This window comes from Sorghum bicolor, chromosome 4, assembly GCF_000003195.3.
Source record: "Sorghum bicolor cultivar BTx623 chromosome 4, Sorghum_bicolor_NCBIv3, whole genome shotgun sequence".
Classification (NCBI taxonomy): domain Eukaryota; kingdom Viridiplantae; phylum Streptophyta; class Magnoliopsida; order Poales; family Poaceae; genus Sorghum; species Sorghum bicolor.
Window position 1 is genome coordinate 3,748,151 of NC_012873.2, and position 136,991 is coordinate 3,885,141.

The following is a 136,991-nucleotide window of genomic DNA, read 5'->3' on the forward strand; positions in this document are numbered from 1 at the left end:
GTAAACGTTGTTTCTATGACAACAAGAGTTTTGTCAATCTCAAGGAATTGCTAGCCTAATCTTCTGAGATGTTTATAGGTATAGGATTTACGTGCGTGCGGTCATAGTCATAGGGGAGTCGTCCTAAACCCTAAACCGTACGTTGTGAGTTTCTAAGTTATGTTGTACTGTATAATGAAAAAAAACAAGTTATGAATGACCGAGAGGACGGTGCCTTCGCACGAGAACAGTGCAGTTCAGTCGAAAAAAGTTCTGCTCAGTTAACCGGGAATGAAATAGCCCAAGGATTCGGACACATTTGAATTTCGATAAGAAATATTTGAACTTAGCTGCATGTGCCGAGATTTGAATTTATGAACCTCAAGTACTGGAGTCCAGATTTCTTCTGAGTATTTTTCAACTGTAGATGATTTTCACTTGGTATTATTTTATGGAAGATTTTAAACATAACTTGCACCGGTGAGTACTCGGTATGTCCAATGTCACATCGAAATGAGGCTGAATCTGCACTCCGCAACACTTTCGGCCCAATATGATTTATCTGTGGGCCACATTGAGTGGTCAGACTTTCTAGATTTTTCAGTTGATGGGCCAGCCACGTACCGAAACGGCCCATTAACCCCTCTCCCAGTCCCAGTCCAAGGCCCCAGCCCATCTTCTGGCACGCCACAGCGATACGCCGCGGCGGCGACCCGACCGTCGCAACGGCTCCACCAGCTCGGCCGCCGTAGGGGCGCACGCGCTGCGGCGCTGGCGGGAGTTCCCCGGAGTCATGGGCGGACTAGCCACAATGAGGCGCGGTTCCAAGGTACAATCTGCAGAAACCTTGTTTTGGAGGGGGGAAAAATCGGAGGCGCGTAGCCACGCCTTTGTTGCTCGAAGTTTTGGAAATGACCTAGCGTCTGTTTGGTATTACCGGACTTGTGTCACAGGGATTTGGGTTGCTGGCACTGCTTTGCTTTCATCTTGTCTAATTATTTGTTTATACATGAAAAATGTGTCATGTTTTAATTGTACAGCAACAAAATCGGTGAAGTTATAGCTACACAGAAATCTAACGGGGCTGGTAGTCTCTTATTTTCTTACAAATTTAGACTGCTTCAATCCAGATTAGCATGCATGGTTACGTGCCTTTTCATTTGCATCTGACTCCTGAGCCATAAATCCCCTCCAGTTTCCTTTTTTTTGGACATGAAAATGGAGTTAAATACGGTTCATAACTAGTATAGAACACAATCTCACCAATCAACAGGTCCTAAACAAAATTAGACCTGAAGCAAGGATTTTGACAGTGGCGGGAGCAAAACATCTTGCAGTTCTCCTTCAAAATTCATGATCTCATCGTCTGTATACTATAGTTTTTCGAGGTGCTGTGTTCCTTTTTGTTGCTCAGGTGAGGCTCCTTTTTTCTTGTGTGTGTGTGTGTGTTTTTTTTTGAAACAAAACGAAGGCGAGGCTCCCCGAGCAGTGCTGTTGTGGCCAGGTTGGGCCTTCCCCCCCTTTTTCTTAATATAATGGGCGGCTCTCCTGCCGTTTACTTTAATATAGAAAAGAACACAATCTCATGCCCGTTCATTAAAAATATCACTGAGCTTTAGTAGGAAACCATTAGCACTAAGATCAAAGATCAACATAATCTCACATGTAAACAGAGACTAACCAAAATACCTTGACAAAACTATTTGATCATACAGCACCCCTACAACAAAGAAAGGCCCAAAAGCAATAAAAAAGGCGACCATTTTGTTCATTTTTTTTGGGGAGTGAACAGATACTGTAGGTGCTTCAACCGAGCCACAGAGTTTAGCAACTATAATCCCGCATAACTTTGGGTTCCCATCAAAGCTAGAACTTGGAAATGTACTAAGCTGGCCTCCACTCGGGATAGGCCCTTCCAGGTCATTATGAGAAACATTGAATTCAGAGAGGAAGTGCAGGTTGCTCAGTGCTGATGGGATTGCACCTGTTAAATGGTTGCTAGACAAGTCTAGCACTTGCAGATTTGTAAGCTTGCTGAGCTGCTGTGGAATCTCTCCTGACAAGCTGTTGAAGCTGAAATTGAGCTTCTCAAGCGATTTCAACTGAACAATCTCCTGCGGTATGACACCTGTTAAGTTATTCCGACCAAGATCCAGTGTTTTTTTGAAAGTACTGGCTATCCGGTATTGAAATGAATGATCTAAATAAAGAGGAAGCTCAAACTCAGATGCCCTCAAATCCATATGGGCTGTAGCCGTTTCTGTTCTTAGCATTGGCATCTCTGTCAAAGCTGTTGGTAACTCCCCTGTAAGGTTATTACGTGATAGGTCCAGGTGAAAAAGTGAATTTAAGTTTTTGATCCAGGCTGGTATTGACCCACTGAGCTGATTCCTGTTCAAAAATAGCATCTCCAAATTCTTGAGCTTTGATAGCCAGAGAGGTATATTCCCTGACAACGAGCAATCAGTTATGGAAAGAACCCGAAGATTCTGAAAACCATCAATTATTTCATCTTGTGGCATGGCCTCACCCTTGAAGCTGGTCCCGATAAGTAGGGTGGTGAGATTCCTACAGTCCTTCAGGATATGAAGTGTATTAGTAATATTTGTAAAATTGTTGGCACCAAGTGACAGGAAAACAAGAGATTTCAAATTTCTTATTCTCGGTGAGAGCTGCCCATGTAAGTTGTTGCTGGATAGCCGCAATGCAATTAGGTTGCTGCATGAGTATATGCTTTCTGGAATTGTGCCAGTGAAGTTGTTGTACAGAAGATCTAATGCTTGTAGATTGGGCAGGTTGAAGAAGTTGATTTTCTGAAGCTTTCCACTAAAGTTGTTGCTCTTGAGGTCAATCATTATGATATTTGTGCAATTGCTTAGAGCTGATGGCAACTCCCCGGACATGTTATTGTTGTTCAAATGGAGCTCCAACAGCCTCTTGAGCTGGCCTATGGACTCCGGAATCTTGCCATTTAGCATATTACCTCCAAGATCAAGGTTAGCCAGATTTCTAAGCTTCATTATGTGTGCACCATTAAGTAATCCATGCAAACCATTGTTTGGGAAAGAGAGGTGCTCTAATGATGTAGCGTTGAAGAACTCTTCTGAGAGGGATCCACTGAGGCGGTTGTGGCCAGCCTTGACTATTCTAAGTTCAGAGCATTTACCTAAACCAGCTGGAATGCTGCCACTGAATTGGTTGAAGGAAAGGTCAAGCACTGAAAAGGATGATGAGCTGATGCAGAAAGAAGATGGTATACATCCTTGAAAACTATTGTTGCTTGCATTGATGGCAATAAGATTTCTTGTTTTCTCCCAAATTGTGGATGGGAATTCTCCTGTAAACATGTTGCTTGAGATGTTGAGTACTTGCAATGGATGCTCGGTGATTGACAGAAGAGGCTCTTTCAGGGTGCCACTGAGACGGTTGAAACTCACATCAAGAACAGTTATGTTGCCAGATGACATTAGTCCTGATGGCAGGTTACCAGACAGTGAGTTGTGTGACAGATTGAGCCGCAACAAGTCGGTGAGCTTGCTAAGGGATGACGAGATGCTGCCTTCAAGGCTTCTAGATGCCAGAGAGACCTCAATAACTGCTCCACTTTCATTGCAGGTGATGCCTTCCCACTTGCAGCAGTCTGTGCCATCCCGCCAGGACATGGCAACACCATCTTCATGTGATAGTTCAGTAAGGAACTGGAGTAGGGAGCTCTTCTCCTGCTCATTGCATGAGGTGGCAGGATAGGCCATGGTGAGTAGCAGCACAATACCAAAGAAAGATTTGGCCAGCCTACTGACCTTGCTTTTGCATGAAGAATGGTGTTCTCTCTGCATGTTTCTTTTCTGGTGAGTTTTGATCTGAGTAGCAAATGTATTTGCAAGACCCTGTTTCCAAATGGTGGCTACCTTGGAGGTGTGATGATAAGTAAGAACTAAGGAGCAGGTAGGAAAATAAGAACTATGAGAAGTCAAATGACCAATCTCTGCACTTGGAGTATACTAGAAGTCATATATACTAATTCAGGTACTTAATTTGGCCCCTGGATAGTGACCACTGTCAGATCAGTAGTGTTTGATCTAGAACGGCACAGGATGCTCCTTGATTAACTGTCACATCACTGCTTTTGAGATGTAAGGGGCTGGCTGGGGGAGACGTGCTGTTGGTGACCCCAAACAAAATGTGTGGTTTTGTTATGCAATTAGTTTGCTTACCACAACACAGTTTAGCTAATAGAATTACTGATAAATTCTGCTCTGGAGTTTCACATCGACGATTCACTTGAGCTGCCTGCTTTGCATTTTGTGCATTAATCTAATCTAATCTACTAGATGTTTCATCGTTTATATCGAGCATATTCGGTTGGTCAACCATGATGTTGCTCTATGTGTGTCTTGTTAAGATTACCTTTTTATTTTGTCTTTTTTATATAGAAAAAAAATGATGTTAGAATATCTTTCCAGTTTATGTCTGTTGGACTGGAAATGGGGCCATTATGTTGTTGATTAGACAAGGTCTGTACTCTTTTTTATAGAAAGAACAAGGTCTGTACTCTTTACTGAATTCATGTGATATTCTATAAATATAGTAGTGAACTAGTGATGTTGGGCTAAATTGTTATTTAACACACTATGCAATCGTTTCAATTTAATAAAGGATTTTTAATAATGATCGAGTGTCTTTTTTGGATGCCTGCACAAAAAATCTGCACTCCACACCTACTAAATTATTTGAAAGGTTGCCACTGACGACCTATATTCATTGTCAATTGATTAAATTAATAGTGATTATTGTTAGGGGTGAGATTAGCACTTGGATGCTAGACTTGTGGCACATTAAAATACCTTTATTTCCAGGTGAAGGTCTTTATTTTCCAGGCTTTTCAAGACTCAACAAAATTCTGTGGTCACTGCAATTGGCGAACCAGGACAAAGGTGGCAAACTAACGATGTTTTCTTCTTCAACTGGTAAGCTGATTTCCTCCCACTGTGTTAGTTTCACTAGCTGTAGGGTTACAATGGGTGAGCTGTCAGGTTGATCGCGTGTGAATCAGCCTTTTCTTGTCTACTGCAGTCTGTTGCAAAAACCATCGAAGAGTTTCAGGCCAAAAGAAACTTGCCATAGTCTGAACTGGAACCAATGAAACTGTTGGCCCAAAATTCATCACCAACTGTGCTTTTCTTCTTCTGGCTTAATAAACCAGGTGTATTTGCACAGAGATGTTGACACTTGTAGTGATCAGAGTATTATATTAGTTAATATGTGAAAGGTATCTCAAGTCAATGCTAGCTCACATCTGACATTTGCGTTTTCCTCGACATGCGCCATGCATGCATCTGTTTTCTCTATAAATCTTTATAGCAGGGTCAGTCCACTGTCCATCGCCATGGTCCATCCAAGAGTGACGATGCAAAGATCTCACGAAGATTTTCCACGGCATGTGAGGAGATTTTGGCAGAAAGACTGGTCTCTATTCCTCACTTTATAACCTGGGTTCACTATTTCGTGTGAACGTGCAAATGTGTGCACGTGCTGTTGGCTGTTGCAACTCGTTGACAAATGCACAAAGTAAAGGAGGTGTGGAAAGACCTTTTGTGCTAGTTTGTACATATACAAATGCACAATTGTGTTATGAATATATATGCAGTGATGAGATCTTCTTTGACTTGATGCGTTAGTCTTTTTTGTTGAGCATGTCAACTATATAAAAAAATAATACTAGCTGACAATGTCAGCTGTGGTAAATTAGAGACTAAATCTAGGTGGATAGGTTCCACTACAAAGAATCTAAACAATTAAACTGCTTCGTTTTGACTGCTTTAATTTATATTGGCTTACCTAGTTGCATGCCTTTTCAGTTTCCCCAAACGGATCACACCATAGGCCATGTTTAGTTCCGATTTTTTTTTTATTTTCGAGACTGTAGCACTTTTGTTTTTATTTGACAAACATTGTCCAATCATGAAGTAATTAGGCTTAAAAAATTCATCTCACGATTTATAGATAAACTGTATAATTAGTTTTTATTTTCGTCTATATTTAGTGCTCTATGCATGTGCTGCAAGATTCGATGTGATGAAAAATCTTGAAAAGTTTTTGGCTTTTGAGATGAACTAAACAAGGCCCTAATATAAATATTCTCAAATCACATCATTACTATATGGAAAATGTGTTGACTTTGCTTTGAAATGGCTATCCCCATTTCCATTAATTCTCATGACTCAAAATTAATTTACATCCATTATCTATAACTCTTATAAACCTAAAACCCACTAGATGAATTCTCTCTTCATGCAAGGTATCCACATCATTCCCCACTAAGTGACCCACTAAATATTTTATTTTTCATGCAAGATGTCCACATCATTCTCCACTAAGTCCATGTTATTCCATATTAATTATAAAAAATAACCATGTCATCTATATCATGTGAAATACTTTAAATCTTTAATATATTCACATACAAGTCATGTACATACACTATTTGTTTCATCACCAATTAATTCCTCTATAATGTAACCAAATATTAATTTTTGTTTTATTAGCTTAGCAATTTTTACTAGATCTAATAAAATAAAATACATGCAAGTGAAACTCATATGTGTACATACATAATAGACTAAATACCATATAGTAATACTATGTATATAATAATTTATTTTTAAGAAAATTCTGCAGCAACGCGCGGGGAATTCACCTAGTATACCAGATAGTAATGACAACACGATTGAAAAGAAAGATAAGTCAGTGCTTGTGATCCACAATCACAAAGTCCATGAAGTAGAGACTAACTACATAACCAAAAGAACTGGTACATGTACCAGAAGGGCAGCCATCAAAATAACTGAGACTCCAAAAGTAGCTAACTCCCTCCGGTTTGCATTTGGTTGCACTCAGGATTTCTTCCATCTTCACCATCAGAGTGTTGATCTTGGGGAGGGTTATTCATCCTTGTGATCTGTTTCCTCACTAATTTTGCCATAGTGTTTATCAGTAACTTGACATAACCAGGAGCTAAATATGCTTCACAACTATATCTCTATAGATGTTGCCAAGCTTGAAGTCAATGTTTTTGCTTGCGCTATCTTTGTTTAACGCGTACTTCAAAGTGTATCATGTTTAATAGCGTGGTGTTCTTGTATAGAAACAGTCAAACAGAATTGATTGACCTCATTGACATATTTTCTTGACAAGTTTTTACTGCTTCAGTTCAGATCCATAAATTGCCTCAGGTTCACAAGTTTCATATGCACATAAAAAGGAATTACTTATGGTGCACAGGTATAGAAATCTTGTAACCTGAGTAGGAGCCAACTAGCACAAAATTTATCATAAACCCACATGTAAACAGAGACTAGCCAAAATACCGTGACAAGACTATCTGATCATATAGCGCCCCTACACAAAAAGACCGGAGGTGCTTCAGCCAAGCCACAAAGTTTAGTAACCATAATTCCACACAACTTTGGATTCCCATCGAAGCTAGAACTTGGAAATGTACTTAGCTGCCCTACACATGGAATAGGCCCTTCCAGGTCATTATGAGAAACATTGAATTTAGAGAGGAAGTGAAGGTTATTCACTGCCAATGGGATTGCACCTGTGAGATGGTTATTCAGGTTACCAAGCTGCTTCGAAATCTCTCCTGATAAGCTGTTGAAGCTGAAATTGAGTTTAGTAAGCAATTTCAACTGACCAATCTCCTGGGGAATCGCACCAGTGAAGTTATTTGACTCAGATCCAGCGTTTTTGGGAAAATATTGATTATTGTCTTATATACTTTTTCTGTCAGCTAACAGTATTTTTTCTCTCACAATAAATCAACGAACAATATTTTCAGTCATGATTTTTTAGACCAGCGAACAGCCTCACCGGTAGCTCAAAGACTGAATGGGTTGCAGTAAGGTCTGTTCTTAGCATTGGCATCTCCATACTCTTTGAGATATAAGGTGCTGGTTGACAGAGGTGCACTGTTACCCTGAGACCATGTACATTTTTCTGAGTGCAAGTAAGCACAGAGCTTGGTGAGAATCATGTTGAAATAGCCCTTTTCTTTCATTCTTGTATAGAAACAGTAAAATAAAATGATGTTAGAATAATTTGTGGGTGTACCTACCACTTCTGCTGGATTCGATGTCTTTTTTCATGTTATGTTCTGTTATTTGTGTAGGTTTTGAACTGGATGGCTGAACTATTACTTGATGCACAAACAAGTTATTTACATCTTCTTCTCTATTAATATATGCCCGACGTATTCGAAAAAAAGTCATGTACATCTGTTTTGAATTTTATAAAAGGTTTGCCACTGATGATCTTTATTCACTGTCAATTGATTCAGGAAAAAGATGCTGATTGAGGGGAGACTGCGATCAAACTGTATATTTCCTGCAGTGATGGCGATGATGACTGCAGTTGGTGAACAAGGACAAAAGTGGGCGATGCTGTCTTCTTGACCTGGTATGTTAATTTCCTGCCACTGTATTTCACCAGCTGTGTATAGTGTTGCAATCAAAGAGAAGGCAGTCACGTGCTAAACCAGCTTTTCTGGAAGCTATCAAAGTACCATGTCAAAACAAACTTACCACATTCTGAACTGGAACATGAGAGGTGTCAACACCTCAGCTCAGCGCTCTCTGTGGCGTGCTTCACAATCTATTTGGTATGCCATTGAGAAGCCGCCTCCTTCTACCACGGCCATCAATGGAACTCTTGGGTCAAAAATCACTATCAACATTGCTTTTCTTCAGGCTTAATAAACCAGGTGTGTACATGGATGGTTGAGTTTGGAGTACGACGTAGTTAACTTGTGAGAGCTGGCTATTCATTTTTGACATTTGTGTATCCCTTGATAGGTGTCTCCGTCTATGTCATGACTTATGATTTAGGATTAGGCCAGTCTCAACTTAATATAAAATAAGTCTCTCTCAGTGCATAGTTTTATTGACACAGTTTTATGGGTTAATTTAGCTTTTTTTTGGATTCCACCGGTGTCTCTCTCAAGCTCACGAGATGAAGCGAACTAAAAGTTTTTAGTGAGGGTTTGATGCGGAACATTTTGGAAATAACGCTCGTTTCATTCTCATGAAACGTTTCCCTTCTCTCTCCTCCTCGATACATGCAAAAGCTCTATTTCTACTGATGTAACACTCTATTTAATGTGCATGAAACCCGCTGAAATCTAACTGGCCTTAGGAACGATGAAGAGAATTTAATACACACAACTCTGGTATTCGAGAAACGGAGCGATTTCCACTTCTCTACGTCACCAAAGTGAAGGGAATTTACACACAAATCTGACCTATATTCCTAGCTATCGGGGCTCACCATTTCGTGTGAACATATCATTTCATTTCACGTGCTGTTGTGATAGAGGCCTGTTTTTTGTTTAGATGCACTAAAAAATCTAAAAGTTTATAAGATTCTCTATCACATCGAATCTTGCGACATATATGAGCATTAAATATAAATAAAAAATATTAATTGTACAGTTTACCTGTAAATTGCGAGACGAATCTTTTAAACCTAGTTAGTTCATAATTTGACAATGTTTGTCAAATACAAACGAAAATGTTACAGTGTCAAAATCTAAAAAAAAAATCTAAAGAAGGCCTTAGGCTCTCCATACCCTGCATCGTGTATTGCATACACTACAGGGTACTACCACATTTTACAGCACCCTCATGACGGAAAAAGCCTCATCAAGAGAAAAACGTGCAGCAGCAGGCAGCAGCTCAGTCACAGTCAGCCATGCCACTGCCCAGCTCCGCCCTCGCGCTCATCGTATTGCTGCTGCTCTCCATGGCTTCTTGTGCCAGGCCATGCAGTGACCAGGAGAAGAGCTCCCTCCTCCGCTTCATCTCCGGACTCTCATGGGACGGCGGCCTTGCCACATCGTCATGGCGGAATAATAATGGCACGGCGGCCGACTGCTGCTCGTGGGAAGGCATCACCTGCGGTGGAGGCGACAGGGGTGGTCAGTGGTCACCGAGACCGAGGTCTCCTTGCCCGGGAGAGGACTCCAGGGGCCCATCTCGCCAGCCCTCGGTGACCTCACCGGCCTGCGCCGCCTCAACCTCTCCCACAACTCGCTCTCCGGCGAGCTGCCACTGGAGCGACTCCTGAAGTCGTCCTCTCCCAGTGGCTTAGTCGCCATTGATGTCAGCTTCAACCGCCTTGAGGGAGAGCTGCGCGAACTGCCATCATCAAATTCAGACTGGCCGTTGCAGGTACTGAACATCTCCAGCAACCAATTTACAGGGGAGTTCCCGTCAGCCACATGGCAGGCCATGGATGATCTGGTCGTGCTCAATGCCAGCAACAACAGCTTCCATGGAAGGATGCCTTCTTCCTTCTGCATCAGCTCATCGTCGTCCTTCGCCGTGCTTGACCTCTGCTACAGCCAGTTCAGCGGACGCATCCTAGATTCCCAGCTGGTCTAGGCAACTGCTCTGCACTCAGAGTACTCAGGGCTGGGCACAACAGATTCAGTGGGGCTCTCCCGGATGAACTCTTCAACGCTTCCTCGTTGGAGCACCTCTCTCTTCCCAACAATGGCTTGTATGGAAAGCTTGGTGCTGCAAATATAGCCAACCTCAGAAATCTGGCCCATCTTGACCTCGGAGGCAATTGGCTAGATGGAAAGATCCCAGACTCCATAGGTGAGCTCAAGAGGCTCGAGGTGCTTCGTCTGGACCATAACAACTTGTCTGGGGAGCTGCCGCCACCAGCCTTGAGCAACTGCACGAATCTCATGACTGTTGACCTCAAGAACAACTATTTCAGCGGAGAGCTTACCAGGATCGAATTCTCTGCGCTGGTCAACCTGAAGACGCTGGATCTTCTGTTCAACGGCTTCACCGGCACAATTCCAAGCATCTTCTCGTGTGGCAGTTTGAGTGCGCTGCGGCTGGCTGACAACAAACTGCACGGGCAGATTTCACCAAGAATAGTCAATCTCAGGTCTCTTGTTTTCCTATCACTTGCTTTCAACAACTTTACAAACATCACAAACACGCTCCATGTCCTCAAGGATTGCAAGAACCTCAGCATCCTACTTACTAATAGTAACTACAAGGGTGAAGCCATGCCAGAAGATGAAACAATTGAAGGATTCCAGAACCTTAGGATTCTCTCCCTAGCCAGGTGCTCATTATCAGGCAAGATACCACTTTGGCTATCGAAGCTCATGAATCTGAAATGTGCTGTTTTTGCAAAATAATCAACTCAGTGGACCAATACCTGCCTGGATAAAGAGCTTAAAGTCACTTTTCCATCTAGACTTATCATACAACAAACTTGCAGGGGAAATACCGACAGCGTTAATGGAGATGCCAATGCTAACAACAGAAAACACGGCGATCCATTTGGATCAAAGTATATTTCTGCTGATTGTTTACAGAGGTACATCGTTTGAGTACAGGTCAATCAGTGGTTTCCCAAATATGCTGAATCTTGGCTATAACAACTTCACTGGAGCAATCCCTAAAGAGATTGGTCAGTTGAAATCGCTCAGTATACTCAATCTCAGCTCTAACAGCTTGTCTGGAGAAATTCCGGCGCAGCTCTGCAGTCTGGAAAATCTGCAAGTGCTAGATTTGTCCAACAACCTTCTCACAGGTGCAATCCCATCAGACCTGAACAACCTTCACTTCCTCTCTACAATCAATGTTTCTAACAATGATTTAGAAGGGCCAATTCCAATAGGAGGCCAGTTCAGTACATTCACAAATTCAAGCTTTCAAGGCAACCCAAAGTTGTGTGGAAATACTATTGATCGGCCTTGTGGTTCGGCTCAAGCGCCTCTGGTCTCTGCTCTCACCACTGAACAAAGAGACAGAAGGGTCGCCTTTGTGATTGCTTTTTGTGCTTTCTTTGGTGTAGGGGTGTTGTATGATCAAATAGTCTTGTCAAAGTATTTTGGCTAAGTCTTGAGTTTACATAACTATTGTGCTATATGCATATAACTATGTATAATGTGAGCGAGGACATATTTTGCCTGATTTGTGTCAGCTGATCTTGAGCGTGGAGGTTACTTATTTGGTTCGCAATTTTTTCCCGGTGTGAAACACCACAATCAATTATGCATTCGCTGATAGTTCTTCATTCTAATGAACAGACTGCGATGGCTTTGAATCTTGAAACTTGGTGTTGTTGCAGCCTTGCAGGAGAACATGAACCTGCATCTGCCATTATTTTAACAAACATTTCTGAAATCAGAACGATTTACATGGTATTTGCAACGTGCTAACCAAATTAAGCCCAAAATTACACCCTGTCTAGGCTTCGTGACTAAGTTGCTTCTCCTGCGAGCTACATCCATAGCCCGGCCCACATATAGATGGCCCAATAGCAACGGAATGATTTTTCCGCACCAAAATGAGGTCTTGTTTAGTTGTGAAAAGATTTTAGATTTTAACACTGTAGCACTTTCGTTTGTATTTGATAATTATTGTCTAACTATAGAATAAATAGGCTCAAAAGATTCATCTCGTAATTACAGACAAACTATATAATTAGTTTTTTTCGTCTATATTTAGTGTTTCATGCATTTGCCACAATATTTGATGTGAATTTTGAAAAGTTTTTGAATTTTGGGTGAACTAAACAAGGCCTAAATAAATGTATCTAATTTTCTTGAGTGACTAGATATATTTAAAATAATATTAGTTTAATACTTATATCTCTAAATAAACTCATTATGAAAATATATTTTACACTTAATCTGATTACATAATACTAAATATGTCTGATGAAACAACGACTCAAGCTTAGGAGGTGTAATAAACATAAACAGCCCCTAGTGAACACTTTGCCGGTTATGTGTGCAGTGTTATTATCCAGACAAAAAAATTGAACGTAGTATTTTCGCACGAAAATCTACAGAGTTTTCTTTTTCTTTTGACGCCAAATCGAGAACCGCTGCGCCGCCGGCGCTCAATTGCAGCTCGAGGACGCGCGCCATTGGGGAGCACGTCCGCCTCCGCCGCATGCCATCGGGGAGCAAGTCTGGAGCCGCCGCGTGAGGGCGCGGCTTTCTTCTTTGGCCGGTGTCGCTCTTTCTGCAGCTTGGGGGAGACTTCTTTGACCGGCGACCCTCGATCTGTGTGCAGGGACGTCGAATCGAGGTCGAGGCTCAGCGGCTGCAAGCCCGAAGCTCGCTGGAGCCCGCATCCGTGCTCACAGCTTGCTGGTGCGCCACCTCTCTATTGCCATTACTACCATGTATACCTTCACATTGCAATTCTGCAGCGGAAAACATGACTGCTGGAACCTGGAAGTATGGCTGCGTGGAAATCTATCTAAATTTCCATCTTAGTTGAGTCCTTTATTTAAAAAAAAACGACTGTTTCATGCAGCTTTTTCATTTGCCCCAAATGGGACATGCTTCAGCCCATAAGTGAGAAGTCCACACAAGCTGCATACCTTCTACAGTTCGTGAGAAGGAACTAAATGGGGTTCATAGATATGACCAAAGGCTGCAAAGCTCGGTTGTTACAGGTGTTGCTAAACCTGACAGAAGGCAAGTATTACTAAGACTATTGTCAAATCTACATATGAAGTGAGACTAGCCAAAATACTTTGACAAGACTAATTGGTCATAAAGTACCCCTACAACAAAGAAAGCCCCAAAAGCAATCACGAAGGCGGTCCTTCGGTCTGATTGTTCTTTGGAGGGAGTGGAGAAGTGAGGAGGTGCTTCTGCCCAGCCACATAGTTGATTGACCAGGACACCACACAACTCTGGGTTCCCTTCAAAGCTTGAATTTGGGAATGTGTTGAACTGGCCTCCAGTTGGGATTGTCCCTTTTAAGTCGTTGTTAGAAACATTGAATGCAGACAGAAAGTGCAGGGTGTTGATATCCGATGGGATCGCACCTGTGAAATGGTTGCTAGACAAGTCTAGCACTTGCAAGTTTGACAGGTTGCAGAGCTGCTGTGGTATCTCCCCTGATAACATGTTGAAGCTAATGTTGAGCGTGGTCAGTGATTTCAGCTGACCAATCTCTTGGGGAATCACACCATTGAAGTTATTGTGACCAAGATTCAGCACTTTTGGTATCCCACTTGTTTCCCGGACCTGAAGTGATCGACCTAAAGAAACAGGTAGCTCAAATACCGTAGGGTCCAATTGGGTTGGAGCCATTCCTGTCGTTAGCATTGGCAACTCCATTAGGGCACTTGGTATTTCCCCTGCAAATCTGTTATTTGATATGTCTAGATAGAGTAGTGACTCTAGGCTTTTAATCCAGGCAGGTATTGGTCCATTGAGCTGATTGTTATGCAATAACAATACCTTCAAATTTTTGAGCCTTGATATCCATTGAGGAAATTTTCCAGACAATGAGCACATATGCAATGTGAAAACTTGAAGATTCTGAAAACCATCAACCGTTTCATCTTGTGGCATGGCTTCACCTTTGAAGTTGGTCTCCAGATATAGGAAGGTAAGGTTCTTACAATCTTTGACATGAAGTGTATTTGTTATATTTGTAAAATTGTTGGAGCCAATTGATAGGAAAATAAGGGACTTCAAGTTGCCTATTCTCGGCGAAAGTTGCCCATGGAAGTTGTTCCAGGACAGTCGCAGTGCAACCATATTGCTGCAAGAGTAGATGCTTCCTGGAATTGTGCCACTGAAGTTGTTATTACAGAAGATCTAGCATTTCTAGATTGATCAGGGTGGAGAAGTTGACCTTGGTAAGTTCTCCACTGAAATAGTTGTTCTCGAGGATAATCGTTACGAGATTTGTACAGTTGCACAAAGTTGATGGTAGCTCCCCAGACATCATGTTGTAGTCCAAATGGAGCTCTTCCAATGTCTTGAGCAGACCTATCGAGTCTGGAATCTTGCCTATGAAATTGTTCTCTCCAAGATCTAGAGTAACCAGATCACTGAGTTTGCCAATAGGTGAACCATCAAGTGTTCCTTGCAAACCGGCATTACGAAATGATAGGTGCTCTAACGAGGTAGCATTGAACAGTTCATCAGGGATAGTCCCACCTAGGTTATTGTGACCAGCCTTAAGCACTTTCAGATTAGAGCAGCTGCCGAGCATGAGGGGAATTTTTCCACTGAACTGATTGTACTGAAGCTCAAGAACGGTGATGGATGCCGAGGCAAGGCAGAAAGAAGATGGTACCTGCCCACTAAAGCTGTTGTTGCTCATGTTGAGCGTGACCAGATTCTTCAACAACATACAAGCTCTTGATGGAAACTCTCCAGTAAACTGGTTGCTCGAGATGTTCAGCACCTGCAGTGGCCAGCCATGGGTGACTGAAACTGAAGATGACAGCTCACCTAGCTCTCCCTCAAGGTGATTGAAACTGACGTCAATGACGACTATGCTACTGGTGGAGGACATGAGCTGCTCTAGTGGAAGTCCACCAGACAGCGCGTTCCATGAAAGGTTGATGTGCAGCAACCCGGTGAGTTCTCCAAGGGCAGGCGAGATGCGCCCTTGGAGTCCCCTGCCGGGCAGGGAGACCTCTGTGACCACCCCGTCTCCATTGCAGGTGATGCCTTCCCACAAGCAGCAGTCTGCTGTGTTGTTTCGCCATGACAACATGGCAAGGCCGCTGTCGATTGAGAGCTCCGCAATGAAGCGGAGGAGGGATCTCTTGTCCTGCTCAGGACACGGAGTGGCATGAGAGGAGATAGAGGACAAGGAGAGCAGCAGCAGCATACCAAGAGCAAAGCTGGAGAAACCCATGTCTGGCTACTTGCTGTTGCTGCTTTTGCTTCCTGCTTTGTTGCTAACATGTAGATTTCTTTATTTTTTTCTCATGTAGAGTACGATCATGGCACAAAAAGGTCATCATAGCATGAACACGTCGCATTGGAGTAGCACAAAGGCAACTTGCATTCTGCATCGCTTGTCAAGAACGCTATGGCCTGCACATTGAAATAAGAACAAGTACAGTTGATTTCCTTGTCATTATACTCCCTCCGTCTCAAAATAACTGTTGTTTTGGCTTTCCATGTTATAAGTTTGACTAGATTTAAATAACTGTATGTGCAACATTTATATCTCTAAATAAATTTGTTAAAAAAACTAGATTCAAAGATCTTTCCGATGATATTAATTATATACCATAAATATCAATATTTTTTAATATATATTTAGTCAAAGTTGTTTCCCAAAAAGCGAGAACGACAGTTATTTTGGAACGAATGTAGTAGACTTCTTTCTTTGTAGGAGAGGAACATTGTAGACTTTTTAATTCTTGTTTGAATGTTGTACGGTGCTGCTCGTCTCAAACAGGGAGGAAATTAGCTTATACGTACCAATTGTAAGGAATACGTACATTGGAAATCAGTGGGATTCTTTTTTAATGCATAAACAACAGTGTCAATTGGCAATGGGAAAAAGGCTCTTTTCTGGACATCGAGCTGGATAAATGGAACAATGGCGAAGACGATCGCGCCACAGCTATACCAAAAGACAGGAGAAAAAAGATCACGTGCACCAGGCCATGATGAATCGGAAATGGATAGATCATATTTTCCCGCCGACAACGGCGGGAGAAGTCAGATAATTTGTGAGACTATGGGAGGCCATAGTGTCATCACGTTTGACGACGTGATGGAAAATGAAGTGAGATGGAGATGGACAGTGGACTGGAAATACTCCACCAAAAGTGCTTACCCCATTCAGTTTACGGGAACTTTTTCCAAAACCAAAATCACACCATTTTGCATGGACCTCATAGCACAAAAAAGAATTCTCGCAGCGAATAATCTACTGAAATGCAGTTGGACAGATGATATGGATTGTAGGCTCTGTGGAAATGATCCAGAAACACCAGTCCACTTATGCAAGGACTGCCCTTTCACAAAAGAAGTATGGGGAATTATAAAGCAGTGGTTCCAATTGTAGGCATGAAGCACTTCAGGATCACTGCATGCCTACTGGTGGAGATGCAGGCGCAAGTTTGATAAAGGGAGAGGAGTAATGTGAATGGGATTTTCATCCATTTCTGGTGGAACATATGAAAAGAAAGAAATAGAAGACAATTTCAACACAAAGCTCTTAATCCAAGACAGGTGGCCACTTTATGCAAAGATGACATTATGCAATACAGGTTGATCATGGCACCAAGGACGGAAGCGGCTGAAGTTTAAGATGTTGATAGTGATCAAGTTTAAGTTCAGGTTCAGGTCTTTGTGTTCGTTCAATAGGAGCTGTTTCCAGTCTCAACACCCTGGTGGTGTTTGCTGGTCTCCTTTTTTCCCCTTTCCTGTAGGAGTGGCACAGTGGTGTTCTCTGGTGGTGACAGTGTTAGTGAGGTGGCAGTGAGCCTGTGTAGTGCTGGCCCAAAAATCTTCGGTAACTCTTTTACCGTCCTTTCTTTAAAAAAAGGAACCAGTGAGATCCAATGGCTATCAGGAAGGGCCGTGCCTGTGTAGTGCCGGCCCAAAAATCATACCATGACGAGAAGACACGACGCCCGCGTCGCTCTCCCTCGAGGGCGACCGGACGGCTCCATCCGCCGCCGCCGCAGGTCCCTCTCCAGTGCCTTCTCGGCCCGGCCGCCGCCGGAGCTCGACGCCGGGAATCCGACGGACGGCAAGGATGACGGCGGCTCGGCCCTCTGCATCCCTTCCCTCCCTCTCGGGAAGTCTATGCGGGAGTACCGATGCCGACACAGTCAAGATGGCCGGAGGCGCTTCTCTGGTGTGGGTGTGGGTGGATCCGGCTCCCCCGTGCCCGGATCTACTGTGCAGGCAACCTCCTACCTCCTCCTCCTCCTCCTCCTCTGCCACTTCTTATCAGGCCCGCATCTGTAGCCTCCGCACCGGTTTGCGCATCCCCTGCCTCTTCTTCCTCTTCTCTGCCGACTCCAGCAACCTCGAGTGCTCGACAGCCATGATGGTGACGGTGTGCGGCAGCCGCCACGCACGACGGAGGGTCTATCTGGAGACGAGATGAGACGGTGTTCCATGATGAGGGAGGATCACGGCTCGGATATTGTTGCTGCTGCATGAGCGGGTTGGGTGGGGCGGACATGCCGTTCTCGTGCAGCGGCGGCCCACTCTTCTACCTCGGTCACAGTCCACCGTCCCCGTGTGGCGGTGGACGACATCAACGTCTCTTCACCAAGAGACCTCCTGGTCGGTGTCGGTGCGTGCCTCTACGACATGTGGCGGCGACTGACACTATCGCTGCGCGCCTCCCGTTGTCGTGGGCGAGTCTGCCGATGCGCGCCTCCTGTGGTCGCTGGCGAGTCCGAATGGCTCCGCGGCGTGCGGCGGCGATTGGCAGTGCTAGTGCGCGCCTCCCGTTGTCGTGGGCGAGTCTGAACGGCTCCGCGGCGTGTGGCGGTGACTGGTAGTGCCAGAGCGCGCCTCCTGTTGTCGCGGGCGAGTCCGAACGGCTCCGCGACATGTGGCGGCGACTGGCAGCGACAATGCGAGCCTCCTGTTGTCGCGGGCGAGTCCGAACGGCTCCGCGGCATGCGGCGGCGACTGGTTGCGCCAGTGTGCGCCTCCCGTTGTCGCGGGCGAGTCCGAACGGCTCCGCGACGTGTGGCGGCGACTGGTCGCGCAGTGCGCGCCTCCCGTTGTCGCGGGCGATTCTGAAAGGCTTCGCGACATGTGGTGGCGACTGGCAGTTGCGTGCCTCCCGGCGTCTCGGGCGAGTTCGTAGGGCTCTGTGGCATGTGGCGGCGACTGGCACCACCGGTGTGCGCCTCCCATCGTCGCGGGCGAGTCCGAACGGCTCCGCGCGACATGTGGCGACGACCGGCAGGAACACTTGCAAAAGTTTCTGGGCGAAAGCTCAGCTCAGATCATGTCTGGTCAGTAACAAGATTTTCCTTCTTAAAGGTGTAGCTGAAGTACATTTAGCCGCTTCTTCTCATGGACCATTCATTGCACCTCTCCATCGGCACAAGGCTCAGGGAAAAGCCTTGCCAAGCTTCTGCTTGGCTGACGATGATTACGTTCTGATATCATTCACCTCCCTACGGACATCGTCAAAGAGCTTCCGTGTCTCGCGTGTGGTAGTCTTTGCTTTCCGTTTGTGTTTTTGTCATTTTGCCACTTTTCGCCCTAATGCTGGGGCTGATCGGTGTTGTTGTAGTTTCTTCCAAAATTTTTGTAAAATTTATATCAAGCTGTTTTAGGCTACATAATATTTTAGGTGGGGAGTAATCTCCCGGTGACATTAAAAAAAAATCATGACGGCATTCATGACGACAACGTCTGCCTCTGCCCTAAGGGACTGCAACTGTGTGGACCTGTAGATTATATTATGGTCAGGTCTGAAGTCAGTTTGGAATTGTGTATCCACTACTTGCGCTGCAACTTTTATGGACTTACTATCTGTTTGGATGATTCACCAGTAATGCAGATGTAAATAAACTCAGTTCGTCTCTCCTGCCGTAACATCCGCAGGATTAATTCATTTAAGTTTGCGTTACCAACATGACAACCAAACAGCTCGTTAATAAGATCTTTTTACTCCTGTACTTGGATCTTCTTCCTCTTATTTGAAGATGTTACCACTTTTTTTTTATGGAATGGATGTTACCACTTGGAAATTTATCATGATTCAACCACTTAGTGTTAACATAATATAAAAAAACTGCTTAGTGTTGACGTGTTATTCTTCATCACCAAATGTAGACACAAACAGGAGCCTGTTCGCTGGTTCGAAAAGTCATGACTGAAATTACTGCTGACTGATTTATTATGAGAGAAAAACACTGCTGACTGGTAGAAAAAGTACGGCTAATAAGAGAAGCGATACATAGGCGAAGCTGGGATTTGAGGTTTTCTCTGGCTTCAACTCCGGCGACCATGGTAGAGCACAGCACAGGTGTAGCCATGCCAATTACTTGTATTGATGCACCCCAAAGGTAAATCCTGATGCCTTGAGTGCCTCCTCAACAATGCCATCCAACCTTGCTGCCATCTCCGGTGTCATATGGTTCCTCCAGTCCCCCACGATCCCCTTCCTGAAGAAATACTTGTTCTCGACGGCGGTCGTCACCACCACATCCTCCAGAACGTTGGCGTAAGCTCCGGTAATGTTCACCGCCAGGCTCCGCTGCTTCTCCAGGCTGCAAAGCTCAACGATGGCGCGCACCACGCCGGCGTCGTCCTCCGCCGCGGAGAACGGGCACCCCATGAACTCCGCCATCTTCTTCAGGTTGCCCTCCGGGTCCTGCAGCATCTCCTCGTACCTGAGGAACAGCACGCTCCCTGGCGTCCTCTTGCTCGCCTCCCAGTACTCGCGGACGTGCTCCCACTGCGGGGCCATCCCGCCATGACCTTGGCAGTAGAGCTCGAACGCCTCCTCGAACTCCAAGCCAGCTCCTCCTCCTCCTTCGCGGCCTTCTGCGGCCGCCGACCTCCGCAGACCTGCATCGAAATGCCACGCGGAGACCAGCGTGTCCTTGGGGTCCCTGGCGATGTACACGAACCGGCACCCGGAGCTGTTGCCGCCGCCGCCGTCCGCCGTGGCGCGTCTCGGGAGCAGGGAGTAGGGCAAGTGCGTGCTAAGGAGACGCGGCGGTGGCGCCATCGTGTCGTCGTTGCCGTCATCGTCGTTGCTTTCTAATAACCCTAGGATGTCGAGCAACGCGACGCAGTTGTGGGAGCTGCTGGAGAGGAGCGGGTGTCCGGCGGCGCCGTTGAGCGGCGAGTGGACGGACCTGCGCGCCGTGGCGAAGGCGAGGGCCTTGAGCCAGGTGGTGCCGCTCTTGGGGAAGCTCGCCAGGAGGATGTCGGCGGGCCGGCGCTCCACGAACAAGGCGTGGGCTCTCGGGAGGTTCAGCAGGAAGCCGGTGGGGACCCAGAACCCGCGGTACAGACGGACGGAAGGAAAAATCGAGCACGGTGGCCCTCTTGGAAGAGACGCCACGATCTCGGCGAAGTTCGCCGGGAAGACGTCGTCGTCGGTCACTGCCGGGGACTCGTCACCCTGCTTGCTCTCCATTAGTGCTTCGTGTTCGTGTTTGCATGTGCCTCCATGCATTTGCAATGCAAGCCATCGCCATATATATAAAAACAAAATAGCCCAACAATGATGATGCTCCGCTGCGCCATCGTTGATTGGCTCAAAAGCGAACAGGACAAGAAAGGGAATAGCTGAAAACAACGGATGATGAACCGTCCTGAGCAGTGGTTGAAATGTTGCAGATGGAAACAATGGATGAACACGACGGGGAACAGCGATTGCACAGTGAACAGTAACGACGATCGGTCGTAGTCACGTGCAGTGGTGAGCAGCTGCATTTGTGGAGATGAAGGCCTTGTGTAGTTGCAAATTTTTTTGCAAAATAGATATCGTAACACTTTCGTTTGTATTTAATAAATATTATCCAATTCTGGATTAACTAGCCTGAAAATATTTATCTCGTAAATTACAGGAAAATTGTGCAATTAGTTATTTTTTATCTATATTTAATGCTCAATGCATGTGCTGCAAGATTCTATGTAACGAAAAATTTTGAAAATATCCGTAATTTTTTTGGGAAGTAAACAAGGCCGAAGTTGTTTTGGAAATGTTTTTTTTTTATTTTTCTTTTTCTTTTTCTTCTCTATTTCATTGTCCTTATCCACTTGTAGGGAGAGCAAGCGGGCGACTTGGTTTTTTCAGCTCCCTAGGTCTCGTCCAACTCCAGGGAGCTTGGTAGGAGCGAAGTCATTTGATCCTGTTTGGTTGGTGGAAACCCGAAATTGCACTTAGACTATCTCCAATAGAAAACCCATTAGAGAATCTAAATTTAAAATAGGTCTCCAACATAATACAACCTTCAATAAAGTAACTATAAGAAGACCTATTTTTAGTAAGAGAAACATAACTAAAATTCGGATATCCTATCTCTTCAAGACCTATTTGCAGAAAGTGTTATCTTTTAAGTCTTGTTGGTAGAGAAGACTAAAAATAGGTATTGAATCTTTTGCCTATAGCACTACCCAAAGGACGAATAGATCTTGTATTTTGGGTGACGATTGTTGAAGATAGTCTAAGCGCTACCAAATAGCTAGCCTAAAACAACTCCAACTAAGGAGGTTCTTAAAATGTGCTTTTCACAAGGATGGATGGATGGAGGTGAAACTAGTAGCTTCATTCACCCAATTATAACGGGTGCACTCGGGAGTGACCCTGCGCTAGTGAAGGGTCGAGATGGCGGACTAGAAGGGGGTGCGAATAGTTTTTTCTAAAACTTGCGTGCCGGCTAATCGAAATAAATGCGGAATTAAAACTATCGGTCTAGCCAAAACTACACCCCTCTATCTAAGTTCTCTAGCACCTTGTAAAAGATTCTAAACAAGCAAACAAAGTACCACCTTAGCAAGAGCTCACCTAACCAATTCTAGAAGCAAGGTCATACAAACCTATGCCACTAGTACTTTGCAAACCGGAGGAGCTCCTACACAACTAGTAAGCAAAGGCACAAAGCTCCTAAATTCACTAGCAAGCTCAATAACAAGGCAATTAATGTCAAATTAGAGAGCACAACTTATTTAGCTATACAAACTAAGCAAAGTGACTAGCAATGTTACACAAACCAAATTAGCCACGCATGAGAACTACTTCTAGCTACACAAGCAAGAGGTAACTAGAAAGCTACACAAGCTAACTAATTATAAGAGTAACTACATAAGCATAAGTATAAGAATATAAAATACAAGTTTGTGTTAGGGACTTGTAAACCAATGGAAAGAACAATGTTGACATGATGATTTTTTTCCCGAGGTTCACTTGGTTGCCACCAAGCTACGTCCCCGTTGAGACAAGCTCCAAGGTTGTTGTCGGTCCCCTTGCTAGTGGTGATCTGCAAGTCACACTCTCTCACATGGAGTGCTTACCACAAGCTCTAGCACTTGACCCGGCCGGACCACTTGTCGTCCTTCACGTCTCGCTCTACTAGAGTTGCTCTTCGCGATCCCCACGGGGTGAGCAACATACCCCTCACAATCTCTTCTCTAGAGCACCGCACAATCTCCTTGCATGCTTCGACGGAGTCATAAGCCACCAAGCCGTCTAGGAGGTGGCAACCTCTAAGACTAACAATCACCACCGGCTTGCAACACGAACACCTAGTGCCACTCAATGCAATCTTGCAATGCAACGTACTAGGAATTACTCACTCGCTAGCTATTGGTTTGCAATCTAGCAAGCACATGTGAGTTAGAGGGCTCTCAAGCAAGGACACAAAGTCCCCCAAGGTGCTTAGCCATCGGCCAAAGCTGGCCACCACTTCTATTTATAGCCTCAATGGCTAAACTAATCGTTGCCCCTTAACTAGGCAAAACGTGTGGGTGTTGGATGCTCCGACGCTAGGCGTCGGACGTGCCACCCAGTGTCCGACGCTCGCAAAGCTGCCACATGTCACTAGCCGTGTGAACTCGACTGTTGCCGCTAATGGCTAACTCGCATGGGCACCACACCTAGTCACGTCGGATGCTCCGATGATCCACACCGGATGCAGACCCCCAGCACCGGGCGCTACTCAAAGATGTCTACAAACTCGCAGGGCCGTTGGACGCGTCCGACGAAGGGTCATCGGATGCACCTTCAGCGTCTGATGAGTTCTCAGACAAAACTCCACTGCTACAGTGTGAGTACTGGACGCTCTGACGCTAGAGCATCGGACACTCCAATGCACAAGTCAAGTTGCTCCTCACTACGCTGCATACATTGTACGTGGGTCTAGCTTCCAACACTATCTGACCCAGCGTCTGACGGGTGTTTCTCGCTAAGAAACACTTGCGTGAATTTTCAAAAACTTCCTCTGGTGCAATGGAAAATAAGCACTTCATTTCCATGAAAACGCCTGAATCACGCCTCGCAAGCTCGGTGGGATGGAGAGAGGAACCCAAACCCCTCTCTACCCTAAGAACTCCACCTCTTTTGTAAATGTGCCAACACTACCAAGTGTACACCACCATTGTGCATGTGTGTTAACATTTCATAAATATTTTCCAAAGGAGTAAGCCTCTCAACTTGCCACGCCACTCAATCCTAACACGTATACAAAGTTAGATCGCTCAAGTGGCACTAGACGACCGATATGCAAACAAGTTTGCCCCTCTTGATAGTACGACATCTATCCTAAATCTGGTCATAAACTTCTATACACACCTATGACCGGTGAAATAGAAATGCCCTATACCTCTGCCTTGCGCTTTCTATTCCATCTCCTCCAATGTTGATGCAACACATGTGCCAACCAATCACCAAATGATATGATCCACTTCATATCATCACGTGACCGTATTGGTTCATTGATCTTGATCTCACTTACTCTTCTCCGTTGCCTTGGTCCATCGGCGCTAAGTCTTGCTTAAGCTTCACCGTCACACGCGGTCCCTCGCTTCAAAGCCTCCGACTTTCCCTTCACACTTGCAACCGGTCCATCAAGCCAAGCCTCGTCTTGATCTTCTCTACCTTGGTCACATGACTCCATGTCATGTCTCATATGCAATGAGCTCCTTCATCATCACATAATCACCTGTGGACTAATCTCATGTGTATCTCATATAAACACTATTAGTCCACCTAAGTTGTCACTCAATTATCGAAACCAAACAAGGACCTTTCAGCTAGGAGTGAGCAACATGGCCTTGTGGGAGCAATGGAACAGAACCCTGAGAGGGCCTGGTGTCATGTGGCTCTTTCTGTCTATCAGGCTCCGCGCTCCTCACAAATTCCAAAGGAATATTCTCGGTGTCATTGGGATGGAGAGCTAAGCCTGAGCAAGGCGCATGACCACATAGTGACCCTTGGTCGACTATCAACTCCTAAGGTCAGGAATCACTTAAGTCTAGCCGAGCCGCTGAATGTGAGCGACTTGGGCGAGGACTTATCCTCTTGGCTCATTTTCTGAGCACTAGTCCTTCTCCTAGGGCAGGCATTCTGAGGCCCATCAAGTCATTCATTAATGGGCCAAAGAGTGTGCATATGAGTGCACCCAATGAGTGTAGCTCCCAAACCCTTGGTTGATTAGGAGAATCAAATTGGGGTTAATTATATTGTCACGACACTAATCCGAAGGTTTGTGCTACCCCTAGTTTAATACTCAACATGTCTTTTATAAGGATGTCCTCACAAGAACCTAGTTCGTGGATGGGTAACTCCGTGGTTAACTCACATGTCTTCCCCACACGTAAGTAGATCTGTTTATAGCCTCTCCACTATTGTATTCTTTTTTTTTGAAACCTCTCATTTGAGTACAACTGCTCCACTACTGTATTCACTAGGAAGAGGAAGACCTTTTAGTCAAACTGCCATGAACCTCTTCCTTGGACAACACCAATGGCCACACCACAAACGCAGCAACCGATACTTGATTTTGGGCTTTTTTGTTCTCGTGGGCCTTTCTGCTTTGGCTTCAGTGTTCAGTTACGGGCCTTGGTACAACATCTGGGCAAACATGGTTGGTGACCAAACGTTGATGGGAATTTTTAGTTGAAAAGTAACGCTGTGTTGCAGCTTCGCTCTTTTTTTTTTCTTTTTTCTGAAAATGCTGGCAGAAAATGCCAGACAAATATTTTAATATAGAAGAGGTGCTTCGCTCCTTTTTTTCATTTAGTATATAGTATCTTTTTATTTACTACTGAATCCTATACTTGGATCTTTTTCTTCCTTTTCTACATAGATGTAAGCACTTGGAAATCTATCATGATTTAACTGCCACGTGTTAACACTATCTAAAAATCCTGCTTAGTGTCAGCGTGTTATTGTCCATTACCAAAGTTAACATTATCTAAAAAACCTACTTAGTGTCAACGTGTATTGTCCATTACCAAAAAGTAAACAATAAAATCAATCCAGAATATTTTTTTAAAAAAAATTGCTTCTTCAGTCCAATTCGGCTTACATAGGTGTGCATTTTTATCCATTTGCCCTTTTGGTAAACACGAAAAGGAGCAACGTATTGTTTACAGCTCCAGTACAAATTAAGCAAAGCTTGTCCATAACAGACGTTGCTACAGCTGAGTAGAGCCAAGTGTGATAAAAATAAACATATATGTAAACTCAGCCAAAATACTTTGCCAAGACTATTTGTTCATACAACACCCCTACACCAAACAAAGCACAAAAAACAATCACAAAGGCGATCCTTCTGTCTCTTTGTTCTATGGTGAGAGCACTGAATTTGTGAATGTACAGAATTGGCCTCCTCTTGGAATTGGCCCTTCTAAATCATTATTAGAAACATTATATTGATTGTACAGAGAAAGTGGAGGTTGTTAAGGTCTGATGGGATTGCACCTGTGGGAAGGTTGTTTGACAAGTCTAGCACTTGCAGATTTTCCAGGCTGCAGAGCTGCACCGGAATTTCTCCGGAGAAGCTGTTAGAGCTGCGATTGAGTATACTGAGCAATTTCAACTGACTAATTTCTTTAGGGATCGCTCTAGCCAAGATTCAGCATATTTGGAAAGCCACTGATTATCCAGTACTCAAATGATATACCTCTGTAAACAAGTAGCACAAACGTACTTCGATCCAAATGGGTTGCAGTATTTTCTGTAGTTAGCATAGGCATCTCCATTAGCACTGTCGGTATTTCCCCTGTAAGTTTGTTATATGATAGGTCTAGATGGAAAAGTGACTGTAAGCTGTTTATCCAGGCAGGTGTATTGGTCCACTGAGTTGGTTACCTTGCAGAAACAACACATTCAGATTCTTCAGCTTTGATAGCCAAGGCGGTTATCGTTTCTGTTGCTTGTTGCTGGTGCTGCTTATGTTTCTGTTGCTAGTAGCTCCTGGCTGGCTGCTGCTGCTGCACGTACGTTTTCTCTTGATGAAGCCATGGCAGAAAGTACCGTTGTCTGATTTGTTGTGAGAAAAAACACTGTTGAATGGCTGACAGATTCGACTGATAAGCTCAAGCGAACAAACAGCAGTCAAGATAGAAATGACTCCCTTTTTAAAACGGTAAAAAATGAAGCTAAAAGGTTATGTCGCTGTAGCTGTATTTGAAGGGCATGTTGCCCGTCGTGCAAGGAAAGCACGGTCGATGTGTACGGGTCTGAATTCTCTGCTGAAATCTCTAGTTGTCGCATGCGTCAGTCGGTACTAAACCCGGCTGCCAATTCCCTGAAAGACACAGGCAGTTTTTTTTTACAAGCAAAAGACAGGGCAGTTTTTTTTTTGACAAGTGACAGGGCAGTTGATCCACCAAGAATTTGCAGCTCTCTCTTGTCTCCTCAGCCTTGTGAGTTGTGATGAGTTGTGATACTTCAGTCTGAATCTCAAGTCAGAAAGAGTGGTCTGCTAATGCAACTGTCTCCTCAGCCTTGTGGGTTGTGATGGAGTTGTGATACTTCAGTCTGAATCTCAAGCCAGAAAGAGTGGTCTGCTAATGCAATGGTGCTTGACATGTTGGAGTGAGACATCTTTTGCAGCAGTGAAGTAATTGTTGTTTCCTCCTTTTGCAGCAGTGAAGTAATTAATTTTTCCAAATTACACTCATGTCCTCAGTGTCTCATATGTGGCCTTGAGTTATGACCCATGATCACACAAGTTAAAATAACTCGAGTCTAATGATGATCGATTCAGAGTGCGATTCCAAGAGGTATTACGCCACGCCCTCCATATATCATACGTGATCTGGACTCACGACCCATGCTCATACTACGAGCTAGAGCAACTCGCATCTAGCAATGATATGAAGTTTTGGTTTCCATACGTATTGGACTTTGTTGTAACATACTAGCACGTTTGCTAGTACTTTATAAATCACATACTAGTAGGTTTCCCTCTTGGTTTGTCGGTTCGTAGGCAATGAAGGATGCATGTTCAATTTTGACAAACACGTGTGAATGGTTAAAGGAAGCTTGATTCACAAATTACTGCAACACCATATACTGTTTTTTCATCTAAAAAGAAATATAACAACATACAGCAATCTAACTAATGACCGGCAATTTTGTCGATAAAAGAAGTTTTATTATAATTCAAGTTTATTACATCGAGTTGATATAAAGATCTTAAAACACTCCTATCTCCATTGTCAACAGTAGAGCGGAGACTGCGGAGCCGTGCCAAACGTGCCCTAATTATTTGTATTGGTGTACCCAAAGGTAAATCCCGATCCCTTGAGTGCCTCCTCGACGATGCCATCCAGCCTCGCTGCCATCTCCGGCGACATGTGGTTCCTCCAGTCCCCCATGATCCCCTTCCTGAAGAAATGCTTGTTGTCCACGACTTGTGTCACCAAGCCCTCCCGAGCGTTGACGTAGGCGTAAGCTCCGGTCTTGTTCACCGCCAGGCTCCGCTGCTTGTCCAGGCTGCACAGTTCAAGGATGGCGCGCACGACGCCGGCGTCCTCCTCCGCCGCCGAGAACGGGCACCCCATGAACTCCGCCATCTTCTTCAGGTTGCCCACCGGGTCCTGCAGCATCTCCTCGTACCTGAGGAACAGCACGCTCCCTGGCGTCCTCTTGCTCGCCTCCCAGTACTCGCGGACGTGCTCCCACTGCGGGCCCAGCCCGCAGTGGCCTTGGCAGTAGAGCTCGAACACCTCCTCGAAGGTGGCTCCTGCCGCCGCCGCTGTCGGGCGCTCGCCGCGTTCTACGGCCGCGCTCGACGTCCGCAAGCTCACATCGAAATGCCACGTGGAGACCAGCGTGTCCTTGGGGTCTCTGGCGATGTACACGATCCGGCACCCGCCGCCGTCCGCCGTCGCTCGTCTCGGGAGCAGGGAGTAGGGCATGTGCGTGCCGAGGAGACGCGGCGCCGCCGCCGCCGCCGTCGTGCCGCCGTCGTCATCGCTTTCTACGGATGACGACCAACGTAGAGTGTCGAGGAACGCGACGCACTCGTGGGAGTTGGTGGAGAGGAGAGGGTGGGCGGCGTCGAGCGGCGAGTGGACGGACCGGCGCGCCGTGGCGAAGGCGAGGGCCTTGAGCCAGGTGGTGCCGCTCTTGGGGAAGCTCGCCAGGAGGATGTCGGCGGGCCGGCGCTCCTCGAACAAGGCGTGGGCTCTCGGGAGGTTCAGCAGGAAGCCGGTGGGGACCCAGAACCCGCGGTACAGACGGACGTTAGGAAAAATCGAGCACGGTGGCCCTCTGGGAAGAGACGCCACGATCTCGGCGAAGTTCGCCGGGAAGACGTCGTCGTGGGGCAGTGCCGGGGACTCGTCACCCTTCTTGCTCTCCATTATTGCTTCGTCTATGGCTCTATGCATCCATGCAATCCAAGCCATATCCCATATATAGAGAGAGAGAGAGAAATAAAATAAAATAAAATAAAATAAAATAAAATAAACCAACACACATGCTCTGCTGCGCGGGTTGATTGGCATTGGCTCAACGGAAGAGTTAGAGCAGTAGCTGGAAGGGAATAGCTGAAAACAACGGATGAACCGTCGTGACACGTGGGCAGATGGAAACTATAATGGATCAGTCGTAGTCACGTGATTCGCGTGCAGCGGATGACAGTCGTCGTAGAGGTGCTCATGTGTTTTGAGCCATATAATATATGATCGGTTCGGTGGCCCTATGTTTCAAGGACCCTACGACGAACTTATCATCATAGGCTCTAGAGTATATGTTTCAAAATTCACTTACAAAGCATGATACAAATCAAACAATATGATCTCGCTTTGACATGTTTAATAATGATCGATGAACCTCCTTGTTATTAATTTTCAAGATTTGCATCATCAATGGCAACATCAACTTCGTTTAAATTTTCACCAGCTTGCTGCTACTCCTACTCTTGAACAACATTATCATTGGACACAACACTACTTGGAGCTGGAAAAAACATATCTAAAATGTCTTTTTGTGATTGAACAAATTGATCTATATCCCTCCGTTTTCTTTGCTGAGAGCCAATTCTTAGGTAACATTATACAATTTGAAGACTGAAAAATATATCTACATGAGTTACTAATATTTATCTAATATATTCAATCACCTAAATCAAACAAGAAGAATAGAAAGATGTACGTACGGATATATCTAAGTGCTGAGCAAATGAGAATTGAAGATTAGTAGATTTTGGCTTCTCACATGGACGGAAGAGGACAGTTGTACAGGACTCGAAGGAGGCCCGCGAGTGGGTTTTACGACGATAAGTGATGGCGAGATTGGCGAGGGCGAGCAGTACAGTGCGGCCGCAGCGGAGATGTAGAAGACAGATTACCCCTCGACGATTTCTCTTCTTGTGTGCATACATATGTTTGGGCCAGCCCCTATATAAGGGGGGCCCTAGGGTGTCGCACCTCTTGTCTCTCCCCTAGGGTCGGCCCTGAGTTCGGTACAAGTATACTTTATTAGTAGAATAAGGTTTTTTTATTCAACAGTTTTTAACTCTGTGAGCAGCTCTATTTGAGGAGATGAATTTGTTTTGGCAATGTTTTTTCTTCAATTTTTTTCATTTATTCTTTATGTTTTCTGTTTCTTTTTCTTCTATGTTTCTTGTCCTTATCCGCTTGCAAAGAGAGCAGGGTGGGCGTCGAGATTTCTATTCACGCATCCATGCCCGAACGCCTCACCCGTAGAAGTGCGTTTTGGAGAAGAACCACGCACACGGTCAATGAGCCAGCCGAAGCGGGTTTTTTGTGCTCTTTATTTATTTCTAATATTTAATTGTAAAAAATTGAGTCTGTCTATTTTTCTGTGCACGCAACACGATGATGCTAGCTGTTGGCCTGCTCGGAGATAGGAAGCCGAAAGCCGTCCATCACACATCCAATGGCAAGCAAGATGAACTGGGCCTGTAGGCCATCTCTATGTGCTAGAAATGGCAGTGCGCTCGGCCCATAAATGGCCCAGTAGGAAAAACAGCCTCCGCATCTACGCGAAGGCAAAGAGGAGCTACTGCTGAAGGGGTTGGCGACTTCCTAGGCGATTTCTGATCCTGTGAAAGGAATCGTTACTGTTTGATTTGAGTTTCATACTAATCCGAGATTAATTAAATAAAACCGAAGCTCTAATCGAATATTACTATCTATCTCTAATATTTAATTATAAAAATTTCAGCTTTCCACTTTTCTGTCCGCCAGTCTTTTTTACCGTCTTCGTCTCCAAATAGTGTTGTTATATGTTCCTGTTGTCTAATTTTTTTATCCGGTGGTCTGCTTCCACACCACGTCCCGGACCTTGAGCGTCCTGCCGACGACCCCGTTCAGCGATAGCGACGTGGCACGGCGGTGCCACGCCACCAGCTCGTGGGGCGGCACCCAGTACACGGAGTCCTCGTCGTCAAGCTCTGATCAGTCCCGGCACCTCCTGCGCTATAGTGGTAGCTAGGTCGGTACTCGCTGCCCAGGATCTTGGACCAGTCCGGAATCTTCATCGACAGCGACCCATGCGCGGCCCTGCCGTCCGACGCCAGCTTCGCCGCCAGAAAGTGGCCCGCCCTCGCCCACTCGGGAGCTCGAACGCACCTCAGATGTCCGACTCGTCGAAGTCCTTGCCCGCGCCACCGGCGGCGGCTGGCAGGCTCGCTGTCAGCATGACGACGCCGTGCGGTGCCTGCACGAAGTGGAGGTATGCACGTGAAGTGGGTGTGGGTCTCGCCTATATTAGGACTCCTACTCCATATTGCTTTGGACGCAATTATTCTAACTTGTATGCGCATAGGTTATATATATAATTCTAGATAAAATAAACTCTCCATCGTTCAGTCGTTAGAGGAAGACGACAAAAAAATAGATAGACGAAAAAAGAGTCTAAAATTTTGCTTCTATACAATTAGATAATAGAGATATAGATTTGATAGTTTTTTTTTCTTCTGTTTGTATTTTTGCTAGTATATCTAGATTGTCGGGTCAATCTAGATATTGTGATTCTATTGCATAATCAAACAGCTACAACCTAGATTGGCATATCGCTACCGGTTTGTATCTCAACTCGGCAATTACAACCGTCTTCGTGGTTAAGTAAATAGGATCTCCGATCATTGTTTACATCCTAAGCTTATGACTCAGCAGTGAAGCCGACAGCATACCTATCAGTAATAGGCTGGCAGGAGTGAAGCTCACAATTTCCTGCAGATTGTTCTATTAGAGCACTTGTCAATTATCATCAAGTGGGCTTCCCAAAGTTTCTATTTTCTACTTTGGAAAAATTCGAAGGGGGAAAACTAATCACCAAGTAGGCTGTAAACAAAGCACAATATATAGCTGTTCATGTCAACCAAGAACCAACCCTTACTTAGTCTCCTTGTGTCTAAAACAAATTCCCTGCAGCTATTATTGGTTCGTTGCCAGATAAGCAATGACGATACAGCATCAAAGGTCAGACTTCAGAGAAGATTATTTTAAGGGAGAACTATCGCATAGAGCTGTTAGCCAGCATATCCTGATGAAGGGATATCACTTCGTCCTGCCGCATCTGCATAGTCAGAACTCACAACTCATCAGAGGTCATTCCTGTTACCTTGTATCAATGGCATCTCCAGTGACCAGCAGGTAACTAGACTAGAAAGGCGCAAAGGCAAGGCAACTACAGTATCTCCATCTGTAACTTTTGAGTTCATCTGATGTTGCCTTTTCGCCATTAGCTTGGTGCATGCACGGATTTGCATCCATTACAAACAGTTCTGCTGCGAAACAAATGGATACATTTGGATTAACCAGAGTCAGCCTTTGATGTGCAGCGACAAGGAGCAGGTCATCATCCCTACCATCGACGCTGACCAGGCGCATGCGTTGTTGAGCTCTGGCCATGGCTATGTGGATGTCAGGTATGTGTGTACTCTATATATTCTGAAGCTTCATGTTCTTAGGATTAACTGCGAATGAACTGACGACGGGGACGAAATGGTTCTTCTTCCGCAGGATGCGGGAGGACTTCGACAAGGCGCATGCACCCGGTGCTCGGAATGTTCCCTACTACCTGTCAGTCACGCCGGAAGGTCAGTTTCTTGGTTCTGCTTGCTCACTGACAGTAGGGACCTGCTGGGATCGATTGGAGTGTTTTCTCCTTCTTTTTGTTTTTCTTTTTTCATTAGAAACTTAGTCCGTGATTGATTTGAAATTTAAACTTGCCTCAGTCACTCTGATCAAACATGTCCCTGATTAGTCTACCTGTTCTCTTTGCTGATCCCAAGGGAAGGAGAAAAATCCACACTTTGTAGAGGAAGTGGCTGCGCTCTGTGGGAAGGATGATGTCTTCATTGTGGTAGACTACTGCCTTTCATCAATCATATATACTCATAAATACGCTATAATCATTTTAGAATCAGTGTAAAACAAGTTATTTCATATGTACGTAGGCTTGCAACACGGGGAACAGATCCAGGTTTGCGACCGCAGACCTTGTAAACGCGGTAAACACAGGCCATCTGAGCCATCAATCTAGTAGGACAAGCTTGTGTCTGATAACTGAGGGTCACACACTCACACTAGGCTGCTCACTTGGATGTGTTCAGGGGTTCAAGAACGTGAGGAACCTGCAAGGTGGCTACCGCTCCTTTCTCCAGAGTGCAAATCAGCAGCGACCTCAACAGCAGTAACCATCACTGGATAATTGAGCTTGCACTTGCACTCCCTGAAAGTGTCTTTTCGTGCTATAATCACGGATGTCGATAGCAAGGAAAACCTCTAGTTCAGCGCTGGAGAACCTCCTTCCAAACGTGCTGTAACGATCTGTAACTCATTTGCCTCTTTCTTGTTTGTTTCTCCTCTGTTCCATTCCCGGTGTGCCAGGGATTTATTGCTGTAATCTGTGCTCTGTTCCAGTTCCTCTGTTCGGTTGAACCATACATCTGTCATGTATGAACTTTCATGAAGTACTCCAGGAAATGTTTAAGGTGCTACATATATTTTACAAGGTATATTCAACTGTAGAAACAAGTTTGTGTAGCATTACAGGGAATTGGATTCCATGACGCCCTTTGACATATTTCGTATACATGTGCCAGGCAAAACTCTGTTCAACATGATTGTTTACCATCATAACCTGACATACAAAACAAAATTAGTGAATGCCAGTCGCTAGATTAGCAGCTTTTGTTCTGGGAGTGATCTGTAGTTAGACTGGTTCCCCTGGTCCAGAGCTGCCAGGTTGAATCACAGTGCCATGTTGTCTCAAAACTCTCTTGAGTAAACTTGCGGAGTGGAGTTGTGCACAAGAAGAGATCTTTAATTTACAGAGACACAAAGTTCCATGAGCTCTTTCATAGCACCTCCTTCTCCAGTTTCAACACGGCCATGAATGCTTCTTGAGGAACATCAACCCTTCCTATTGCCTTCATCCTTTTCTTTCCTTCAGCCTGTTTGCAGATATCCAGTGATCATACTATATCAGATCACGAAGGGATTCTGATGAACAGAGCTACAAGTCATTCTATGAAAGCTTAAGTCAATCATTTGTCAGTATAACCATTCTACTACTTATGTATTTATACACAAAATGATATTTTCAAAGTTCTTTCTTTGGCCAAACAACTTTTTTTTTTCTAAGAATACCTGTTTCTTCAGCAACTTCTTTTTCCTTGTTATATCACCACCTGCAAGTTAAAAAAAAAACATAGTATTCTGAATAAAAGCTTTGTAAGTCTGTAAGGCAAGTATATAGAACACGAGTGTATTAACTGCTATTTGTATGAGATAAGTGTGCACTTGATCATAAAGTGTGAGATAAAGATATTCCATTAGCTTTACAAATGCTTCCAAAGTGCCGGTTATAGTGTTATGTTTACCATAGCATTTTGATAGGACATCCTTCCTGATGGCAGACAGGGCTTCGCTCGCAATGACCTTTGTGCCAATACATGCCTGTCAATGTTCTCATTAGCATCTGATTGCTATTGGAAAATGGGATTGTGAACTGGAGTTTTTATCACCACAGGAAAAGGATTGGTACAAGTTGTTTATGCTAATTTTCTAGCATAGGATGCTTGGTTTAAATAAAGCCAAGCAAGATTTCAAAAGAAAATATGAAGCAGGGGTGGTGCCAATCACTTCTTTAGTTTGTTACTGGAAAATTGCAAGATCAAATTCATGCTCCCTCTTGATATAGCTTGCAAAAAGTAGGCTCAAACATTTGGAAACCCATGACCGCAAATTAAGGCATTTGTACCCCCACAGATGGTACACACAAAGATGTGCATGTGTTCCACATAATATTCTCTCATTAAATAACTCTTTACCAAGATTCTCATCAACCCTTATTATCTAAAATCCCTTCACGCTGGTATGAAGGTACTCTTAACTCCCTCATAACTCTCTGCCTGATCTTGTTATGTACATAAAAGATAAAAAAAATCTGAGAGAATAAGACAGGCAAATCTCACTTGAATAGGAACTTTAAACATTTGCCGAGGTATGAGTTCCTTGAGTTTTTGAGTAAGTGCCCTGCCAACAGCATATGCCTAGAAAAAAATATTTCACCAATCAGATTGCCTTGAGAAACTATTCCATAATAACTATAGGTCTATGGATACAAGCTACTTTTTCGAAAATGATGTTAGCACTTGACTAGAGAGAAAAGAAAAACTCAAACTAAATACAGTTAGAATAACTGTTGTGCTACTTTGTAGACTGCAGGTTTATATAGATGGTTACATGAGAGTACAAAGGAAAGATAATATGTGATAAATCATTATTTAACACAATTATGTCATTGACAATAAGTATGATCAAATACTCAGACACAAGCAGATTCCTGAAATGTATCTATTGTTTGCAGTTTGCCATAAGTACAGAATCAATGTAAATATTTGTGTCTGTGGTCTGTAAAGATGTTTATCTTTTTTGAAACATAAATACAGCAGGGGAGGCCCCCACTGTACAGGTAGATGTTTATCACATCATAAATGAATTGTATCCTAATATTTTTATAGATCGTTTGGCCTTGGATAAGAAACAATGGCATCACTGCTATTTCTGAACTGCATAAGTTATATGTGCAGATAAGATAACAACTAAAATGAAGCACCTTATCTCTGTGTACAATTGTTGACAACGCCTCAACAGGATCCCCGTTGATTTGTATATCTAGCTTTACTAGTTGACTTTCTCTGTACCTGTAAACAAACAAATCTCAGCTAACTGTTTCACAAAGGACTACATGGGCGCTACCAAAAGGCTAAAACTGCAGAGAAACTAGAGAATAGCAACAATGAGTACCCGATAAGTGAATATTCCATGCTAGCATATCCTTTACTTCGTGATTTCAGTTGATCAAAGAAATCGCCAACCATCTGCATACACAAATGTCCACTAAGCAATAGGTACATTCTACAGGTATATTAGCATCAATGAAATACAACAGCAGAAGGAATATGTTTTGCAAGATACATCATTGTTTAATAATGTATGATAGAATGAAACAGTGGAAGTATCTTTTTCATAGCCAGGCTCAAGAGAAACAAACATTACAGAAGCAGCAAAAAGGTGCAACATGCTTACTTAATGCTGAGACATATAATGCAGTATCAGGTTGCTGCAGGATGAACATAACAGTGATGATGATGCATTTCGTATAGTCATCTCTATGGCGTAGAAATATTTCAGACAGACTAAAAACTGTTGAAAATAACTATATCATCTGTTTCTGAAACACCTCATTTTGTATATTTTATACATGCATTAAGGAATGCATCTAATTACTTCTAAAAACTTTTTTAATCTTCAATTTACTGCAAAGAAAATAGCTCCGTTTCACACCTCGGCTAGTGGTAGCTCATAAATAAGTTTGGCCCTGCTTTCTGTGATGAAGTTCATTTCCTTGAATTCACCTCTTCTATCTTGAGCCAGATCCATTATTGAACCAATATAATCCTTCGGTGTAAGCATTTCAATCTGTAAAGAGGGAAAAGGAAGACACCAAAAACAATAATCAGACCTGTGCAGGATACTAGTATACTACTCCCAAAGTTCAGGAAAACAGATACAACCTTCACATATGGTTCTTCTATAGACCTCCGCTTCCCGGGCTCCGGAAGCAAGGATGGATTTGAACATTCAACCTATATGACATCTGTAAGCAATCATTTTTTCACATGCAAATAAAACTGACTGGTTTCTAGTTAAGAAAAGTCAGATATTTTTGTCCCAATGCAAATTTACGCACACTTGGATGGTTTAGCTTAGTTGCTCGCAACATGCACCATATAAGAAATTTTGGTAAAAACACTAGGATTGACTGCAAATGCTATACATGTCATCTGAAATGATAACAGTTGGTCTCTTAAGACCTATGTTTCCCCCTGACTGTACCAGTGACTGGTTTAATAGACAAAAAACTTTTCCCGAAGTGTGCAAGTAGAAACTTAGGCACCTCTGTGCAGTACCACTATTTCATTAGTTGTGCAAGTAACAAGTACAGGCGGTTTCCATAAATTAATTCTCCATAGTGAAGTTCCTAAAATATATCCACATTTCCTTAGTATGACAAAGAACATTCTTTAATGAGGATTTAAGATGGAAATATGGAATATGTCGTGTTTGAGGTCGTTTGAACAGACTTGACAAAAGAATGTTGATTATTTGATTTTGGATACAGCTTAAGTTCTTGCACCTCCAACAGATGTACTGATTTGAACAATTGGAGTTATGGCCATATAACTATTATTCTGTTAAGCAATGTTGATTCCAGGAAAGACGAGTTCAAGATCATAAAAGACTTACGGTTTCACCATCTACACAGTTCACACGGTATACCACACTTGGTGCAGTAATTATTAAGTTCAAGTTGTATTCCCTCTCAAGCCTTTCCTGAAAATAGAAAAAAACTATATTGTAGAAATTTCAAGCCATAATGGTTTTAATATATGAACTACACTGCCATGAACCAAGTAGATTGTAAGAACCTGAACAATTTCCATATGGAGAAGACCAAGGAAACCACATCTGAAGCCAAACCCCATGGCACTAGAAGATTCTGGTTCAAACTGCATTAATGACATGGACTTAGAGACAATGAAGTATCATACAAAACGCCGATGCATAAAGAACATTCAATATTAGAGAGTTCAACTGAGAACAAACTTGTTTTGTTTTTAACATTAAGTTTTTTATCAGTCACTATTATGTATGGCTTTAATGACATTGCTTTTACTGCATACATTTTCGTAAAATGAGATGAAGTACTGTTGTGTTTCTTGGTAGTTAGAATGGAACATTGGTCTGATATACATAACCGAACGTACTGGATTTGAATTTATTGATCAGCATACTTGTTCATATTTTAACACAAGAATTGGTAAACCATCAGGAGACGATAAGTTTGTTAATTCTATGTTGTTTTTACATTTAATTAGAGATATTGAGTACAACCATCTTCATCCAAGTATATCAATAATTCAATATACTGATCTCATGCATCATCTGGCTACTTGTAAACTGAAGACACTGTGGTCAAATTAGTTGTTAGTGGAACTGTTTTTGGGTTTGCCATTTGCTCTCCATTCCAAATTATAGCTCATGTTAGCATTGTCCTAATGCAAGCTTCCCTAATTTTGATCAAGTTTTTAGAAAAAATATATCAACAACTACAATTTTAAATAAATGCACAATCAAGGAATATTTCATGGAAAATTTAATGAACTAATTTTATATTGTAGATGTTGATACATTTTTCCATAAACTTGGTCAAAATTAGGACAAAGCCAGAGTAAGCTATAATTTGGAATGGAAGGAGTATATTTCATGATATCTGAGCTTGTGCCAACACCATTTCTTTTAAGTTCACAATATCCACAATTTGGGGCAAGGAAAATATGTGCCAAACTTCAAATGCTAGAAATGAACAAAATGTCTTGACAATACATTCATGACAATATGATGATATAGTTAGGCCAGGAAACCCACCTTTAGGGCAGCATCATTTAGCTGAAGTTTTTCCAGAGCTTCCCGCAGCTCCTCAAACCTATTGACAAATACAATGTTTCATACAACTATACCGTAACAGAAAAGAACGAGACTCAATATAAAGGGAAGATACAGTACTGATCAGCATCTATAGGGAACAAGCCACAAAAAACCATTGGAGTGGCTTGAGAATATCCTGGTAAAGCATGATCTGCTTTCTTTGAATAATGAGTAATTGTATCACCAACCCTGGCATCTGCTACTGATCTTATAGAAGCGGAGAGATAACCAACCTGTCAAGGAGTGGGCAACTAATCAAGATACAAAGAGACATTGTTCTATATGAACGCATGATGAAGATAGAAGAAAAACTTCTGAACTAGACCCTGCTCAGAGATTGCTGATAATTCTATACAGTTATAAGTTTATAAAGGCCTGGTTTAATTGTTCCGATTGCAACAGTTATTTTGTAATCTGGTATGGTTAGTACATGGTAACTGTGTTTTTATTTATGAGGAATCATAGCTAACAATAGTTGAAAATAATATGTTCAAGAAAAAATAGTTGGCTGAAATAGTTGAATAGACAGTTGAACAATATCCTTGAGGAAATGAATTGGAGAGCCAAAAAATTAATATCTTCCTCAAATGATTATAATTGATGTAAGACATAACAGCATAAAAAGTACCTCGCCAGCATATAGTTCGTCAACTTGCATCTGATTTGGGGATAGTACTCCAATTTCATCAGCAACATATTCCTGTTAAATGGACAACAAGCTTAGCATGACGTTCTACCCACGGTATAGACAAGGATTATGAAGGTTGAAGAAGATGGGGTAGAATGGGTTTCTGGAAACTAATTTAGATGATCAGAAATACCTAAAGCGGCATACAAATAAATTACTAGGAGGGAGCTTTGGATGGTGTTTTACCAGTGGTACTTTAGGAACTAATTTTTCAAATAAAAAGTATTGCAACAATAGAAAGCACATTAAGTTTCCGGTGAGGTTTATGTTTGGTTTTGATTACCTTTCCATTGGCCATAAAACAGATCTTGTCCCCTTTCTTTATACTGCCGTCAATAACACGGAAGTACACAATTACACCTCTGTATGGATCATAATAGCTGCAACCACAAAGACATCATGTAACAGTAGTTCAGATACATGTAGAACATTAATTAGCCAATTCTAAATAGCTCAAGTACTTAAAGGGAACCTGTCAAATATAAGAGCCCTGAGAGGATCTTTTGCCGTATCTTTCGGTGGGGGGATTTTGGTCACAAGGGCATCTAGTATTTCAGTGATGCCTATGCCTTCCTACACGAAAGAACAACAAAAAAGAAGTTAATATGAAGATTATACCTGTTCATAAGGGGGCACGATATGTTCTATCTGCAGCTACCAGTTTATATAAGTAACTTCTGTAGAAAAAAATAAAAAAAAAAGGCAAAGGAAACAAAAACTAACCTTTGCTGAACACCGAATTGCGTCACTGCAGTCCAACCCAATTATCTGGTAACAATAAAGACAAGGATGAATTTTTAGTTCTAAGAGAAAAATGGGGCATAACTTTTAAGTAGAAAATGGAAGGAGCTGTTGGCCAAAGAATATAGAGGACAAGTCTAAGATAGGGGGTGATGCTTTCAGAAATACCTCTTCAATTTCCTGTGCGACACGGTCAGGTTCAGCACCAGGAAGATCTATTTTATTTAGAACCTAAATTAGAGGACAAAGTCATTGCCAACAGAAAACAAAAGGAGAATAGATATCCGTTGATATCATATAAATTGTTCATTTTGCAATTTAATAAGGGCAATCAAACAATTAAAGCTTAAATGTATTTTTTTACGAAGCAACACGAGCAAACTTAAGCAGTTGTTATCCATGTTACAGAATGAATTTCACATTAGCTGTCATCATTAGTTCATTACTCAGTTTGCATCCAGATCTAAAAAGGTAAAAGGGCAATACCAAGAAGGAAAACTAACATTTCAAAGACTTGAATGAAGTCCAATGTATAGGGATTTGACAATGAAATGAAAACGATTGTAAAAATTGGAAATAGGAACCACAGTTTGTGCACAGGAAATGGAGTAGAACAAACCGGTATGATTTCAAGATTGTTTTCCAACGCAAGATATACATTCGCTAATGTCTGAGCTTCAACGCCCTGCATCAAGCCATCATACATCTTTTACATTGCAGCAAATGTGTATTGGAAGCCAGCGAAATAATTGGCTAGATTCCGTGCATTGGCATGCAGAAGACAAATATCTTCAGATATATAGCTATTGAAACTTACAGGAAGGAAATATATATTGCACCTGAGAAGCATCAACAACAAGAAGTGCGCCCTCACAGGCAGCAAGAGAGCGGGAAACCTAGCATCCAATCAGATAGTTCCAAAGATGGTTAAATCAACTCACAATGTTGAAAATGGAACTACAAAATTACCATAGTACTACCATATACACTCCAAAAGGATTTAAAATTTCAGAGGAATTAAATCTTCAATTAGCAATTCTAATAGGAAGCAATCGCTGCCTGGAAGCAGGAAAACTTCTTTGTCTGAGAGTGGTATGAACAAGTGACTATATACCTCATATGAGAAATCAACATGCCCTGGTGTATCAATCAAATTCAGGCAGTAAGGCTCATTATTCATGACATAGCGCATCCGAGCTGCCTAAAACACAAATTATTAGAACAGGTGAAAACATATCAAACACCAAATATGAATAATATAATAAAATGGGAGAACAGAGAACCCATCCAGTAGGAGCTATGTAGAAGCAAATGACAGCCCAAACTAACAAAAACACAAGAAAATTATCCGCATAATAGCAACTAGTTATTTCAAGAGTTTTCCCCCATTGGTCAATATAGAGATGGTTAAATGATCATGATTATCCAGTTACAGGTTAGAATTTTGTATATGGGTACCTGCAATTTGATAGTGATCCCTCTCTCCCTCTCCAGGTCCATGTTATCCAGAAACTGCTCCTTCATCTCTCTCTTCTGCACCGTGCCAGTGAGCTCTAGCAGCTTATCCGCCAGCGTGGACTTGCCGTGGTCGATGTGCGCGATGATGCAGAAGTTCCTGATATTCGAAATGGGCACCTAGCAGCATAAAACACGCGCTGAATCAACACGCTAACGAGCACCAGCACAACGCAATAGTGAACAGTAATATTTGCTTGAGGCTTAGTGGCTTAGGTGACCAATCACCAATGTCTACATATACGATTACAAATAAAACAGGGCTAACGAGTAAAGGACGCACTGGCGGCTACCTTCCGGAGGCGGTCCTGGCCGGCGTCGGTGGTGGAAGGAGCAGCGGGCGCGGGTGCCGCGAGGCAGAGGACGCGGCCGCGAGGCGCGGCGTGGAGACCGCGCGGACGGGAAGGACCGCAACCGGGAGCAGGGGCATGTCGCCGGCGTCCCGGCGCGGGGGCCAACGGCCGCGGTGCGAGGACGGCGAGGCGGGAGGCGGTGGCGCCGGTGGCCATGAGAGGTGGAGGAGCGCTGGAGCCTGCGGGCCGCAGAGGTTTCGCTTGCCTCGCCGCGCTCTCTATCCACAGGCAGACGCAGCGGAGATTTTGGGCCCACTCCAGTAACCGTTGCAACGGACCCGAGCCCGAGTCGAGACAGCCCACCAGGCCTAGCAGTCGAACGCGGGCGTCTCTTTCAACTGGAGCTTTAAATTCCACTAAAAAATGGAGCTTTAAATCTCTGACTATTCGCTTAAATTTAGGCCTTGTTTAGTTCTAAAAAATTTTGAGAAATCGAAACTATAGTACTTTCGTTTGTATTTAACAAATATTGTTCAATCATGGACTAACTAGGCTCAAAAGATTCGTCTCATTAATTCCGACCAAACTGTACAATTAGTTTTTCTTGTCGTCTATATTTAATATTCTATGCATGCGTTTAAAGATTCGATGTGACGATGAATCTGAAAAATTTTGTAAAATTATTTGGGAACTAAACAAGGCCTTAGAGCTTTAGAATTTAGTTCGACTTAATTTAATTTTCATCTGCTACCATAGTCATGAATCATATGCACACTTCATATAAAATGAAAAAGTTCCATGATAATATATTAAAGTTATTATACTAGTACTAAAGCATTAAAATCAATAAGTTTGCATGTGAACCACGACTTTAGTTTTACTAGCAAATATGTTTGTAAACGTTTTTTTATATATGGCACAAGTTTTTTTAAACGTTTTTGAAGAAGACACTCGTACCATTTAATCATTTCCCAATTTTTGTAACAAAAACATGAGCACAAATTTCCGAAAGTTTGCGAATAAAACATCTCATGTTCTTTTGCTTTGCCAAAGCAAAAGATTTCACTTTTATGAAAATTTATTTTAAGCCCCGATAGTTGTTCAAAGGTGCTAAGCAAAAGTTTCATATTCACAGCTTTTTCAGCATCGTGGCTCATGAAAATTACTGTGTCATCCGCATACTGAAGGATAGACAAACCATCATGGATTAGATTAGGAATAACCCCTTCGACCTGCCCCGCCTCCTTTGCTCTAGTGATCAGTATGACATGTGCCACAAGATTCGATGTGACGGGGAATCTTGAAAACTTTTTGCTTTTTGGGATGAACTAAACAAGGCCTTGGTTAAACTCGGGCATACTACTCTAGCAAGGCAAATTTTTTTTAATTATTGTTACTTTTGGACCGTAGAATATGATGATTCTTTCCGGATGGAGCGTGTCGCTGTCACGCTCATGATGCCCGGGCCGGGTCTTGTCATCTCTCACACTGCAAGCCTGCTCAGAGACGGTCACGACCCACGGGCAAGCGCTGTTCGCGGGACGACCACGCCGTAGGGGGTAGTTGCGTACTAGTGTGCTACGCTACGCACCACCACCACCACCACCCCCACCACCATCTGCGCGTAGCCTAGCCTTGAGCATTCTGGATCTTTTTCCTTTCCGTGCACCTCATCCGCCTAGGCGATGGGGGAGGTGAAGGACAAGGGTGGCTGCTGGGTGCCGGAGAAGGACAAGGCTGCTGGGTGCCCTGCTTTCTGTTGCGAAAGAAAGCACTTCGGATCGGTCCTAGCTGTTCCACCATTCCACCAGCTGCTTGCTTCTTTTTACTCAGCGGTCAGTCCACTATCTTGATCTTTCTCGCCACACCCGCTGAAATTGTTTGTAGTTAACCGTTTAAGGCCTTGTTTAGTTATATTTGAAACTAAAAAACTTGACTTTTCATCACATCAAATCTTACAACACATACATAGAGCATTAAATATAGATAAAAAAACAACTAATTATATAGTTTGTCTATAATTTACAAGACAAATCTTTCAAGCTTAATTAGTCCATAGTTGAACAATAATTTACCAAATACAAACGAAAATGACACCTTACTCGAAAACTTTTCACTCATAAAACTAAACAAGGTCAGCTGTAGTAGTCATTTTTACTTCTATTTCATGACAAATTTATCTAACTTTGATCAATATCATAGTAGAAAAATATATGTTTATAATTGTAACATCTATAATATCAAACAAATATACTATCAAAATATATTCCATGGTATATTTAATATTCTTGTTTAATATTGTAGATAGTTGTTGTCCGAGAGGTTTAACTTATATATAATGGAAAACTTAAAAACTTTCCGGTTTGAACGGTACCGGCAGGATAGATCCAAAACTTTTTTTTACAACAATAGATCCAAAACTTAAAGCCTCTTTAGAGACTATGTATTCAGTACTATGTGATCACTATTTAAGATATTTTGACTCTCCAAAATTCTTGAAATGACTTAGAGTATTGCTAACGGTTTTGTATTTTATTTTTGGCAAAACATGGAGTTTGTCAAGTCTCAATCAATACGGAGAGGAGAAAAAAGGTTACCTCCAATAGTTTGTCAAAATTGAAATGACAAAACCCAAAGTGTGGACCCATCGGTTATTTTTTTAGGTGGAAATTTTCTTTGCGCCGTTGACTCAGGCGCGCATCTTTCTTCGCGCGCTATTCGTCGTGCGATATTTCTGGTCGTGTGTGCACTTGAAGGAAGAGAATAGATCAGGGCGACGGAGACTGCTAGCAGCCGCCAAGGCTTCTTGGAATGCAGCTAGCGTACTAGAAGATTAGGGGGACGGAGACAGCTTCAATCAGGTCGGGCTAAATCAGCTAGCCGGTGGGGGTTGTTGTACTCTATAGCGTCATCGCCAATGTACTCTATCGCGGCCTCTAACTTTTCGCGAGAAGGAAACGACGGCGGCAGAGGAACCACGCGCGGAGAAGGAAAACACGGGGCTATGCGATACCAAGCGCAATACACAGTTGGCATATATGCCGAAGCTGGCTAGGAATTTGCCAAGTTAACCAAAATACAAAGCTCATTTGACAAACTGATAAATAAAAGTTTTTAAAACTTTTTTAAAAAAACAAGAATGCAAAGCCCATTTGTAAAACCGTTGGAGATGCTCTTTAAATTGGAATAGAGGGAGTACAAACTAACCCGAGCAAATTAGTCCAGAGTTAGTTATCACTATGACATCATCATCAAGATGAAAGTCCACAAAACTAAATACCAAAAAGAAGCTGAAAAAAAGAAAATATAATAACTACCAAGGCACTAATACGTACTCCTCTAGCTCATATCAAAATACTTCGATGGTTTAGAATTTTTAAAATAGATTAGTCTTCAAAAGAAAGTATACCCCTATTTACTAAATATGATCCACAATAGTTTTAAGAATAAGTCGCTTACTAAAAGAAATGTTTGGAGGTATGCAAAACTCATATACTTTGATGGTTTAGTTCTCACGTAAAAATTTTTCATCCCATCACATTGAATATTTGATCATATGTATGGAGCATTAAATGTAAACAAAAAAAACTAATTATATAGTTTGATTATAAATCGTGAGACTAATCTTATAAGTTTAATTAATTTATAATTAGTCATTATTGCCATAGTAACTAATATATGCTAATGATAAATTAATTAAACTTCATAAATTCGTATAACAGTTTTCAGACGAGTTGTGTAATTTATTTTTTAATTAATCTTATATTTAATATTTTAAATGTATTCCGATATAAAAGTTTTTCACGACGGCTTTAACGCACACAATCAAATCATTCGGCCAATCAAACTTCAACATCCTGAAATGCCGCCCGGGCCCTGTACCCTGGTCCCACCGGCAGTGAGACAAGTTTCGCCCAAGCCCGGCACCAACCCTACCGGCCCACTCCGGGTCCCCTTGCCTCGCCACACGCTCTATAAAGCCGGCCGGCCGGCCGCGGACCACGGCTCCAGCGAACGCGGCCGCGCTTCGCCTCGTCCGACCGAGTGCGTCCCTTCCGTGCTTGCAGCCCTCGCCGTGCTCACCGGCACACCCGCAGCCACCATGTCCGCCACGAAGCTCAACCCGTTCGCGGCGCCGTTCCCATGCCCCTACCCCCTCGCGCCGCCGGCGCCGCCCCCGTTCCCGCTCGCCGACGCCTGCCCGCCGCGGTTCCCATTCGTCACCTACTGCTGCGTCGCCTCCCCGCAGGGCCACCTCGGCCTCGGCTTCTGCTTTCCCGTGCAGCAGTGCTCCTCCCCGCCGGCCCTCCGCAAGGGCGTCCCCGCGGCGCCGCCGCACGGCCTCCCGCCGCACAAGCTCATGGCGGCGTTCTCCGGCCCCTGCAGAGCAGGGAAGCAGCGCCAGGCCCTGCCCCCAGTGCCTATGAAGCCGGTCGCCTCTGCCGCCGCAGCCGACGCCGCGCCTGCCCAGGTGCCGGCGGCGAAGCGCAAGCCGCGGATGGCGCGGCTGCTGAAGGCGGAGAGCTGGAGCCAGGCTAAGGCGCCGCGGCCACGGAAGGCGCGGGGTCCGCGCGCGCGCCTGACCGCGCAGCGTGAGGCGCCGCCGACGTCCCTCTACACGAAGCGGCCGCGGGATTGGGTGAAGCCGGAGCCTTCGGAGCTCGGCGACTGCACCACCATCATGCTTCGCAATATCCCCAACAAGCTCAGGTAACCGTAACTGAACTGCCCCAGCGATCATCACAAGGGCACGGACATGCACACTAGCTGCATTCTTTTCGTAGATTGTTCTTGATGAACCTTGGCACCCATAGATTCAGCGGGTTATCATTATGTGTGCAGGAGCGGCGATATGATCAGTTTGCTCGACGAGCAGTGCGCGCGCGCGAACAGGGCCGCCGGCGTCGTTGTCGCAGCGTACGACGTCTTGTACTTGCCGATGGACTTCAGGTGATGAATCAGATCCATGCTTGTTTTTTGCTGCAATTTTTTGGGGCAAAAAACTACATGAAATAGGCTTGTGTCCCTTTTACTTTTCTTCTTTTGGCACATACAAGAACGCAGATTTCAGTTGTCCTTGTTCTGAGAAAAGCTATAAAGCAAAGAACCCGAACAAGACAGAAAAATTTCATAGTAATGTAGAATGGTTTCTTAACGGATACTGATGTAATATTTGCTGCATAGGCTTGGACATGAATCTGGCCACATTATCTATCTAGTGCAGTGTGTATGTCCTGTCTCATTGCACACGCGAGTAGAAATGGTTTCATAACGGATTCTGATGTTTTGGTGCAAATTTGCATTGTACTAGTTCTCTAGTTTGAAAGCATATAAAAACTGTAGGAAACAGCACTTGTAGGGTCCTTTTGCTTCTTTTGCACATGAATAGGCAGGATTCAGTGTCCTTGTTCTGGAGAAAGCTAAAGAACAAGGAGACAAAACTGCACAAGTGAAGTTGAATGCATGGTCCTTGGCAAAACAAGTTTAATGCTAGCATTTTTATTCTGAAATACCAACTTAAATGGAATTTGCGTTTGGTATAAGGAGCACTATTATCCTGTTTAAATTTTCTTGCTGACAGCCTTGGCCAATGGCCACTAAGGTTAATTTTCCTGCATTTTCTCGCTAACAAGTTTGGCCAGTGCGTGCATTTTTCTTGGTGCAAATTACTCAATACATATTATTTCTTAAATCTTAAGGCCACTCTGATCCTTTATAAAAAAAAGGCCACTAATGAATGCTGCAAGAATAAGGTTAAGGAAACTGAACTTCCACAACACTTTTTGGGTTCTTTTTCCTCTTTTGAACACGCAAAAATGCTGGATTGAGTCCTCCTGGGAAAGATAAAAGACCAAAAAAAAGAACAGCACAGAATGAAACTTGATGCCAGTGCTTTTTTTAGAAGCAACAAAATGGATGGTTTTATATTGTTTCTAGTTGTATAAGTAGACGGTAGTGACCACTTAATTAACTGAACTTTAGAGTGCTTTTCCTTTCTTTTACTTGTTTTGTACATATGCACGTAAATGTTGTCCTCCTTGTTCTGGAGAAAGCTAAAGGATAAAGACAAAACAGCACAAGTGAAATTTGATGCTACCATTCTGCATTCCTGAGCTTCTGGAGAAACAAAGCAGATGAAATTTTGTAGCCAATGGCAGCATGCATGGATCACTATTAACTGATATGCTATTGTCGTAATTCACTTGTCACTTTGTTGTGCACATATAGAATATAACATGTAACTTGATCGATTATGTTTCCGGCATTTTCTTGGCCAACAGCCCTCAAGGCTGTGGGTTTGTCACCTGTATTTAATTTCTTAGATGAAATATGAGCATTTCTTTGTTGTACTAGATAACTAGTATGCCTTAGGGGCAAATTTAACTTTCCCAGCATTTCTCAAGGCCACATGAATGAAAGCTGTAAACATAAGGTTAATGAAAGTTCACTTTCACAGTACTTTCCCCTTTCTTTTTCTTCTTTTGTAGAGTACACACTGCACACAACAGACACAATGACACGAATGCTGGCCTCAACTCTGTCCTGGGAAAAGTTCCCAAAAAAAAAAAACTCTGTCCTCTGAAAAGCTAAAGAGCAAAGAGACAAAACACAACCGAAAATGAAAATTGATGCCAGTGATCTTTTGGAGCAACAAAATGAGTATACAATAAGTAGTGATCACTTGTGATAAACTGATGCAACCGAAAATGAAAATTCATGCCAGTGATCTTTTAGAGCAACAAAATGAGTATATAATAAGTAGTGATCACTTGTGATAAACTGATGCGGCCGTGGTGGTTTTTTTTTTTAATCCGATTACTACTATCCGCGCCCATGTGATATTGTGTGATGGAATTCATGATTTCGTGTTATTAATTAATGTGCAGGAAAGAGGCCAACTTCGGCTACGCGTTCATCAACTTGACGACTACGGCGGCAGCCAAGGAGCTCTACTGCTCCCTGCAAAACTGCTGCTGGAAAGTGCACGGCTCCAAGAAGGTGATCAACATCGACCGGGCCACGCAGCAGGTGTGTGTGTCATGCGTGTGTAAACTTGTACGCAAAAAACGCAATCATGAGCGTGATTTGATGTGCCTGCATGCATGCGATGGTGCCGTGTGATTGGCTAGCTGTGTGACTGACTGATTTGACTGATCGAGATTTGCTGCCATGGATATGGATGCAGGGCAAGGCGATGCTGGTGAGGCATTTGGAGAAGATGAGGCTGGAGCGCGCCAAGGACGAGTTCCTGCCGGTGGAGTTCTCCCCGCCGCGCGACGGCGTCAACGTCCCCGCCGCGCCCAGGCGCATCCGCATGGCTCGCCGGCGGGGCGCCCGCACCGCATCCAAGGCCAAGGCTATCTCTAGCTAGCTAGCTAGCGCCATGGGGGCAGGCTAGGCCTGCTGCTGCTTGTGGTGGCCGTCCGGCAGTGGAGTCAAAACGAGGCATGCATGCATGCATACGGTGGATGCGAGCATGCATGGATGCGGTGGACTGGAGTAGGAGCATGTAGTGTACTAGTACGTTGTTGCTGGTGGGACGGTGATGGATCGAGTCCGAAGTCCGTCAGGTATGCCTTCCCCTTTCTTCCTGTTCCCCGTGCAACGCGGCACCGGCTGACGAGGAGGAGGGGTAGGCTGGGGGACTTTGGACGGTAGGATGTATGATTCGATGCAGCAAGCATGTGTACTGTAGAACCTGTTGAGAGTACTCGTAGTAGTCTGTGTACCGCGTAGGGGGTGTGTAGTAGTGGTTGTGCAGCATGTCTCATGCATGCATGTCATGTGTACTAGTAGCTAGCTACAGTGTTGTGTGCTAGGACGTCTAGGGCAGCAGCAGCTGTCTAGCTAGGAGTAGGAGTAGTAGGCAATGTGTGTCCCAACCATGCATTTTCCTGCTGCTGACTGGTAGTACTCATGCATGGGCAGCATGGCCATCAGCTGTGGTGTTGTTGGTATTCCCCGAAGCAAGAAGAGAATCTCTGAGGAAAAAGAAGCCGGCCGAATCCGTGGTGCCATAATGGCGGTGAGCCGGAGCTTCGTGGTCAAACAGTTGCCACTCCGGTGAAAGCTGTGTCCGGGCTCCCGCTTCTCGCCCCGGCCGCCGAGCCGATCCGATCCCTTTCTCTCTGCTTTGCCTGTGGCAACGAGCCAACGACCGTCTCTCTCTCGCTCCCGGCCTGCAAGTCTGCAAGAGCATGTTTGTCGGCATGTGCCTTGGACCGTTAGGTCTGTCTGCGCCGTCTCCTCCCTCCCCAGGCTCCCTCTGCCTACTAATGATCAACACTTGGTCCGCGAGTCCGATCAATCCGTTTCTCTGCATGCCTTTCCCTTGTGTAGGTACTGCGCGTTAAGGTCTTGTTTAGTTCCGAGAAATTTTTTTTAGCACGGTAGTATTTTCGTTTTTATTTGACAAATATTATGCAATTATAGACTAATTAGGCTCAAAAAATTCATCTCGTGATTTACAGGCAAACTGTGCAATTAGTTTTTGTTTTCGTTTATATCTAATGCTTCATGCATGTGCTCCAAGATTCGATATGACAGAGAATCTTGAAAAGTTTTTAGTTTCTGGGGTAAACTAAACAAGGCCTAAACCTTTCATTCTCAGGCCTGGTTTAGTTGGTGAAAAATTTTGGATTTCGCTACTGTAGCACTTTCGTTTGTTTGTGGCAAATATTACCCAATAATAGACTAACTAGGGTCAAAAGATTCGTCTCGCGATTTTACAGGCAAACTGTGTAATTAGTTTTTATTTTTGTTTATATTTAATGCTTCATGTATGTGCCGCAAGATTCGATGTGACGGGAAATCTTGAAAAATTTTGGAAACTAAACAAGGCCTCAACTAGTAACTCAAACAACTCTGGATTAATTAGTTTAGATGCGTTTCATCATATATACAAGATTAGCTAGAGGCACAGACGCGTGGATGCGCCAACGTACAGTAGTTCGGATCGATCGGCAGGTACAGTACTTTGTTTGTCTGGTTCCTGTTGCATGGCATGGTAGCAAGGAGGGACAGGGTGCAAAGAGGCGGAGGCCACCGCGCGCGCAGCGGCAGCTCTGGTGCACGCTTCCCTTCTCCAGAATTTCCAAGTACGGCGGATCGGATCATACAGGAGTAGAGGACGGACGGGGGTTGGGCCTTGTTTAGTTCACCCTGAAATCCAAAAAGTTTTCAAGATTTCCTGTCATATCGAATCTTACGGCACATGCATGAAGCACTAAATATAGACGAAAACAAAAACTAATCACACAGTTTGACTGTAAATCACGAGACGAATCTTTTGACCCTAGTTAGTCTATGATTGAACAATATTTACCATAAACAAACGAAAGTGCTACAGTTCCGAAAACTTTTCAGTTTTCGGATTGGTGGTCCTGGTCCTGGTGCACCACAGCAGCGGCCGGCCTTGTTTAGTTCAAAAAAAAAGCAAAAAGTTTTCAAAATTTTCCGTCACATCAAATCTTACGGCACATGTATGAAGCATTAAATATAGACGAAAGCAAAAACTAATTACACAGTTTAGCTGTAAATCACGAGACGAATCTTTTGATCCTAGTTAGTCCATAATTAGATAATATTTGTCACAAACAAACAAAAATGGTACAGTATCGAAATACAAAATCTTTTCGGAACTAAACAAGACCCGAGCCGGGACGGGACCCGCCAAGCTGCTCCAGCTGCACCTGCCCACCGCGCGCGCAGCGCAGGTACGGTACGGGCCACGGCGCGGCAGAAGAAAGGCCGCATGCCGTTGCTGTAGCGAACGCCCCCGGCAGGCTGCGTGGTGTGCCCGGGCAGCGTGCTGCCGCTGCGCCGCGTTGGGAATGAAGGAACGGAACGGAACGGGCCGGGGGACGTGGGGCCGTGCGAGTTGACGGGAGGGCGATCTGCCGCTGTCGGGTCGATTCACCACCGCAGAGGACGGTCAGGATTTTCAACCGCGCAATCATGGCCTGATGCATGCATGATGCGTCTGCGACGTTGTGATCAACTACTCCTCCGTACTGTAGACAGTAGTGTCACTGTCAGGGCTGAAGCGATCGTTCGCCAATTTTTTTTTGGATTAGCTGCTTTAGCATTTTATTGAGCTAGTAATATTCAATCATAGACTAATGAAACTCAAAAAATTTGTCTCATAAATTATATATAAATTATGTAATTAGTTATTTTTTAATATATATATTTAATGATCCATACATACATCTAAAGATTCGATGTAATCAAATGAAAAGAAATTTTTTTAGAACTAAATAAGACCTAGCCTTGTTTAGTTTGCGAATTTTTTTTATTTGACTATTCTAGTATTTTGTTTTATTTGATAATTATTTTTAAATTATAAACTAATTTAGGCTTAAAAATTTTGTCTTATAAATTATAGATAAATTGTGTAATTATTTCTTTTATCTATATTTAATACTTTATATATATATATATATATATATATATATATATATATATATATATATATATATATATATATATATATATATAATTTTTGAGAACTAAACAAGGCCTAAAAGAAAGAAAAGAAAAAAAATAAATGGATCAGATGCGACGGATCAGCGATGGTGCTTTGGAAGCTTGTGGCGCTGCCCTGGGCAAAGGTGCAAAGCTTTTCCCTGCGGCCTGCCGCAGCCATGGCAGACGCCCCAGCCCCAGACCCGGCCTCGCGAGGGTCGAGACCAGCGGGCAGAAGGCAGAAGCTCAGGCTCAGCTGCCTGCCCAGCGCAGCCGCAGTACTGGCATTCGCGATTTGGGCCTTGTTTACTTCGACCCAAAAACATAAAATTTTTCAAGATTCTCTGTCAAATCGAATCTTTAAACGTATGCATAAAGTATTAAATATAAACGAAAATAAAAAATAATTGCACAATTTGGTCGAAATTGACGAGACGAATCTTTTGAGCCTAGTTAGTCTATGATTAGACAATAATTATCACAAACAAACGAAAGTGCTACAGTGTCACGAAATTTTTTCCTTAAGGAACTAAACAAGGCCTTGTTTTGCTTCGCCTTTTGTGGGTTGTTTAGTTGCAAAATATTTTGCAAAATTAACACTGTAGCTTTTTTGTTTGTATTTGACAAATATTGTTCAATCATAGACTAACTAGGCTCAAAAGATTCATCTCGTCAATTCCGACCAAACTGTGCAATTAGTTTTTATTTTTGTCTATATTTAATACTTTATATATGTGTCTAAAGATTCGATGTGACGGAGAATCTAAAAAATTTTACAAAATTTTTTTGAGAACTAAACAAGGCCCTGGCCTCAGACTCCCTGTTACGTCTGTCAATGGCGCCTCCAATCGGCTGGAACAGCTGAGATCCGATCGCTGGTCACTGCCGCGGCGCGGCGGCGTACTAGTCGCGAAGCTCCAGCGAGCGAGGCCATGAAGCTGCTGCTCTCCCTGTCTGAAAGCCGCGCGCGCCATGCATCTCTCATCACTTCCCAAATGCCAGTCCGCCCGCATGCTAGCTAAACACATCCAGCCGAGAAATGTACGCTAAGATAAGATCAATTTTAAGCGTGCTGCCAAACTCGACAGCGGTTAAGGCCTTGTTTAGTTCAAAATTTTTTTGAAAATCGACGCTGTAGAACTTTCGTTTGTATTTGACAAATATTGTTTAATCATAGACTAACTAGAATTCAAAATATTCGTCTCGTCAATTCCGACTAAACTGTACAATTAGTTTTTATTTTCGTTTATATTTAATACTCTATGCATGCGTCTAAATATTCAATGTGACGGAAAATCTAAAAAATTTTGTAAATTTTTTTGGTAACTAAACAAAGCCTAAGCCACTACTAAAAGTTTGATCTTCTCCATCGCCCTGTGTCCCACGATCGAACTGGACCTAAGACGGCTAGACCCGGTCGCATTCGACCAATGGAGCTGGATTAAACAACCCGCACTTACTTGTTCGTTTGAGCTTATCAGTCGAATCAGCCACATATTCAGTAGTATTTTTCTCTCACAATAAATCAGTCAACAGTACTTTCTGCCACAGCTTAGGCCTTGTTTAGTTCGCAAAAATTTTCAAGATTCTCCGTCAAATCGAATCTTTGGTCACATGCATGGAGCACTAAATATAAATGAAAATAAAATTTAATTGCACAGTTTACCTGTAATTTGTGAGATGAATCTTTTGAGCCTAGTTACTATTTATTTAGACAATGTTTGTTAAATAAAAACGAAACTGCTACAGTAGTCAAAAAACGAAAATTTTTGCGAACTAAAACAAGGCCTTAGCAGGCAAACGAACAATGGACCGCAGGCCACAGGCCGCCGAGCCTGGTTCCCTAGCCCTGTCTAATCCAGCTCTATTGCAAAAAACTTACTCTCTCAATCCACAAATAAATGTATGTCTCGTTTCTCAAGAAATCATTTTTTTTAAAATTTGACTAGAAATATATTAAATAATATTAATATTTGTATTTGCGAGTAAGTATATTATAAAAGTATATTTCATGCTCAATCTAATGATACGTATTACATATGATAAATATTAATATATTTTTGTATATTTTTTGTCAAACTTAAAAAAATTTAACTTCTCAGGAAACGAAATGTGTATTTATTTATAAACAAAGAGAGTAGTTGAGTTTTTTTAAAACACTGTCGGATAAAAAACAAGGCACTATTCCGGCCCGCTTTAGGCCCATTTTTTTCAGGGTCCGCTCATCCCCTGCTTTTCTTTCTTGAGGCTTATTCCTTCTTCTTTTTAACCTGGGCTCCCTATTCCGGTGAGTTAAAGAAAAGGTGACCGCCGCCGCCATATTCAGCAGGTACTCGATGTTCACGTCTTTGTCGGTCCCTTGTCCGGCGACGAGCCCTCACCAAGTACGCGCATCCCTTCTCGACCCTTATTGTTGTGCGGAACCTGGCACTTCAACCCTAACTTAAGCTAATTTGGATTTTTGTTGGCCTGATCTAACTGTATATGTATTATTACCTTATTGTCTTCGATTTTTGTTGCACAACAAAGGGTGTACATGCACACCCATGTCCTTTACTGCCTCCATGTCCGTGGTAATAAATTCCATGTTTTTGGAATTAAGCAGGTTATGGCTAATAATTTCGATGGATTACTATTAATATTAGTGGCGGAGCCAGAAATTTTATGAGGCTTAGACGAAATGTCATATATTAATATTAACAAGATAAACATAATGCAAGATTATAAAATACATTAAGTGCTAAGCGAGCAATGACTCACTGTCTAAAGTTTAAGCATGCTTAAGTATTTCTAATCCCTTATGAGTTTTGTGATGTAGTAGATATTTAGAATTTTAATCTTAAACAAACAAATAGAGAAGAGAGTGGAGAGCGATTGAGAAAAAGCAAATGAATTAATAAGTCCTTGTCTATCTCCCCTCTTACCTTTTTATAGGAAAGATGTGGGGGAAATTTTTCATAATTTCTCTAATAGATTTTGTATTTTAAAAAGTATTTTTAGAGGAATCATTATCTCACAATGTTTTGTAATTGGGCCTTGGAGACAATAGTATGGTCCTTAACATATAATGCACCTCCAACACAGAACTCAAAGCATCCAAGATACATTGAACTAGATGATTTTCCTACGTATTTTGTTGCTAGAATTTAAAAGATAATGATATCACTCTGGTTCCACTTGATTCTTCGATGGTTGTCTGTCCATTCATCCATTTTCTAGCTTCACGTATGGTATATAAAGGGGTTTCTTTAGAGTCATAAATTTAGGTGGAGTGGTTTGATTATCACTCACCAACCTTGACGCCGTGGGAGGAAGTTTACGATCTTCCGACGCAATTTCCATCCACTGTTGCTTGGGGACAACCAACTTTTTGAGGGAGGGGCAATGTCAAGGCCACAAAGGAGAGGGCAAGAAGGATCAAGAGTATCGCTACACATTTGGCAACAGAGCAAATGACATCGATCAAGGTAGGGTAATATTGACAACTAAGCTGTAATGGTGTGAGTTGGTGGTGAGTTAATGAGTGTTATGGTAAAAATCAGGCTGATATATAACGTTTTGAGGCCATTGTGTCTTGTAACGAAGAACTAAAACTCTAAAACCTGAAAAAATCAATCTTTATTCTTCGTCCCCAATTTTGCTTCTCTTTCTAAATCTTCAATTCTCAAGCTAATTTGTCTGATTCGTTGCGAAACCATGACAAGAGCCTAGGAAGCCCAATGAACATCAGGCGAGGTTTAAAATTAGTCTTATAAGTAAAGAATTTAATTATAAATACGTGAAATCAATAAAGGATAATAGAGTTGGTGTAGATTTACAAAATTACCTTATTCTAGTTATATAGACTAGCAAATATGCTTGTACCGTTGCAACATGAGAAAAACATCAAAGGACCATAGAAAGTGATGACATAATGTTATATATATATATATTTATATTACCTTTTTATAAAATTTAAAGTCCGTAATTTATTTATTAATAATCATGACATCTATGGTATTAGATAATTAATATTTACAATAATATGTAGCTTGGACACATATTTATTTAATAATAAAAATAGAAATTAGTCAAACCTTATCTTACTCTAATATTACCTCTTAATACCTTAGTATTATATGAAAACATGAGAAGTTTCGCTAGCTTTATTTTTTTATTTAGATTAGGATTCCTATGAAATATGATATATTAGTTAAATTTATGTAGATCATGAACACATGAGCTTATGAAGTGTTCATATGACATAACAACATATCGTGCAAAGATAGTGGAAGCATCCTCTAGAAATCAAGCATCACATTAAATAGGCTACCATAAAATTTTCATAATAGCTGGAGCAAGATAACTATAATTTCAATTTTACACTAAAAAGTATAGGCAAGCATCTCTAGCAAAAAAAGTATACTAAAATTTATGATATTTTTTGTTTACTGCATAGATCTACATATATAGAGCTGAACAAAATTTCTTTTGTAAAGGGTCAAATCAAGGGCCTTAGCTTGAAATCTCCTGACTTACCTGAGCACTATTTCATCAGTGCCTGCTTGAGTTGAGGGAAGACATCAAAGACCTTGTCATGGCAATGAAGGCAGTAAGCTTGATGCATTCTATCCAAAGACATGGAGAATTTCTTATCAAAAGAAAAGAAAGAAAAGCAGTTTCAAGCCAAACAACCTTCTGACATACTCTAGCCAGAATAAGGGAATTATGGTAAAGGGAAAAATGAAAGAGCATAAGCCAGTTTTTAGATTTTTCTATGAATTACTACACATTTATTAATTTTCAGTCGGTCAATTTTACACTAAAAAGCATAGACAAGCATCTTCAGTAAAAAAATATACTAAAATATGTGATATTTTTTGTTTACTGCGTAGATCTACGTATGTGGAGCTGAACACAATTTGTTTTGTAGTTTTTATATTTTTCTATTAATTACTACACATTTAAGAATTACTACGTATTTATTAATTTTTAGCCGATTTAAAGAATAAAAGAAAAGTAATTAATAGGACAAATACTTTGCACCTATGCCCCTGTACACATGATATACATGAGATTTTGTATTGAAAATCCTAGAAAAGCTTCGATTCTTTTTTTCTTCTTCCCCTAGCGTCTTTCTTTATTCTCAACTTACAATGTGTAGAGGAGATTTTTTATTAGAAACCCTAGAAAAACTTCTATTCTTTTTTCTTCTTCCACCAACGTATCATGGGCGGATTATGTGGATTCCGTACGGAAGCGGAGGTGGACAGAAAGTTTTGGTAGTTTTGACAGACTGAAATTTTTACAATTATGTATTTGGGATAGATATTGATTATATAGGTGTTAATTTGTCAAAAGATATTAGAAAGAAAAAATAAATAGAAGTTGCTCAAAAAAAGGAAAAGAGAAAAAGAATTGTATGGCCTATTTAGGGCCGATAACCCACGCACCGCCTCGCCGAGATTTCCGCAAAAGAATTGTATCGCCGCAGCGTCGAGATTTTCTGCTCCTTCCCCCACTCCCAAGCTCGGCGGCGGCGGCGGCGGCTCCCCCTCCCGCCTCTCGCCAGTCGCCTCGCGCCCTCGCCTCCGTCCTCCGTGCACCGGCCAGCGACCCTGTGTACGCACCTCCCTCTCCCCTCGCGCCTCTGCTGCCGGGCCTTGGCTCCGCCGGTGATCAGTATGTCTATTGAGGCCTTGTTTAGATACACCCAAAAACCCAAAACTTTACAAGATTCCCCATCACATCGAATCTTGCGGCACATGCATGGAACATTAAATATAGATAAAAAAAGATAACTAATTGCACAGTTTAACTGTAAATCACGAGACGAATCGTTTAAGCCTAGTTGCTCCATGATTGAATAATGTATGTCAAATAAAAACGAAAGTGCTACAGTGTCAAAATCCAAAAAGTTTTTGGATCTAAACAAGGCCTGATTCTCGTGGAAATCTTTTTTTTTTTACAGAAAGCGAGCAATATTGTTGGATGGCAGACAAAAAGAGTTTCTTAAAGTTGAAAAAGAATGGACCGCTGGTGAAAACAAAGAGATCAAGGCTTGAGTTGAGTGACTTACCAATGGTATGTATAATTCTATGAACGTGCTATTCTCCTCCCCCCACAATATGAAAGGGCATATACTCTACTATACAATTTTTAAGGTGACACATTATGGAATATATTTATTTATTTTTGTTCAATGTACAGTAATTATGAAACCACTGTTTTCTCTGCTGTTGCAGGAGATTTTGCACTCTATTGTATCACGATTGCCAATAAGAGAGGCTGTCAGAACAAGTATATTGTCAAAACATTGGAAGCGTGTCTGGTGTTGTCGCGCAAAATTGAAGTTTACTTTCAGATCATTGGTTTATAAAAAAAGATCAGGGATTCCTCGCTTTTCCATAAGTGAACAAGTTTTCATTCAGATGGTCGATGCAATCCTAAAGCAACACTCTGGCATAGGGGTTGAGAAAATGAAAGTCCTGTTTTCACCATTGAACAATGATCATGCAGAGCACATTGACAGATGGGTGCAGTTTGCTGTTGCATCAAAGACAAAGCAGCTTACTTTTGATTTCGAAGCTCAAATTCCTAAGAAGGAATCATATAGCTTTCCTTTCCAAATTTTTAATGCTGCTAATGGTTCCCACTTGCAATCTTTGAAACTTGGTTCTGTTTCTCTGCAGTACCCTTCCAACATCAAGTTTTTGCTAAACCTTAAAAAACTTGAGCTAGTAGATGTGAATATTGATAACGACAATCTTGAACTTATGTTGTCTGCTTGCAATGTTTTGGAGTTCTTTGGAATATCTGGTTGTAAAATTCTCACAAGCCTACATATACCTCGTCATTCAAAACACCTCAAGGGTTTGAAAGTCAGCCTCTGCCCCTTGCTACAAGTGATAGAATTAAATTCTGGCCTGATAACACTTGAATATGAAGGCTCGTTGATCCCATTAGGACCTCCTAGCACTTTGAGAAATATATGCATCAAGTCATTGGATATTCACTCTTCTATAGCATATATCTTCACTGAATTGGCCAGTACTTTGCCTTGTCTTGAGAAGCTGACTCTAAAGTGCCCAGAGCTTAAGGTTTGAGCTGCACATGGTTAGTTTTATTTCCGATGTTTATGTAGATCCTTAAGTATAATGGGTGGTAATATTTTTTCAATTAACTTTCTGTGTGTTATAGAGAACTACTTTACCGAATAAGACTTTGAAGTTTCTCTACCTAAGGCATCTACGATTGGAGTTAATTTTTGTTTCCCGGAGAAAAAGCGCTGATGTTCTAGACCTTGCCAAATTCCTGGATGCTGCTCCTTTGATGGAGGAACTGGAAGTTCATGTAAGTTATAATATTTTCGATATTTAAGAATAGCTGGGTACTTCCTTAATTATTTATTATGCTGCCCCTGTCAACTTTTTTCATTGGAATTATGGGGAGTTCTCCACAGCATGATATATTTTTTTATATTTTATAAAAGAAAAGAAGTTATGTATACAAAATGTTGTGAGGGCATGGTAAGAGAAAGAAACTACATCATGTAAAGTTAATCAACTAATTACTTAATAGAGTTATCATCTAAGGTTTCACCCTCAGGATTGACAGAACAAATTCTGATTTGATGTGTTTGCTGCTGCATAACATTTGTTTTGTACACATCAGCACTATGAAAACAACTGTGTGGTGCTTCTCTCATGTTAATCTCTTTTACAGATGTGGATGGACTACAAACTTGAACGGTATCGCAAGCATCATGGCGAGCTAAGGAATCTACCTTTGCACCCTCATTCCCATTTGAAGATGGTCTATATAACGGGGTTTTATGGTCAGAAAGATCAGCTCGAGTTGGCACTCCATGTTCTCAGAGTTTCTACTGCACTCGAGGCTATGAAGATAGATCCAAGGCCGGTGGTAGGTTGTATAACTCAGGACTTGGGTATGGAAGATGGACTCTGTTTCATAGATGGCTACAAGATTGCTCGGAAATACCTTCACAAAGCTGACGGTCGTGGTGTTGTTGATGTCGTAAAAGTCAGTAGGGACGTTAAAAATATTTGGCCATGTAATGACATTCACCCATATTGGCTTTCTGCGGTGTCTGAAGATTAAGGCTTTATGTTGATCAAGTTGCACTGATATGATCTCGTTTGGATGCCCCCCTTTTTTTCTCCTTTTGCATGAATGGCAATGTCGAGCTCATCACCAACTTAAAATAATATGTTTATTCTCGTTATTTGATCTACTTTCAACTATAGAATGACAAGGTGTGCAGTGTCCTCAACTGTATCATCATGTTACCTGCAAAACATAGTTTAGAGATGATGTTTATGAAGTGATGATGCCAGCTTATGCATCCGTTATTGTTCTACAAATCATTTGTCTTTGTTAAGAGGAAGGCATATTATATGTGTGGTTCAGTCGTTCAGAGCACTAAAATCACCTAATGCGGAGACAGGCGACGACGGGCTTGAACATAAGCTAAGCCAGGAGCGGTTGTGGACAATGGACAAATTCTATTATTGAACATATGTGGATGCAACCTAGCTAATGGATTGTCAACTGAACCAAAATCAAACACGTATTCACCAACACCAAGAGTCGAAGTCAAACAGAAACTTAATTCACAAGCACTACTTGGTACTTGCACATGTCAAGAACATCAAATGACTAGAACTGCATTGCAGCGCCGGCGGCCACACCCCCCGGTATCCATCAAAATTCTACTGGATCAATACAACCGACCGCAATACGTCGGACTAAATCAGATGAGATCATTGCATTCATAGTTTCATACAAGCGATCCAGACAGAAGACATGGTTCATTGGTCTTACTACATCATACCAATCCGTTCATACCATTCAACCAGACAACCATCCAAAGAAAAAGACATGAATCGTGCTCTACAATTAACCAACCAATCAACGCATACCATCTCATCCATAGTTGTCTCAGCCATCACTGAAACAGTGCCCAATACGGAGTACTAGCAAAACCGCACTCCCTGATGAAACAATGCCTAAACTACCACTACTAGCAAAAACTGCACTCTCCCAACCAATCAACACATACCATCTCCCAACCAATCAACGTTGTAGTTAAAAACTTTTTTATTTGAATTTGTTTAGGGCTTCAGAATTTGATTTGAAACTTTTTTGCCGAGTTCTTTGCCGAGTGTTTTTTTCAGCACTCGGCAAAGAGCTTCTTTGCCAAGTGCTCGAAAAAACACTCGACAAAGCATTTAACACTCGGCATGGAGGTGGATTCCGGTGGTGCTTCATGCATAGGGGTGTTGATGTCGACACAGATCTAGTGGGTCACCGGGCTGATGTAGTTGAACAGTTTATCGATACGCCGCATGGATGAGACCCCACAGATGATGAGAGCAGGGTCCAGATCCATGGCGTCCTAACGAACGGGAACCCCGCACGTCGATCGATCAGTTTGTTGGTAGGGTTTGCGCCACAAGGAATGAGAACTAGGTTGTGGTAGGGTTGGTGGTATAGGAGTGGAGTGCAGGCGAAGCGGAGAGGAAAAAGCTGAGGTAGAGCTATGTTAAAATGAAGAGAAGAATGAGTTACTGTAATGGCGAACAGACACCCAAGGCGAGCCCGCTGCTGGTTTTTACAATATTTTGGGAGAAGGGAAGGTTCTAGTTGTGGGCCGCCAGAAGAGGGTGGATTTCGCCCGTTTGTGGGCGATAGGTCCCGCATGTGTGACCAACTTGTTTAGTTTTAATTTTTTTGCAAAGTGTAGGTCATAGCACTTTCGTTTGTATTTAAGTAATATTATCTAATCATAGATTAACTAGGCTCAAATGATTCGTCTCGCAAATTACAGGCAAACTATATAGTTAGTTATTATTTTTATTTATATTTAATACTCCATGCATATGTCCTAAGATTCAATGTTCTGCAAAACTTTTTAGGAACTAAACAAGACCACGCATGTTTATGGTTTTTTGAGTGGTGCTGATTCGCCATATTTAATCCTCCTCCTATCCTAGTAAACTAGGGGATTCCCCGCTGCCGTGAGTATAAAGGAAGAATATAAATACAGTCTCATTAGAATTTATTGAGTTATCTACATATAGTTTGATTATTAGTAGTTAGTTTTTGAAAAGAAAGAGAGGAAGTCACGTGAGAGAATAATGGTAGTTGTACATAGTCATATATAGGTAACTACATTCACTACTAAAAGAACATTTGTGAGTGAGCATTTTATTGTATGTGAGGAATGAATGATGACATAGCGCAAGGAGGTGTAAGATAATTAGCTTGGTGTAGATTGGCTTTATAGGATGAGCCTTTTACATAAGTGCCATTATGAAAGTTTCAAATTCTACACAAGCCACTAAAAAGTTCGACCGCACCTATATGCCATCGTGTTAAAGTTTTTTTCTCCTCAAACCATTCGGTCTAGCTTTTGTCGGTTTCCACTGTTAAGTAGGTCTGACTTGTAGACTCGGCTGTGTTAGGATGTCCAAAATATCTCTCTCTTCTCTCTCCATTGGTTTCCGCTGCCCAGTGACCTGCGTCTTCTTTTCTGAACCCGTGTTTCCTTGGTATCCCTCTCGACACAGGCAGAGTAAGGCCAGCGATGGAGATGGAGGCGGAGCTGGCGTCGGGATGGTGGTGGACGTGGAACGCCGCGGCGGTGGTGGCCGTGGCGGGGGCGTGCCTGCTGCTCCTCCTCATGCACGTGGCGGCGCGGGTGGCGGACGCGCTCTGGTGCCGCCCGCGCCGGCTGGAGGCGCACTTTGCTTTCTCCTGGGCTGCGTCACGGTGGCGGACACGCTGGAGGCACACTTTCGCGCGGCAGGGCATGCGCGGGCTGCCGTACCGCTTTCTCCTGGGCTGCGCGTCCGCCAAAAGAAAAACCAAAAAAAAAAATGTCTGTCACTAAGTAGAGTTGGCCCGTATTTGGCCCAGTGCAAGTGGGGCGATGATACTAGGCCCCCAAAATTTTAGGGGCCTCTCCGATTAGGCTTCAAGAGGATAATATGTCTGTATGGGCATTTTTTTCATGTTGTAGCCTGCCGGTCTAATAGTTTTATGTGATTTCCTGCATCACATTTTGACTAGGAGTACATGAGTTTGAAGCGTGGAAAGCCGAACCGACACTGCCGCGCCGCCCGTTCTTATCGTTTAATTTAGGCTTCAAGGGATACTTTTAACTAATTAGTAACATCCGTCATATGTTTTTATCGTTTTAATTTGTTTTGTTGGGTTTTTATTCACGAAACAGGGTATTCTATTTTTATCTCATGTCTTCTAGTATTAGAAAATATGACGATTTTAAAGAATACCTAGAGAATGATGATTTTATTTCAAAGAATCCCTGAAGAATGATGATTTTTACTCCATGTTAAGAAGATATCATTAAGGTTAGCATCAATATGGCTGTCTGTAGTTCTTGATATTGTAAGAAAACATGCTTTATATAATAAAATATAAAATGCACTTTAGTTATTGTATTGCTCTATAAGGCCTCATTTGTATGATTTGCACCAGGGCCTAAAATTCTCGGATACGGGTAGAGTATAACGATAAACAACTTATCAACTTGTAATTATTTGACAGTCATTGTAAAGATACTATTTCTGGCTCCGTCACTCACATAAATTTTTTAGATGGGCGATGCTACATTACTCCCATTACCTGTGGTAGGAGGTAATAACTCAAACAAACCTGACTTATTGATATTTTTTGTTTTATGAATTAAATAAATGAACAATAAATAACGTGGAAAGAAAAAAAAAAGTCTCCTAAATCTCGTAACCACGTATCACGTATAGTGGGAATTCTTTTTTGACGGGAAGTATAGTGGGAATGAAAGGGGATGCATACCGTGAACAGGGCCAAAACACATCAGGTAAGGCCTTGTTCACTTAGCCAAATTTTGGAATTTCAGTTATGGTAGCACTTTCGTTTATTTTTGATAAATATTATCTAATAATAGACTAACTAGATTTAAAAGATTCGTCTCACAAATTATAGGTAAATGGTGTAATTAGTTTTTATTTTTGTCTATATTTAATATTTTATGCATGTACCGCAAGATTTTGATATAGCGAAGAATCTGAAATTTTTGGCAAAATTTTTTAGAACTAAACAAGGCCTAAAGCACCTAGCGAACTGATAAAAAATGACGTTACATGGCCGAAACACGTACGTTACCTGACACGGTACATGTACATGAGCCTGTTAATTATTTTGGACGATAGCATACAACTGTATGTGGATTGGACACGTTGCTAAACCTCTCTATGACAAATCTCTATATATGCTAAACTAGCTAGCTCAACCACTTCAGTGATCTGACTTCTACGCGTATCGGTATCTGGATTGTTTCGTCGGTTATTCTTCAGTACCGGATCGGAGTTCTTCACACGCTGCATGCATTTTACATCATGTCCACCGTTGCAGCCTTCAACCTTGATCTTAATTTGACGGCCGCGCGCCACGCCACCTGTGCCATCACTCTACCGTGCCGCGGCGCACATGACCGTACGTGCAACCCGCTTGTCACGTTCACGTAGTACGCCGCATGCAGGCTGCACGCCCGTATGCGGTATGCCCGAGCCACCCCCACCCGTCCCCACGAGGTGTTTTTGTTACGGGCCGGTTTCGTCGTCTCGTACACCTCACAACCGCAGTCGCAGCAGGCAGCCGCGCGCCCCTCCTATCCTCGATCCCATGCCCCTTCCTCCATGGGTCTTCCTGCACCGCAACGTGCACTTCGTCGACGGGGAAGAATTCACCGGAGGAGGTGCGGGCAACGCAGCAGCGCTAGCCGCAATCGGCAAATCGAGTGGAGATCAGGCGAGTCTGGAAGAGGTAGTAGCTGCCCTGAAACCAAACCCGGTCGTCGCCGGCGATCCCCCTGAAGTAGCCTCCTTGTCCATGGTGCGGCATCTGCCCAAACACCTGATGCCGCGAGGGATAGACGACGACGGCGGTACGGTCTCGAGCACCGACAAGGGCCTCGTCGTGATCTACGCCGGCATGTACCGACCCGGCCACGGTGCGTACTCCGATTCCGGATGCTACCTGATCAATCTACGACGCCGCGAACAACTCCGTCTCCGCTATTCCGCAGCTTGATCCACCTTCCCCGCGTCCCGTTCTGTCCACCATCAGCATCAAAGGGCTGGGTACCAGCGCGGCCGTCCTGCGGCTGCGCCACGGCGGCGGCGGCGGCGCCGACGACGGGGCCTACGTTCTCGCCGAGCTCGTCACCACGATCTACCCGGGGCTCCCCGACGCCCACCTCTACCTGTGGTCGTCGTCATCCAACCCGGACGGCGGCGGCGGCCCGTGGAGGCGGACGGCGGCGCGCCTCCCGCTCCCCGCCGAGCTGTGTGGGCTCACGCCCCTCTTCCACATCGACATGGTGTTCGCGCTTGGGGATTCCTGCGTCTGCTGGGCTGATCTCGCAGCAGGCGTCTTGATCTGTGACCTGTTCGCGCCTCAAGGGCCCGAATTCAGCTTCGTTCCGTTGCCGCCAGAGTGCTGCTCGTGCTCGTACACCCACGAGAATACCCGGCGTACTCCTGTTCCAGAGGAGTTCCGTTCCATGGGTTGTGTCTGTGGCGCCATCAAGTTGGTGGCCATGATCGGCTACTCTGAAGGTCTGCCGAAAGCTGAGGTAATACTCAAAACCTGGACATTGTCGTCTGATTTCAGGGAGTGGAAGGAAGGAGCAGCTGTGCTTGTGCGTGATCTCTGGGAGAGCAAGAGTTTTCGTGACAAGGAGCTTCCACGTGGATGGCCAATGAACCCTGTCCTCAGCATGAATGAAGATGAGATCATCTACATTTCTCTGAGTGATATAGAGTTTGTTGAGGACTATGATTTCTACGGGCAGTATACTGGGAGGCAACTGGTGCTCAATGGCCATTATGTGCTGCGCCTTGACTTGCTGCGAAACGAGGTCCTGTACTCCAAAAAGAGCACTACAAACAGTTTGTCATTGCTTAGGCCCATTGTTCTTGCCAGCGACTTCAGCGCCTACCTACATGGCCGAAAGGACAGCCAGGTATTATTACTGCTTCCAGCCTATCACCACCACCACCCAACACACACTCTTTTCATTTTCTAGGTTGGGTATGTAGTGCACATAGATAAATTGATATGATTTGCCAATTCTCTATGTTTTAAAGTTTCGAACAGAGCATAGTGGTATGTGTGCTTAACCAATTCTAGGTTAGGATTTCCTTTTCGTAGAATCGTCGTATTCTGATTTTATTGAATTGACATTTATTCGACGTGAGCTTCAGTGAATTTTATCTAATTATTGAATGTGTCAAGGTAAATTGTTGAACACCAATCATTTTCTTCATTTGGGGCTGGCACCATTTAAGTTTATTCATGATGTAGCATGCCAAAGCATAAGTCTGCTAGAAGCAAAAAAACATACAGCCATCTTAAATCATGTTAACAGAAGTACAGCTCATTTGGCACATTAACCTGTCTCAGTTGCAGTTGGATGAATGCCTATAGGAATTACCTTATTAGTGACATGTCATGATGTATTTGCTCATTGTATCTGGAATCTAAATCCTTGTGTAGCACCAGATTTTCACAGGTGACGTGAAACCAAACATTTTCATTGTTGCAGCTGCACACTTGTCTATATCTTTCTCAATTATTCAAATTCCTTTTTCAATAACATATGCCGCAGCACACGTCAATTGTTCAGATTCTTACGATCTTTAGTGCATGTATATAGTAACACTGCTCAGATATAAGTCATTATGTTTGACATACTTCTCTCTTTTTTCTTCTCTTTGCTAGAGAGGAAAAGAAGCAAGTGATGAGGTGGGAACTACGGTGAAGCGCACCAAGTATTGACTGAATGGTCCTTGACTGTAGCAAGCGTGGTAGGAGCTGACATGAAGACTGAAGCAAGCGTTGTAGGAGCTGACGTGAAGGCGACAGAAGTGCTGAATGAACGAGATCAAGACAGCTTAGATTCTATCGCTTGGTGGTTCTTACCTTTTGTGTTATTTAGCTGGATGACTATCTAACCATCATAGGTTAGCAATTAAACTGAGCATCTAGGCTTCATCTTCAACTATCTTGCTAGGATTTGAGTGTGTCATGAGATGATGAGACTATTTATATCCTAATACTGGTACTGCATATTCTGTTGTAAAATCGGGTTTGGCTTGTGGTTTCTTAGTGGCGTGTACTGCACGTTCTGTTGTGAAATCTTTTATTAGGCTACTCTTAGTGGCGATTTCATATCCATGCTTCGAAGACTCAAATTTTGAAAATAGTGCAAACAAGTTTCATCCCATAAAATTCATTTTATCTCTCTTTTTCTTTAAATTGTGAGCATATTTAATGCTCATGAAACTTTCACTAAGGGCTCTTTTGAATGCTAAGGAGAATATTGTGGATTTTTTCTAATTTGGTATGTGACCTCCCCCCCCCTTGGGGAGAAGAGGGAGAAAATTCTCGACAACAATTTGGAAGCTGCAGAGATATCTCGTCCATCTAATCATAAATTGAGGAAATAAACAAAATTTAAAAATGTTGCTTCCAACCACAAGATTATTTACGTGCTCAAATGTTTGGAAAACAATCAAAATTTAAAAATGCTGCTTCCAACCACAAGATTATTTCCAAACATCGATCTCGGGTTTCACGGCTGAGGGAGATTGGGGCTTTGGCTCAGAACAAAAGATAGGCGCTGCAGAACGCCATTGCTGGTGACGTGAGCTCACCGAGATCACATGAAAAAGGCACACAGACCTCGGTTGGCTTCGAGAAGGCACGGGAAAGGTGGAGCTCTCCGCAGCGAACTCGGTTGTGTGGTGTCCCCGTTGTCCCCGGAGATGGGATATGGCGGCCATCGCGTTTTGGCGGCTTGGCCATAATGGAGGTACTTTTTCAGCAGCGAACGTGCTGTAGAAGAGAGGGCAAGGATGGAATCTATTGCTTCATTACGACATTAGCTCAAGGTGAATTGCAAGCGACAACATGTTCTTAGCGACAGAGGGGCAACGGATGACGCGATGGTGGGCGACTTGATTTCTCGGCGAGATTCTGAGCATGCGTGGCGCACTAGCGGCAAGACAGTGCGCTGCATCAAGTTGGGGAAGGGTGCGCTTAAACACTAGTCATCATGGGAGGCACCAGGTAACAGGGACTGGTGAGCAGACAATGAACGATGGTGATGGCGCCTATGCTCTCACTCTTGAGAGACCGTGACAACCATGGGGAAAATAACCGTGAGTCTAGAGACGTTTTTCTAAGCTCAAGGGAATGGCGAGGATGGGGCTCCAAAGGCAGACATGGATAATGAAGGGGAGCAGAGGCACAGGCATCTTGCCACCCGTGGATGAGGCGGGGATATCGGTAACATTTTGGATATCCAAAGGAGTCCTGAGATTGGCCTTATAACCCACATGAATTGGGCTCATGGGAGAGCTCCATGCCCTCACGGAAGCATGAGGCATGAACTTATATGTTCAGACTTGTCTAGCTACATTGAGAAAGTTGAGAAAAGGCATGATGGCTTTTGCAGTCTCTCACACACGCAAGACATCCACGGGTTCCTACGAGCACGGGGATATGCATAGCAGGCCTTTGAACTCCTTTGCTCCCGACGTCGCCTCCCGAGGTGACTCCTCCACTCCTGGCTAGCCCCACTCGGCTTCCTAGCTATGATATAAAAGCATGACTTGCTTCAATATTCAGCCTCTCTAGTCTCTCACACACGCAAGACAACCACACTTCTGCTGTAGCCAAGTCTTCTTGTCGTGGTCCTGCAATCACGGTAATAAGGAGAACGGGCCTATGAAACCGAGTCATCTCTGTGTTCGACTGCTTGACTGAAGAGTGGCCATCAGGTTTTTGGGGGAGCGACTACGTGACTGCCAGATTAATTGTTCGACATATGGTTCCTCATCTTCTCCCAACGTTTGTGGCGACAACGGGAGTTCGCCACTACAACCTCTCTGCATGCATCGAGTAGGATAACTGCACCGACAGGTGTTATGTCGACTAGCACAACCAACACCAATGTCGTTGGGTACGTTCTAATTCATCCCCTATCTTCAGGGATATTAAAATCATGACTATTAGTATCATCTATATGTTCATGCCACTTAGATCATATGTGCATATATATGAGGCTACAAACTTGTTTTAAATCTTTTTCTAGATTAAATTAATACTAAAATTGCCTAAATTTCTAACACAATATTAATGTGATAAAATATAGTTCCCCTATTTTGTGCCTATGAGATGGAGAGAGAAAGATCCTAATCGTGCACTAGGGGGCCTGCTTGCTGCAGAGGAAGAGCCCTGAGGAGAAGGTGTTGATAGCACTTGCGAAATTGAAGAGGTGACCTAGGGCATGAGGAGGTGGTTGATGGTGAAGGTGACGGAGCCACAAAGCATGAGCGCCAAGAAGCACTAAAGAGCATGGCCACTGTCATGGCCGGTGACATCAACACCTCTGGGGGCAAGGCGTTCCCCAGTGTCGCAGGGAGACGATGGTGAGGAGCAGCGTGCAGAGCTCATGAACCTAGCGCAAGTAGTGCTCGCTGCCAGCGCCGCCGCCAGTACCCGATGCTAGAGGCAAGAGCCGCGAGACAGAGAACAGAGAGAGAGAGAGAGAGAGAGAGGGAAGCACCGAGAGCATCACGTGCTTGATGGGTGGGAGGTGACTGAAACTGCAACACATGGTGGGACTCAAATAGCCCAAGTCTGGAGAATGCTCACCATCTTTGTTTCCAGCAAGCTTGGCTCGAGGCCTCCTTTTGCACTAGCTGGGCTTGGCTTAGGGGCTCACACAGGCAACCAAATATGCAATTCCCGCATTTCTAAAGCTTGAGTAGGAGCTAAGCCACCCTACCAAACACACTCTATAAGAACTCGTATCATGAGCATTTGGTCCTATGTATTTAGTGGTGCATCCTGCATAGTCATTTGAGGACAAGCTCTTCCACCTTTTGGTTACGGGACTGAACAAACCCATTCAAGCAGATTGAACCATCTAAATGGACCAAATTTATATATCTAGGATTCTGGGCTCCTAAATGCTTTCAAATTTAAAAAAATCATTAACGACAAAGTTTTAGAATCTCTTCAGATAAATTTTTTCTTCATCCAACTTCATTTTAAATTTTCACAAATGCTTACACTCGGGCATCCAATCAACCGGATGCTCATGTTGGCGTGGGCGGCGACACTCCAAACGGCGCCACATTTTTCTCTTGTGCTCGTTTTCATGTTTCTTTCATTCGGCTCTACATCTCCGTTCAGAAAAGTCGCTCTCCACTCGAAGCAGTGTCCGCATCATCAGGTTGCAGCGACATTCTCCACCATGCCCGCTCGATCGGCAGCCTCCAACCTCCATCTTGTCCGCATCCGAGCGTCGCCCGCTGCCTTCCTCCTGCTCCACCGCGCTCACTGACCGCTGCGCAGGTGTCGGCCAGCGTATGTGGGCAGGCGGCCAGGGGGCCAACGCGGGCCAGGCCCAATTAGGTGGTCACTGCCAGGTCGTGCCACCGTGACTTGTAATTTGGAGCCGAGGGAGCAGAATTTTGCACATTGATTTATATATATTGTTTATTTAATTGAAAAACCCACTTAATTATGATGTGCAAGTGCAAGCTCCCTACGTTACTACGTACATGCAGCACCAGGTTAGAAATAAAAAAGGAACTGTTTGAGATGGCAGTAACCGGTATTAGAAAGGATGAATGCGTAGTAGCCGGTATTATAATATAAATAAATAGTCTCACGAGTCACGACACACTTAAATCCTGGCAGGATAGTCGAAGATAAGCCGTGATGCTCAGTTTAATCGGTAACCTCCGATGTTTACATAGTCACCTAGCTAAATAAAACTGATTTGTATCTCACGAAAGGTAAGATATATAGGAGAACGCTCAAAGTTCATCTATTGACACAGATTCAGGGCGGTACATATATACTAGTGCTCAAGCAATGAAGGCCATACGCCTGAAACTGAAGCCTGAAAACTTGGACCAGCTGAAGACCAATACATGGCTTCTATACAGAGACTAACGGTGTTTCAGCTGATCCCTATCTACCGATCTTGCCTTTGGAGACTTGGTCGCACAGTACGAACAACCAAGCGATAGAATCTAAGCTATGTTGATCTCGTTCTTTCAGTACTTCTGTCCCCTTCACGTCAGCTCCTACCACACTTGCTATAGTCCCAGGTCTCCAGGATCATTCATTCAGTGCTTGGTCCGTTTCACCATAGTTCCCACCTTACTTGCTTCTTCCCCTCTCTGGCAGAGAGAAAAAACAGAGAGAAGTATATCAAACATAATGACTTAAATATGACCAGAGTTACTATACCTACACTAAAGATCAGTCAGAACCTGAACAATTGACATGCATGTGCCACAGCGTATGTTATTGAAAAAAGGAATTTGAATAACTGAGAAAGATATAGACAGTGTGCAGCTGCAACAAGGAAAATGTTTGGTTTCATGTCGCCTATATGAAAATCTGGTGCTAATCATGAGTATTTATATTCCAGATACAATGAGCAAGTACATCATGGCACTATTAATAATAAGGTCATTCATATAGGCATCCATCCATCCGTTCAACTGAGACAGGTTAATATGCCAAATGTGTTGTACTTCTGTTAACATGATTCAAAATGTCTCTGTGTTTTTTGCTTCTAGCTAGACTTGTGCTTTGGCATGCTACATCATTGAATAAGCATAATTAGATGGGACCAACCCCAAATTAAGAAAATGATTAGTGTTCAATAGTTTACAGTGATACATTCAATAATTAGACAATTCACAGAAGCACACGTTGAGTAAATGTGAAATTGATTCTGAAAAAATAATTCTCTGAAAAGGAAATCCTAACATAAACATTGGGAAAAAATCTCATCTTATTCCTGCTAGGAATAGTTTAAGCAAGCACACAATATTCACTATGATCAATAGGTCAGATCCAAACTATGACACTACAACTGAAATGAAAATTTCGAGTTGGGTGGTGGTAGCAAGTACCTGGCGGACAATCTTTGAGCCATCATATAGGTACGCGCTGAAGTCACTGGCAAGAACAACGGGCCTAAGCAATGACAAACTGTTTGTAGCGCTCTTTTTTGAGTACAGGACCTTGTTTTGCAGCAAGTCAAGGCGAAGCACATAATGGCCATTGAGCACCAGATGGCTCCCAGTACACTGCCCAAGGAAATCACGGGCCTCAACAAACTCGATATCGCTCAGAGAAATGTAGATGATCCCATCTTCGTTCATGCGGAGCACAGGGTTCATTGGCTGTCCACGTGGAAGCTCCATCTTGCGAAAACTCTCGCTTTCCTAGAGATCACCCACAAGCACACCCTGTGTGCCTTTTCCGCGTGATCCCGATGAACTCACGTCACCGGCAATGGCGTTCTGCAGCACCTCTCCTGTTCTAGGCAGCCAAAGTCCCAAGCTCCCTCAGCCGTGCAACCCGAGATTAACCTTTTCCACGCATTTGAGCATGTGAATAATCTTGTGGTTGGAATTAAATTTTGTATGTTTTCCAAACATTTGAGCATGTGAATAATCTTGTGGTCGGAAACCGCATTTTTAAATTTTGTTTGTTTCCTAAACTTCTGATTAGCAGGACGAGATTTCAATCTCCACATCTTCCAAATTGTTGTCACCCCGTGGAAAAGAGGAAGTCACATACCAAGTGAGAAATCCACAACTATCTCCCTAACATTCAAAGGAGCTCTTAATGGAAGTTTCATGAGTAAATATGCTCATATTTTAAAGAAAAAGAGAGATGAAATGAATTTCATTGGATGAATTTGTTTGCACTGTTTTCAAAATATGAGTCTTCGAAGCATGGATATGAAATCGCCACTAAGACTAGCCTAACGGAAGATTTCACAACAGAACATGCAGCACACCCCACTAAGAAACCACTAGCCAAACCAGATTTCACAACAGAATATGCAGTACCGGTATTAGAATATAAATAGTCTCACGACACACTCAAATCCTGGCAAGATAGTTGAAGATGAAGCCTAGATGCTCAGTTTAATTGCTAACCTCTGAAGGTTAGATAGTCATCTAGCTAAATAGCACAAAAGGTAAGAACAACCAAGCGAGATAGAATCTAAGCTATCTTGATCTCGTTCATTCAGTGTCGCCTTCATGTCAGCTCCTACAACGCTTGCTTCAGCCTTCACGTCAGCACCTACCACGCTTGCTGGACCATTTAGTCAGTACTTGGTGCGCTTCACCGTAGTTCCCAGGTCACTTGCTTCTTTCTGCTTCACCGTAGTTCCCACCTCATTTGCTTCTTTCCGCTTCACCATAGTTCCCACCTCACTTGCTTCTTTCCCTCTCTAGCAGAGAAAAAAAAAAGAGAGAGAATACAATGTCAAACATAATGACTTATATCTGAGCAGTCTTACTGTACATGCACTAAAGATCAGTTAGAATCTGAACAATTGGGTGTGTGCTGCGGCATATGTTATTGAAAAAGTAATTTAAATAATTGAGAAAGACAGACAGTGTGCAGCTGCAACAATGAAAATGTTTGGTTTCACGTCACCTGTGAAAATCTGGTGCTACATAAGCATTTAGATTCAGAATACAATGAGCAAATACATCATGACATGTCACTAATAAGGTAATTCCTATAGGATGGCTGTATGTTTTTTGCTTCTAACTAGACTTATGCTTTTTTTTTTGTTGACAAAACTAGACTTAGACTTATGCTTTGGCACACTACATCATGAATAAGCTTAAATGGTGCCAAGTCCAAATTAAGAAAATTTTTGGTGTTCAACAATTTACCTTGATACATTCAATAATTAGACAATTAACTGAAGCTCGCTTTGAATAAATGTCGAATCAAATCAGAAAATGATTCTCCGACAAGGAAATCGTAACATAAACATGGAAAAAAATCTCAACTCATTCCCTGCTAGGAATAGATTAAGCACACATACCACTATTATGCTCTGTTCAATAATTTAAAACATAGAGAGAATTGGCAAATCATATCAATTTATATATGTGCACTACATACCCAACTTAGGTTGATGTGATGACCAAGCAAGTCAGATCCAAACTATGGCAGCGCAATGGAAATGAAAAGAGTGTGTTGTTTGTTGGTGGTAGGCTGGAAGCAGTAGTACCTGGCTGTTCTTCCGGTCATGTAGGTAAGCACTGAAGTCGCTCACTACTGGAACCAGCGGCTTTGCCGAGTGTAAATACGCTCGGCAAAGATCACCATTACACTCGGCAAACGCTTTGCCGAGTGCTTTTTATCGTGACACTCGGCAAAATACGCTCGGCAGCATCTTACTCGGCGAAGACATTTTGTCGAGTGTTTTATTTCGGGGCACTCGGCAAAATTACAAAGTATTTTGCCGAGTGCATCCACCGACACTCGGCAAAGTTTATCCGCCGTTATGCTGGTTTCCGTCAATGCAAAATTTGTCGAGTGCCTGCTTCGACACTCGGCAAAAATATATTTATTTAGCACTCGGTAAAGTTTCGGCAAAGAATTTCAGAATTTTATTTTTTTATAAACTTTGCCGAGTGTCCTGGTCATGGTACTCGGCAAAGTAAATTTGGATATTGAATCCTGGCATAAACTTTGCCGAGTGTCTTGGTTCTGGCACTCGGCAAAGTAAATTTGAATATTAAATCCTACCAAAACTTTGCCGAGTGTCTTGGTTCATGGCACTCGGCAAAGTCACCGAAAATTGCAATTTTTTTTGGTATTTTTACATTCCATTGCAACAGAATATATATATATATATATATATATATATATATATATATATATATATATATATATATATATACATCAATCATCACAGATATAACACCAGCATACATTATATATCACAAGCACTCACATATTTCATCAATCCATCGAAAATCCATTAAAATTGAACATCACAAGTTTAATATTACAAGTCCCGCACAATTGCATCAAAGTTCAACATGACAAGTACTGTGGCGAATACATCAAAGTTCAACATGACATGTCCCGCACAAATGCATCAAAGTTCAACGTGGCTACTGTGACCATCACAAAATGCATTAAAGTTCAACATGACACTCTATTATTAAAAGGTCAACATAGCTACTGCGGCAAAGACTCAAAGGGTGGCCTCCCGGGCTACTGTGGCGAAGACTCAAAGGGTGGCCTCCCGGTCATCGGTGAAGGATTGACGGGATCAACCGCCGGTGGTGCATTAGCGTTTGAACCCGCCGATGGAGGCTGCACAAAAGAGAGGAGATGGCATGTGTTAGACTCGATCAAAAATTAAAAATTTGGGCAGCACCTCCCCTACACGGGGAGGTTTCCAACCTGCAAGAAAACAATGGCTCGAAGGCCGACAATACCAACGGCACGATGGCCGGAAGTCACAACGGCACGAAGGCCAACCATCCCAACGGCACGAAGGCCAACATAATTCAACTTTTATACTCACAGGAGTGTAGTGTCCAGCCGCTAGCACACCTTGTCCTTGCCCCATGCTTTGAATGAGCTGGGTCACCTGAGCGGTCAGCTGCGCCACCTGAGTGGTCAGCTGCGCGTGCTGAGCGGTCAGGTGCGCGTGCGACTCCTTTGTTTCATTCAGCTCGGCCTGCAGTGTTTCAATCACATGTGTCAGTGTACCAATTTCATTAATAGAGAAGAGTTACAGCCCCTAGACACAGGTACATGTGTTATTAGCATAAGCAGTTCTGCACATTAGTTCTGCACTATTTCAGTTCAGCCCCTAGAATATATTTCAGTTCTGCACATTTCAGTTCTGCAATAGACATTCAGTTCTGCACATCTCAAACTAATAGACAATCAGAAATAGGCTTTCAATTGAATATATTTCTAAATCTAGGAGAAAGCTAGCTGCACATCAGTTCAGCCCCTAGAATATATTTCAGTTCTGCACTATCAGTTCTGCACATTTCAGTTCTGCAATAGACATTCAGTTCTGCACTATTTCAGTTCTGCACATCTCAAACTAATAGACAATCAGCAATAGGCTTTCAATTGAATATATTTCTAAATCTAGGAGAAAGCTAGCTGCACATCAATACATTGTTTAGTTTGAGATGTGATGAGTGAGACCGGAATTACCGTAAGTTCGTCGACCCGAGACAATGTTGCAGTTGGCCGTGCACGTATGGGCAGGCTACTGCTCGTGCTTCGTGCCCTCACTTCGGAGAGATACGGTGCAGAGGCAGAGGACTGAGCGCCGTCTGCAATCCACAACCGCCCATGTTGCCTACCTTGCCCACGCCTCACGATCACCTCTGTCTCAAGGGGATGAGTGCGCAGATCAACGTCTGGGCCACGCAGCGCCCTCACCGACTCCGTGTACTCCGTGACTTTAGCGTGGATGGTCGGGTCAGAGTAAGCCTGGGCAGGGGCATCCGGGTTGAAGGTGACACCGGATTTCACCGAGCCCATGTGGGACACAGCCCATGCCCCAAACTCTGACACCGGCACATCCGGCTGTGCAGCCTCCTGCGAGAAAGACGGCAACATGATTAGAAATCGGGCAGAAATGAGCGTTAGAATAGATAAATGACATCACGTACAAGTGCTCGCTTGAAATTGGGGAGGTTGCGGCTGCCTTGGTGGTGAGTTGGACCGGCCCTCAGTGCCCGCTTCCGCCTGCCGAGCTCTTGCTTTTCGATAACATCTATATTCAGGAAAAATATCAGCTTGTCTTTGGATTTTCAACGTATCATATGAAGTACTAGTGATAACATCTATAGTTACTTACCTTCTTCCCGCTGGACGTATCAGTGGGCGTCGTTCATGATGCGGAACACTAGGAAGCCTTGTGGCACCTCGCAGGTAGGGAGTAATGCTAGCGGGGCAGACGCGATCCAGGCACACCCACAACGCCAACGAAGTCAATCCGAGTACTCCGGGACCCCTCAAGCGGCCTTTTCTCTACAAAAAGAAGAAACACAATACTATAAGTTGTAAATTTCGGCAGAACCTCCCCTGTACGGGGAGGGTTCCAAAACCTGCAAGGGAAAACGGCATATGGCACATTTCGGCAACATTTCCGGCACAAGGGCCGACACATCGACATATGGCAGGAAGGCCCACACATCCTCATTTGGCACGAAGGCCAGCGACGACATTGCATTATGTCTAGTCCCACTAAGGAGTATATAACAGAAAAGTCAGCTGCAAACATATATATATATATATATATATATATATATATATATATATTACATTAATTCAAGGTATTATTCTTGAGTGCACATAAAGCAAACTAGCCTAGCCTAGCTATAGGTCTCCCTGCAGGTTAGTTTGCTTGCTGGAGGTAGCTAATTGCCCAAGTGAACATGCATAGCAAGCAAACAAATCGATTGGAGGTAGTACTCTAATTACTTTGGCCTCTTCATGATTTCTCTTAACTATCAGTGTACTTGTAGCATGCATGTGGCTATTATATATATACTATCAGTGTCATTAGGCAATCACATGCAGTAAATTAAAGTTTGCCTGGAACCCTATCTAGCTAAGCTTATTATATGACAGAAGCAGGGAGCATACAGCAGCTGATCATGGAAATCAATGAATTCCTTCAGACAAAAAGGTATACATGGGTATATATTTTCAGCATGTCACATCCATTCCTTCAGACAAAAAGAGAGAGTTTTTTGTTCTACATGGACAGAGTAGGAAGCGCGGACAAAAAGGTTTTTGCAGCGAATTTCTGCAAACAGAAGGACGACAGCCAATTGATAAGGGGAAGCGCGGAGGCATTCACATTTGACTCACACACAAATCACCACGATTAATCCTATCGCCGGACAAAGCAAAAACACAACCAATACTGAGGCGGCGCAGGCCAGAATTCCGAGGCAATTCCATCGGCGGACAAAGCAAAAACACAACCAATACCATCGGCGGCGGCAATTCGCTACTAGAACTCGAGAACAGGAAACCTTGTGGGTGGGGATCGAGGAGCGTACCGTGGTGGGAGTAGGCGTAAACGGCCCGCCAGGTGTAGATGTGGACGCCGGGCCTGATCTCCGACCGCTCCACACCCAGTCCGACAGCAGGCGACGCGGGGAGCCCCAGGGGCGCGGCGAGTTCGGGCGGCAACGGAGCCCCTCGACAGAGCTCGCTTGCGACGGATCCCCGGGGGCGCGGCGAGTTGGGCGGCGCGGGGAGGGGCGAGCAGGACGACGGCGGACGGCGGCAGAGAGGGGCGGCACTGGGGCGCGGGACGGCGGCGGCGGCGCAGCTGGGTGGGCACGATTGGGACTTAGGGCGGGCGGGCGCGCTGGCGTGTCCGGACTTAGCCGATTGGGACTTAAGGTTCCTATTGGGACGATTGGGCCGTCTTTTTTTTTCTCAAATTTACGTGATTGGGCCGGCCTTTGCCATGTATAAAAAAAGTTCAGGCCTGATCCACCAGCAGATCAAACTTTGGCGAGCGCCCCAGGATGCGCACACGGCATATCAAACTTTGCCGAGTGCCCTACAAAGACGCTCGGCAAAGTTTTTCTTTTTTTTTGTTATTTTTTATCCCAGTTTCTTTATGTGGCCTACACACATTATTTAAAACCTAGTTTAAATGTTTAGGGAAATTTTGAATTACTTTGATATATTTCCTTAGTTTATTCCGTTTCTTTGAATTTTTTTTAATATTTCTAACTTGAACTGCATGTACATGGAATAGTGCAATTTAGTTCTTTGAAAAATGTTATTCATGTTATTTGATGTATGTTGAGTCCCTATCCACAAACTTGCATCAAATTTCGGGCATCTTTTGTCACGTAACATGACGAGGAACTTGGCCGGAAAGTGATTTTAAATTATATGAAATGCAAACGAAGTCCGAAAATAACGAAACTTGCGGAGGCATCATGTTACTGCATGTATAGGCTATGGTAAAAAAATGAACAGATTTTGAGTAATTTGTGACGTCAGTTGCCTAAAACCCACACATATCCACATGCGATAACAAGTTGTCACATGCACACAAGTGTGGGTTTTAGGCATCGTGAGTCGCAAATTACTCCAAATCATCCAATTTTTTTACCACAGGATCAGCATGTGATTACAAGACTTCTCGACAAGTTTCGTGATTTTTCAGACTTCGTTTCCTTTTTATATAATTAAAATTTACTTTTCCTATAACTAACACAACATATTACGTCATCGAGATGCTTGACATTTCATGTGACTCCATGCATACGGCCTCATCAAATGATACGTGTCACGAATATCATATTTTGGAGGATAAAATTCCATTATAACATGGATGTGCAGTTCAAATTTGAAATACGCCGATAAAAGCAAGTTAACAAAATAAATTAACGAAATATATCAAAAAAAGACAAAATTTCACCAAACTTTAGATTAGAGCTTCAAATACAGTCAGAAGGCTACACAAAAAAACTCGAGTCCAAAATCCAAAAAAAAAAATTGCCGAGTGCCAAGACATGACACTAGGCAAAATAAACTTTGCTGAGTGCTAGTGCATGAGGCACTCGGCAAAGTTTTGATAAAAAAATTAATAAAAGAATTTTGCCGAGCGCCTAACGGGTAACACTCGGCAAAATCTAACGGGAGGGAAATGCCGTCACGGTGGTAGAAATGTTTGTCGAGTGGTGTCTTTGCCGAGTGCTGTTACACTCGGCAAAAAGTTGTTTTACCGAGTGCCGGAGTTTGCCGAGCGCTTGGCACTCGGCAAAATATACTTTGCCGAGTGCTAAATTTTGCCGAGTGCTACGCTCGGCAAACTAAATCTTTGCCGAGTGCCCCGAGAAACAGCACTCAGCAAAATATGAGGCACTCGGCAATGTCCCAGATTCCAGTAGTGGCTGGCAAGGGCTATGGGCCTAAGCAATGACAAACTGTTTGTAGCACTCTTTTTTGAGTACAGAACCTTGTTTTGCAGCAAGTCAAGGCGAAGCACATAATGGCCATTGAGCACCAGATGGCTCCCAGTACACTGCCCAAGGAAATCACGGGCCTCAACAAACTCGATATCGCTCAGAGAAATGTAGATGATCCCATCTTCGTTCATGCTGAGCACAGGGTTCATTGGCTGTCCGCGAGGAAGCTCCATCTCGCGAAAACTCTCGCTCTCCCAGAGATCACCCACAAGCACACCGGGGCCTTCCTTCCACTCCTTGAAATCAGGCGACAGCGTCCAGGTTTTCAGCACTACCTCTTCTTTTGGAACACCTTCACCGTAGCCAACAAATGCCACGAACTTGATGTCGCCGCAAACACAGCCCATGGAGCGGAACTCTTTTGTCTCGAGCGCAAGCCGGACTTTCTCGGGGGTGTACGAGCAGCACTCCTGGGGCAATGGAACGAAGCTGAACTTGGGATCTTGAGGCGCGAACAGGTCACAGATCAAGACGCCTGCTGCGAGATCAGCCCAGCAGACGCAGGAATCCCCAAACGCGAACGCCATGTCGATGTGGAAGAAGGACGTGGGCCCACACAGCTCGGCGGGGAGAGGGAGACGCACCGACGTCCTCATCCACTGTTTGGCTGTGGACGACGACCACCACAGGTAGAGGTCGGCGTTGGGGAGCCCCGGGCCGAACGCGGTGACGATCTCGGCGAGAACGTAGGCTGCGTCGACGCCGTGGCGCAGCCGCAGGATGGCTGCGCTGGTACCCAGGCATTTGATGATGGATAGACCGGGTAGACGGATGGGTGGATCAAGCTGCGGAATAGCAGAGAGGGAGCTGCTCGACGCGTCGTAGACCAGGTAGCGTCCGGAACGAGTGTGGCCGGTGTAGATCACGACGAGGCCCTTGTCGGTGCTCGAGACTGTACCACTCTTCATCCCTTGCATCAGGTCTTTGGGCAGATGCCGCACCATGGACAAGGAGGTTACTTCAGGGGGATCGGCGACGGCCGGGTCTGGTTTCAGGGCAGCTGTTAACTCTTCCAGACTCAACTTCCCACTCGATTTGCCGATTGCGGCTGCTGCGTTGCTCGCGCCTCCGGCGAATTCTTCCCCGTCGACGAAGTACACGCAGCTATCGAGCAAGACCCATGGAGGGGGCATGATCGCTAGGGTTTGATTGGATCGAGGAAGGAGGGGCGCGGCTGCAACTGCGGTTGGGATTTGGTAGGAGATGACACCCACAATAAAAACACCTTTTTGTTGGGAACGCGGACTAGGCGCAGGCCTGTTTCACTGTTGTATAAATATAGAGGATAGCAGAAAAAGAAATCCTAACCCTAATCTACTTCCTTGAATAAATAGATTTCTAAAGTTATTTTAAATTTTAAATTTTTAAATTTTGTCCAAACTTTTAGAAAACCTGTCAAGATTTATGATATCAAATTAGTATTATTAAATATACCTAGGATGTATTTTTATGCTCATTTTATGTGATGGATATTGTCAAATTTTCTTATAAAATTAGTCAAATTTATACATGATCCAATGAGTATAAAATTGTTACTATAATTCAATCATACAATAATTAGCCCACCATAAAAAATTCATCATAATTAGATCATAGAAACTGCAACTATGAATTATTCTAATTAATTACACACAAACATAGATCTAAAGTCACAACAAGAACTTTGTACAAAAGTATATCATATTATATGTTCATTGTGTAGATCTACTTATGAAGAGTCCAACAAAATTGGATTTTCTATTTTATAATTTTTGTATGATTTAAAATATTTTTTTCAAAGATTCAGCAAAAATAAATAAAAAGGAAAAAAACAAAACCGTCTTCAAAACTGCTTATAATAGAACCAGAGAGGTATAATGAACGATTTTAAAAGTTGAGGGAGGTATTTAACCCAATTTTAGAGTTCAGAGAGGAAAAACAAAAGTTGAAGGAAGATATTATAATGTGGACCTTTTTCTTTCTCATTTCACAAGGAAATAACTAATGGGCCAGCCCATCTAGCCAATGCTAATATTTTTCTTCTCATGAGAGGATCCATTTTACCTCCGTAAACTATCTTTAAAGTCTAGTTTTTTTTCTCACTGAGCTCCAAAACCGAATAAAGTATCTAAGAAATTCTTATTTTGTTCGTATTGAAATTCGAGTGGGTCTTTCAAATTGAACGACTAGTTTAGAGAAGTGAATTGGACTTTACTCTGTTTTTCCTTGTCACATGGATAGAATGATAGACCGAATCGGTTAGCGTGCGGTGCGTGAGGAGGCCCAGTCGCTCACAGCCCGTGTTGGGGTCACCCACTATCCAGCCCGGCCCAGAGGGATCCAAGAGGCAGGGAAGCGCGTGGTCGTGGGCCGGTCGTCGTCCACGTCTCGCGGTGGACTGCAGGCAGAGTCCCCTCGCGGCTCGCCCGCTCTGGAGTCTGGTCACTGGTCACCGCTCAACCGACCTGGTGCAGGCTGCTGCTGCAGCTCGTCTCGTGGAAGCACTGGGGCCGCGGCGGACGGCGCCGCATCACTTGGAACGTGGAAGCGATCAGCTCCCGTGCCAGACACAAGGGTGCGTGTATGTACAGCACGTCGGAGGCAGAGTCGAGGTAGGCCAACGTGAGGGCAACGTAAGCTTCGTGTACAACCTATGCAACCACTAATTAAGGCAACAAGATTTAGATCTAACGTCTGAGTTTTTTCCACTTAAATCACTCCATCTGTGGGTTTAAATCTAACTCGTGTGTATCCAGATGAGAGGGTTTAAGTGAAAAAAAAACCTCAGACGTTGGATCTAGATCCTATGACCTTAATTGATGGTTGCATAGGTTACACACGAAGCTGGGTTGCACATGATACGTTCTCCAGCGTGAGTCTAAATATTTGTTGCAGACCCTTGCTTTGTCTCCTAGTACAAGTGTACAACTGTAGTACGTACAAATGCTAGGTCGGTAGTCGGAACGGGCCTCCTGGCTCCACGACTCCACGTCCGGATTGGATCGGATCCCTTATGGATCGAGCTGTTGGTTGAGAAGTCAAGGACTCATAGCAAGCAAGCATTCGACGGTTGGGAAACTCACTCGCGTCGAGCCACCATGACGACACCAACAGAAACGTGTAACACCTGCACGACCAGTCGTCTCCGATCGATCCGAACCGTTTTAGTGGCGGAGATTTTTGCTGATCCATCCAATCCTTGCCACTGCTGCTCTCGAGCAGCCGGCCCGGGGCACCACACCACTGCGGCAGCTGAGCAGGAGCAGCAGCGCATAAGCGGCCGGCCAAATGGGCCTGCTGCTCACCGTCTCCGACAGCCATGCCAATTGGCAATTGCCATCACCCCGATCGCAATCCCGATCCGCAGCCGCACAGGCTCGTCTGATGGCAACGTTTGTCCCCCCCTGCCCAAGACTGAAATGAGCTGAATCCTTTCGAGATCTTCTCTTAGAATTTACACCGACGCAGGGTTTGTAGGATGAAATAAAATACGATGCATTTCCTATTTTTCTTCTCAACTGCAGCACCCCCGCAGTGAATGAATGAACAACATAAACTTCACCTCATTGTCTCCTGCTCAGCAAATGGTGATGTGCAGGATGCCGCCTTTGATCTGATTGGGTTTTCTGCCTGCAATGCTCTTCCTAACAGGGATCAGATCAGATGTTTTCAGGCTAGCTTTGGACGGAAGATGCTGTTATGTCTGTGGCTGCGCTTCACTTCAAAACTTCTGCAGCTCTGCTCATGATCATGAAGGACAGAGCACACAATTACACAAGCAAAGCAACAGCTAGGAGCTGCCAATAAACAGAAGCAAGGTGTCTGTAAAATTTCTCTTAATTCCATTATGTTAAGAGAATTACAGCAAGACAAGAAGAGGCCGTGGTCACATGCTCACATACATCATGCTGCTACAGATAACACAGCAGGAAGCAGGAAGGTTTGCAAGAACAGGTTTCCCCTCCACGGATTACATGATGAGTTATTCACATTATCACAAAGAGTATTACCGAATCTTGGCAGTGGTAAAAAGAAAAAGAGAGAGAGAGAGAGACTAAAGAAAGAAGCAGTGGCCAAAAAAAGAAAAATTAAAATTATCAATTTCTATGGAGAGAGATAGCACGATAGCACTTGTTGGGCTGGTACGCATTGCTCCGCCGGATCATCATCAGCCACACGAAGCGAGCAGCACGATCCTGCAGTACCAGTTCGGGGAGGAGTGCTCGCGGTTGGTTGGTTCGCGGTCGCGGCGGCGGCGGCGGCTAGAGGTGCAGCAGCGTGTCGCAGCGCCAGTCCATCTCGTCGGCCGCCGGGTCCGGCACGTTCAGATCGAACGGCAGCGGGTTCGGCGGCGGCGCGGCGGCCTCGTCGGCGCAGCCCGGGCCGGACGCGCCGTCCTCGCAGAGAACCGACGAAGAGGAGCCGCAGTAGCTGCGGCAGTCCTCCTCGGTGGCCGGGGCGGCGGCGGCTGCGGCGCGGAGGATCCCGGCGGGCGCGCCGCCGCCGCTCCAGGACTCGACGGTGCTGCTGTGGCTAGACGTCGCCGCCCCCGCCGCGGCGGGGGCGGTGACGGAGGCAGGTGGCGGCGGCGGCGCCACCGCGGCGGAGGTGGAAGCGGAGGGGAAGTTGGTCCGCGCGGCGGCGCCGCGGATGGTCCTGGCGGCGGCGTCGTAGGCGCGGGCCGCGGCCTCGGCCGAGTCGAAGGTGCCGAGCCAGATCGGGGTCTTCCTGGCCGGGTCACGGATCTCGGCCGCGTACCGCCCCGACGGCCGCCGCCTCACCCCTCGGTACTTCACCTCCGGCCCCCCCGCGTCCCCCGGCGCCGTCGGGACCGGGACCGGCGGCGGCCTCGCCCGCCGCATCCCCCCCCCCCTCGCCTCCTCCACGCGCTCTCCTCCTCCCCCTCCTCTTCCTCTTCCTTCCTCTCTGCCCTGCCTGCCTGCCTGCCTTCTCGTGCGGCTTGTTGTGCCTTGTCCTCCTCCTCGGCGACTCCGCGTTTGGCTTGGCCCGGCCCCCGAGTGGCCTTTCCTTTCCTTTCCTTTCCTTTCCTCCCGCGCCCGCCCGCGGCTGCAGCCTGCGCCTGTTTGGTCGGCACGGCCCCCGCGGAGGCTGACGCGCCGGGCCCGCCACGACCCGGGCGCCGCGTCGGTCAGTCCGTTCCGTTGGGTTGATTTCGCCCCCGAGACCGCGTCACCACGTCCACGTCCCGGGGTGGGTCGGCTGCCCTCTGCCTGCCTGCCTGCCGCGCCCTCCTCCTCAATCCTCGCCCCCGCACCCGCAGCCCGCACCGGCACCGCATCGCATTCGCATCGGCATCGCCCACCGCCGCGTGGTGATGTGCTCGCCTCTCCCGCCACCGCCAGACCCCCAGCGGTGTGGTGTGGTGTGGCGTGGTTGGGCGCGCCGGATTTTTGCGATGCGACGCTTGCCGGCCCTTGGCCTGGGTGCGCCCGGGCGTGTCGTGCTGGTAGCCGCAGTGCCACTAGTGCGGGGGCGGCATATTCGCGCTACTGGGTGTGTGTGCTGCCTGCCTGCCTGTGGCTGAGGACAGTGGACGCCATCAGTTTAGAGTGCAGGCAAACCGGAGCTGAATTGAGATTGCTTCACTTTTTCCACGTGCAAAGCCAAGCCAAGGTAATTAACGATAAAAAATAATCTCCGTTTACCTGTCTAACATCCATGCTCTTTGACCGTTTCGGAACGCGTGGAACCCATCGGGAAGACCCAGCTCATCTAGGTTTTTCTTCATAAAAACAAACAATAGCTAGAGGTTTTTCTATAGGCAGGCAGGCCACCAAGGAGAGGGACGACACACGGTCCCACTTCATGGGCGAGCCCATTATCATGTGTGTGGAGTCAGCCAGACACCGTCCATCCAGGTCCAAACGATTTGCCCCGCACTGGTACGCAGAACGCGGCTAGCTGGGACGCCACAGGGCAGGGCAGGCAGCGGTGCGGCGCTGGTGCGTCACGCATCGTGTGCCGCTCAGGACCAGCAACATCACATGGTCGCAAGTTATCATTGCACACCGTATCGCTTTGCCGCCTGCCTGCAACTCTTTGGACCTGTTTGGTTCCCCTTGCTAAACTTTAGCTAGCTAAAATTATTTTAGCTACTCTTGGTTGACTAATGGGACTAAACTATTTTAGCACCTTCTAGTCAATGTGTTTGGTACTTTAGCTACTAAAGTGACTAAAATTTAGCTAGCTAAAATTTAGCAAGGGGAACCAAACAGGGCCTTTATCTCATCAAGATGGGGAAAATGTGTCACAGCGAGACGGTAACGGTACTACAGCTGCTCCTTCGCGTGCCGGCGTGCGGCAACCACGACAGAGCACTGACGCTGAAACTAGGCAACGCGCTGTGGCTCTCTGATCTGAATCCTCATGCATCCTCTCGGTTTTTGGCACAGCTGCGGACAGCTAGTGAGTAGTGACCCGTGACCGTCTACATCTCCCTGGACCGACGTCCCTCCGCCATCACCAGGCGTGACAGCTAAGGAAATCTTACAAACAACCGACGAGAGGCAGGTCAGGTCAGTTCACTCGTACGGGTTCCTGAAGTTCTTGAGGAGCTCCGGGATGTCGTGAGCAAGCATGTCGTCCACCGCCTGCACCATCTTGGGCTTCAGCTTCTCGAACTTGTCGATGCTGTACCCACCCAGCACCTGTTTGAAGTGCTCCACGTCGGGGAAGTCTCCGGCGGGGAGATGGTATTCCCTCTGCACCTGTTCCACCAGATCACGAGTATCAGTTAAGTAGAGGGATGTCTTATAAGCGAACAGTACTTTCAGCTACGGCTTTTCAGATAAGCAAACATGCTCTTGTCTAAAAGAAAAGAGGAAAAATGGCAGAAACTTTGGATGTAGATGCAAGAAAACTAAGGTTAGTCGTAAATCTTCTGGTGAAATTAGACCCAGACATAAACGTTCGGGCAATCAAGTTCTCTGTATGTGAAGTACCTTGGCAAACTCCTCCCCTAAGTTGTCTATGAGTCGCTGCTGAGCCTTAGCTTTTCCCATCATTGCAGGCATCTCCTTCTTCAGATGGCCAATTATGTAAGCATGGATCTTGGCAGCTCGAGCACGCTTAACAAACTCATTGACCTGCAAAATGGTGATGTTCATTTCCAAATGCAGTACAGAAAGGAAGAATTCTGGCAAATGACTCAACATTTCAACTTACCCGTCGATCACAAGCTTTCTTAGGAATGTCTTTCAGGTCACACAGTAGGTCATCTTGCTCCCTCTCAAACAAGTCTTTTCCAATTGGTCCAACAGCTGAATCATTCACTGGCTTATCGTTGAAGGACCTGTAAATATTAGCGTCAAAGTGTCAATCCAGTTAATGCAAAAATAGAAAGAAAAAAACCATTTAGTTTATACTTCATTGAACAACTGCTAACAGTTCTGAAGAATCAGCTACAAACCCAATATAGATTTGAACCTCCATCAATATGCATTTTTGTAACTTATTGTACAAGACTTGTAACACCTCCATTGCTTAAAAGTTATCGAGAGGAGTAAGGTAACAAATAAAAGGCATAAGAAATTACCCGATATACACACGCACAACCTCAGGAGTATTTAGCACTTTCCCAAGAGACCACATCAATGCACCGTATACTCTCATAAGCTGTAGCATGAATAGAAGGGAAAAACTATTCATAATTCTAGTTTTTTTAACAAACAAAGTAAAGCATAAGCATAACAGGGCATACAAATTAATTGCAAGAGAGAACTGTACCTGCTGTGTGTCCACTTGGTCAGCCTTGTTCAACACTACGCGTATTTTGTCATCATGACCACGTAAGGATGAAATGACACGTTTGAACTCATCACTTATATCAAGCTTGTGAGGGTCAAACAGAAGAAGAATAAGGTCACACTTAGCAGCAAACCATGAGGTTACACCAGTGAAATCATAGCTACGTTGCGTCCGTTGCTTTTCCCCAGAGAGGACACCAGGAGTGTCCACAAAGGTGATATGCTCTAGAAGCTTCAAGAAACAAAGGAGGTTTCAGTTTATAGATGAATGCACTCTACATGAACCCGTATCAAACTAAAACCTTACCGGATGTGGCATCTGAGAGCATTCAAACTTTGACAGAAATGCTCCCCCAAATGTTGTAAGACCAGTGAATGGCATGTCGGCTTGAACAGCAATAGTATTGCCTGGAATGGTCCTTCCATCAGATCCTGACTGAAGTGAAAACAAAATTGAATTGAGGGACAATCAGAAAAAGAATTTATACACTGACAGGGCCAGCCAGCGGGTAATGCAAACTGATAAGATCTGTAAAAGGTCAGCAACAAAGTTTTGTATTGAACAACTGAAATGAATGAAGAAATATTCCATGGGCATGCAATATGGTTTAAAAGAAGCTTTAAAGGGTTCAAAAAACAAAACAAAACAATGATTCTATTTTTTCAATATTAAAGTTTTATTTTCAGTAATCACCGGTTAATGATAATGGCTAGTCATAGTGCATAGGGACAATAGAAGTTGTTGCAATGATATCACAATAGCAAAGACCGACGACAGAGGTTTAGCCAATATAAGGAAAACATTATCAGTACACGTGCCACAGTATGCATTCAGATCCCATATCCATTTTGTATGCAAATCAATATTCATGCCAACAGTTACCATGACAACTACGAATCTATCAGTGGTTGGCTCTGGTCCGACGTGAGCTCCTGAAATTGAAACGGACAAAAGTCAAATTTTAATGCAATCAGAGACAATTGAAAACAAAATGGACAATATGGCCGATACTCGAATATGTTTTATAAGATGAAGCATCAAACCTGGGTAGCTTGTCTTCAGCAGATGCTTAATGAATGTTGTTTTCCCTGTTGAATACTGACCCAAGAGCATAACCATTGGCTTTGCATCAAAATCACTGTTTGTCTGGAAAATGATAGAAGCAATGAAGTGACATGTAAGTAATGACGGAAGAGCACAATGAGCATCAAAGAACTTCAGAAACAATAAGACCGATACTTCAAACAAAACAAAACTGTGAATGGAATTATTTACCAATAATGGGGAAGCAAAATCATTGTATCTGTAAGCGACTTCCAATGGCTTCAGTTTTTCAACATATAGTCTTTTCAAGCCATCAATTACAGAGGTAACAGCAGTCAGAGGCATCTGCACCTGCAGAATGCCAGATTAAACGCAAAATCAATCAATTGGTAAACCACAATGCTCGACATATCAGGCAAAATGGTTTGTGCTGTAATGAAAAAGCATACTGAAAGTAGAAGTCACATTTTGAACGAGATTTCAAATTCAGCAATTTAATATGATACCTTCTGTGCTGCTTTTGAACCAAACCAGTGATACATGGAAGGTGCTTGGACCTGAGCGGTGCCTGAAGAGCAGATATATAGTAGCCATATAGGTATGTGATGTCAAAGATGATTCAGCCACATGAGTATAGCTAGGGTTAAACATATTGGTTACCATTGTCATCTGGGTGAATTCTCTTCACAACAGCCTTGGATCTCTGGAAAAAAACAATTCGTCATAACATCACAACAATCCATCATAGTATCGTATTGAAAAGGGCGAATTCACTTAATGACACAGAATCTGAAGATTTCAGACTTACAGCCAGTAGTCCATCGACACCTTCCATCACAGGCGGATCCAAGGTGCTCAGGTCTGCACGAACCACCATAGACAATATAGTTTAAACATCCACGTCCAAATGAACTAACAGAAGAGGAAAAGGAAGGCTAAGTTCAGTTCACAGTCAACTACCTTCACGTTTCAGACTGTCCTCTGTGATCTCGTTCCCTGCTTGGGCCAGAGACACGAGCTGCAGTTTGCATATCGATCGGTTTTGTTAGACATCAGTACAAAACCCAGCAGCACAACCTCATCAATCATCATCAGATGCACACGCTATGACTAATACATACGAGGGGACGAACCTGCATTGCTGTGACGAACTCGGCGAATCCGAGGTACCCCTGCCGCTTGGAATCCGCGATCGCCCATACCTTCGCACGCAAATCCCCAAACAGGGAAATATCACTAGCCATTCCTCAACGATAATCCTAGACGATATCACCACCCAGGCCAGGAGAGGAGCAGGGAGGAGACCAGCGGCCCCGTGCTCACCTGCTTGAGATCGGCGCGTGAGAGCGCGGACATTCCGAAGAAGCTGGTGGCATCGGCGCCCGTGACGCGGCCATCGCCATCTGCAACAGAGACCCCGGCCGGAGCAGTAAGCATCAAAACCTCCGCGGATTTTTGGGGGCGGCGTGGGAGCTGAGGGTCTGGAGCCTTTACCTGGGTCTGCGAGGGCGAACCACTCGGCGTAGATCCTCTGGTGCTCCTTGGAGCAGGCCACGCCAGCAGCCGCTCGCGCGATCTCCATCTCCGTCCCCTCTCGCCGCCCCGCCCAGGTGCTAGACAGCCGCCGCCGCCGCCGCAGAGAGGAGCAGGAGCAACTGCAGCAGCACAGATGAGACAGGAGGAGCCTGACGGGCCGACTCGCACTCGCTTCGGCTTTCCCTCTCGTTTGCGTTGGACGGGGTGGCATTTTGAAACGGAGGACCCCACTTCACGGAGACGCTCCCCCGTGATTTCTTTTATTTTTTTATTGTTCAAAAAAAAAGGGCTGGACGCTCTCCCCGATGCCCATGGCCTGATGATGACCCACACGCAAATAGGAATGGCATTTGGGAGGACCTGAATTCAAACTTGAAAAAATTTCTCAAACGAAATGAGAGGAAATGACATGGGCCTGAATATCTGGCCCAGATGGGCCGACGGACCATGGATCATTCAGGTATGGGCCCACCGGGCCGGCACCAGTCAGACTCCAGTCTACCAGCTACCAGGGTGTTGTGGGCTTGTGGCGCAGCGGCAGATGGACGCCAGGATTTCTCCATTAAAAAACCTCGGCCGAAACCTCAAAACCCTACTCCCGTCTGCTCTCAGATCTCTTCCGCTCCCTCCTCACACTTGAAGCCCTAGCTCCGCGCAGCCCCCAACCATGGCGTCGATGATGGTAAGCGCCACCGCCACCACCACGGAGACCTAATCCCCAATCCGCTGGCGCCTCGGCCCACGCACGCAAGCTCCGATTCGCTGATCCTGATGGCTTTCGCTTGTGTTCCGCAGCAACCGCAGATCATCCTGCTCAAGGAGGGCACGGACACGTCGCAGGGGCGCGCGCAGGTGGTGAGCAACATCAACGCGTGCACGGCGGTGGGCGACACCGTGCGGACCACGCTGGGGCCCCGGGGGATGGACAAGCTCATCCACGACGACAAGGGCGGAGTCACCATCTCCAACGACGGCGCAACCATCATGCGCCTCCTCGACATCGTGCACCCCGCCGCCAAGATCCTTGTCGACATCGCCAAGTCACAGGACTCCGAGGTATCCATCTAGATACAAATCGTTAACTGGAGCTCTGGAAACCTGCCTCATTGCGATCTATTAGATGCAATTACTTAGGCTCTGGTAGTTGTCACTATAGTCCTAAACCATTTCGTGACATTTAAGCTTAGTGAAGTAGGATCCGTTTGTTAAGGAGAGATAGGCACACTATTTTGGTGGTACGGCTCATAATTCATACTTTAGTCATGGATGGTCTGTGCGGTTGAGGCATAAGCCAAGGAATTGCAATTTGAATAGTGAGAATGATCACGGGCCTAATCCATTGCTAGCCAAACCACTGATCTCTTCTGTTTGGACTAAGATATGTTCAGTGTTATCTACAGGCATTTGGCTCACTGCAATGGTTCCTTAGAGCTTTTGTACCATGTCATTATTATACAGCAATGATGCTGTATAATTGACTTGCAGTTCTGGCTCCCATTATTTATTCCTGGATTTATGTTTGTTGGACTATGGAACTTAGACATGCTTGTTAAGCTCAGCCTTAATTTTCTTATTTACCCAGGTTGGTGATGGGACAACTACTGTGGTGCTTCTAGCTGCAGAATTCTTAAAGGAAGCAAAACCTTATATTGAGGATGGGGTGCACCCCCACAGTCTAATTCGCAGCTATAGAACTGCAGGCAATATGGTCTGTAACTACCATCTTCTTTTTTAACAGCCAACCTTTTGATTCTCTGAAACTATTTTCCATGGCTGATTATTCATTAACATGAATTTCTGTCAGGCAATCCAAAGGGTTAAAGAGCTAGCAGTTAGCATAGAAGGAAAAAGCCTTGAAGAGAAGAAAACATTGCTAGCCAAGTGTGCTGCTACAACACTCTCTTCAAAACTTATAGGCGGTGAAAAAGAATTCTTTGCTTCTATGGTTGTGGATGCTGTCCTTGCCATTGGCAATGATGACAGGCTTAATCTTATCGGGATTAAGAAGGTAATTATTGCAATGTTCTCTTCCAAGATGTTGTTATGGGTTGAAAAGTCTCAAGATATTAGCTCTTGATATCATTTTGACTTTGGAACTGATGTATTAAGGATTGATTACTGGGCAACCAAGTAAACAGATATTTTCATCTAGACGGGTTGTATCATTCTTTATGTTTTAAGCTGTAATAAGGTATACATACATGGGATTCAGGAGCTATAAGATAATCATTTTTGCCTAATGAAAATAAGCTAGCCATTTAGTTATGGATTTTGTTCCACAAGGCTCCCAGGGTTTAGTATGCAAAATGTAAGGAATTCGTCTAAGGGGGAAAAATTATGCTAGGATATATGTTACAAATTTAATGATGAACCCAGCACCATTTGCTAATGGTCATTGCTTTATTCTGCCTTTGATTATAGGATTTTCATACTAGGCATGCCATGTAATATAGTATATAGTATTCATCTGATTGACTGATTTTTCACTATATCACTATAAGACATTAACTCCTGGTATTTTGATGTATCTTAGGTTCCTGGAGGTACCATGAGAGATTCTTTTCTGGTGAATGGTGTTGCGTTCAAGAAGACATTTTCGTATGCTGGATTTGAGCAACAACCAAAGAAGTTCCTGAACCCGAAGATTCTTTTGTTAAACATTGAACTAGAATTGAAATCTGAGAAGGAAAATGCAGAGATCAGGTATCCATACCAATTCACTCAACCCCACCTGCTACAGAACAGATTGTGTGCTCCATTCTTTACTTATGTTGTTCTATATGCTTTTCAATGTTTGCTTATGCTGGCTCTATGTTTCCAACATACCTCTAGGTTATCTGACCCTCTGCAATACCAATCAATTGTTGATGCTGAATGGAACATTATTTATGATAAACTGGATAAATGTGTGAAAAGTGGAGCAAAGATAGTTCTGTCTCGGCTAGCTATTGGTGATCTTGCAACACAGGTAGCCCTATGTTTTTATTTTTCCAAATAACCGTCTGCTTTTCTGTAATGTACTTCTGCAGCCCATCTCAGATAATTTGGGTCTATACAGTATTTCGCAGATCGAGACATTTTCTGCGCCGGCCGTGTCACTGAAGAAGATTTGCAACGTGTTGCTGCAGCAACTGGTGGAACTGTTCAAACTTCTGTAAATAATGTCATCGATGAGGTAAGCATGCCACTTTTTATTTGCTTGTGATCTGTTGTATTGTCTGTTTTTGATGGATTGTTGACTGGAAATTTAGGGTTAATGTCAGCTACCTGGTGCTTAGTGCAAGCTGATTTCTTTCTCCTTTTTTTTTTTCCTTTTGTATAAAGGTACTTGGTTCCTGTGAGGTATTCGAGGAAAAGCAAGTAGGTAATGAAAGGTTCAACATATTTAGTGGCTGCCCTTCTGGTCAGACAGCAACTATTGTGCTCCGTGGTGGTGCAGACCAGGTCTTCTATTGATACACTTCTGTTAGCCATCATCTGTTTTTAACAGCCTGTTATGAATGTCCTTACATTTCTTTGATTCTGTTCTAGTTCATTGAGGAAGCTGAACGGAGTCTCCATGATGCCATCATGATTGTGAGGAGAGCACTTAAGAACTCAACAGTTGTGCCGGGTGGCGGTGCTATTGATGTATGTCCGGTGGTCAACTTGTCAGCATGGATGATTCAGCAGTTATAGAATTTTATGCTGATTTTTTATGTTTTGTGTAGATGGAAATAAGCAAGTATCTCAGGCAGCATGCACGGACAATTGCTGGGAAGTCTCAGTTCTTTGTAAATTCGTTTGCTAAAGCCCTCGAGGTACAATATTTTTGGTCCATCCTTTTCCTTACTGGATTCAGGATTGTGCTTTTATTTATGCACGGCACTTAAAGCTTTACACTAACTTCTTAAGGATTACAATAAATGTGCTGCATTTAATGTTCTGTGAAAAAGGGCTATATTGATGATCAACCGTTTGATTCCGATCACTTACATGTGTTATGTATTGTATGTGCAACGTTGTGTCCACTCATTTAGTCATTTTCAATTTCAATAAAATCATCCTGCAGGTCATTCCTCGTCAACTTTGTGATAATGCTGGATTTGATGCTACTGACGTTCTCAATAAGCTCAGGCAGAAACATGCATCTGGTTGGTTTCCACCTTATGTTTTATTTTGAACTTAGTCTACACTTCTATTCATGATAGTTGTGAAGCAGAAAGCTATCTATTTTACTGATGTGTGTTGCATGGCTAATTTATTCAGGTGAAGGTGCTAATTATGGTGTAGACATCAACACTGGCGGAATTGCTGATTCCTTTGCTAACTTTGTGTGGGAACCTGCTGTTGTAAAGGTAATTTTACATTTTGTTTCATTCATTTGCTTTTGGGTGTCCATGTATCTTAAGTTCGCATGCTGATGTCTTGAGAACTTTGTTGTTCAGATCAATGCTATAAATGCTGCAACTGAAGCATCCTGCCTTATTCTTAGCGTTGACGAAACAGTGAAAAACCCAAAGGTAAGGAGGCATGCATATCTAGGGTCCATTATAGTAAAAAACAACACCTTTACTCTTCTTTTGTTTCTTGAGTGGATTTCAGACTCATTTTCTTGTGGCAATGCTCCTCCCTCCAAAATGATATATTGTTAGGGCATCTCTTATGTCCTATTAAATCCAATCTACCCCTCTGCTGGAAAGTTCTGAATCACTAAACAATACATTGTAGTGGATTCAGAGAGGACATTTCTTTCTTTATGTTCTTTTGCATCTTTAGAGATAGGTTTGACTGCCAAGGAGGCAAGAACTCCATTTTTGCCACATCAAATTGTACACGTCCAAACCATAAGTTCATGAAGACCATAGCATTTCTCATAAGTTAAGGCTTTGTGCGGTGCCTTGAATTTAGATGTCACTAAGTTCTTACTACTACCTCCGTTTTCTTTTATATAAAGCACATCTTGACATCACATGGTATCCCAAATCACACTTTGACCATTTATTTTATTTTATATTATATTATGTTATATTGATTATCCTTATAGTTTTATGATAATTGGATAGTACATTTGATTACTAATCTAACCATATGAAGTTTTGTATTAAAATAGTTATTAGCTAAATTATTGGTCAAAGATTTTAAAGTTTGAATCTTGGTATGCGTGTGCACCTTATAAAAATTACAGAGGGAGTAATAGATATTTTGCATGTTCCTTGCAAGCATTTTGTTTTGTTTAAAGCATTTGATTCTTCATATGAACTAATTGCCTCTTTTTCTTTCCACAAATTGTCGGTTACTCTAGTCCGAAAGCGCACAAGGTGAGGCAGCAGCTGGCGCAATGGCTGGTCGTGGTGGTGGGGCAATGCGTGGACGTGGTGGCAGGGGCATGCGCAGGCGATGAACTGAGCCACGTTGATCCTGTAACATTATGTTTTGATCGCCTTTGTTGGTCAGATTTTTTTGCCTGTTTGGGCTTGCGCGGTGCTGTTGTGTCGTACTGCACATGTAATGTGAGTTTATGGACACGCACTTATTATTGTGTGCTTTTGGTTGGGAAGCAGTAGCAGCCTTTTTGTTTCAGAGGAGATGCGCTAGGCGTTTATCATTGTAGCTTTCCTGTTGTGATATAGTAGTAGACCTGAGCCTTTGGTTACAATTTGTTTGGCCCATGTCTCAGTTTATTGGCTTCGTTTTTTCATCGTGAGAATGAATGATCGTTTGTGATTCTCGTCGTGCGCTCAAGTGTAAAACATTAAAGAGGGCACGCTTGGAACCCGAGATGCTGTTTGCTACAAAGGGCCTGTTCGTTTGACAGGTAACCAACCCTGGATCCGTTCCTATCAGGAATACTTAACTAATTTATATTAGTTTCGATCAGCAAGAAGGAACGTTAGACGGGTTACTGGTTGGATTTCACCCAACCGAAGGAATCTAATGAGTGGTTTGAGAGTATTTTTTTTTCAGAAATCTGCGTGTTACAGGGCTAATGACGCAAATTCTCTGTGACTATGGGCATATTTATACATATAGCTAGTTACTAGTTGGGTAAAGATTAGCGTAAATTAGCTAGTTGGCTGAAAACTAATTTGAAACTTGGTTAAAAAAAACTATCTTGTTTGATAGCGCATCTATTAACCATCTTGTTTGGATGTACTAGAGCCAATGTGAGTTGAAATTAGCTAGTTAACAATTAGCCCATGATATCCAAGGAGATGGATTCAGTGACTTTCCTCTGGAAAGTCACAGCGTAACTTTCCTACCTCTATGCACCGTTCAACACAGATCTAACGGCTGACAAATAATCTAACGTAAAGTATTATTATTTTATAGGCAAGTTGCGATGCTCTACTCTGCTTCTACAGCGTGCTCGTGTTCATGGACATCCTGCGCTGAATCAAGCAATTTTGCATAATTTTTGGCTGACTTGAATTTTTTTATTTAATATTGTAGCACTTTCGTTTGTATTTAACATTTATTACTTAATCATAGACTAACTAGACTTAAAAGATTCATCTTATAAGTTATAGTCAAACTGTGTAATTAGTTTTATCTATATTTAATGCTCAGTGCATAGTCCGTAAATTTTGATGTGACGGAAAATCTTAAAAAGTTTTTGGATTTTGGGGTGAACTATTTGGTCTTGTTTAGGCCTTGTTTAGTTCCCGAAAATTTTCGCAAAATTTTTCAGATTCCCCATCACATCGAATCTTACGACACATGCATAAAGTATTAAATATAGATAAAAAATAATTAATTACATAGTTTAATTATAATTTGCAAGACGAATTTTCGAGTCTAGTTAGTCTATGATTGGACAATATTTGTCAAATACAAACGTGCTATAGTGTCCATTTTGCAAAAAAAGTTGGAACTAAACAAGGTCTTAGTTCCTGAACTATTTTGTAAAATGGTCTAAGATTTTTCGTCACATCGAATCTTGCAGCACATGCATGAAGAATTAAATATAATAAAAAAGTAACTAATTGCACAGTTCATCTGGAATTACGAGACGGATTTTTTAAGCTTGGTTAGTCAATAATTAGACAATAATTATCAAATATAAACAAAAATACTATAGTAGATATTTTGAAAAAAAAAGTCACAACTAAATAGGGCATTTGTATTTGGGAGAAATCAAGCGAGCATGTGAAGTGGCATTATAGAGTCCGCGTCCGGCCTTCAGCAGCCTCAGCTCTAGTAGATTCTCGACAGACCGTTGGATGGCAAAGCAACGTAGCAGATGATGCTAAAGTTACGTTGTGACTTACTGAAGCAACGTTACTGAATCTGCGTCCGATATCCAAATATGCCCTTATCAGTGTTTTCTTACGGGTCCGTAGCAACAGTGCCAATTACCCTACTGCTCTAGTTGCTTGTGCGTTACCATGGTATAAATAATGTTTTCTCTCATAATAAATTAGCATCAACATCAGGGTTGGGGTTTAAAGTTTAACAGGTATTGTAGCATTTTCGTTTTATGTCCACCATTAATTAATTAGTCTTAAAAGTTTTATAAATAGTCTATATTTAATACTTTATACATGTGTTTAAACATTCGACGTCCGATGTCACGGACGGTAAACTTTACCACCCGTCCGTGCAGCTTTCCACTGTCCATTCAGGCTAGGGCAATCGTTAGCTCTAGTTTTTGCCGGCCGCCGCCACCCACCCACGCACGGGCATCAGGGCATGGCGCAGACGAGCGCACGACCACAGTGCCGCTGCCGCACACCCACCCACTCTAGCAAGATTGCGAGATTGTGACGGCATCGGATGCGGCGGCCTCGGGCGCTTCCTGCGTCGTCGAGAAAAGCTGCGGCCCTGCGGAGCGGGAGTGCTGGGGTTCCCCATTCGCGGGTTCGGCCGGCGTCCGGGGCTCCAGGCAGCCGGCGGCGAGAGCAGCTAGCGACCGTGGTGAGCTGACTTCACCTGAGGTGTGTTCTTCCCCGCACGTTCCATCCTCTTTTCGCACCCGACGTTCCTTGTGTTTGCTCGCCCATGTTCCCGTTCCGCGAGGATCGGAATCGGAACGAAGTGGGCACATGCCCGTCTGCTAAGCGCCCATCGCCTTCCTGACCTCCCGCGCCAGCGGCGGCGGCTTGCTGCCTGCCTGCCGGGAAGGGCGGCGGCTTGCTGCCTGCCTGCTTGGTACGGGATATTCTTTCTTTATTATACTAATACTAATATAAAACACTATGTCTCTATAGTCAACGTCTTCTTTGGCTGTCACGTAGCAACTGCTGCATCTATAGTCTACATAAGAGCAAGTGTTATAGCAGGCTGCAAGCGAGCTAAATGCTGAGGTGGAGGAGAGAGAGTAAAAGCTGGTTGTAAGCTTACAGCCAGTTCAGGCACAAAAACCAAATGATGAGCTAACCATTATATGAGTGGGCTGTAAGAAGACTGTAAAGACTTACAGCCAGCAGCTGGCTGTATTATAATACTTGCTCTAAGCACCATGTCTATACATCCGGGTTGCCTATATATCTGATAAAGGCTTTCTGACTGCAAACATTTCCCATACAATCACCATGGTGGTGCTCCTCATCAAGCCTCCCTTGAGCAAGCTCGCCTTCTTCCTCATTTGCCTTGCCACATTCGTGGCACAGACCTCACTGGCAGCTCATGGAGCAATGGCCCCTCACCGGCCTCACGCCCCCAACTCCGACCAGCTCGCGCTCATGTCATTCAAGTCACTCGTGACGAGTGACCCGTCGCGCGCCCTGGCGTCGTCATGGGGCAACATGTCCGTTCCCATGTGCCGGTGGCGCGGCGTGGCGTGCGGCTTGAGGGGACACCGGCGGGGCCATGTGGTTTCTCTGGACCTCCCTGAGCTCAACCTGACTGGCACCATCACCCCTGCGCTGGGAAACCTCACTTACTTGAGGCGACTCAATCTTTCATCGAATGGCTTCCAAGGGATCCTGCCTCCAGAGCTCGGTAACATCCATGACCTTGAGACTCTGCAAATTACCTACAACTCTCTCTCTGGGCAGATTCCACCGTCACTTTCAAACTGTAGCCACCTGATAGAGATTTCCCTCGATGACAACAATTTCCATGGGGGAGTACCCAGTGAGTTAGGCTCCTTGCATCATCTTCAGATACTTAGTCTTGGCAAAAATAGACTTACAGGAACAATCCCTCCTACCATCGCAAGCCTTGTAAATCTGAAGAAACTAGTCCTAAGATATAACAACATGACAGGAGAAATCCCAGCTGAGGTAGGCAGCCTTGCCAACCTCAACGTGCTGAACCTAGGTGCAAATCAGTTCTCAGGAACGATCCCCAGTTCACTAGGGAACCTCTCAGCGTTGATGGTTCTTTATGCTTTCAAAAATCAGTTTGAAGGAAGCATTCCACCACTACAACACCTCTCGTCTCTTAGAGTTCTTGGATTGGGCGGGAACAAACTCCAAGGAACCATCCCTTCTTGGTTAGGCAACCTCTCTTCATTAGGATACCTAGATCTTCAGCAAAATGGTCTAGTTGGTCAGATCCCAGAATCATTAGGAAATCTTGAGATGCTTACAACACTTTCTCTCTCACTAAACAATCTTTCAGGCCCCATACCTAGTTCGCTAGGCAACCTCTATGCCCTCACTCAACTTGCTCTACCGTATAATGAGTTGGAAGGCCCTTTGCCCCCTTTAATGTTCAATAATCTTTCCTCCCTCGAACTTCTAACTGTAGAATACAACCACCTGAATGGGACTCTACCACCTAATATCGGAAGCAACCTTCCGAAATTAAAGTATTTTCTCGTATCAGACAATGAATTTCAGGGCATGCTCCCGTCATCCCTTTGCAACGCCTCCATGCTTCAAGTTATTGAAACAGTAGAAAACTTTCTGTCCGGAACGATTCCAGAATGCTTGGGAGCTAAACAAACGAGCCTGTCTGCAGTCACAATTGCACAAAATCAGTTTCAAGCAACAAACGATGCTGATTGGAGCTTTGTGGCTAGTCTGACAAACTGTAGCAACTTAGTTGTACTTGATGTTAACTCGAATAATCTCCATGGCATGCTGCCAAATTCAATAGGTAATCTCTCAACACAGCTGGAGTTTCTCAACATTGGAAACAACAATATAACTGGAACAATAACAGAAGGAATCGGTAACCTCGTCAACTTGCAAACACTTTCCATGCCTCAGAACTTTCTCATAGGTGCTATTCCAGCATCTATCGGCAACCTGAATAAGTTGTCCGAATTATCTCTGTACGATAATGCTTTGTCTGGACCCTTGCCGGTAACTCTTGGCAATCTTACACAGCTAACTAGACTTCTCCTCGGTAGAAATGCTATAAGTGGACCTATACCATCTACTCTCAGCCATTGTCCTTTAGAAGTATTGGATCTTTCTCACAACAATCTTTCTGGTCCGACACCTAAAGAACTCTTTTCCATATCAACCTTGTCGCGTTTCATCAACATTTCACATAATTCCTTATCTGGGTCTTTGCCATCAGAAGTTGGAAGTCTAGAAAATCTGAACGGACTTGATTTATCTTATAATATGATTTCTGGTGATATTCCATCCTCCATTGGTGGGTGTCAAAGCCTAGAATTTCTCAACTTATCAGGAAACGTCCTTCAGGGCACAATTCCACCTTCACTAGGAAATCTAAAGGGCCTCGTAGGGCTTGATCTTTCTCGCAATAATTTGTCAGGGACCATTCCTGAGATCCTTGCCAGACTAACTGGCCTTTCTATATTGGATCTCACATTCAATAAACTCCAAGGTGGAGTTCCAAGTGATGGGGTATTTCTCAATGCAACAAAGATCTTAATCACCGGGAATGATGGCCTTTGTGGCGGTATCCCTCAACTTGGATTGCCACCCTGCACCACCCAGACTACCAAGAAACCACATCGAAAACTTGTCATAACAGTCTCTGTATGCAGTGCATTTGCTTGTGTCACGTTAGTATTTGCATTGTTTGCACTCCAACAAAGGCGCCGCCAGAAGACAAAATCACATCAACAAAGTTCGGCCTTGAGTGAGAAATACATGAGGGTCTCTTATGCAGAATTGGTTAATGCAACAAATGGTTTTGCATCCGAGAACCTCATCGGAGCTGGGAGCTTTGGATCAGTTTACAAAGGAACAATGAGAAGCAACGACGAGCAAATAGTGATCGCTGTTAAGGTTCTCAACCTCATGCAGCGTGGTGCATCTCAAAGTTTTGTTGCTGAATGCGAGACTTTAAGATGTGCTCGACATCGGAACCTTGTAAAGATATTGACTATCTGTTCAAGCATTGATTTTAAGGGCCATGACTTCAAGGCCCTCGTGTATGAGTTTCTACCGAATGGAAATTTGGACCAATGGCTGCACAAACATATCATCGAAGATGGTGAACCAAAGGCACTAGATCTGACTGCAAGATTAAATGCTGCAATTGACGTGGCATCCTCACTTGATTACCTTCACCAACATAAGCCAACGCCGATTGTTCACTGTGATCTTAAACCAAGTAATGTTCTCCTGGACAGTTCGATGGTTGCTCGTGTGGGTGATTTTGGGCTTGCGAGGTTTCTACATCAAGATATAGGTACTTCAAGTGGATGGGCATCAATGAGAGGATCAATTGGGTATGCAGCTCCAGGTACCTTTCATTTCCTCTGTTTACTGCACTAGGATGGCTTCATCCAAAGCTCAAGGGTTTCTTAGTGTCAACTTAGATATATATGTTGAGCTCAGCAAAGTTAACTTTTTACAAAATTTGAAGATCTTATATCTTGAAATTACAAGAAACTACTTTACTACATACTTACACGTAGTGCATTGGAAATGAATTTTAACATTATATCAGAATTCTTTTTGACAGAAGTATATCAGAATTCTTAATGTTATTTTATCTAATTTAAAAGAAAATGTCATTTGGTTTGTTTCAGAGTACGGACTGGGCAATGAAGTATCCACCCACGGTGATGTCTACAGCTATGGCATACTATTGCTGGAAATGTTTACTGGGAAAAGACCAACAGACAACGAATTTGGTGAAGCCATGGAGCTCCGCAAGTATGTTGAAATGGCACTACCAGACAGAGTGAGTATTATCATGGACCAACAGCTACAAATGAAGACAGAAGATGGCGAACCAGCCACTTCAAACTCCAAGCTGACAATTTCTTGCATCACTTCAATTCTGCAAGTTGGGATTTCCTGTTCGGAGGAGATGCCCACAGATCGCGTGTCTATTGGAGATGCTCTGAAAGAGTTGCAAGCGATTAGAGATAAGTTTGAGAAGCTCCTCTGCAGTGAGGAAACATCATCATCCCACTGAAGGTTCTTTAGGTGGGCTTGAGATCGATATGTGTGAATCTGTGAGTGTGTGAATGTGTGATTGCAAGAGAGAAACAACAGAATTTTCAACAATGTTGTAGCAACAGTGCCACAAGTGGTCGCAAGAATAAAAGAGAATATAGAGCAAAGGAAGAGAGCATTCGCTTATGTGTAGATGTTGTTTTCCCTTTGTTTGGGGAGTGTGTTTCCCTCTTTTCCTGTTTCTTGGGGCCTTAACACTCCTATTGAGTGTCTTTGCTTGTACAGAAACTCTCTTTCCTTATCTTAATTGAAAGGCAGAGCTCATGTCATTGCGTTCAAATGATATATTTTACTACTCTTTGAGGAAGCACCAATATTCTTCCAAATAAAGTTGTAGATCCTTTTCAATTGTTTGTTTGAACTAAAGCGTTTATGTGTTGATCATACTGATCTTAACAAGACCCTAAAGAGTTGTGTTCATATTTTTTTTTTCACAAATCTTGTATGCATTTTTTTTCTTATTACAAATCTTGTGTGCACAATTTTGTTTCACTAGTATTGTGCAAAATTTTATCCATAAAAATCTTGTGTGCATAATTTGGTTTTGTTTAATAAAATATTGTGACTGGGTGTGGTTGTGCCACCGCGCGCGCCCAGCTCGCCCTGCCTCAGAGTATGATCTTGGGTGCAAGCTCCAAGCCCAGCTGAAAGCGAAATGCCGGATGGTCGCAGCATTCAGAAGAGCAGAACAGGCCCGGAAAAACAACCATTCAGATCAGCGGTTGCATCCTGCACAAGTACTGACTGTGATCGATCATACTGGCTCTTATTACATTGTCATCGGCACAAACTGCTAGTGGTGTCAATTGCTCTGAGGCACTGTTTAATCCCCAAGTGAAAAATTTCGTGACACTGTAGCATTTTTCGTTTGTTTATGGTAATTATTGTCCAAACATGAATTAACTAGGCTCAAAAGATTCGTCTCGTAAATTCCAACCAAACTTTGTAATTAGTTTTTATTTTCGTCTATATTAATACTCCATGTATGCGTCTAAAGATTCGATGTGACGAAGAATCTTAAAAAAAAATTCGTAAGGTTGCTTGCCTGATACACATACACTTGGTGGTGCCGTCAGGGGAAGAGCAGAAACCGAGCTGGAGAGGACGTGCACGACGTCACGCATGGTGGGCCGTGCGTGTCTGCTCTCGCGGATCGGACGCACGATATTCCCACCGTGAAGAGGCGAGCGATCAGGCCGGCCGGCTCTGGCGGCAGCCGGGGGTGCGCCACGGCCAGGACTGCCGCCGTGTCCGTGGGTCTCGGCACGACGCTCTGCGTCTCGTCGCCCCGTGCAGCGTGTACGCGTACTCCGCACGCACCACCTACTCCGTGCCTGTCACTGTATTGCTATGGCAACGCAACAGTGTATGCCGAGCGCACGTCACGTTCTTAGTTCTTTACCAGGAGCGATGTACCCATTACGTGCCGGCGACGACCGACATGGGCTCCTGCGCCGCCACCGCTGTCGTGGTGCCGGAGCAGGACGCGCGCGGCGCGGCTGAGGAACTTGGCGAGGCCGAATTCGGCGACGTGCGCCTCCATCCATCGCCGAGAGCACACTCTGCCGATGGCGTTCTCCTCCCTGAGGCACCCGAGCACGTCGTCATGTTCTTGAACCGTGTCATCTTCCACGCCGTAGGCCGCCCACGGATTACATGTAAATTATGTAATTATGGACTAACTATACTTAAAAGATTTGTCTCGTAAAATAACATATAAAGGCCCTGTTTAGATTGGAGATGAAAAAATTTTAGATGTCACTTCAGATGTGTCGGAAGGATGTCGGGAGGGGGTGTTTAGAAACTAATAAAAAACAAATTACATAGCTCGTCTGGAAACTTCAATACAAATCTATTAAGCATAATTAATCTGTCATTAGCATATGTAGGTTACTGTAGCACTTAAGGCTAATCATAGACTAACTAGGCTTAAAAGATTCGTCTCGCGATTTTAAACCAACCTGTGTAATTAGTTTATTTTTTATCTACATTTAATGTTCCATGTATGTGTTCAAAGATTCGATGTGATGGATGAAAAATTTTTAGATAGGGCCAAAGTCTCATAAAATTTGATATGATAGAAAATCTTAAAAAAAATTTAGATTTTAGGGTGAACTAATTAAATAAGGCCGGAATAATAATCCACGTCCTCGTCCGCTGTCCCTTTCCACGCGTAACGCGCGTGGCACATTCATTGTTTAGCCCATGGTGCACGTCAGAGTCCAGTGAGTGTCAAGCGTCACGTATTCACGTCCGGCGCGGCAAGGCAGAAGCGGAAGCCCGTAGGAACTTTCCTCCAAGCCCCCATGCAGGGCTGCAGGCCGTTGCACGCAGCACTTCCCTGGATACCTCTGGCCCGGCAGTTTCCTCTCCTGGTTGGCGGCTCCTCCATCGACGCCGCCGCTGCACACCACTACAGCCGCAAGTGCGTCATCATCAGTTTACAGCCTGCTGTCAGTCATTTAATAGTATTTTTTTTTTCATAAAAAATCAGTCAACGATATTTTTTACAACCGGCGCACACAGACTTGGAAGTTGGAACGCCAACCAACGCGGCAAGTCAGGTCCATATATTCCATTCCATCCATCCATCCGGCGGCGTGCGCGCATCCAAAAGAGTCCAATGCAAGTTGAGCGCGGGCGCGGCCGGTGCAGAAGCACCAAGGTCCAACGCCGACGACGCCGTACGTGCTCGCTGTCGCTAGGGGGTGGGCCGGCCGGGGATCCACCTAATAAACTATTGACTGCATGCGGCCACCTGTCCTTGTCGAAATGGTAGGCGAGCCCCGGCGGCAGGCATGCATGAGCAGTGACCGGCCACAGACCACAGTAGCAACAGCATGCATGAGTGCAACAACGAGCGAGCCAGCGCGCGAGTGCCTGTGCTTCTCACTCATGCACCGCCGCACCGGTGGCTCGCTCACTCGCGCGCTCATCACCACACGTTTAGTCACGATGTAGCTGGGCGTCTGCGTCTAGCGCTGCATAATTGCTCTAGGTCTGTTTGGTCGAAGTTGTTAAAGTTTAATAGGTACGGTAGCATTTTCGTTTTATTTAACAATTAGTGTCTATTCATAGACTAATTAGGCTCAAAAGATCCGTCTCGCAAATTACTCTCTAGTTGTATTTTTAGTTTTATAAATAGTTTATATTTAATACTTCATGCATATGTCCAAACATTCGATGTGACTGACAATAAACTTTAACTGACGCAACCAAACGGGCCCTAGTCGTCTCGGCCGGGTCCCGGCCTGCAGTCCAAGACAATTATTGCCATATCAAGCCATATCTCTCGTGATGAATTGAAACAAACTAATTTGATGTTTACAGATTTTTTGTGTATTTTTAAATAAAATTAGTACAATTGGTACAAGCTCCATGTAGAACAAAGCTAGAAACTATTGATATTTTAGAACAAAGTCGGTATGTTTAGAACAAAGTCAGTAAATTCTAAATTTACTCAAACTAGATATATACACACCTCAAATTTCCCCAAAACAGTTATTTTTTTAAAAAAAAATAGATTTCTTGTTAGGGATGTGGGTTGTTGGGTGGATCTAATTTTTACGGTGTCCAAAATAAACTTTTAGGTTCTGCCGGAGTTTTTCTACGACGCAGGTGCACGAGGTTTGATGGGGCTAGCATGCATGGAACTAAATAAATGGGTCCTATAAATATATTGATGTGGGTATAGATGCAGGGACGAAGCCAGAAAAAAATTTAGAAATGGCTGAACAAAAGTTCTACATCAACTTAGCTCTACTATTACTCCTCGTAAATATAGATTAATAATGAAATTCACAAAATATATCTAAAAAATAAAGTGTTCTGTCCACACTACCTTATAAATTTGTGTCTAAAATTAGAAGAAGAACACTAAAAATTCCACTGGACCAGCAGCGGTAGGGGGGCTGGAGCCCCCCTAGCCCCCCTGCTGGCTTCGTCGCTGTATAGATGTAGATATTTTATTTAAAGAGTGAAACATACAATCGGTTCTTAAGTTTTTCACATTTCATATTAGTGTTCATTAACCGTCATTCAGCTTTTTAAGTAGTTCACTATAAATCTAATCATAGACCTGAAGTCATACTTCAAATAAACTATTTGAAAAGTTAAAGGACCTGTATAATCATTTTGAATAGGTAAATGAGAATGTAGGAAAAATTAAAGAATAAAGACCCATAGTGTATTGAGTCTCTATCAAATAATCGGGTGTCTGTACATTCTTTTTCATTTTTTTATTTGTATTATTTATCTTCTACCTCTCGCCCTGACGGTCGGCCACCGCGCGCTAAGGTTCATCCCAGACCGCCCTCTTCCACTCTCTTCCACCCTTGTCATCTTCTCCAGCTCTAGCGAGCTCATCGATCACCATATTCTCCAGCTATCCATTTATCCTTGTAGAATTTTAAATTTACCCTCTCTTTATTTAACATTTGTTTAGTTTTTTAAAAAAAATACAAATTCCTCGTCACATCGAATATTGCGGCACATGCATAAAGCAATAAATATAGATAAAAAATAACTAATTACACAGTTTATCTGTAATTTGCGAGACGAAATCTTTTAAGGTTAGTTAGTTTATGATTAGACGAAAATAATGAACTAAACAAGGCCTAGTTCATAAAAATACATGACGACACATCAATCATCATCATCACCAAATAATGACCGAGGAGCCTCACACAGTCACACATCCGGCATTCCCTGTTTCCGTTGCTGTGTCGCACTCGCACGCCTCGTGCTCGTGCTCCCTCCGCCTTCCTTCCCTTCCACCGTTTGCTCTGCGTGGCCGCGTCTCCCCAGATCGCAATTCGCAAGAAACGAACCCCGCCCGCAACCCACCCTCTCACCGCGGCATTTCCTCGAACGCCCCGCGCGTGCCGCGCCCCTCGCCGCCCATGGGCTCCCTCCCGGTGCCAGCCTCGGCGGAATGCGCCCCGCAGGGGCGCGCCACGGTGTCGGCGTCGGACCTGGCGCCGCTCTTCTCCGCGCAGCGCCGGCACCTGGACCACTTCTTCGACAGCCTCGACATGTCGCAGGCGGCGGCGTTCGCGCAGGCGCTGATCGACGCGCCGGGCGCCGTCTTCTTCACGGGCGTCGGCAAGTCGGGCATCGTGGCGTGCAAGATCGCGCAGACGCTGGCGTCGCTGGGCTTCGCGAGGGCGGGGTTCCTGGCCCCCGTCGACGCGCTCCACGGCGACATCGGCGCGCTCTTCCCCGGGGACGTCCTCGTGCTCATCTCCAAGTCCGGAGCCTCCGACGAGCTGCTCGCGCTCGCGCCCTGCGCGCGCGCCAAGGGCGCCTACCTCATCTCGCTCACCTCCGCGGCCTCGGGGGCTGAATGCCCGCTCGCCGCGGCCTGCGACCTCAACGTCCACCTGCCGCTGCAGGGAGAGGTGTGCCCCTTCGGCCTCGCGCCCGTCACCTCCACCGCCATCCAGATGGTGTTTGGGGACACCGTCATCGCCGCCATCATGGAGGCAAGGCGACTCTCCAGGGACCAGTACGCCTCCAACCATCCCGCTGGCAAGATCGGCAAGACCCTCATCTTCAAGGTGAATCAATCACCTCTAACCCTAACATAAACATGCTGATGGCATTACAGTTACTTGTTTTTTTAAGAAACGCTCAAATTACTTTGTGCCGACACCCAGTGAGATATGAGATCCCAGACACCCAGACGCTTTATCACTGCTAGGATTCCTTCACCGTTGCGTGTCGGTGGCGGTGGGATCGGTTCAAAATTGCCTTGGTTAAACGGTCACTATGATTCGATAATCTTGTCGCTATCCAACCGACATTTTGTTTCTGTTCGTGGCTACCTATCATGTTCTTTTTTGTGGATATGGAGGAGATCTTATTACTTGTCGTTTTCGCAGTCGTTTTGTTGTCTCAAGAAGAATACAACAAGCTCAAAAAAAGAAAAAGAAAAATACAACAAAGTGCCCCATCATTTGTGTGCCATTTTGTTTAATTGTGACCATTATCTACAAATGTCATAGCAGAGGATGATGAGTTGGGTGTGCATAACTTGTCATATTTGAATGATTGTTTTGTTCTATTCATCTGCAAAATAGTTACTGAATTCTAAAACAGGAGTAGATCTTGTGTCTTCAACCATCTGATTTCTGTGGGGCTGTTGTTAAATCAGCATCTGCAATATCTTGTGCTGCCACCCAGTGGGAGACATAAGATGCCAGATGCTTATTTTACTGTTGCGTGTCGGTGTCGTTGTGTGTCGGTGTCGGTAGGATTGGTCCAATAAATAGCCCTAGTGAAATGTGCTTTATGATTGGATAATTTTATCACCATCCAACCGACATATTTCTTTTTGTTTATGGTTACCTGTCATGGTCCTTTTTATATGCAGATGCCTTTTTTTTTGCTCTTTTTCCCTATTGCAAGAACAACAAAACAAAAAGGTTCCTGTGTGTATTATTGATTGCTAATAGTGACAGTTATTAACAAGCTGCGTAGCTCTGGGAGATGTGTAAGGCCAGCTGTTCATGACATGGCATATTCGAATGAAGCCCTGTTCACATGCAAAGTAGTTACTGAAAATGAAAACAAGCTTAGATCTTGTTTTTCCAGTTATCTTATTTCTGTGGGTGTTGTTATTGATCCAGCATTAGCATGTGTGTCATTTTCTTGTTATATATAGGCGAGGTGTGCATGACTTGTCATTTTTTAATGATTGTTTTGTTCTGTTCATCTGCAAAGTAGTTACTGAATTCTAAAACAAGAGTAGATCTTATCTCTTCAACCATCTGATTTTTGTGGGGCTGTTGTTAAGTCAGCATGTGCAATATCTTCTGCTGCCACCCGGTGGGAGACATAAGATGCCAGATGCTTATTACTACTAGGATTCCTTTACCGTTGGGTGTCGATGACGGTGGGATTGGTCCAATAAATAGCCCTGGTGAAATGTTTGCTTTATGATTGGATAATTTTGTTGCTATCCAACTAACATTTTTTTTCTGTTTATGGTTACCTGACACTGTCCTTTTATATGCACATGCCCTTTTTTGCGTTTTTTCTCTGTTGCCAGAAAAACAAAACAAAAGAGTTCCTAATCATTTGTGTGTATTATCGATGGTCTAGTGGCAGTTATTAACAAGCTATGTAGCTCTGGGTGATGTGTAAGGCCAGCTGTTCATGACATGACATATTTGAATGAAGCCTTGTTCATGTGCAAAGTAGTTACTAAAAATGAAAACAAGCTTAGATCTTGTTCTCCCAGTTATCTGATTTCTGTGGGTGTTGTTATTGATCCAGCATCGGCATGTGTGTCATTTTATTGTTTCTATAGGTGAGGTGTCTTTTAGACTCTTTGTTTTTACACAAACACCCTGCAGGTTAAGGATGTTATGAAGAAACAGAATGAACTTCCTCTGTGCAAGGAGGGAGATATGATAATGGAGCAACTCACTGAGCTCACCAGTAAAGGTTGTGGTTGTTTGCTTGTGGTTGATGAAGAGCATCATTTGATTGGGACCTTCACTGATGGTGATCTCCGGCGGACATTGAAGGCAAGCGGGCCAGCTATCTTCAGTCTCACAGTTGGAGAGATGTGCAACAGGTTTGTCAACATGAACTTATATTACCTGGCCTGTATGAATTCCTTCTTTCGTAAGTACAGCGGTATTTGTAGGATGCTGAGATCTTTTCAGTACATCTGCAATTTGGAAATGGCAAAGTACAAGCAGTACTTTCTTGTTCTTTCCATATTTTGTTTTCATCCTATTTCTGAAGTATTGTTATTTTATAAACCATATAAATTTGGACGTATTAACCTTTACAGATTGCAGGAGTAGCTGTACTATGAAAAACACAAGTCTCTCTCTTTCTCTCTCTCTGTCTCTCTCTCTCTCTCCCTAATAGCTGAGTAGCCTATATCCTCGATACAACATGCTAATAAATGAAATTCAATATAAATTATGCATTATATAGCTCTGGGGTTCATTGTTTTTGCAGAACTGTATATGTATATAGCTACATTGTGTTTTACTGGGAATAAACATTTGTTTGTCAGCAGCAATATACTTCAATATACAATGTGATAAACAGTTTTGACTGAGAATAAGTAGTTTTCTTACTACCTCTGTTTTGTTTTTTCAAGAGTTGGTTTTCATTGTTTGGTTCTATTAATTTCTCATATGAACTTTGTTTGCGTGTTCAAGCTTTGATGTAAGATACACTATCAAAGAAAGAAAATTCTGTCTCATTATCGAACTGGATTTGGAACATCCTGCTTTTCTGATCTTTCAAGGCTGCATATTTGCCTGTTCATTGTTACATTCAATGAAAATAAATGCCTTTGGTAGTTCCATATCCAGTTGTTTTGTATAGATAATGCTCAGTGCCGTATATTTGTGGCGTCATATGCAAGTCTTGTCTAACTTCCCTGCACTCTTTAACAGGAATCCAAGAACAATAACTGCGGAGGCAATGGCAGTTGAAGCCATGGAGAAGATGGAGTCACCTCCTTCACCTGTACAGTTCTTGCCTGTTATCAACGATAACAACATCGTGTGTGGGATCATCACATTGCATGGATTGGTCTCTGCCGGATTGTAGACTTTTGTGCATCATCGACTTCTGCTGGATTGTAAGCTTATGTGCCAGCTTACCGGGTTCTAAACTTCTAGTTGCAGTTGCAGATATCCTTGCTGCCCAGGAGGCATTTTATTGCTAGAGTATTTATGTGAAGCCTAGACTCTTTAGTGTACCCTTATGTATAGTGGTGGATAAGAGGAATATGGTACACTGCTGTTTTGCAGTTGGCTGTTAAATAATGCTTGTGTTTTGTACATAACTTATTTAAAATGTCGATTATCTTGGTTTCTCTTAACGCATCTGTGTGTGTTGCAGACTGAGCTCACGCACTTTGTTTGGCTTAAACATGTTCAAATATAACGTCCATCTTTTCTAGATGACAGATTGTGTCGTGCTCGATTAACTTCTCCATGTGCAAATGCAAACAGATAAGGTCACTGCATCAAGCTGATGCTTACCAAGCACAGACATTGTTCACAAATCACAAGCAAGCGTAGAACAGCTAACTCGACTAGATATGCATTTAGAAGGCGTGGTAGAGTTATACATGCACTCAACAAACACAATAGTTCATCGTGCTTCATCCGGCCTTAAGTCTTTAAGTTCCAGAATTCTAATGGCACACTGTTCAAGCACACCAATGCTCCATACCTCCAGCAACTTCTACTGAAGTCCAAAGCCTCCAACATCTAGCCGCTACAAGCTTCACCTTTCCCATTCAGAATCCGGGTGTGGACGCTCTACCCTGGGCTTGCTGATAGCTGGAGGAGATGGGTGGTGATTGGTTAAAGCCTGATCCCAACCCATGATGTGCGGCAATGCAAACTGCATGAATACAAAGGCCAGGCAGTCAGAAAGTATAAATAGAGCATAGAAAGTAGCAATTCAATTAGTGAACAACAATGGTTATGTGCAAGTGTCAACGCATTCATGACTCATAGACATACACCAATCATTTTCAACAACAACGTAAAGTTCAATAGCATTGGAAATTCCATATGCCTGAAAACACTGACAAGGCATGAATTCATGGGGATGCTGATATATTTTTTATGCCTCTGGTAACACTGATAAACCAAATGGAAACATTGAAACTTACACTCAGAGTTGTGCGCATCACAGCAAACTCAGCTTTTGTGATAGGGACTGAAAGACGATCATTAGTCTTCTCCACGCTGTTCACAACAGCTGCAAAAAATGGTGCATTTCCGAGATAAACCAATCAGTAGACAGTTTTAACCAGGTACAAGGGAACATATCAGATAAAAGAACATTGATGTCGCACTGCAATGGTAAGTGCTAACTAGCTATAGCACGAAGCATTTCGTTTTTCATTTCAGGAAGCTGTTTTAACAGTGGCGAAAGCTCCAACTTAATACAAGAGACTATCTGATCAATGGGCAATGCCTCAATAGTATTCACAAGATTATCATGTCCTTTCCGGTAAAGCTTTTAGGCTAGTAGTAGTAGCAGTGCTCAATATTTGGTAGATCAAATATCTAACATTACAAAGACAGGCAGTTGAAAATTGAAATAGGAGAGTCGCTTACTTATATTAACAAAGTATCCACTGTCACTGCCAAGTGGAGTGATCGACAGCGATTTTTTCACCATTCCTTCATTACTTGATGCACAAAAAGAGTGGAGTTAGAATGATAATATGCAAACATAACTTCTGTCTGATCGTTTGTGTTCATGCAGTACCACAACAAACCTTGATTTCATGGATGGGTCATGGAAAAATTCACAGGATTCAGCAGGCCCAAGACTTATCAAGCTTCCAACCTCGGTTGGTGACAGAGCAAAGAGCTACATAACATATATTCCACAATCATAAAATTAAGGCACATGCAGTTGGCAAAAATACTAATAGGTCTTATTCAGAGTAGTTATCTTCATGAGCAAATAAACTACAAAAGAAATAATGGCTACCTGTTTCTTTGTAAAGTCATACTTCCTTGGTCCAACAGCAGGAAAGAAGGTCAACATGATTGATCCATTTCTGCTCACTCGAGATCCACCGGACTAATAAAACAGAGAAATTATGATGTGGAGGAAAAACAATGTATGCCCAAAAAACAGTTAAATCTAAAAAGAAAGATACTTCTAATTTGCTGAAACTTGGCAGTATAGGTTGTATAGAAAGTGCAGCCTTTCCCTTGAACACAGTATAGCTTGCATACTTTTTGCTAGACAAGTTATCTGCATATTTAAGGATTAAGCAAACATCAATATTGATGTTACTACTCAGCACGCAGAAGGCTGATTAACAACAAGAACAGAGACAAAGGCTTCACCATCAATATTTGCTGCTGAAGTTGAAACAGCTTGTTGGAATGTCAGTGAACCACTCAAAAGAGATTCTTTTAGATCAAAACCTCTCCTGTGAAAGGAAAACAAGATTTCATAACTTAAAAATAGTCATTTAACTCATCGATCCAGAGATTGAAGACTACAGTAGTGTTAGATGCCGATCTGAATCCAGCTGGCAAAAAAGGCTGCAGAAACATACCACAGCAAAAAAGAATGACTTGAATATGAAACCTCAAGGTTCCGTGGTATTTTTTTTTTAAAAAAAAAACTAAGACATTTGCATGATGTTAATCATCCAGTCAACAGTGTACATTGATACTTGGTAAAATATAAAATGGGAGCTACACAAACATATCAAAGCTGAAAAATAGAAATGGTCATCTGTGTACAAAACAGCTAATTTTCAGCATGACTTGTATTCTCGTCATTACATAGCAGCATCAAATCCAATCCTAAATAAGTTATTGGTAGTGGTATGTTTGATCTTCATGATTTGCCATTTTGCCTAACAAGATAGACTGTTCATTCAAGGCATTAAGCACATCAACTAATCGGACACATTACACTTCAGGCAAATTGATTTATATTATTGAACAATAACTGCACCCACTAATCGACACAAGCAATCACATCCTGAACACTGGATACTATTTATAATATTGAACAATAACTGCGCCCACTAGAAGGGAGAAATAAGTACTCCCTCCGTCCGCAAATAAATGCACATCTCGCATCCCGAGGAGTCAAACTTTTTTAAGTTTGACTAGAAATATATCAAATAATATCAATATTTGTATCTACAAATTAGTATATTATGAAAGTATATTTCATGCTCAATCTAATGATATATATTACATATAATAAATATTAGTATATTTTTATATATATTTAGTCAAATTTAAAAATGTTTGACGCCTCGGGAAACGAGATGTGCACTTATTTGTGGACGGAGGGAGTAATGTTCATTCTATACAGAATATCACACAGGAATGTGCAATCCGCTAACGCAAGGGAAGCGGGGGAATCCTCTACAGCGAAATCTGCACTTACCAGAAAACATATCGTCTGTGCATAAACCCTACCCCTAAAACCCTCACCTAAAACCCCGGGCAGGGGCCACCCTGACTACAGCATCAGGCACAGCAGTACAGTACGCGCACAGGCGTCACCGTCACCCGATCGAAAACCCACCCGAATGGCTCCGAGTGCGCCGAACATCGCCCACGGATAGACGAATGGCACCGCGGCGGCGGCCGCTCCGGGAAGCGAGGTATGAGCGACAGAGTTAGGGTTGAGAGCCGCGGCTCACCTGGAGGCGGAGGGGAGGAAGCGGGAGAGCCGCAGCATCGTCTCGTCGCCTTGAAGGTCGCGGAGGGGAGGGAAGCGGAGCGAGCGCCGTGGACTGAGGGATGGGGAGCGAGAGGGAGCGAGTTTCCTCCCACTGCGGCGGCAGGCCAAGGCGCCGTCTGTCTCGGGGAGCGTGTAGGCGGCAGCGCACCTTTACGGGCCGAAACCTAAGAGATGGGCCTCCATGCCACTCAGTCTAGGCCCAATAATATCAGCCTCCTGTTCGCGAGATTTAAAAAAAAATGAATATTTTTTGAACCTAACACCATTACAAGTTGTTGGATCAATTTGCATCCACCTGTCAAGTTGATAAATTACTCTGTTTCTTAATGCTATTAGGGCGCCGTTTGAAAAGTTTGCGAAGAATGTGTGAAGTCGCCCGATGAATAGGAATTTTTTTCAAAACTCGTAATGGTGTTATGTTCATTTGTTCTCAATGTTCAAGACACCTTCCAAATAGTCTCAGCAGTTTATGAAAACTTTTGAAATGTACAGAATTCTACCTTCAAGTTCTCCAAAAAAATATTCAGCCTACATGCATTCTACAACGATAATGAAAAAAACACAAGTCGATGGAAGCATAATTTTCTACTGTCAATAAAATATGATTAACTTCAAAAAAATATTCCTTGTTGTAGCTCAATAGATTTTTTTTATGGAGATAAACCCTAAATTTAAAGAGCAAATCACAAGTCTAAATGTTCACAAAGCACCGGGGCACAAGCTTATACAGGGCTAAAAATGCCGTTCAATAGATCGATAACATTGTAAAAAAAGATCAATAACAGTAATACATTTGTTATTACCGATTTACTTGCAACCAGTACCAAAACGATGGAGTTCTCCTAGTGTTTTTTTAAATAGCAATGAAACATTATCACTAGTCATAACACATGAGAATCCTGACTAAGAGTCATTTGATAGGGAATGTTTATACTAAATGTTCAATGTTACTCACTTTGTTCCAAACTATAAGCCACTTTGAGTTTTTTTCCATCTATTTTTGTTATGTATCTGTATATTATTATATTTGTATGCATTGCAAAATAGATATACCAAAAAAGTCAAAGTGGTTTATAATTTGGAACAGAGGGAATAAAACACTAGATATTTTGTAAATTACACAAGTACCTTTTCAAATAGTTGGATATATAAGAATCGCAAGTGCCAAAATCTCTCTTAAAATGTGTCAAATGCGTTGGCACGTCAGGCATTACCATATGTTTGAAGGGAGAAATCATTGGACCCACCACAACTCACAAAGAAGATTTGTGCGATAAGAATACAAGGAACCACTGATCTCTATGCTACATTGACACAATTCTGCGAGTTCATTACTTTCTCCTGTCAATTTATCTGCCTGGACGACAGGACGAGGAAGATCATCGCTCAAAGAACTGGAGCATGTTGGGGCTAAAAACGGGGGAAGCAGAAGTAACTACTCGTCGCTTAGTTCGATTTCGATTTCTGAGCGGCGGGCGGCCCGCAGAAGGCTTCCCGGTTGACGGCGGCGCCGCCGCGCACGAGGAAGTGACCGAGCGACGGCGTGCTGGTCGCCGCGACCCCGTTCTCGTCGCACAGGAACTCCCGGCCGCACGCGCGCTCCACCTCCCGCTCGTAGTCGTGCACCATCACCTCCGTCTCCGTGCCCTTGGTCCGCGCCATCACCGCCGCCGAGTAGATCGCCGACATCCTCCCCGGCGACCCCTCCGTGAACCTTCAACACCATGCATGACAAAATCATCAGCTAATTAATGATTTGGTTTCCTTCCTTATTCAATGATTCAATCCTAAGAAACCATGGACGACGCGGCATCCGACATGCATGGCGATGGTGGCATGTGCACTGGCACGTACCCGCGCGGGCCGTCGACGAGGATGACGTCCCAGGCGACGTCGTAGAGCTGGTTGGGGAGGTCGTTGATGGCGAGGCGGCACTCGGAGAAGAGCAGGTTCTGGACGGGGCGGCACTCGGCGGCGCGCGCGGCGCGGGCGGCGTCGAGGAGGTCCGGGAGCTCGCGCACCGCCGTGGCGTAGGCCACGTCGTAGGCCTCCAGCCCCGGGTGCTTCCCTTCCAGGTGCGCCACGTAGTAGGGGTTCTCGTCCAGGAACACCGTGCGCCCGCCGTGGTTCAGCGCGCGCCACAGCGGCGTCTCCGCGCCCAGCCCGAACACCAGCAGGTTGCACGGCGCGCGCCGCCGGAGCACCGACGCGATCGCGCGCACGTCCGGCTCCGGCATGCTCGACGACGAGTTCCCCGCCGCCGCCGCGTAATGCACCAGCGCGTCGAACACGTACCGCGGCAGGCCAGCCTCCGCGGCGCCGGCGCTGGCCGTGAAGGGCGCCGCCTGGTACGCCGCCCCGGCCGAGGCGCGCGCCGTGGAGAACACGGTGAGGAGGGACACGCAGGTGAACAAGGCCAAGAAGACCACCAGCCACATGCACCGGGACCACCCATGGAACGGCATGGGCGACGCCGGCGCCATCCCGTTCAGGGCCTTGTTCGACGACGTGTGGACGACGAGCAGCTTCGGACCGGCCATGGCCTTCATCATCTCCTCCGACTCTGGCCTTTGTGTGCGTCTGGACTCTGGAGTGAATGCTAATGAGGTTTAGTAGACGAGGTGCTGTGCAGATGGAATGGCTACTCACGCTGACATTTTTCAGGTGAGAGATCAGAGTTGGCAAGGGACGAAGGAATGGAGGTTGGGATGGGATGGGATGGGATGGGATGGGATGGGGGTTGAGAGGGACTGACAGCACGCCAAGCTAGCTGAATTAAGCAAAGTTAAATAAGCTTATGTTGGATTAGTAGTTGGCATGTTGGGCAGGAAAGCAATCCAGGTTAAAAATTGCTTGAGGGTTGCAACCTGCAAGGCTTTGCTTCAGAGTGGCTCAAATTTGGGTAGGTTTTGATGGCACTCTTTTGATTTTGACACCAAATCTTTCTCGCGACATTAACTATATAATTTCCTATTTTAACCACTTTTTAGAAATGAAAATTATTAGCACAATAAAGAAGCATTTGTAATGCGATATTTTTTTTTCTGAATTCTCAAGTTTTTTTTAGATGAAGATCCTTCAAAGTTGAAATTTGTTAGTACCAAATAAGCCCATAAAATTGGAATGAGCTTAACGTGAATATTCCCCGGACAACCTAGTCATGACACTTGTTTTGGCAGAGTGAGGACCCATGGTGTTTGGCATTGCAGCACAGTACCAATCTGCCACTGCCTGATGAGTGATGATACAAGAGCATCATCGAAAAGCAACAGTAGATGACACCAGGTTTTGGAAGGGCAGCCAGCAGCTTTCTGACCACCACCAGACGTATATGAAACAAAAGCAATCAGGAGAGCATATCAGGTTTGGTGAGAAAAGTTGTGTTAACAAATGAAGACTGGAATTCCTTGACTGATCGCAAGATGCTACCAGCAGCAAACACTTAGAATGTAAGCTACAGGCGTGTCAGGAGCTAAAGTTTTGCAGATAGGAGGTGGCTCTCAGCTTCTCTCTCCGTTGCCTTCAAGTGAAGCCTCGGCAAAACCGGGCATGAAACACGCATCGCCCGCCCCAATTCCTTGTGCAGTCCAAAAGGACCAGAACCATTTCACAGTTTCACAGTTGCATTGACAGGAAGTAATTCGAAGACACGACATACCGACGCCAGTAACAATATACCATAAAAAGCATGGGTTGATGGGTTGGTCATCCAAACAGAAGATTAGCTGATAAACAGACAAAGGGATGTGAAAACGAACCTTTTATGGTAGCAGGTAGCGATGGCAATGCTCTATCTTCTTTTGCAGATTTTCTCATGAATATCACTGCTAAAGCCAGTTTTCATCAACTCCATAAATCGAAAGCGAAGGGGCATAACATCAGTTCCTCCATACTTTCTACCCAGTTTCAGTATTTTTGTGCGGTCGTAGCTAACCGCAGGGAGCATTCTTTTGGCACATTCAACTATTGGAATTCGATGACCATGCCAAACATCTTAAAACCTTCCATCAACCGAAAGTACAAGTACAACATACAACGGATATAGATGGAAACTTTCGTTCATAAAGTTTGGTATCGGCAATGTATTTACTACCACTTAACAGATGCATCTCTGGCATCCCTGCAGTAAAGAAGCAGTAATAGGAACAGAAGAAAGGTTTTACAAAATCTCACGGGTATCATGATCATCAGTTCATTGCCAGGTGTGACCATAGATAAACCACAGCAAGATGTAACCAGGATCATGCAGTCCCGCACCAGTAGGCTAAGTGCTCGTCCTTGCGAGATGTGCTAAAGAGCCCACCACATTTCAGGCAGATGAAGCTGCTCCCATCAGCAAACGCATCCAGGATGATCTGCTTCCTTCCACTCTCAGCAAGAATGCAGGCCTCATCAGAATTCAGCATATCGACAGGGTCTGACCCAGGTCCTTGTGAAGGGTTAGTATTTGTTGACTGAGCCTCTGCTATGGCACATTGGGCAAGCAAAGAGGCAAGCTCATCAACACTAGGAGTGGCCTGCAATCTCTGCGCATAGAGTTCACGCGCACGGTTCATTGTCTGCATGAGCGCTTGTTCACCACCTTGAGATCTTATGGCCAGGAGAACCTGCATAGTTTCATAACATGAGAATCAATATAACAGATACAGATGAATGGGCATGAAATGAGACAAATGAGTCTCAACGAAACAAGATAAAGTTCAAAAGGTTAATAATTACCACAAGGCTCATCATTGGGATCTATACGAACAAAATTGAAACAGCCTTCCAGAAGGAATCAAAATAGAAATTATGCATTTCAATAGACCAGAATGCTTGTCACATTACCAATGTTTGATTCATTACCAGAACAAATCCTACAGTGTTATTATGAGGGACACATCAATCATAAGATCCCACAGGAAACAGCTAAGGCATAATCTTATATTGCGTAAATGTTGGTCTAAAAAAATCAGTTACACTAACATAGGCACATAGCTATGGTGCAGGCAGGAAGCACTAATGACAGAGTGTGGTGTTGCAGTTGAGAAGTAATTAGCCTACTACTCCAATCCACAGAGAAGACGTGCATTTCATTCGATCCATGTGATACATCAGGTAATATGCTATACATGTCTAATCCAAACAAGATACGGAAATTCCAATTTAACCATCGCACACTAATACATATAGAGAAAGATTTGTTTAGGCCTATATTGCCCTGTACTCCTGTGTAAATTTAGTACAGTATACTCAAATAATTTTATGAGGGTACCAAACACTAATTGTGGGCTGTGGCTTTCTTCTTCAACTTTTCCCAAACCAACCTTCTACTTTTACCCTTACTCACCAATATAAGGGCTCGACGGTCATTTTTAACAGGTCAAATCCAAAATGATTGATATTGAATGGAAGAACAAACATTATCAACTGTGCCCTGCACATATGGGATAGGACACCAGTTTTACACAAATATAAGACCACGAAGCAAGCTAAGGTGTACCCAAGCTGTCGTGAGTCTAGATCACATTCCGCTGTGTTAAGCATTTTATCCAAATCAAAAGTCTCTGATGAACTCTTAATGTTCAACCAACAGGAACATAAATTTGCTAACTAGTAAAGTTCACCACATAGGGCTAGTTAGTCTGAGTGGTTCCTTGAGGCAGCCCTCAAGCCGGTGACCCGGGTTCGATCCCCGGCATTGGCACCCGGAGGCCCCTGTGTTGGCCTTCCTTGTGAAAGAAAAAAAAGAGGGAAATAAGACCTCTTAAATCTCGATTTGACTTGGCTGCTTGAGCTTAAGTAGCAGGCCCTTACATGGGACACCATCAATGGTCAGATAATGCATTGCCGTCTTAAACTCTGCATCACAAACAAAATTACAGTCTACAAGTTCTACAGATAAAACACAGACCATACCCAGAGTTGCGAGAACATTTAAAATCCAATAGTAAGCTAAAAAGAAAAGTAAATGAATTCCCATGTTATATAGGGGAAGGAAAAGTGTACTTTCACAATATGCCACCACCCCAAAAGTTTCAGGATATGCTACTTCATGCCTCATTGTCATACCGAAAAGGGCCGATTCAGTGGGATATGGAAGTGACAATGCCTTATTCTTAAGTTTTAGAGGAGTGTCATATATCCTCATAAGACCCAAAAGTAAATATAAAGTACACATGGAGACAGGTAGAATTAACATTGGGACCTTAAAAAAAGGTTAACCTTATGGCAGTGCGAGAGCTGACAAGAAGTCAGGCAACCAAACATCGACTGTATTTAATTAAAGCCGTATGGACAACAGGCTTACAGATGGTAGTCATTGATTTTTCCAGACCGTTCATGTTCAGAATTGGAAAAAAAAAACAAAAAACGGATAAAACTCTAACGGAAAGGGCTTGGACTGTATTTGAAACACGACTTACGTCCCAAATCAGCCATGCATGCAATGCCAGCAGAGCTAGGCACAAATGCACGGAGAGCACATAAATCAAAAGTATAGCGAGGGATACGATACATGAGTTGACAATGATCAAAACGGCAGCTTTTCATTACTTGGCAACTACATGTGTCTATCAACATTCACCGATGCCTTTGGTTCTTACTCGCTGTGCCACTGAAAATTTGATGGTGAATCACATATTGAAATGGTGAGGTACATGATGCGCTTAAAAGACCACGAGCAAACAGCACACTGCAAGTGAGGATTCTGGAAACACACATTTTGGTAAGGATAAGTTACAAGAGTTCCAGACAAAGGATAAATGCAGTAGTTAGGATGTGTGTGCATAAAGCCACGATTTCCTTTCTTCCCTTCTTGAGGAGAACCTGGAAAGTACTCCTTTCGCTCGCCCAAGAAACAGGCAGACAACAACAACATATTCGGAAGGGATAGCTGCAAAAGTAGCAAGGCACCTAAGCACCTACCCGTAGCATCATCCTCTAGAACGAATCGTACCTAATCAATCCCAAACCCTAAGACCTAGAACGGATCACACCTAAACCTCCCTTCGGCCTCTCCGCGCGAAACCTCAAGCCGGATGGATAACGCCATCGGGAGCACGGCCCAAAACGAGATCGAACCAGGGGAACCTCACCGCGAATCCGCGATCGTCTAACCACGCGATTGATCAGCTTCCAATACGTACGATACGTGACGGGAAAAAACACCACGGATTCCCCATTTCATCGCCGGACACCGGGCAACGGTGGAGACGAACGCGAGACTGACAGCACGTGAAATGGAGACCGAACGGAGAAGGGGAGAGAGGGGGAGGGTTCTCACCGCCTGCAGAGCGAGGGACGGCTTGCCCTCCTCGAGCAGCCCGCGGGCGCGGGACAGCATGCTCCACCCCTCCCCAACCGCTGCCGGCGCCGGAGCGACCGCCGGAGCCGGAGGCTGGGGCGCGGGGTCCATCTCCATCTCGACGTCGGGCGGGTCCATCGGCGGCGCCATCGATCTCGCTCGCCGCTTCTCTCCTGTGCTTCGCCGCCGCGGGGAACAGTTCGCTGCTGGGTGCTGGCGGACGACGGCTGCGGCTGCGGCTGCGGTGCCAGCGCCACGCCTCCAGATGCTTCCAGCCAGGTGTGCGTGGCGGCTTTTATGGGTTGTCGAGTCTTTGGTCTAGTTCCAGATTCCAGACTGAGAAACAAAGGAAGCTACCGCCCGTTTTCTTTGGATAAAACGCCTAAAAAAATCAAAATGTCCGTTCATAGAACTTTCGATGCTAGAGACTAGCAATGTAGGGTTTAAGATGTAGAAGAGGTGTGTAACTATCTCTATTAGATATGAACCGAGCTTCAGGTAGGGAAGAAACATGTGACATAAGTAATAAAGACAAAAAGATGGCGGAAGTATTGCGCGCCACAACTGAGTAACACACGGCGGTGGTAAATGAGATAGTAAGGTGATAAGAACTTACCCGCCACCGGTGATGGATATCCAGTTAAATGGTGAAAGGGTAGTAAATATGGGACGCGTCTAGATCCTTCGCTATGGTACTTTGTTGAGCAATAACGTGTGTTTGATTCCCTCGTTCAAGCTTCTCGGAAACTATATTGCCAAGGTTTGCTCATTCACGTAGGAGAGCCAGATCAGCTCGCCCGAGAGGGCAAGATCCTTGTTTCATGCAGCGAGCATAGCGAGGCGAGGCAATGTGTCACTAGAACCAAGAACACTCTATATGATGGTTAGGACAATTGCATACTTCTCTTTGACCTTTTCTTTTGACTCCTCTTCATATTCCTCTTTTTAATCTCTGCCATTTTTATCCATAGGCAGCAATTGTTGTGTGTGTGCTTGTGTGTGGAGAGGAAGGTTGGCTTGAGAGGAGTCTCATTGTTCAAGCTGGGAAGGATGACTTGAATCCCCATCCACCGCCCATTTGAAAAACCCTCACTCTAATGTCTTGATCACCACTATCCAAAAAGATCAGTTTAGCTATACATTACACCTAGGTGGTTAGGAAATTTCATTGTTCTCTTTTCTAAAAAAATCATCGTTCTCTATAGAACTTTCAAGGGTAAGTTAGGAATTAAGGGTTTAAGATAAGTAAAAGGAGTTAGTGTAACTATCTATAGTAAACCTAAACGGAGCTTTGGAGGCAATAGAGTAACACATGACGGTGATAATTGAAACAACTTTGTGGCGACGACGTTGCCCACCACACCTGAGTACACATGTGGTAGTGGTAAATGAGAAACCAAGATGATGGGGACATTGCCTGCCACATATGATTAACACGTGGTGATGGTAAAGAGACAGCAAGGTGGCAAAGATGTTTCGCGCGGTAGGCAATAATGGAGATTTGGTTAGACGATGGAAGAGTAGTGGCAACTACTAGTAGCAAATATAGGATGACCGATTATAATGGTTCGGTACTTCTCTTTGATCTTTTATTTTCCCTCCTCTTCATATTCATATTTTTTTCTCTTCGCCTTTTTATCCATACATAGAAGTTGTGTTGCGCGTGCTTGTGCGTGGGCTTTGTAGAGCCTTTTTTAGATTAGCTAGAGGTAAAAACTAGTATAAATTAACTAGGCTAGCCAATAATTGGTTAAAATTTTGGCTCTAGAATTAGCTCAATTATTAGGTGCTTGTTCATAGGTAAAACCTATTTTACCTCACTAAACTATCCTTGAAGTTTAGTTTTCTCACTTAATTCTAAAATCAGGTAAACCACCACTCTTAACATTTAAAACCGTTTATTTTACCTCCCTGACTCGGTTATAGGTGGGTTCAAAGGTGGTTTTTATCCTTTTTATTTATTTTGGCTAAATTTTTAAAAAACCATAGTAAATCATAAAAAAATAATTTTTTTGGACTCCACATGAGTAGATATACACAGTGAATATACAAAATGATATGTTTTAGTATAAAGTTTTTGTTGTAGCTTTAGATCTATGCTTTCTTGTAATTAATTCAAAGCTGCAGTTTCTATGATCCAATTATGGTGAAAATCTTATGATGGTATAATTAGTATATGATTGATACGTAGTTAAAAATTTATGTTCATTGGATCATGTATAAATGAGTTATAAATTTTTTTAGTTTTATGCATGTTAAAGAGTTTTAAAATAGTTAAAATTGTGTAATAATAGAAATGCATATGAAATTTTTACTACAGTTAAAGCATACAATATTGAGACTACCATAAAAATTTGCCATAATTGGACTATAGAAACCACAATTATGAATTAATTACAAAAAAAGCAATAGATCTAAAGCTACAGTAAAAACTTTATACTCAAACATAACGTATTATATGTTTATTATGTGCATCTAGTCATGTGGACTCCAAAGCAATATATTTTATATTTCTTTTGCTGTGATTTACTATGATTTTTTAAATATTCAGCTAAAATAATAGAAAAAGATAAAACTATCGTTGAAAATCACGTATAACTGGGTCAGAGAAATGATTTCAAAAGTTGAGAGAGGTGATTTACCCGATTTTCAAGTTTAGAGAGGAAAATTGAACTTCAAGAATAGTTATGAGAAAAAAACAAAAATACAAGTCTATTTAGTTACAGTCTTATCCGGTTTTCGAGTTCACGAGAAAAACTAAACTTTGAGAATAGTTCATGGAGAAAAAGACAAAAGTATAAGCCCATCATGTTACAATCCGGAGGTTTCACAAAGTAAGCCCACTTCAAAAAAAAACAGTAAGCCCAAAGAAAACATGGCCTTTACTCGGCCCATCTCCGCCGCCATGCCGTGCTGCTCACTCACTGTCAGCCTGCCGCCGGTCTGGTCTGCGGTCTGCCACAGCTCGCCACGGCCGCGAGCGGCGAGAGCGACAGTGCGAACAGGCTCGTCAGCCAACAGGAATCAAGTGCACATTCCCACTCCCGCGCGCCGCGGCCGGTGGCGGCGGCCATGGCTGAGCTGCGGCACTCGGCGGCGGCGCGTGCGTCCAACTCCCCCGCCAAGCGCGACTCCGACGCCTCCGCCGCGTCGTCCCCCTTCCTCCCCTCCCCCTCCACCCGCGGCAGCCGCGGCGGCGACGACGACGACGACGGCAAGGACGTCCACCGCTCGTCCCCTCTCCTGTCGCACCACCACCACAAGCGCGCCCACCTGCTGACGTCCCCGTTCCGCTCCCTCCTCGCACTGGAGGACCCCAGGTCCCCCGCCGCCTCGTCCTCCTACCGGATCCTGCTTGCCCTCCTCGCGCTCCTCCTCGCCGCTGGGATCTTCTGCGCGCCCTTGCTCTGGTCCCGCCTTGTGAGCTCCTGGCCCCTCCAGTGTCTTCCCAATGCTATTCAATTTCGTCAGGATTACGACTTGTCACTGACATTCTGTGTTGGTGTTGCCCGTCTGATCCTAGAACACGCCGTACTTGTGCCACAAGGAGGGGATCACGCTCCACTGCCCTGAGGTGAAGTGTGCTTCATTGCTCCAAGGGTTTTGGGACTCATGCTTGCTTCAGGAGCATTTTGTCTGAAGAATTTCTGCTTTGGGTGCAGACGAAGGAACCCCCATCTCTATGGGAGAATCCACGTGCTGCCACTACATCTTGGAAGCCCTGTGCAGAGCGACGCAGCAATGAGCCCTCAGGCGAGTATACCTTTCATGCTTCTTATAAAGACAGCCATGTAGCATACATATATTGCATCCCTACTTTATACATCACCCTGATCACTTTGAGGTCAATAACCTACATTGTGCAAATTTCGATCTCCCAGAGCTAGTGTTTACTGATCTAGTTCAGAAACTGAATTTCCTATGTCTCAGGAACTCGTCTAATTGTTATATGTAGTTTCATGTTAGATGATGGATTTATGAGACAGCACATCTAATGTCTGTTTCCTTTCATGACTGGGTCCCTACTAAGTGATGATATCATAAATTTCTATATCATGCAGATGTCCCATCAGTAAATGAAACCTCTGGGTATATTTTTATCCATGCTGAGGGAGGACTAAACCAGCAACGCATAGCTGTATGTATGCACTTCTGTCCCTCAGCCTTCCTCATCTAGTTGTGTGTGAGTGCTAATTGCAATATACAAGCCTAGGTTTGATTATTTTCCTGTTGGCGTGGCTGCTGCTCATTGCTCAACCATATAAGTACAATACCCCTTGAATATAAGTTTTTTGGTTCTCCCTTGGCAGATCATGCCAGTTTCTTGAGCTTGTCCATTAGTTTTCTAATAAATGGAATTGGGTTTTAGCTACTTCTCTCAAAAAGTGAACAATTTGAATTTCAGATGTCTGTTGTTTTTGCAGATATGTAATGCTGTTGCAATTGCCAAAATAATGAGAGCAACGCTTATTTTGCCTGTTCTGAAGCAGGACCAAATTTGGAAAGACCAGACGTAAGTATTATTTCCTGTTCCGAATTCTAATGTATTCTTCTTGTCTATTTCCCTGCCGATATTTAATAGATAATTGTATCATATAAAGTCTTGTTAACTAGAACTTAAGCTGTCCACAAAACTAAGACGACTATTTTAGGTCCTACTTTCATTGAAAGTTTTGCTCAAAATATGTGTAATGGAATTTTGTTAGCTTAAAATCCTTGTAACACTTAATGATTTTTCATACTATCATCTATAGATGATTGTATCTGTCATTCTGTTACAGAGACATCAAAGTATGCTTCTGGAAATGGAAGTCAGTGCTTCATTTCTCATGCTTCACCTGTGATTGTAGTATTGTCCTATCATATAACGTCCTTCAATGAGGAAATCCGCTATGATGCTTCTGTGCGTTGCTAGTAAACTAGTGATTATTGGGACATCAAACAAAAAACATATGTGTTATTTGCAGTTGGGGTTTCCCCCCTGCTACTACTCTTCAGAAAAAAAGTGTTAGTTGCTGTTGTGGTTTCCCCCCTGCTACTCCTCTTAAAAAAACGTGTTAGTTGATCGGACCAAATGCAGATCAATGTACTTTTACCTGAAAAATCTGTCACCGTTCTTAAATAGTTTAATTTGTAATTGATAAACAGCCAAGAAAAATAATAAACTATGCTAATTTTGGTTGCTCCAAACCACTTTACGGAGTATAATGATAATAATTAATAGATAGTTGAATCATTTGGCATCTTTGAACTAGGTTATGTAGTCACAAAACTTGCAAGGACAGGAATTTCCAGTATCAGGCATATTTAGTCTGAACTTTTCTTGATCTCATACTGACCATCCTGTACTGAAGTAATTCCTTTGAGCACTTTGACATGATATGACCTACTTAAATACATTATTTACTTTCTGCCAGATTGTCATGGTCTGAGAACTTATATCTTCTCTGCAGGAAATTTGAAGATATCTTTGATGTTGATCATTTTATAAATTATTTGAAGGATGATGTACGGATTGTCCGAGATATCCCTGACTGGTTCACAGAGAAGGATGAGCTGTTTACCAGTATAAAGTAGGTGTTTTTTTACTCTCTGTTTCAATTACCTGAATTTTTGTTGGCAATGAATGATGTATTAATATTTGCTACTTTATATCATCAGGAATAGTTCTTTATGGTTTTGATGGTATTATCTCAATAGGGTGGGAAAATTTAAAGAAATTCATGTTGCTATATATGACATAAATCTCAACTGCCCATGCATTCTAAGCTGTTGTTTTGAACCAGTCTTTCCTTGTTTTTTTTCACAGAATAAAATCTTGATGAGGTATGACAACTGTTTGGTTATATTATGTCCTCTATGCAGTTCAGTTTAAAATGTGGCCAATTGAACAATATTATCAGGTATAACTAGATGAAGTGAAGTATATACATGCCAATAAAAATATTTGGTTATATACAGCTTATCCAACATTCTGCTATATTAAGACAATTTTGTGAACTTCTCCTGAAATCAAAGTGAAGACAACTCTTTTCTTTCCATTAGCTGCTGTGCTGTTGTCTTATGTTCGATGTTCTAAAAATATGCTCTCTGCACTCATCCTTATATGACTGGAAATTTCTTTATGCTTGACTGAATATTCATATTTCCATGATATGCATTGAATTATGGGTCTGTAACAGGCGTACTGTGAAGAACATCCCAAAGTATGCTTCAGCACAGTTTTATATTGACAATGTACTTCCAAGGATCAAAGAGAAAAAGATAATGTCTATCAAGCCATTTGTCGACAGGTTGGGGTAAGTAAACTTTTGAGTGCAACATTTTGGTGTTTTTTTTTCCAGTTCATGTTAATTTTGTGATTCAGAACACCTGGTCAGCTTAAAGTGCTGTGGTAAAGGGAGCATTATTCTTTTCTTTTGTTCTTTGTTCTGTGCAATGGTCATATCTTTTGCATTGATATGCTGTCAATGGAACAATCTGAAGCTAATGTGAAATTTCAATGTCCAGATATGATAATGTACCAATGGAGATTAACCGGCTAAGATGCAGAGTAAACTATCACGCATTAAAGTTCCTACCTGATATTGAGGAAATGGCCGATAAGCTTGCAGCAAGAATGAGGAACAGAACTGGCAACATAAATCCATACATGTATGTTATTAACTATCCTTTTTGTTGGATGATATTGTGTACAGTAGAGCTTGTATCTAACCAAGACATTATCCAATGCAGCTGAAGTTCACAATCAAACACTGACATTTTTTTTTATTAAAGGGCTCTTCACCTGAGATTTGAAAAAGGAATGGTGGGGCTTTCTTTCTGTGATTTTGCTGGCACACGGGAGGAGAAGGCGATGATGGCCGCTTACAGGCAGAAAGAATGGCCAAGGCGCTACAAGGTGACGCAAATCTTGACTAGATATATCTGTTACATTGGACTGAGAAAGAAGACCTGGGAGAAATGAAGCACGGACATTTTTTTGAGCAATCTATGAAGCACGGACATTATAATGCCATTCTAACGATTTTCTCTTCTTTTTATCTGCATGCAGAATGGATCCCATCTGTGGCCACTGGCACTGCAGAAGAGAAAAGAAGGCCGTTGCCCTCTTGAGCCCGGTGAGATTGCTGTGATCCTGCGCGCACTGGGGTACACGAGCGGAACACAAATATACGTCGCCTCAGGGCAAGTGTACGGCGGCAAGAACCGGATGGCTCCCCTCAGGAACATGTTCCCCAACTTGGTAGGCACAGGCACAAATCCACAGCTCAGTGGCAACACATTGTTTGCTTGAACCCGTGAAACCAAATGGACACCCTATAATTATAATTATTCTATCAAAGCTGAAACCAGTAAGCCATTGCCGTGCATTTGCAGGTGACGAAGGAGGAGCTGGCGAGCGCGGAGGAGCTGGCGCCATTCCGGCGGCACGTGACGAGCCTGGCGGCGCTGGACTTCCTGGTGTGCCTGCGGTCGGACGTGTTCGTGATGACGCACGGCGGCAACTTCGCCAAGCTCATCATCGGGGCGCGACGCTACGCGGGGCACCGCCTCAAGTCGGTGAAGCCCGACAAGGGCCTCATGTCCAAGTCCCTGGGCGACCCCGACATGGGCTGGGCCTCCTTCGCGGAGGACGTCGTCGTCACGCACCGCACGCGGACGGGCCTCCCCGAGCCCACCTTCCCCAGCTACGATCTCTGGGAGAACCCGCTCACGCCCTGCATGTGCAGGGCCTGAGAGGTTGGCCCTCCTGCTGTGCTGAGTCCTCCGTCTTCTCGAGCCTTCTTCCCCTAGGTAGTAGTCCGTAGCCACTCCCATCAGCATTTCAGCAAGTACTATATGCTTCCATTTGTTAAGCACCTACGATTTTCTATGTATTTTGCTGGCCTAATCTGTAGTTTCACATAGTAGATCAGTTCTTGCTGAAAATGTCTTGGACAAAGCAGTGAATGAAGATAATATCAGTAACCTGCTTTCCCAAAACACCTTTGGGATTTACCAAATTAAGATCCTATTTGGTTTCCAAAAATTTATAAGATTCTTCGATTTTTATAGAGTATTAAATATAAATTTAAAAAATTAACTAATTACGTAATTTATATGTAGTTTATGAATCTGATTATTTTATAATTAGACAGTAATTACTAAATAATGAAACTACTACTGAACAAAAATTAAAATTTTGGGGAACTAAACGAGGAGCCAAGAAATGACTCTGAGATTTGGCTGCCGACATGATGTGGGATACCGTGAACTCGCTAGTCGTGACGTTTCTTTCCACGCGGCAGCTCGGGAGAGCCATGCGCCTCTCCGCTCGCCACGTTCTCCTGCAACTCGAAGCACTCAAAAGCTATTAAGAACTGGATTGGTTCTCGATCGAATCCAACAAGAACAGAAGAGAGACGAGAGTAGCAGAGCAGCTAGAAAGGAAGGAGTGGTCAGGTCAGCAATGGCGCAGCTTAGAGCACCCGCCGACGAGGAGAGGCTGCAGCAGGAGGCGCCGCACGGCGTGGCCGGCGGCGGGGACGTGAGCAGCAACAAGAAGGCGCGCGCGGGGCTCTGCGGCGTGCTCCGCGAGCGCAAGGTGGTGGAGCTGGCGCGCGCCAAGCGGCGGCTGGTGGAGGTCCCCTACACCGCGACGCTGGCGCACACGGCGAACGCGCTCCTTGCCGCGCGCGTCTCCGGCGTGGCCGTGGCCGCGCCGCCGGGCCACTGGATCGGCGCCGGCGGGTCCATGATCCTCGAGTCCGACCCGGCCACCGGCGCCGTCCGCAAGCACTACATCGGCATGGTCAACATGCTCGACATCCTCGCCCACATCGCCGAGGCCAGCGACGACGCCGAGGCCGACGGCGAGTCCGTCGACCTCGACCGCCGGATGGCCGTGCCGGTGTCCTCCGTCATCGGCCACTCCCTCGAGGGCCTCACTCTCTGGACGCTCCATCCGACAACCAGGTACGCCGCCCCGATCTCCAGTTCACTCTCTTTTTTTCCTCCCCTTCGCATTGTATGCAACGAACGACACGATATGTTCGTTCCGCCAGCGTGCTGGACTGCATGGAGACGTTCAGCAAGGGGGTGCACCGCGCGCTGGTGCCGCTGGAGAGCTCGGCGGACAACGTGGTGGCGGTGGAGCTGGTGGAGTCGGCGCCGGGGTACCGGATGCTCACCCAGATGGACGTGGCGAGGTTCCTCAGGGCGCACGGCGCGGAGCTGAGGGACGTGCTGTCGCGCACCGTGCGCGAGCTCGGCGCCGTGAACGACACGGTGTTCGCGGTCGCCGGCGGCACCAAGGTGATCGACGCCATCAGGGCGATGCGGGCGGCGTCGCTGACCGCGGTGCCCGTCGTGGACCACGCCACCGCCGCCGCCGTTGGTAGCGGTACAGAGACCCTTCAATACGTGAGTCCTGCACGCACCTCCGATGATCCGAACATGCCGGCGACGACGCCATGTATATGTATCTCTCGCTGTGTCTCCTGTCCTGTGGTAAATGAAATTCCTTTCGCCTGCTGTGCTGCTGCTGCTGCTGCTGCTGCAGGGGAACGGGCAAAGGGCGATCGAGACGTTCTCGGCGACGGACCTGCGAGACTGCCCGGTGGCGCGGCTGCAGCCGTGGCTGGGGATCAGCGTGACGGAGTTCAAGAGGAAGGTGGCGGAGTACCGGGCGAGCACCAAGCCCGTGGTGCCCGGCGCCGACGCCACGGACACCGGCACCCCGGCCGACGACACCCCCGCGGCCGTCGTCGCCGCGGACGACGAGCCGAGCGGCGAGCAGCAGGAGGAGGAGGAGGAGCCGGCGGCGCTGGTGACGTGCTCCCCGGAGAGCACCCTCGGCGAGGCGATCGAGGCGGTGGCATCGAGGCACGTGCACCGGCTGTGGGTGGTCGACGAGGAAGGGCTCCTTCACGGCGTCGTGTCGCTCACCGACATCCTCCGGGCGGTGCGGGACGCCGCGCTCGGCGAGGACCGGGAGCTGCACAGCATCGTGTCGTGAGTCGTGACTCGTGACGTTTGGCAGTAGTAGTGTCATCCGCCTGCCGTGCTGCTGCAGGGTACGTACGCGGCAGCAAAGGGCGATCGAGACGTGTTCCGACGGCCGGCCGGCCGGCTGGCTGGCGGGCCGGTCGCCGGCGAGCTTTGTTTTGCCTTGTTGCTTTTGTTAGGCTCGTGGCTCCGATCCAGGCGTTGTGTTTCGTCTACACGCCTTCGCTGTTTTTGCATCGTTTTATTAATCAACTATAAATACGTGCTGCACTGCCGGTGTTTTCCAGCGATAGACAGCAGGGCACTGTGGCTGGTTCTTTTGTGCGACCCTTCTTGATAGGAAAAAAAAAACCCCAAAACAAATGATGGTCTTTTGTGCGAGATGACCGGGCCGGGGAGGCTTCTTGTTGTCGATCAAGACATGGGGGATCTAGCTAGCTGGCCGGCGATCGAGCGTCTGGAACACCGGCCATCTCGATCGGCTTCTTCCAGTGCAGTCCGTCGATTGCCACGATCGACTATGAAGAAAAAGTGGATCGACGCGCACTAGGCGGATAGATATATAGATCCATCTCTTGCCTGTTGCGGAAGAAGGGCGGGAATAAATAATCGATGGGTGACGCTGATGATGTGCCGATCGCGCTCGGTCATCGCACGACGCGTGCAATTGCCGATATATACGCTGGACCGTGGAGAGGTGGAGACGCATGGGAGACATGGTGGTTGTCTCGTTCATGTACGTACAGCCATGGACTGAGAGAGAGAGAGAGAGACGTGCACGCGCGGCGGCACCACGCATCAGGGATGGGCAACGAGGCAGGCTTCCGAGCTGATAAATGAGGAGGCGAGCTCACGCTGGCGCCCTTTTCTTTTCTATAAAAAGAGACAAAAATCCCGACTGATGACTTGACAGCATCGACACGACACATGCGGAGACGACTGCAGTTACGCCGGTTCGCTCCCGTCGATGGACATCATCGATCGCGTCGCCTCGTGGTGGCGCTCCAGCGCCGGCGCCGCCGAATGTCCGAATCCAACTCGGGGCGTGACGAGACGTCGAGACGGCACTGGGGCGAGTGCTGCCCCCACACGCCAAGCCAAACCTTGGGCTGTGTGGCGGCGGCCTACTCCGGAGTCGCGAGTCCCGGCCCATTAGTTTCGTGGTGTGGGGCCCACATAGGCCCATCAGCGACGTGTACTACGCCGGGACTGGAACCTGGAGGCCTGCCTGGTCTCGGATAAAAAGCCGAGACAAGAGGCGCGCGCATGGCCCGTCATTTTCCCTGGCCGGATGCCCCCCCCCCCCCCCGCGGTTCCGGTCGACCGTTGCGCGCAGCCGTACCGTACGCCGTCGCTCTCTGCGTGGGCCTGGGTGTACAGTAACTTCTTCGTCCACCTTGAGATTTCACATTTCAGACCGAGCCAGGGTCAGAACGAGGCCGCCCAAAATCGCGCAGTCAGTCCCATCCCATCTCTCAACCCCGGCCGGCGAGCCCGGTGTTCTATTCGTACGTACGACGACGAGGACGGGTAGTACCTCTCGACGCGGCTGCACTGCAATCCCCTCGGTTCATGTACAGCCATGCCAGAGATTTTTGTGGGGGTTCCAGCCAGGTTTTGTTGCCGCCCTAGCCAAGCCAACTCCCCTTGCCTGGATAGGACAGATGGCCGGCCATGTGTGGTGGTGCACTGGTGCCCGGCCAGGATCCGCTGGCCCCGCGCGTCCCGCCGCCAAACTGCCACGCGAAAGAGATACTACCCGACGGGGGAGGGTAGGCGGGTGGTCCCTTTCCGGCTCTGCCGGTCTGGCCGTTTGGACCACAAGCCGAGCCCGAGCGAGAACGAGGCCGCGACAGAGCGCGCGCGCGCCCACGTCTCCCCACCACCTCGGTTTTCCCCGTCCGTGCCGGCCCCGCTGTGCTCCCCATCGTTTCCGGCCCCGGGACGACCGTTGCGTTGCGCCCGGGCAGGCAGCCTTTGCTTCCAGCTTCTTCTTGCCTTCTTCTGTCCTTCTTCCACATCAGGCCTGTTTTTCCCACCCTGGCTGGCCCTGCTACGCTGCTTCTACAGAGTTGCGATAGTTTTTTTTTTTTTTTTTTTTTGCTCGATCAAGCAAAACAGTGGGGAGGGAAACGTTAAAAATCCATGCTTCGGGATAGAGTTTCGTCTTTCACGGGGAGAGAGGAAGAATAGAAGATTCACGTGGTGCAGGCGCAGGCAGCAGGCTCGCCGACTGTGCGGAGAGCATGTGGCGGCGGCAGCAGCAGCAGCAACAGCGGCGCTCCTGCTGATCATCACGCTCACGCCCTGTCTGTGTGTGTGTCCTGGCACTTTTGCAGGGGCTCATTAACATCATAGTACTACAAGTAACATGGTTGGCTAATGGTTATGGTTAGGTGGTACAGATAGCACAGTAGTACCTTGGATCGCGCGATTACTCCCACTCCGAGTACGCGTTCATAAATCAATCCTCTTTGCATCGTGGAGTGGAACTGTGGAGAGGCGCTTAATTAAGGAGCCATTGACATGTGGGCCCACTCCCCCTAGCCCACATGTGACGTGCTAGCGACTCCTTTTTTTTTTCTCATCAAAAAGCCTAACGGGAGTGTCTGGTACGGCCGCTGCGCCGGGTTTGTTTAGTTCCAAAAAAAAAAAATTTGTAAATTTTTTTAGATTCCCCATCACATCAAATCTTTAGACACATGTATGAAGTATTAAATATAAACAAAAATAAAAACTAACTGCACAGTTTGGTCGGAATTGACGAGACGAATCTTTTGGTCGGAATTTACAAATAGTACCAAAGTTGAATACAAACGAAAGTGGTACTATTTTTATTTTACAAAATTTTTTGGAACTATGTCTAGCGCGTCCAACCCCCTACGAGGCTACGACTGCGACGACGAGGCTCTTTTTGAGTGTCGCTGAACCGCCATTTGTCAAAAAAAAAAAAAACCCAGCCAGGCAGCCACTCCTCCATCTCAAGCTTTTAATCCGGAGCTCCTGCTTCCATTAGCACTGTCTCGCATGCATGGGCACGCAGGGTCGTACCTCTTCTGCTCTCTGGACATCTGCCACGTGTGCAGTTAATTAACACACTCGTGCTAATCCAGATCAGTACAAACCAAACCACAGTTGCAGTCGTCGAGCAGGATGAAGATGGCTTGGATTATTAGATGTCGTGTCGTCGTGTTGTACTCACTCTACATGACTGGAGCTGCTGCACTCGTTTGGTGCTGTCACTGTCAGTTAATTATTCCATCTGTGGAGCAGATTTAGTCAGCAATTGTGTCGGGTGGAGTGGAGATAAGGGCGTGGGTGCCGTTCTATTCTACGGGAGTAATCTGGTAGCACCTGTCACAGCCTTAATATCGTTAATTACTTATAAAGAGCTCTACTCTACATGAGTGTGATTAAGATTCTCCACCTGCAACCATTGCATGTGAAGTTGGAAGTGGGCATTTGGGGTGATGCACTGCACGTAGCACTGCTACGTTGGACCTTTTACTCTTCTTTATTTTTTCCATTTTTTTTTGCCCGTGGGGCCCACGTTCTGGTGGTGAGTGCACCACTAAGGCCAGTCTCAATGCATAGTTTTATGGCACAGTTAATAAGACTATAAACTAGGTAACCAAGCCACAGGAGTTTTATAGGGATGAAACTCCTCTCTCCTCTGATGAAACTCCTTCATTTAATGACCCTGTCAAGTCAGCAATTTTGCTTATGTGGTATCATATTTAATGTACATAACACTCTCATAAAACATACATTGAAACTGGCCTAATTGTGTTTTGTGCGCGCGCACAAGCGTACAATGGGCATATTCAATGCAGTTTCTTTTTTCCATTTCTTTTTTGCGCTTTTACTTCATGAGAAAGGCAAGGGAAAAGTGTGGCTCGAATTAATTCAGCGAAAACTGAGACAGATCATGCAAACAGACGGTGCTCCATGGTTCCTTAACTCCTCTAATTAGAGAAGAGTACTATAGCTTCATATCTATATAATTCTTTTTTCTATACCATAGTCATAAGAGTACCATTTCATATCTATAGTATGGAATTAATATCAACACGTATAACATGTTACGCATCACTATCCCCATGAGACGAAACATTATAGCAATAGTAAGTTGTGGCTTAGCTGACTTTCTTTTTAGCACAACAGCAACCATAACTCGTTATTGCTATAGTGTTTCGTCTCTCATAGTGATAGATAATGTGCAGCGGCTACAATTTGGTGCAACCAAACATGCCCACACAACTATTTTGATTCTAGATGCTTCCAAGTTCCAAAGCTACTCACACATTTTAGAGTCCCTTAAGAACACAGAATATCCAAAACGTAAGAATAAGACAAATATGATTAGAATTGTATGTCACTTGTAATGCTACAAGAATGAAAACATAGAAAATCCTGTAATGGAGCATTTGGAGACAATATAGAAGAAGCATAGGAATTATAAGAGA

General features: G+C 44.3%; 18 protein-coding genes, 2 long non-coding RNA genes and 2 pseudogenes across 22 annotated transcripts; 10 read left to right on the forward strand and 12 right to left on the reverse strand.

The window, feature by feature from the left end:
* LOC110434879 lies at nt 673–5,654 on the forward strand. 3 transcript variants are annotated; one of them, XR_002452397.1, is made up of 4 exons: nt 673–808; nt 4,836–4,946; nt 5,053–5,182; nt 5,341–5,654. It is a non-coding gene; the product is annotated as an uncharacterized LOC110434879 (long non-coding RNA). The 3 variants fall into 3 exon arrangements; XR_002452396.1 differs by adding an exon at nt 4,443–4,493 and having other exon boundaries at nt 679–808; nt 5,053–5,649; XR_002452395.1 differs by having other exon boundaries at nt 5,053–5,649.
* On the reverse strand, nt 1,609–4,436 carry LOC8076077 (receptor-like protein 2). Its single transcript, XM_002453283.2, has one exon. It carries the CDS (start codon nt 3,813–3,815, stop codon nt 1,656–1,658), a length of 2,160 nt encoding a protein of 719 aa, XP_002453328.2. The 5' UTR covers nt 3,816–4,436; the 3' UTR covers nt 1,609–1,655.
* Nucleotides 9,672–12,026, forward strand: LOC8076078 (annotated as a pseudogene).
* On the reverse strand, nt 12,779–15,907 carry LOC8074652 (annotated as a pseudogene).
* Nucleotides 19,644–21,040, reverse strand: LOC8076079 (cytosolic sulfotransferase 5). The gene has a single exon (XM_002453285.2). It carries the CDS (start codon nt 20,958–20,960, stop codon nt 19,815–19,817), a length of 1,146 nt encoding a protein of 381 aa, XP_002453330.2. The 5' UTR covers nt 20,961–21,040; the 3' UTR covers nt 19,644–19,814.
* LOC8076081 (cytosolic sulfotransferase 10) lies at nt 27,870–29,148 on the reverse strand. The gene has a single exon (XM_002453287.2). It carries the CDS (start codon nt 29,129–29,131, stop codon nt 27,998–28,000), a length of 1,134 nt encoding a protein of 377 aa, XP_002453332.1. The 5' UTR covers nt 29,132–29,148; the 3' UTR covers nt 27,870–27,997.
* LOC8076082 (thiosulfate sulfurtransferase 16, chloroplastic) lies at nt 31,991–33,732 on the forward strand. Its single transcript, XM_002451520.2, has 6 exons — nt 31,991–32,365; nt 32,554–32,640; nt 32,735–32,811; nt 33,007–33,077; nt 33,172–33,225; nt 33,328–33,732. Exons 1-6 carry the CDS (start codon nt 32,172–32,174, stop codon nt 33,409–33,411), a joined length of 567 nt encoding a protein of 188 aa, XP_002451565.2. The 5' UTR covers nt 31,991–32,171; the 3' UTR covers nt 33,412–33,732.
* On the reverse strand, nt 33,689–42,338 carry LOC8074653 (translation factor GUF1 homolog, chloroplastic). The gene is made up of 22 exons (XM_021458571.1): nt 42,011–42,338; nt 41,661–41,837; nt 41,317–41,403; nt 41,042–41,098; nt 40,822–40,887; nt 40,371–40,433; nt 40,185–40,229; nt 39,934–40,034; nt 39,745–39,841; nt 39,402–39,473; nt 38,852–39,006; nt 38,714–38,771; nt 37,714–37,794; nt 37,532–37,618; nt 36,799–36,870; nt 36,569–36,703; nt 36,029–36,102; nt 35,838–35,925; nt 35,194–35,271; nt 34,600–34,675; nt 34,367–34,407; nt 33,689–34,170 (listed from the first exon to the last, which is right to left on the reverse strand). Exons 1-22 carry the CDS (start codon nt 42,224–42,226, stop codon nt 34,075–34,077), a joined length of 2,022 nt encoding a protein of 673 aa, XP_021314246.1. The 5' UTR covers nt 42,227–42,338; the 3' UTR covers nt 33,689–34,074.
* Nucleotides 45,873–49,382, forward strand: LOC8076083 (protein MEI2-like 7). Its single transcript, XM_021458969.1, has 4 exons — nt 45,873–46,720; nt 46,853–46,960; nt 48,892–49,039; nt 49,197–49,382. Exons 1-4 carry the CDS (start codon nt 45,873–45,875, stop codon nt 49,380–49,382), a joined length of 1,290 nt encoding a protein of 429 aa, XP_021314644.1.
* Nucleotides 65,165–67,681, forward strand: LOC8074655. The gene is made up of 3 exons (XM_021458971.1): nt 65,165–65,475; nt 65,609–66,506; nt 67,265–67,681. Exons 1-3 carry the CDS (start codon nt 65,165–65,167, stop codon nt 67,319–67,321), a joined length of 1,266 nt encoding a protein of 421 aa, XP_021314646.1. The 3' UTR covers nt 67,322–67,681.
* LOC110434475 lies at nt 73,476–74,666 on the reverse strand. Its single transcript, XR_002451984.1, has 2 exons — nt 74,625–74,666; nt 73,476–73,826 (listed from the first exon to the last, which is right to left on the reverse strand). It is a non-coding gene; the product is annotated as an uncharacterized LOC110434475 (long non-coding RNA).
* Nucleotides 77,434–81,575, reverse strand: LOC110434609. Its single transcript, XM_021458973.1, has 3 exons — nt 80,242–81,575; nt 78,380–78,725; nt 77,434–77,487 (listed from the first exon to the last, which is right to left on the reverse strand). The coding sequence occupies exons 1-3, from the start codon at nt 81,516–81,518 to the stop codon at nt 77,434–77,436; spliced, it is 1,677 nt and encodes a 558-aa protein (XP_021314648.1). The 5' UTR covers nt 81,519–81,575.
* On the reverse strand, nt 84,184–85,807 carry LOC110434474 (ethylene-responsive transcription factor 3-like). Its single transcript, XM_021458572.1, has one exon. The coding sequence runs from the start codon at nt 85,224–85,226 to the stop codon at nt 84,627–84,629; it is 600 nt and encodes a 199-aa protein (XP_021314247.1). The 5' UTR covers nt 85,227–85,807; the 3' UTR covers nt 84,184–84,626.
* On the reverse strand, nt 86,589–90,891 carry LOC8076084 (EH domain-containing protein 1). Its single transcript, XM_002453290.2, has 16 exons — nt 90,670–90,891; nt 90,499–90,578; nt 90,309–90,377; nt 90,136–90,193; nt 89,984–90,036; nt 89,836–89,878; nt 89,682–89,743; nt 89,407–89,526; nt 89,175–89,277; nt 89,014–89,063; nt 88,438–88,566; nt 88,111–88,362; nt 87,920–87,999; nt 87,550–87,676; nt 87,327–87,470; nt 86,589–87,092 (listed from the first exon to the last, which is right to left on the reverse strand). The coding sequence occupies exons 1-16, from the start codon at nt 90,755–90,757 to the stop codon at nt 86,907–86,909; spliced, it is 1,644 nt and encodes a 547-aa protein (XP_002453335.1). The 5' UTR covers nt 90,758–90,891; the 3' UTR covers nt 86,589–86,906.
* On the forward strand, nt 91,236–96,391 carry LOC8076085 (T-complex protein 1 subunit eta). Its single transcript, XM_002451524.2, has 14 exons — nt 91,236–91,393; nt 91,507–91,767; nt 92,294–92,419; nt 92,516–92,719; nt 93,245–93,414; nt 93,544–93,679; nt 93,770–93,886; nt 94,036–94,155; nt 94,243–94,341; nt 94,422–94,511; nt 94,763–94,844; nt 94,960–95,048; nt 95,139–95,213; nt 95,996–96,391. Exons 1-14 carry the CDS (start codon nt 91,379–91,381, stop codon nt 96,092–96,094), a joined length of 1,683 nt encoding a protein of 560 aa, XP_002451569.1. The 5' UTR covers nt 91,236–91,378; the 3' UTR covers nt 96,095–96,391.
* Nucleotides 98,641–103,308, forward strand: LOC8074657 (receptor kinase-like protein Xa21). The gene is made up of 2 exons (XM_002451525.2): nt 98,641–102,306; nt 102,596–103,308. Exons 1-2 carry the CDS (start codon nt 99,225–99,227, stop codon nt 102,985–102,987), a joined length of 3,474 nt encoding a protein of 1,157 aa, XP_002451570.1. The 5' UTR covers nt 98,641–99,224; the 3' UTR covers nt 102,988–103,308.
* On the forward strand, nt 107,681–111,882 carry LOC8074658 (probable arabinose 5-phosphate isomerase). Its single transcript, XM_002451526.2, has 3 exons — nt 107,681–108,586; nt 110,387–110,610; nt 111,452–111,882. The coding sequence occupies exons 1-3, from the start codon at nt 107,696–107,698 to the stop codon at nt 111,606–111,608; spliced, it is 1,272 nt and encodes a 423-aa protein (XP_002451571.2). The 5' UTR covers nt 107,681–107,695; the 3' UTR covers nt 111,609–111,882.
* Nucleotides 112,017–115,385, reverse strand: LOC8074659 (single-stranded DNA-binding protein WHY2, mitochondrial). Its single transcript, XM_002453291.2, has 8 exons — nt 115,210–115,385; nt 113,885–113,970; nt 113,692–113,789; nt 113,520–113,612; nt 113,302–113,396; nt 113,138–113,211; nt 112,687–112,775; nt 112,017–112,412 (listed from the first exon to the last, which is right to left on the reverse strand). The coding sequence occupies exons 1-8, from the start codon at nt 115,245–115,247 to the stop codon at nt 112,293–112,295; spliced, it is 693 nt and encodes a 230-aa protein (XP_002453336.1). The 5' UTR covers nt 115,248–115,385; the 3' UTR covers nt 112,017–112,292.
* On the reverse strand, nt 116,398–118,018 carry LOC8076086 (protein IRREGULAR XYLEM 15). The gene is made up of 2 exons (XM_002453292.2): nt 117,105–118,018; nt 116,398–116,964 (listed from the first exon to the last, which is right to left on the reverse strand). The coding sequence occupies exons 1-2, from the start codon at nt 117,800–117,802 to the stop codon at nt 116,697–116,699; spliced, it is 966 nt and encodes a 321-aa protein (XP_002453337.1). The 5' UTR covers nt 117,803–118,018; the 3' UTR covers nt 116,398–116,696.
* LOC8076087 lies at nt 119,217–122,857 on the reverse strand. Its single transcript, XM_002453293.2, has 2 exons — nt 122,515–122,857; nt 119,217–119,857 (listed from the first exon to the last, which is right to left on the reverse strand). The coding sequence occupies exons 1-2, from the start codon at nt 122,683–122,685 to the stop codon at nt 119,492–119,494; spliced, it is 537 nt and encodes a 178-aa protein (XP_002453338.1). The 5' UTR covers nt 122,686–122,857; the 3' UTR covers nt 119,217–119,491.
* On the forward strand, nt 125,338–130,567 carry LOC8076088 (uncharacterized protein At1g04910). Its single transcript, XM_002451527.2, has 11 exons — nt 125,338–125,955; nt 126,059–126,109; nt 126,198–126,288; nt 126,597–126,673; nt 126,960–127,048; nt 127,989–128,108; nt 128,718–128,834; nt 129,046–129,189; nt 129,313–129,436; nt 129,590–129,781; nt 129,916–130,567. Exons 1-11 carry the CDS (start codon nt 125,608–125,610, stop codon nt 130,273–130,275), a joined length of 1,713 nt encoding a protein of 570 aa, XP_002451572.1. The 5' UTR covers nt 125,338–125,607; the 3' UTR covers nt 130,276–130,567.
* LOC8074660 (SNF1-related protein kinase regulatory subunit gamma-like PV42a) lies at nt 130,714–132,845 on the forward strand. Its single transcript, XM_002451528.2, has 3 exons — nt 130,714–131,493; nt 131,583–131,940; nt 132,080–132,845. Exons 1-3 carry the CDS (start codon nt 130,748–130,750, stop codon nt 132,533–132,535), a joined length of 1,560 nt encoding a protein of 519 aa, XP_002451573.2. The 5' UTR covers nt 130,714–130,747; the 3' UTR covers nt 132,536–132,845.

Coding starts and splice junctions, on each gene's coding strand:
- LOC8076077 (XM_002453283.2), bottom strand. CDS start 3,815: ATGCAGAGAGAACACCATTCTTCATGCAAAAGCAAGGTCAGTAGGCTG.
- LOC8076079 (XM_002453285.2), bottom strand. CDS start 20,960: ATGCATGGAGGCACATGCAAACACGAACACGAAGCACTAATGGAGAGC.
- LOC8076081 (XM_002453287.2), bottom strand. CDS start 29,131: ATGCATAGAGCCATAGACGAAGCAATAATGGAGAGCAAGAAGGGTGAC.
- LOC8076082 (XM_002451520.2), top strand. CDS start 32,172: ATGACGATACAGCATCAAAGGTCAGACTTCAGAGAAGATTATTTTAAG. Junction 32,641..32,734: donor CATGGCTATGTGGATGTCAG/GTATGTGTGTAC, acceptor CTTCTTCCGCAG/GATGCGGGAGGACTTCGACA. Junction 33,078..33,171: donor AGGATGATGTCTTCATTGTG/GTAGACTACTGC, acceptor ATATGTACGTAG/GCTTGCAACACGGGGAACAG.
- LOC8074653 (XM_021458571.1), bottom strand. CDS start 42,226: ATGGCCACCGGCGCCACCGCCTCCCGCCTCGCCGTCCTCGCACCGCGG. Junction 41,838..42,010: donor GCCAGGACCGCCTCCGGAAG/GTAGCCGCCAGT, acceptor TTATGCTGCTAG/GTGCCCATTTCGAATATCAG. Junction 36,103..36,568: donor ATGAGCTACCACTAGCCGAG/GTGTGAAACGGA, acceptor TTGTGTATGCAG/ATGGTTGGCGATTTCTTTGA.
- LOC8076083 (XM_021458969.1), top strand. CDS start 45,873: ATGCCGCCCGGGCCCTGTACCCTGGTCCCACCGGCAGTGAGACAAGTT. Junction 46,961..48,891: donor TACTTGCCGATGGACTTCAG/GTGATGAATCAG, acceptor TTATTAATTAAT/GTGCAGGAAAGAGGCCAACT. Junction 49,040..49,196: donor TCGACCGGGCCACGCAGCAG/GTGTGTGTGTCA, acceptor ATATGGATGCAG/GGCAAGGCGATGCTGGTGAG.
- LOC8074655 (XM_021458971.1), top strand. CDS start 65,165: ATGCCCCTTCCTCCATGGGTCTTCCTGCACCGCAACGTGCACTTCGTC. Junction 65,476..65,608: donor GTCGTGATCTACGCCGGCAT/GTACCGACCCGG, acceptor GTCCACCATCAG/CATCAAAGGGCTGGGTACCA. Junction 66,507..67,264: donor ATGGCCGAAAGGACAGCCAG/GTATTATTACTG, acceptor TCTCTTTGCTAG/AGAGGAAAAGAAGCAAGTGA.
- LOC110434609 (XM_021458973.1), bottom strand. CDS start 81,518: ATGCCCCCTCCATGGGTCTTGCTCGATAGCTGCGTGTACTTCGTCGAC. Junction 78,726..80,241: donor GCTGTTTCTCGGGGCACTCG/GCAAAGATTTAG, acceptor GTGCCCACCCAG/CTGCGCCGCCGCCGCCGTCC. Junction 77,488..78,379: donor GCGAATTGCCGCCGCCGATG/GTATTGGTTGTG, acceptor TTTCCCTTGCAG/GTTTTGGAACCCTCCCCGTA.
- LOC110434474 (XM_021458572.1), bottom strand. CDS start 85,226: ATGCGGCGGGCGAGGCCGCCGCCGGTCCCGGTCCCGACGGCGCCGGGG.
- LOC8076084 (XM_002453290.2), bottom strand. CDS start 90,757: ATGGAGATCGCGCGAGCGGCTGCTGGCGTGGCCTGCTCCAAGGAGCAC. Junction 89,879..89,983: donor GTGTCGATGGACTACTGGCT/GTAAGTCTGAAA, acceptor GTTTTTTTCCAG/AGATCCAAGGCTGTTGTGAA. Junction 89,527..89,681: donor GTTCAAAAGCAGCACAGAAG/GTATCATATTAA, acceptor GGCATTCTGCAG/GTGCAGATGCCTCTGACTGC.
- LOC8076085 (XM_002451524.2), top strand. Junction 92,420..92,515: donor ATAGAACTGCAGGCAATATG/GTCTGTAACTAC, acceptor AATTTCTGTCAG/GCAATCCAAAGGGTTAAAGA. Junction 94,845..94,959: donor CAGGCAGAAACATGCATCTG/GTTGGTTTCCAC, acceptor TAATTTATTCAG/GTGAAGGTGCTAATTATGGT.
- LOC8074657 (XM_002451525.2), top strand. CDS start 99,225: ATGGTGGTGCTCCTCATCAAGCCTCCCTTGAGCAAGCTCGCCTTCTTC. Junction 102,307..102,595: donor AATTGGGTATGCAGCTCCAG/GTACCTTTCATT, acceptor GGTTTGTTTCAG/AGTACGGACTGGGCAATGAA.
- LOC8074658 (XM_002451526.2), top strand. CDS start 107,696: ATGACCGAGGAGCCTCACACAGTCACACATCCGGCATTCCCTGTTTCC. Junction 108,587..110,386: donor GCAAGACCCTCATCTTCAAG/GTGAATCAATCA, acceptor AACACCCTGCAG/GTTAAGGATGTTATGAAGAA. Junction 110,611..111,451: donor GTTGGAGAGATGTGCAACAG/GTTTGTCAACAT, acceptor ACTCTTTAACAG/GAATCCAAGAACAATAACTG.
- LOC8074659 (XM_002453291.2), bottom strand. CDS start 115,247: ATGCTGCGGCTCTCCCGCTTCCTCCCCTCCGCCTCCAG. Junction 113,790..113,884: donor TTCAGCAGCAAATATTGATG/GTGAAGCCTTTG, acceptor TTAAATATGCAG/ATAACTTGTCTAGCAAAAAG. Junction 113,613..113,691: donor CAAGTTTCAGCAAATTAGAA/GTATCTTTCTTT, acceptor CTGTTTTATTAG/TCCGGTGGATCTCGAGTGAG.
- LOC8076086 (XM_002453292.2), bottom strand. CDS start 117,802: ATGATGAAGGCCATGGCCGGTCCGAAGCTGCTCGTCGTCCACACGTCG. Junction 116,965..117,104: donor CTCGTCGACGGCCCGCGCGG/GTACGTGCCAGT, acceptor ATGGTGTTGAAG/GTTCACGGAGGGGTCGCCGG.
- LOC8076087 (XM_002453293.2), bottom strand. CDS start 122,685: ATGGCGCCGCCGATGGACCCGCCCGACGTCGAGATGGAGATGGACCCC. Junction 119,858..122,514: donor CGTCCCTCGCTCTGCAGGCG/GTGAGAACCCTC, acceptor GAAACTATGCAG/GTTCTCCTGGCCATAAGATC.
- LOC8076088 (XM_002451527.2), top strand. CDS start 125,608: ATGGCTGAGCTGCGGCACTCGGCGGCGGCGCGTGCGTCCAACTCCCCC. Junction 125,956..126,058: donor CCTTGCTCTGGTCCCGCCTT/GTGAGCTCCTGG, acceptor GTCTGATCCTAG/AACACGCCGTACTTGTGCCA. Junction 126,289..126,596: donor ACGCAGCAATGAGCCCTCAG/GCGAGTATACCT, acceptor TATATCATGCAG/ATGTCCCATCAGTAAATGAA.
- LOC8074660 (XM_002451528.2), top strand. CDS start 130,748: ATGACTCTGAGATTTGGCTGCCGACATGATGTGGGATACCGTGAACTC. Junction 131,494..131,582: donor ACGCTCCATCCGACAACCAG/GTACGCCGCCCC, acceptor TCGTTCCGCCAG/CGTGCTGGACTGCATGGAGA. Junction 131,941..132,079: donor GTACAGAGACCCTTCAATAC/GTGAGTCCTGCA, acceptor CTGCTGCTGCAG/GGGAACGGGCAAAGGGCGAT.